Below are 144,179 nucleotides of genomic sequence, written 5' to 3' on the forward strand. Positions count from 1 at the left end.
CTGGTATAGAGCAGAACAAGTCATAGCTGTCCAAACCTTTTCTACTCATCATTAATGACAGTGGTAAGATGGTAAGATAGTGAATTTTATATAACCACTTTAAGGAAAGACAGGTTTATAATGACAATACTCTTGACTTCCTCTCACCTTTCCCTCTGGCCTCCAGGAGCTAGTTAAAACAAACCTAAGATAACATTAGGTGACTTCCCACAAGAGTAATGTCAAAGCTTTGACAGAGTATTGCTGAATCTTAGGGAAGATCCACAGAAGGTTGGAGTTGGTGGGTGAATTGAAAGTAGTTTCACACTTAGAACTTCTTTATAAACACTTCTTCTCCTTCTCCTTCTTTTTTGTTAAAGATTTTATTCATGAGAGACACAGAGAGAGAGAGGCAGAAACATAGGCAGAGGGAGAGGCAGGATCCATGCAGGGAGCCCGATGTGGGACTCTGGGACTGGATCCTGGGACCACGCCCTGAGCCGAAGGCAGATGCTCAACTGCTGAGCCACCCAGGCGTCCCTATAAACCTTCCTTATAGTCTAAATGCAATGTGCTCTTGTGCTCTTTGAGAAGTAGGAAATACTTGCTTACATCAACAGTAACAAAAAAAATTTCAGTATTGTGAAGAACGCGATCACATTTAAGGAAAATTTTTATAAAGGGTGTTAAACATGCTGACCTTTACAAAAATATGCTCAAAAAAATATATGTGAAAGCTGTGGATGGACTAAAAAGGTACATTTAAAGAAATGATGTGGTCATAATAAAAAAAGAACACTTTTATACATAGGATTTTATTTTGCACTGCGGTAACAATTTCATTATAGACCAAGGGGGAGAGAGAGAAAAAAAAAGGATAAAACCATCACACTGAGTAAATTACTAAAGCTTTTCTACTTTTGACAGGATTTTCCATCTGGTAGATTTATTGTCATATCCCCTTCGAAACAGACAAGATGCTTACCATATTTTAAAGATTATAGGTTGCCACTGAAAGAAAAATTTTACACAGTCACTGTACATCAAGGTTGAAAAACTGTCCTGCATGAAAAATATACTTAGAAATCATGTGAATAAAAGCAAAAGAAAACATTATTGTGTTTAAGGAAAGATTAAAGTCCTCATAATGTGCCATCTAAATGTGGACATTCATTCTTCTTGGAGTCGCTTAGGTGTAGGGAGTTCTTGCTTCTGCCCATTTCACTCATTATACTGTGTTTCTACCCAACAGTATTCATTAAGGCAAACAAATCCTTTTCTGAGGAGGTCTTAAAGAAACTGTGGACATATAGCAAACTTTTGGCATTAAAACAGGTTAACACATACATAGCCTTTAGTAATGTACATTAAGCATATTTTCTTGGACTAGTGACAAGAAAAGATGAACATGCTTGTTAACAATGTCAAAAAGTTTAAAATTCAGTGTCCAAGCAATTCCTAACAATGCTTCTGTAGCTTTAAGCTCTAAACAGTATAGAATTTATGCAAATGCATTAAAGAATTCAAGCTTGGCAAATTACACCCAAGCAGGTTAAACTGTATATACAGAAAGTAAATGATAAATACAGAATTAAAAGAGTCCTTCTGGTTTTCCTTATAGCCTTGAAAATTGACAAACTTTTTGAGGACAGTTCTAGAATATTAAACATTAGGTCCACAGGTGTCGGGAAACCTAACCACACAAACTGATTTAAAATACTCAAGATGACTTTGTAGTGTTTAATACAGTTCAGTTCGTAGGTAAGGGCACAAGACAACATTTAACAAAAATAATCACATCAATTGACCTAGAAATCAAATGCAAATAGATATGAATACAATCTCCAAAATCTGTCTTTTTTAAGTGAACATTAACCATTTATTCAAAGTTATACAAGAATTTCGAAGGATTAGAGTCTCCTGTGACATAAAGCCATTTCAAATAGTTTCATGTCTCAGCTGAGCAGGAGAGAGTGAAAGAGGAAGTGAGGAGCCACATTAGGGCAGCGAGACGGTAAAAACGGACTCAACAGCAGCCTCCCCCGGCCTGCTGTCCTCCCTGATTGCCCGCGTGCGTGGCATTAGTAGCAGCGTGCTGAGGGCCAATTTTAATGCCGTTTGCCTGAAAGGAGGAAGGGGAAAGGAATAAAAAAAAAATGTTAAAGGGACCCAACCAGTGCGGTTTAACTAAATTTAAAGAATTCCACTGAATTCTTAATGATACAATTTTACCGAACAACTTAGGAAAAACATACATGAAACAAGATGTATACAACAATTAAAGCAGTGTCTCTTAGGGGACTGCTCCTTCCTTTTTAAAAAATAATCCCGTGGAAATATTTCTGAAAATAATTCTTTATCACACCAGGTACTTAGGAGGCAATGAGACCCAGGCAATGCTGCTTTCCAGGGCATTCTCACTATGGAGAAATTGTTTAGAACAATTACTGCAAGTAATCTTTAAAAGATAAAAACATGCACAGCCCGGTCCTGCTCTAATACAACGTAAAATCTTTTCTCTAGACAGCATTTCTGTTCCATGTTGAATCAGCTGTACAGGCTAAAGGCATATGAGTGTTCTGTGTCATCAATAATTTCTATGATCCCCAAAGACATGGCAGCTTGCCAAGAACCCACACACAGAGTAGTTCTTTCATTCATCAAACTCACACTTCTGTCTTAACCCTCACTCCCTCAAGTGGATTTTACCTAAAAATACAACACTTTGAGAAAAGTAATACAGTAGCTTCAGAAATTAAGCTCTTAAGGAAACTTTACGTCACAGTAAATCTCAGATTTATAGTGCTTGGCAGTTGTTCTGCAACAGTAGTAGCCTTGGGGTTTCTGGCACTAGCTCAGTATTGACAGCAGCTGATGTGGTTTCTTTTCGCTCTTTTGACTCCTCTTTAATAAAAAGCATGCCCTATGGCTCATTGGTTTTGCCCCCTCTGGGCTGGTAGCAACTTCTTGAGGAATCAAGGAGTCAGACCTGGCATCGGGCCAAATAAATCGCACGGCCTGTTGGCTCCTGACAGCACATTACAATCAAAGCTGCACCCAGCCCAGTAAAGCAGTCAGCTACTATATGAAACCAGACAGAAACGATGAACGTGCCCTTTTAAACAGAGGCCCAATTACTGTTCAATTTATATGGCATTAGTCTCTGAAGGGCGTTGTCTTTAACTCAAAATCTACCGCCATAAGCCTAGAGGATAGGATTTAGAAAATATATTACTCTAAATGAAAGAGAAATGAGAATATCAAGTACTTTTTGGAAACCTTAGGCAAACGGTTGTCTTAGCAGAGAATATCGAGGGAGATATAGAAGAGCCTCGTTTATGGATAGGCCGAGAGGTACATGTGCAATAAAGTATTCCTAACAACACTTTCCTAATTGCAACTGTGGGAGGAATAGGGGTTTTTCCCTCAGAAGCACAAAGTCTTAATATGGAATGGCAAAAAAATTTATGTAAAAGTAAATAATATACCATACATCCACATAAACATTCTGAAATAAGTAAGTGCACAGCAGGGATTTAGGTCAGAAATAATAACCTTTGGTAAACACTCTGAATTACATGCTTCAAAGCTGTTTTATCCTAATCATATTCATCAAATAATTTTACAAAAAAGACAGAAACAAAAACAATGCCAATTGCTAATTATATATATTAGTCTCCTGAAAACATGCTATACTGAGAGTAATTTCCAAATTGGGTATTTTCTCTCTTTCATACTAGACAACAGAGAGAGCATCTTGCATCAGTAACATCGTTCGTGCATTTACACACTAGAAAATTATTCCCCAAAGCAGATGACACCATATGGACATGTGGCTGAAAGTGGATTTTCTTCTCTCTTTGGAGGGTTTATTTTTTTTCTTTTTGCATTGCTTGCAATAAATGGTCACTTATTTTCACAAAGTGCTGCTCTACTAGAACATAAACATTTATCTATTATAGAACACATAACAAATTTTCAGTTACAGGATTATCAATTAATCATATATTAACTGGCCTCATAGACTCATTTTAAGAATTAAAAAAATGTAAAATCATGAATCCATGTAGTAATTAAAATTCAACTCTAAATTAATATTAGCCAACATTTGCTTATCTATGTATCTATCTATATATATATACCTCATTATTAATGTCAAAGACTCCTTCTTGGATTTTCTCATAAATTTCTTTTGCTGTATTAATAAATGCCTGAAATATAAAGTAGAGAAATTGATTAGAATTATTTAAAACTGTAACAGTAAAAGAACATTATATAAAAACTGTAGAATATCATAAGGTTCCGTATAAGAACTCAACAAATATAATACAGAATATTAATTAATAAGGACAAAACTGTACGATCACTTCAATAGAGGCAGAAGCAGCATTTAACAAAATCCAACAACCTTATGATAAAAACACCCCACAAAATAGGACTAGAAGGGGACTTCCTCAACAGCATTTATGAAAAACTCACAGCTAACATCATATCAAGTGGTGAAGACTGAAAGCTTTCCTAAAGATCAAGAACAAGGCAAGGACGTATACAAATGTTCATTATTAGCATCAATAGCCAAAAAGTGGAAACAACACAAATGTTTATCTACTGATGAATGAAAACCAAAATGTGGTTTAACTTTATAATGCAATGTTAGTCATAAAAAAATGAAGTATTAATTCATATTAAAATGTGGATGAACCTTGAAAATATTATGCTAAGTCAAAGAAGCTAGATGTAAAAGACCACACATAGTATGATTCTATTTATTGAAATATCCTGAAGGGGTCAATTCATAGAGAGAAAAAGTAGATTATTTGTTGCCAAGAGTTAGGGAATGAAGAGTGACGACTAATGTTATGGGGTTTCTTTTGGGGTGATAAAAATGTTCTGGAATCAGGTAGTGGTGATAATTGCATAATGCTGTGAATACACTAAAACCCACCAAACAGTACTCTCTAAAGCGTAAATTTTATGGTATGTGAACCATATCCCAGAAGAAAAATTCATCACTGGAGGGGGTGGGGGGAGAGGGAAGGGGGCAGGGATACCATAATGTGAGAACAGCACACATGAGAAAAAGACGTCAGGTCAATAAACTTCTGTGTTGAAACTAGCTTACTTTTAGAGGCTACTGTTCCACACAGGATCCTTTTTGCCAGGACAATGTATTACTTAATACACAGTTTAAGGGGGAAAGACTCAAAGGATGCTTATGATAAAGAAATAAAAAGCAGCCAAACTTCTTGCCATGTTGAATAAAGGCTTATCCTTTTTCCATATAGCATACTACTAGATTGGCAAAACAAAACAAAACAAAATCAGTATTAAAACCTAACCAGGGATCCCCGGGTGGCGCAGCGGTTTAGCGCCTGCCTTTGGCCCAGGGCGCGATCCTGGAGACCTGGGATCGAATCCCATGTCGGGCTCCCGGTGCATGGAGCCTGCTTCTCCCTCTCCCTATGTCTCTGCCTCTCTCTCTGTGACTATCATAAATAAATTAAAAAAAAAAAAAAAAAAAAACCTAACCAAATTAAGCCTCTAAATATCAAATGAATCCACAAGCATTCTCTACCTATGTAAAATATAAGCTATTAGGGGGTGCCTGGCCTAGTCAGTATAGCATGTGACTCTTGATCTTGGGTTCGTGAGTTCTAGCCCCATGATGAGGGTAGAGATTACCAAAAACACAAATAAATAAGAATAAATATTAAGATGTTTTATACAAATATTGCCAATGTTATAGAAGGTGTTTATAAACTCATGTTCTGATGATCCCATCTGAGAGATCACAGGTAATAGCATTAATATTACAAATCAGGTCCTCTTCAGTGAGCACTGAAAATTCACAAAATAAGGCTATTCTCCACTAGCACTGATAGTTTTAATTCCAAATTTAAAAAGTAAACAGGTTCATGGAGAGGAACCAATCATACCTTGCGTCTTTTCCACACTGGAAACATTTGACTGCTGAACTTGCCACCAGAGCTTTTGTTTCCTAATTAACAGGACTGATATGTTTCCACCTTTAAGGGCCTTACAGCTCCCCAGAGTAATCAATCTACTGCAGCTCAATTACTGCACCAGGAACACACCGGTCAGCGAAGGAGACGCGCGACTGCGGCAGGAGCGCAGAGATATGAATATGCATAAACTCTAAGTGGCTGATCGAATCATCAGAGAGGGTCATGAGAATTTGCAGCAAAATAATGAGAAGAATTAATCACTGCAGATTCACAAGACACTTAGGAGGTGAGTGCGCTTTTCGTGTGCGCGGGAGTTACAGTGAAGGAGAAATTGGCTTCCAGCCAGCTCTGAATTGATTCACGTTCCTCAAAATTGAAGTTATTACCCTTATAAATAAGGAAAAACTTAACTTTATTTCCAATAACATGTCAATTACAGTGATGGCCTTAGAAACTAGGCTAACTAAATATTGAAGTCAACAGATTCATAAATTCACAGGGCTTGAAATCCTTAAAGGGGCACCTGCATGTGTACATCTCCCTAGAACATCAGACGGAACTACAAGATCCCATAAATGAGTTATAACTTCATATATACAAGCACTTGTGCTATAAAAGCCATTAAATGTGCTGATTTATGTAAACAGACTTTTTTGTTAATCTGTTGATGCATCATTTTAAAAAGTGGCTCAAGAAAGCTATGCTGGGGGGCACCTGGGTAGCTTAGTGGCTGAGCATCTGCCTTTGGCTCAGGTTGTGATCTTGGGGCCCTATGATCAAGTCCAGCAGCACTGGGCTCTCGGCAGGGAGCCTGCTTCTCCTTCAGCCTGTGTCTCTGCCTCTCTGTTTCTCACGAATAAATAAAATCTTAAAAAGAAAAAAAAAAAAGAAAGCTATGCTGCATGAAATTTTTTAAGTCACTACTAATTTTATGACTTGATAGTACTTAATACTTTATTAAGCGCCTTTAAGAACAGTTGTACCCAATGGACTTAAGATGTATAAGATGTATTTTGTGTCTGAAAAAACATGTAATTAATTCCATTACAACTGAAGTACATAAAATGATTTTCTTTTTTTTTTTTTGATAAAATGATTTTCTTTCATAATTCTTATTATCTCCATGAAATAGTCTTTGGACAATGCTATATTTACTTGCCATCCAACTGACGATTCTATGTTGAAAACACTGAAATAAAAATATCTTCCATTCTCTGGGCATATTATAAAGAGAGTATTATATAAGTGGGTTATTTTATGTATCTGATAGCAAAATTAATTATATTTAATATTATCAAATAACTAACGATCAATTTTAATGACTCCTCAGTTTAAAACCCAATGTGACAAATGCAGACATTAGTTCACATGTTTTAAAAGCCCATGGCTATCAACTGAAACTATTGAATTCCCAAAAATAATGAACATTAACCAAATACTGTTAAGGCTTATTAGAGATAAAATGAAACTTCTAAGATAAGAACCTTGGGTGTTACAGACAAGATCTTTTCCCTAAAGCTGCAAGCATTTCAAGAACTTGGAAAGACTAGGGATATCTCACAATAACTGGCTAGAATCTTAATTGCTCATTTCACTCTAGTCACTAAAATCCTCAAAAATGTTTTTAATGTAGAGACCTAACAATGTGAAATACCTCTAGAACACAGACAACAATGAAGAAATGAGCAACAATTTAGCTAGATACAAGGCCTTTACATTAAAGCTATCACGTTTTCATAGGACAGCTTGAAATTCCTTCCAATTCTATTTTTTTAAAAGATTTTATTTATTTATTCATAGAGACACACACAGAGAGAGAGAGAGAGAGGCAGAGACACAGGCAGAGGGAGAAGCAGGCTCCATGCAGGGAGCCCGATGTGGGACTTGATCCCGGGTCTCCAGGATCACACCCCGGACTGCAAGCAGCGCTAAACCACTGCGCCACCAGGGCTGCCCTCCTTCCAATTCTAAACATAATTTTAACTAGTTTCATTTTTTACATTTCCCAGGCTACAGAAACAAATTCTGAGAAGGGGGCAGGAGAAAGTAAAGGGGAGGAGCGCTTGGGTGGCTCAGCCAGTTAAGCGTCTGCCTTTGGCTCAGGTCATGATCTCAGAGTCCTGGGATTAAGCCAGGTATCAGGCTCCCTGCCCAGCAGGGAGTCTCCTCCTCCCTTTCCCTATTCCTTTCCCTCTGCCCTCCAATCCCCATGCTCTCCTTCTCTAATAAAATAAATAAAATTTTAAGAAAAGAGGGACGCCTGGGTGGCTAACTGGTTGAGCATCTGCCTTCGGCTCAGGACACGATCCCGGGGTCCTGGGATCAAGTTCCACGTTGGGCTTCCTTTGAGGAGCCTACTTCTCCCTCTGTCTATGTCTCTGCCTCTCTCTGTGTCTCTCATGAATAAGTAAAAATCTTAAAAAAAAAAAAAAAAAAAAAAAAAGGAAAGGAAAGAAAAAGGGGGCACATGTGAGGGCAAATCTGTTTTGAGTGGTAGGTGGGGATGAGCATGTGTAGTGTTAGGGCAGTGGCAATGGGGGAGCCTGCATATGGTGGCAGCTGTGCGGATAGCCAACTCGGGGGCATCTCACAGCTCCTGACGTGGAGTACAAGCACTAGTGACAATGGTCCGTATCATTCAGGAGAGAGGCTGTAACCTGGGAAATTAATCTATCTAGAATACTTATTTCTTTATTATCAGAAAAATGAAGCAAGTTGATGGCACACCTACAGGAAATTGTTAGCATTCGTGCAATACTGTCAAAGCATGACAACCTAAAGATTATTGTTTGTGACATATAAGTTAAAGCTATAAGCAAATACATTATATACTTCTGTATTCTACAAATACAGTCAAATCTGAACATTAATAAATAGGTTATAGAATAGGAAAAAACATTTGCCGGAAAACCAGTATCAAAAGATTTCATTATTAGTACTGTGAAACTTACAACATCTAGGCAGATCCACAATTATGAAGTATAAACAGATTCCCATGTAGCCAACTTAATTTGGTGAGCTGCTTACTTTCCCATGCAGGAATCCACTCCAGTCTCAGAGGCTGGACTTCCTGACTCCCTCTTCATTTTACCATTAGCTCTCCCCCTTTGCCCTCCTTTGATTAATTGCCATGATCGGTTCTTTACCTTCATTAGCCATTAGCCTTCCACCTCAGACACTAATCTTTTAGCCCTTGGCAGTAGTTATCTGAATGGTCCTAATACCTGAATTTAAGTCAGTCTTCAACAACTTCCCTAGCAAAAATGAAAATAAATATAACCGGCCAAGAACTATATACTCATTACACACAAGCTGATGCATAACCTGTCATTTGTCATTCACCCAAGGGCACCTCTTAAATTGTTACCTTAGACTCAGCATTCCCCTAGGTTCTATGGAAGACACAGGGAAGAGGCAGATATAGTTCTTACTGCTGCTGAACTAAAACAACTTGGTGGGAGAATCTAAGCACAGGACTTAAATCTCTGTTGAAGATGCAGGAAAAAGAAACTTTCTGCACTGGCAGAGGGAGACTGCATGCAGGGCAGGACTGAAGCAGGTCTGGATGGAGGCCAAGGACAATGTGCTAAGAGGGGCCTGCCTTTGCAGCCCATGAGGGAGAAGAGAGGCAAGGGGAAACACAGAACAATGTTTCTCTTTCTTTTTTTAAAAAAAGATTTTATTTATTTGATGGAGAGAAAGAGAGAGAGGGAGAAGCAGGCTCTATGCTTAGCAGGGAGCCCTGATGTGAGACTCTATCCCAGGACCCTGGGATCATGACCTGGGCCAAAGGCAGATGCTTAACTGACTGAGCCACCCAGGCGCCCTCAGAACAGTGTTTCATTTTTATTATAGTTTATCAGTTTTTAAAACAAAATACTGAAAATGGTCTACAACAGAGTAAAGATTTAAATTATTTCTTTATGTCACATGCTGCCACCTGGTGGCAAGAGAAAAAGTGTAACATCTAATAGGTAAGAATTCAAAATACATCCAAGTACCTTAGTTTCATCTAAACATCCTGAACAGAGGGGCACCTGGCTGGCTCAGTTGGTGGAGCAGGTGACTTCTGCTCAGAGGGATGGGAGTTCAAGCATCATGTTGGGTGTAGAGATTGCATAAAAATAAATCTTAAAATAAATAAACATCTTGAACAGAGAGTTGCTACACAGTAAAGTACCCTGATTTCACAATCAGTGACTCTTTAGTTTTGCTCTTAGAACTAAGAAACATGAGGTAACTTAAATGCTGTTTAACTGTCTTCTAATTTCCTAGTCAACGCTATGAACATCACATGTGTCCAGATGACAAAGCTATTAATAACCAGTATTTACTAAGTACTCACTAATGGGCCAGTCTATATGCTTAGTTAATTTGCAGAGGTATTCATTATTTCTGAAAGAAATTCAAAATATGTATAATAAGGAAATTAATTTTTTCATTTGCTTCCAAGAAAATCTGTGGGATGAAGTTATGCCTGTAAGATTAGCAGAATGGCCAAGGGTAGAGTTCTAGAAACAGACTGTCTAGGTTCAAACTAGTTCCACCTCTTAGTAGATGTGGTGCTTTGGACTCCTACTTAATCTCTCTGTAGCACAAGGATAACAATGGTGCCTACTTCACAAAATCGTTAGTAGGATGAATGTGGAGCACTGAGAGCAGTGCTTGGCAAGTAGTAAGCGCTCACACTTGTTAGCCTTCCTTATCACGAATGTGGAAGTGCAATGACGTGTGGGGAACAGAAGAGGGTACACATGTGAAATGCGAATGTGCCCTGGAACACTGCAGACAGAGTAAAGGAGAAAAATGGTGATCAACACTGACTGGTAAGTGAATTAAAATATCTTGATTAAGTAAAAACTAACCATTAAGAAAAGTAAATTAACAACATAAAGCATGTTACAGTAAGCCCTGAAGAATAAAATACATTGAGATAGGCTTAATATGATGCAAAGAAAGAAAAGTCTTGTGAAAAGAACATCAGACTAGAATTCAAGATTAGGCCGTTTAAACACAAACTCCTTCAAATTCTATGGCTTTAAAATGTTCTTCGCCTATTTGGTTTAGTTTCAGTAAGAGAATTCCTACATATATCATTCAATACAATGGCTTTCAAATTGTATTTCACAGACAAATTGTCAGGACCACCTCTTGGGATGTGGTAGGTAACAGGAAGAGCCCAGTGAAAGGAGAAATGAATCTCTTCTTTCCCCCTCATTTTCCATGGCATCCCATTCTACTTTTCTTTCTTTTAGTTTCCTGTGTTTCGTTAGAAGAACGAGAGCCGCTGCTAAATCTACTCATTTTATAGACTGGGCTGAACTGCAAAAGGAGAAATGATTTGTCCAAGACCACGCAAACTGCAGCAGAAGCAATGAGCAGGATTAACGTTCTGCCTGCCACATTTATCTTTCCTTTATCAGGATCACTTACTTCTAACACAACTCACAGGAATTTTATTTATTTTATGATGAATTTTATAAGGAGGCAAGGTTGGCAACAGGGAGACCTATAGAGAGGCTAACACAATAATCCAGGTAAGAAATGAAGACCTGAGAAATTAACAGTGGCAACAAGAATGGAAAACAAAGATCAAATTTAATATCTACTTTGGAAAAATTAAAAGGACGTGGTAAATAATAGGGAAAGAATGGTAAGGTGTTTAAGGGTGACTCCATTTTGGCTGAAGTGATTGATATGGAAAGGTATACTGTGAATTGATATAAATAAAAAAGGGGGGCACCTGGGTGGCTCAGTCAGTTAAGCACCCAATTCTTTGATTTCGGCTCAGGTCATGATCTCAGGGTTGAGATCAAGCCCGAGTCAGGCTCTGCACTCAGTGGAGAGTCTGCCTCCCTCTCTAAAATGAATAAACTTAAAAAAAAAAAAAACACAGGAAAAATCAAGTTTCAAAGAGAGAATAAAGACTATTTTAAACACATGAATTCTAATGTTTATGTCAAATACAACTGGAAAAGCCTTGGTAGTTGATCTAGATAACTGTGTGCCTCTATACGAGTATGAACTATAGAGTAAGTATGTTATGTGCACATATCAGCATGACTTTCTCCGGTAACGTTTAGCTACTTTGGTTCAGTAGAGAAAGTGGATGTAACCTTCAAAGTTAGTTAGACTTGGATGACCCAAGTTCCATTGGGTGATGGCCAAATAAAGGGTGGAAAAATTGATCCTAGTCAGCAAAATCTTCCAATTAGAGAAAGGGAGTAATAAGTATTTATTAAACACTCCTTCAAGGATGCTGGAAACCTGATTAAGGTCAGGTCAAATTTCCAATGAAAAAGTTGGTGGTATCCTTAACACTGAGAACAAGGTTAAGCAGACAAGAAAGTCTTCAGTTTGCATCACATTCCAGCTCTACAGGAATACCTGTTCCACCACACAGAATATAGCCCAACGCAAGTTAAGATGTCCTCTCAACACAAATTAAATCTGGAGGTTTTCAAGTACTGGGACAGGACACAAACATTAGCAAGGGGCCGTGAAATTGGTCTTCTTAGTTACACAAGTCACATGTTAAGACATAGACATCCACCTATCCTGTCAGGTTAGATGGCTTGGCAAGCTATTGCAATCTGTCTTAGGGCTAGTTGACTGTTTTCAGCTATTATATTCAGTATATCTTTTAGTACTTTAGCAGCTAAACCAGGAATTATCAGCCTTGATTTTTCAATAAAGATGTTTAAATATTTTGTTTATTTAAGTCATCTCTATACCCCAACATGGGGCTTGAACACAAGACTCCAAGATGAAGTCACATGCTCTTCCAATTGAGCTAGCCAGGTGCCCCTAAAGATTTTAAATAATCTCTATACCCATTGTGGGGCTAAAATTTAAAACCCAGAGATCAAGAGTAGTGTGTTCCACTGACTAAGCCAGCCAGGCACCCCAAAAGTTTAAGAGTTTTTAAAAAAATTCATTAAAGACACACATAGAAGGGGCAGGGACAGGCAGAGGGAGAAGCAGGCTCCCGTGGGAAACCTGATGCAGGACCGGACCCCAGGACCCCGGGATCACTACCTGAGCCGAAGGCAGATGCTCAACCTCTGAGCCACCCAGGTACCCAGTTTAAGATTTTAAAAAAGAAAAAAGAAAAAAAAAAGATTTTAAAAAAGATATTTAAATTACTAAGACTTTTGCCTCAAAAAATATTTTTTTTAAAAAAGATTTTATTTATTCATGAGACACAGAGAGAGAGAGAGACACACACACAGGCAGAGGGAGAAGCAGGCTCCATGCAGGGAGCCCGACGTGGGACTCGATCCTGGGTCTCTAGGATCGTGCCCTGGGCTGAAGGCAGCACTAAACTGCTGAGCCACCCGGGCTGCCCACCTCAACATTTTTTGATGTTTATGTATTTTTCTGGTTTTCCATAAATTTTTAAGTAAAATTTATGAACACAGGGAAAAATAACCTGTCAAATGGCTGAGAGAGTGAGAATATTTGATAAAGAGACAACTGTTAAGCAAATGGCAAGTTTAACCACAATTCACAGCACAATCATCTTTAGTTCCTAGAGGGAATATAATACTATCAGTTTTGATAATGTACAGCTCTGAGAAAATTGAATTTTATTTTATAGAAAAAAATACAGAGAAAAGACAGGGAAGGATATAAATAATTTATATAGTTATTATATATATAACTACATACACACACAGTTACATGTATAATTATAATACAATCATGTATCACTTCTGTGGCATTTTGAAATCTTCATAAAGTTAGCATGAAGCTTTTGGGAAGGGGTCTTTTTCCTAGCCTGCTGCAATCTTTGTGACATTCATTCCTGAGTCTAAAAAAAATCTTTTCAAACTACTAAGACACTAGGTCGCTACTGAAGGAAACTCCTGATCAAAGGAAGAGCCAATCTGTTCTTTTGGGTTTTCAAAAAACTCACGGGTTTTAGAACGCTTAGGGCAAAGACGGTTTAAGACAGAATTTCACCTACATTTAACAAGTGGGACCAAAGCATAATTTGATTAAAGACTGAGGAAAAAAGTACAAGATTGAAGTAATTAAATAAATATGTAACCATCCAAATATTTTGTTATTTACTATGCAGGGGAGAAACTGTGCTAGGTGCTGGGGATGCAGAGATGAAAAGATAGTCTGTGTTTTCAAGGAATGCTGCCCTTATGTTGAACCAACATGAAAAACAAGAGTGCATGTCATGCATAAGAGTGCTAAGATAAATTTCCTGCTCAGGAAGATACAGGAATGAACACAGAGAAGAGAGCATATAACTTCTATGTGTGCATGTGATGCGTGGTGGGTGGTAGATGGGGCACAGAGGGTGTGTTGTGTGTCACGGCATTCCAAGAGGAGGTATGAGACTTCGTTATATCCTTGAAGGATCAGGTAGGAAGAAAGGGCATCTCAAGAGGAGAGAACACTTTCTGTGGAAGCCAGTTTAAACAGTACTACCCAGATGATGAGCTTTTAGTTTAAAATAGAGAGCACATTGTATGGAGTTGGCTAATAAGGGAACTTGTCTTCCAAGCTGATGAGTTTGATTCTGAAGCTGTGGGGAACCCACTACACAGGGTTTTAATAAAATTGGGGAGTGACATTCAATTTTCATTTTTTAAAAAAGATTATTTATTTATTTATTTACTTACTTATTTATGATAGACATAGAGAGAAGGAGAGAGGCAGAGACATAGGAGGAGGGAGAAGCAGGCTCCATGTCGGGAGCCCGACATGGGACTTGATCCCGGGACTCCAGGATCGCGCCCTGGGCCAAAGGCAGGCGCTAAACCGCTGAACCACCCAGGGATCCTCTCAATTTTCATTTTTAAGAAGATCTCAGAGGCAGCAACACAGAGGATACAAAAATAAAGGCAGAGAATCCAATAGCAATGACAAAAGAGAACAACTTGGGGAGGTATTTAGCAGGTAAAAATAATAAGACACAAGTGAGAGCAATATGTATTTACTGAATGTGAAGGGTAGGGAAAAAGAATCACTCTAGGACATAGGCCACTGAAGAGTCAAATATCCCTATGGCCTGTTAAGGTAAGAACAGAAAAGCATTTATTAGCATAGCAATTAGGAGGTCCAGGGTAACCTTGGCCATGGTAGAGGAAGTCAACCTGTAAACTGAGGTGTGGAAAAAAAAGAGAGGAAATGGAGATGGATCTTACTAGAAGATAGAAGAGAACAAATTCAGAACTGGGAATGACAGATTTTTGTTTTTAAAATGGTTGAAACTGGACAGCCCGGTGGCCCAGCAGTTTGTCGCCGCCTTCAGACCGGGGTATGATCCTGGAGACCCGGGATCGAGTCCCACGTTGGGCTCCCTGCATGGAGCCTGCTTCTCCCTCTGCCTGTATCTCTGCCTCTCTCTTTCTCTCTGTCTGTCATGAATAAATAAAATCTTAAAAAAAAAAAAGGTTGAAACTCGATTATGTAATTATATGCTGAGAGCTAAGAATCACTAGAGGAGAGGATGAGATCGTTTGAAGGATTGTTTCTGAGCAACAGAAAAAGACAGCAGTCTCCCAGGTTGTTCTGTTAGGTAACAGAGCTGAAGGAACTTCACAGTCTCTATACTCCTCAGAGCCTGCCCAGGAGCAGCAGCATCAACAACACTAGGCAGTTAGTTCCAAAGGCAGGTTTTCAGGCACACTGTGGACCTACAGAATCAGAATCTGCATTTTAACAGGATTCCTAGGTGATCTGAGTGCACATTAATGTTTGAGAAGCACAGTTCTAAAAAAAAAGAAAAAAACAAAAAACTTTTTTTTTTTAAAGTAAGCTCTACATCCAACGCGCGGCTTGAACTCATGACCCTAAGATCAAGAGTCATATTCTCCACTGAATCATCCAGCCAGGTTCCTCTGGAAAAAAATGTTTCTACAAGATATTGTGAGCTGGGGCACCTGGATGGCTCAGTGGTTGAGTGTCTGCTTTTGGCTCAGGTCGTGATCCTGGGGCCCTGGCATCAAGTCCCACATTGGCGTCCCCACAGGAAGCCTGCTTCTCCCTCTGCCTGTGTCTCTGCCTCTCTCTGTATCCTTCATGAATAAAATCTTAAACAAACAAACAAAAACCAACCAAGATATTCTGAGCTAAGGAAAAAGCAGTCTCCACACCCTCAACTGCAACCTATATGTTACCATGAAGAGAATAAGCAAAATAAAAAAGACCTTAATCTTTCAGATACCACATTTTCCCTACCCCAATTCCATTTTTGGGGAGAATGATTAAATCATACTGGGGCACCTCGGGGTTAAAAGGCCCAAGTTTCTTAAAAGGGGGTTCTCAGGGACACCTGAGTGGCTGAGCAAGATCATGGTCTGGGGATTGAGTCCCATATCGGGCTCCCTGCGAGGAGCCTGCTTCTCCCTCTGCCTATGTCTCTGCCTCTCTGTCTCTCAAGAATATATAAATAAAATCTTTTTTTTTTTAAAGGGAGGGGTTCTCAGAAACTAATAACTATTGTGAATTCTGGTTATCTACAAGGGGGATACATGCAGATCCTCCTAAACATGTTTGACCATGGAATCCTATGCAGAGGTGATCATTTTAATTAATGCTCCTCAAAAGACAGAATAATCTTCAATACTGCTATTCTCTACTGTGTGGCACAGCAGAAAGGGGATAACATATGAGAAAGAACTTTGACGCCATACAAATATACAGCAGCATTATTTCAGGTACTTGGCATGTTTTAATTGCTTGCAAATTCTTATGAAATACATTTTCTATTTATGAGACTCTCTTCTAAATGCTGACATCACATGTGTGCAATCAACATCACTGGATTCCAGTGACAGAAGGAGGTTCTTGTAATCTTCATTATCAACTGCTCAGTTTGTCAGAGGCCAGATTTTCCTGGGACACTGCAGAGTAGGACACTAAACAAATCTGTGGTTCTAGAATGAACTGCCAGAGGGCAGCAGCTGGAGAGGTGTTTCTGTGAGGAACCAGCACAGTTACCAGGTACACATGATATCTTGGTGTCCTCAGTGACCTTCAGGTCACTTGTTGAAAACAGAAGTTAAAACTAATATTCAAAAATATTTACTGCTGGTCACATAGCTGATTCTTATTTTCCTATCAGTAAAATCTTTAGTAAAATGGAAGTCAAAGTATTTTTTTCTTTTTTGTCAGTCAGAGGTATAAAAGCCTAAATCTCATTTTCCTAAAATGTAATGACACTATAAATGCTCTGCATACTCAGCAGAAATATTACTTGAATAAATGATAGGCAACTAAATGGGTTTTCCCCTCTATATGCTATGCACTCAAATAGATGGGTATAGCATCCAAATATCATGTTTAAGAGATCACTACTAGAAACTGTAAATGTAAAGAATTAAGTTCTGGTCTCCTATTACTGTGGGAATACCATACAGACAAAACTATTTCAGTTGAAATTGTCTATTTGATTTCATTGACATTTAAGGAGATGAATTATGGGGTGTATTTCTACTATCACATTTACGGGTGTATTTCCTCAGTGAATAACAAAAAGGATAAATGATAATAGCACGTTTAGAGCCATCCCAAGTTGTATAAAAGTGATTAAAATCCATTTCATAGGAAGGATGAAGTCCTTTATTATAACTTGTAACTCAGAAATTATAACTTGCAGTTTGGAAACCGACATACTTAAATGTAATATTATGGTAGTTTGCTAATACAGAAATGTTTTACATGGAGAAAGCTTTCTATGTTTGTGTGTAAATAACAAATGTTTATATGTGTGTGGTATTAATGTTATATATGATTTTATAAATAGATCTTGTCTGAGGAATTCTCATCTTTGTGGAGTAATATCCAGTTGAGGCAGACTAACATAATTTTATCTTTATGCTCTCTAGAAAATAATTTGAAATTTTTTTTTGGGGTGGGGGAGGGAGGGGAAGGGCAGAAGGAGAGGGAGAGAAAGAATCCCAAGCAGGCTCCATGCTCAGTATGGAGCCCGATGTGGGACTCAATCTCATGACCCTGAGATCATGACTGGAGTCAAAATCAAGAGTCAGATGCTTAACTGAGCCACCCAGGTGCCCCCCAAAAATAATATTTGAAAGTATAGTCTTGGTTTTGTTTTAAATTTAAGATCCCAGCTGAAGATCAGTAGAATAAATTCAGGTAAGAGCAAAATAGAGGGTACAGGAGAGGCTAGAGTTAAGGAAAATACAAAGTTCAAGATACTGTAAGTAGAGCAGTGCTGAATGATGGTGACATGGAAGGAGGTCATTAGGGTTTAGGGATGGATGAACTTGGATCTAGGTGTCAAAATCACCAGGAAGATGTTGAAAACAGCTGAGGATACTCACTGAAGAATTCACAGCTTAGAAAGAGCCCATCAAACAAGTAGAAGTGGTTTCATTTCCTAATAGCAGTTTCCAGTCTTCCCCCTCTCCCCTAGATTGTCATTGAAATAAAGCACTTTCTAAAGAAGATTTTATTTATTTTAGAGTGAGTGAGTGAGAGAATCTCAGGTAGATTCCTCACTGCATTTGGAGACTGACAGAGGGGGTAGGCCTCAATCTCATGACCCTGAGATCATGACCTGAGCTGAAATCACGAGTCAGATGCCCCTGAAATAAAGCATTTTTAAGATCATCATACACATCGCACCTATTTCTAAATGAAGAGAGAGGAGGCATGTACTATGTGGAGTTGCTGGTGCTTCACTTCACTGATTTTAATTGTATCCTGTTACTCTGGCTCGGTGTTTTTCAATCTCAATACTACTGATATTTGCATCAGATAATTTTTTGTTGTGGGAAGCTATTCTGTGCACTTTTCTCTAAAACCAGTTTGGCTGTTCTTCCCCTCAAAAGATCTTTCATGGATGAAATCATTAAGCCGAGTAGTAAATCAACAGATCCACAGATAAATAGTAAACTTACTTCCAGCAACAGCTCAATAATGCTGGAAAAATGCTGTCATCTTATGCTGCAAATTAACCAATCTGTTCCAGGGAAGTTCAAAAGTTAAAAATTTCATGGTCTCTATTTGCATTATAGTAACTAGAACTTGATTAAAATATAAAAACAGATTACAGCATACTAGCAAAAGCCAATAGGTCTAGTAATAAACATTAAGGAAGCATCACTCTATCAGGTTTAACCTTAATGAATAATCATGTAGTTTTAAATTTCTAAAAAGAACCTTTATTTTTTTTAAAGGTCCTTCCTTTTTATTTTTTTTAAAGATCTTATTTATTCATAGAGATACACACACACACAGAGAAAGAGAGGCAGAGACACAGGCAGAAGGAGAAGCAGGCTCCCTGCATGGAGCCTGACGTGGGACTTGATCCCGGGGCCTCCAGGATCACACCCCAAGCTGCAGGCAGCGCTAAACCGCTGTGCCACTGGGGCTGCCCCCAAAGAGAACCTTTAGTCAAATAGTCCATGATCAAGACAGTGGTATTGTATAAATCATTTTTTAAAAAAGATTTTATTTGTTTATCCATGAGAGACACAGAGAAAGAAAGGCAGAGACATAGGCAGAGGGAGAAGCAGGCTCCCTTTAGGGAGCCCGATGTGGGATCCCCACGTCCTAGGACCCTGGGATCACGACCTGAGCCAAAGGTAGATGCTCAACCACTGAGCCACTCAAGCATCCCCATTCTATCTTTTAACATACTGTAGTGTCCCTTTATCTGTGGTTTGGTTTTCCATGGTTTCTGTTACCCTCAGTCAACCATGTTCCAGAAACAGATGATCCTCCTTTTGATGTATAGTCAGGTCAATAGCAGCCTAACGCTATGTCACGATGCCTAAGTCATGCACCTCACTTCACCTCATAACACAGGAGTTACATCATCTCACATCATCACAAGGGTGAGTACAGGACGATGTTTTGAGAGAGACCACATTCACATAACTTTCTGTATGTTATACTGTTATAATTGTTCTATTTTATTAAGTTATTGTTATTAGTCTCTTACTGCACCTAATTTATAAATCAACGTTCACTGGTATGTATATATATAAAAAAAAGTGTTATATAGGGTTTAGTGCTACTTTGCAGTTTGAGGCATCCACAATTAAGAAGGGGAGACACTACTGTAATTCTCTATTTTATATATATAAGAAAAAGGCTTTTAAGAGAGTTGTCTTTTAATGCAGGGGCTCTCCAACTTCCTCTCTATACACTATAGTCTAAGACTGGCTAGGAATTGAGTACTTCTCAATAGATTATACAAAAAGGGTTTAGCGGGAATGCTTGGGGGCTCAGTCCATTGGGCATCTGACTCTTGATTTCAGCTCAGGTGGTGAGCTCAGGGTTGTGCTCTATGTTAAGTCTGCTTGACATTCCCTCTCCCTCTCCTGTTCCTCCGGCTTGAGGATGTGAGGGCACAGACTCTCAAATTTTAAAAAAAGGTGTGTATGTGGGGAGGGGGGGCGGGGGGAGAGGATAACGACCTTCTGTGAGCTGCCCAAACGTCAACAACCATTCTCACTGGGTGAGTAGGATATGTCATTAGGATAGCTGTCTTACTCTTAAGCCTGACATGATCCACTCTCCCAGAAATGGGTCCTCTAAGGTTAAGCAGTAAGCCGAAATAAATTCTGTCTGAGCTCAGAGTCTGAGATGCTACCCATTGTGCTAACCTGCCTCTCCCATGGGGGATGGCATGACAAGACATAGTACTTAGAACGTATCTCCCTGAAATTAATTCCTATGTGCTCCAATGCCAAGTCTAAGCCACTGAGAACCTATAAAACTAGCATATTTACCTCTTATTCTTCTTTGGATTTAATTCTAGCAGGCTAATTCTTGCTTATTTCCTGGAGATCATAGATTCCAATTTTATGAGCTGTATACTTTCCCACTGAGGTACTGGCTCTCCTACCCAGCACTGGGCACTGGTGCTGAGTGCTCATTACAAGGCAGATGCCTAAAATGCTGAGCTCTCCTCCTTTCCTCTTCTCAACGCAGAAACAACCCGTTAGTCATTTCTGACCTCAAAGAAACTAAGTACTTATTTTCCAACATTAATTGCTGAATGAAATAAAAAAGGGGATGCTACTCATACTTGATATCACATATAATTAAGGAATTACTAAGTTTATTATGTATAATAATGGTATCATGGCTGCATGTTTTTAAATTATTGCCACTGACATATTTATAGGTAAAATATTTCTGGAATTTACTTAAAAAACAGAGGACATAATAAAAAGAGATCATCAAAATGTCAAAATGGTGATAACTTCTGAAGCCAGATGACGGATATATGGGTTTACCTTTTTTAAGCGGTGACAACTGTTTAAACTGATTTAAATAGTTGCACCATCAATTTTATTGTGAGCTGACCAAAATAGCTTTAATACAGATAATGTAGAAAAATAAACTAATGGATAAACATATACAGTCATAAAAATGCTCTTTGCTTAATGATGTACTTAATTGGGTCTTAAAGTCTGACACGCACAAAGGTCATAAATGAACTCAGTTGTTTAAAAAAAAATAGTTTATATGGAAGTGCAAAAAAATCTAATGTTTAGCTCAATTTTAGAATTCTCCCCTTAGTTACTCTGCTACATGTAAAACTCATCCTTACCTAACCAGATCTTTCTTATTCTATATAGCTCGGCTGTCTCTTTTATGATTAACAGTGCAATTTCGAAGGAGAGGAAGAAGCAGACTCCGTGCTCAAGAGGGAGCCCGACACAGAGCTCAATCCCAGGACCCCGGGATTATGACCTGAGCCAAAGGCAGATGTTTCACTGACTGGGGCACCCAGGCGCCTCTAAGTTTGTCATTTCAAGAAAGTGATATAAATGGAACCATACAGTATGCAACCTTTTGGGATGGACTTTATTCACTAAGCTTAGTTTTCTGGAGACTCATCTAGGTTGTTGCATGTATCAATAGTTCATCCCTTTTTATGCTGAATAGCATTTTCATGGTGCGGAGGTACTATATTACTTTGTGTAACTATTCATCTGTTGAAGGACATCTAGGTTGTTAACCAGTGTTTGGCTATATTGCGAATAAAGATGCTATGAACATCTGTGTATTGGTTTCTGGGTAAACAGAAATCTTCGTTTCTCTGGGATAAATGCTCAGGGGAACAACTGCTAGGTAGTGTGGTAACTGAATGTCTAGTTTCTTTTTAAAATTTTACTTACTTATTTATTTCATAAACTCTAGCCTCAATGTGGGGCTCCAACTCACAACCCTGAGAACAGGAGGTTGCATGCTCTGCCGACTGAGCCGGCCAGGCGTCCCTAAAAGATAAATAGCTGAATGTTTTACATTTAACTCCATGATCTGTTTTGAGTTAATTTGTGTATAAGGTATAAGACTCAGGTTCATTTTTTTTTTTTTTAAGATTTTATTTATTTATTGAAAAAGAGAGAGAGAGAGAGAGAGAATGAACTAGCACAAGCAGGGGGAGTTGCAGCAGGAAAGGGACAGGCAGGCTCCCCACTAAGCAGGGAGTGTGATATGGAGCTTGATCCCAGGACTCTGGGATCCTGACCCAAGCTGAAGGCAGATGCTTAACTGGCTGAGCTAGTTAAGCAGGCACCCTGACTCAGGTTCCTTTATTTTGTCCATGAAAGTCCAATTGCTAGAGTACCATGTATTGAAATGGCTATCTTTTTCTAGAAGTTGCTTTTGTACTTTTGTTAAATCATTTGGGCATATCTGCGTGGGTCTATTTATGGATTCTCTGTTCTGTCCCACTGCTGTTATGTATCCATTTCTTTTTTTTTTTTTTTTTAATTTTTATTTATTTATGATAGTCACAGAGAGAGAGAGAGAGAGAGAGGCAGAGACACAGGCAGAGGGAGAAGCAGGCTCCATGCACCGGGAGCCCGATGTGGGACTCGATCCCGGATCCCCAGTATCGCGCCCTGGGCCAAAGGCAGGCGCCAAACCGCTGCACCACCCAGGGATCCCTATGTATCCATTTCTTTACCAATATCACACAGTCTATATTAAAGCTTGAAATCAAAGAGTGATTCACCTAATTTATTCTTTTTCAAAATTGTTTTAGCTATTTCGAGTCCTTTGCCCCCTTGTATTTCCTAATATTGTCAAATATCTACAAAAAAATCTTACTGGAACTTTGATAGGAATTGAGTTAAACCTCTATCAATCTGTGAAGTGACATCTCTATTAGGTTGAGTACTCCAAACAATGAACATAGTATATCTCTTCATTTATTCAGATCTTTGTAAACTTTTGTCAGCATTCTTCAGTTTTCAGCATATATGTCCTATCCTGTACATGTTATTTTTAGATTTATACCTAGGTATTTCATTGTCTTTTTGTGTGATATAGATGGTATTGTATTTTAAATTTTGGTGTACATTGCTATATACAGAAATATAATAGTTTTTTAAAAAGTAAATTCTGTGACCAACATGGGGCTCAAACTCATGACCCTGAGATTAGGAGTCACATGCTCTACTGACTGAGCCAGCCAGGAGTGACATAAATACAATAGATTTTTATGTATTTGTCTTGTATCCTGTAATTTTGTTGAACTCACTTATTAACTAGTTTGTGTGTAAATCCCTTGGGATTTCTTACAGAGATAATCATGTCAGCCACAAATAAAAAGCTTATTTTTTCCTTTCTGAATTGTCTGCCTATATTTGCCTTTCTTGCTTTACTGCACTAATTAGAACTTCCACCAGTATCTTAAATAATGGTGAGAGCAGACATCCTTGCCTTATTCCCAGATCCAAGGGCTAAAGCATTTAACCTTTTGTCGTAAGCATAATGTTAGCTGTGGGTTTTTAACAAGCTGAGAAAGTAGTCATCCCCCTTTTAAAAAAAAAAAAAAAAACCAAAAAAAAAAAAAACATGTATGGGTGTTGAATTATGTCAAATGCTTTCTCTGCACTGCTATATTGTAGTTTTATTTCTTCACCTAATTAAAATGGTAGATTATATTGACTGGCTTTCAAATATTAAACCAGCCTTGCATCCCTGGAATAAATTCCATTTGGCCATGATATAATAATGTACTTCATGTAGGTACATGTGTAGGATTTCATATACTGTTGAAATTCTATTTGCTAATATGTCATTGAGAAATTCTGCCTATATATTAAGAGGCATCAGTCTGTACTCTTCTTTTTTGGTACTTTCTTTGGTTTTGGTGATCAGTGTTACCTTCATAAAATAAATAGGGAAATGTTTCATTTCTTCTTCTTCTTTTTTTTTTAGATTTTATTTATTTATTCATGAGAGACACACACAGAGAGAGAGAGGCACAGACACAGGTAGAGGGAGAAGCAGGCTCCTGGGACTCGATCCCAGGTTTCCAGGATCATACCCTGGGCTGAAGGCAGTGCTAAACCATTGAGCTACCTGGGCTGCCCTGTGTCTATTCTTTCTTTAAATGTTTGGTAGAAAAAAAAGAAATGAATAAATCAATGTATGTTTGGTAGAATTCTCTGGTGAAACCACCTGAACAGAACGAATCCCTTTTAGGAAATTTCAAAATTATGAATTGAATTTCCTTAATAACTATACAGACTATTCAAAGTAATCTATCTCACACAAGGTGAGTTGTAGTAGTTTATGTTGTATTTTTTTTATCCATTTTATGTAATTTATTATATTTATGTATTGTTCCTTTGAGGTCTACAGATCTGTAGTTTTATGTTCTCTTTTGTTCCTGATATTTGTAACCTCTGAATTTTCTATTTGCTTCTTTGTCAATCATTTTTTTTTTTTTAAACTTATTTGAGGGGGGTGCGGCAGAGACACAGGCAGAAGGAGAAGCAGGCTCCATGCAGGAAGCCCAATGTGAGACTCGATCCCGGGTCTCCAGGATTATACTCCGGGCTGTAGGCAGCATTAAACCGCTGTGCCACCAGGGTTGACCACTTCTTTGTCAATCTTGATAGAGGTCTGTCAGTTTTATTGACCTTGAAAAAACAGTTTTTCATTTTTCTCAAATGTCATTTTCCTGTTTTCAATTTCACTGATTTCTGCTCTTACCTTTATTATTTCCTTTCTTCTACTTGCTTTTGGTTCCTGAGGTAGGAGCTAAGATTCTTGACTTGAGACTTTTCTTCTAATGTATGCATTTAATGCTATACATTTCCCTCTCTGTACTGCGTTACCTCTTACCTACAAATTCAGGGAAGTTATAGTTTCATTTTCATTCAGTTCAATGTATTTTTAAGTTCCTTTTAAGATGTCCCCTTGAAACATTATTTAAAAGTGTGTTGTTTTAGGTTCCAAGTCTCTGGAGATTTTTCTTCCCCTGTTATCGCTTACTGAAAACCAGAACTAACAGAACTGAAAAGAGACAAATCCATAATCATAATTGAAGACTATTACTGATTTCTAGTTTAATTCCATTGTCTAGTTTATTTCCAGTTTTCTGTTGGTTTTTGCTTCATGTATCTTGCAGCTCTATTGCTTGATATATACACATTTAGGATTGCTAGGTCTTCCTGGCAAACTTTTTTTTATTACTATACAATGTCCCACTCTGTCTCTGGCAATTTTCTTTGCTCTTAATTTTACTTTATTTGATATAAATAGAGCCACTCTTGCTTTCTTCTGATTGTTTGCATGATATATCCTTTCTATCATCCAGTTCACTATTTTCCTTTGTCCCTTTCATTCTGCTGTTAATAACCCTATCCACTGAGCCTTTTTTATGTTAATTATTAAATTTTTTCAGTTCTAAAATTTCTATCTTGTTCTTTTTACTTATATTTCTTCTGTTGAGACTATTCTTCACTTGTTTCAAGCATGCTAATTGTTTTTGAGGCATTTTTATGATGGTTGCCTAAATAATCTAATAATCTTTGTTAGTTCTAACATCTCTGTCATCCTGCTCTAAGTATCTTTTTCTTTTTCTTTTCTTTCTTTCTTTTTTTTTTTTTGCATTCGGTTTGAGATCTTCCTGGTTCAGGGTATGAAGAATGATTTTCTAGTGAAATCTGGAAATTTTGAGTACTGTTTTATGAGATTCTGGATCTTATTTAAACCTCTACTTTTGCTGGCTTCCTCTGGTATCAATACCACAGGAAAACAATGAATGTGGGAAAACTTGTTAAAGCAAAATGACGGTAGAAGTAGCACCATAATTTTTTCTGCTAGAATGGTTATTTTCTAAAAACTTTCTGTCTTGCTAGGCTTTCTTGGTCCTTTGGCTAGAAAGTAGGCTTTATTCCCCCCTGCACCCGCTGGCCTTTCTGGATTGCCAGTTTTGCTAGAACCCAATCTGAGGAAAACCAAAGGAAATCACTGCTATGTCATTTTCCTCAGATCCCAAGGTCTCTTAAGCTGGTTGGCCTTCTTTTCCCTACCTTTCAGCCCTCTTTTGTTTTACACATAGTATTCAGAGTTTAACTGTACTTGGTAGGTGGAAGAGGTGAAAGGAAGTCTACGACATTTTTCTAGATATTGATGCCCTTTGGTTATTGCTTTCATGTTCAATCAGTTCCTAAGTCATGCAGAGATTCAGATTTGACTTTGCCCTTTGTGGATCAGCGAATGGTCCCTCTGCCTTCTCAAAATACTTGATCATGAAATATTTTTAGCTTGTAGATAAAATCTTATGGATGATTGTTATATAATGCCTGTCTATGAATCTTTTAAGAATGGAATTTAAAAAGATTATTTCTTAATATCCTTGGTTTCTAGAAGCAAATTAATTTACACAATTAAGTAAAGTTCTCTCATGAATATAGGAAATTCCTGCCCAGATCAAATTTAAACAATTTATTTTTATTATTAACACAGATTTTCTGTAATAAGTGCTGCTAATAGAACAATAGAAGTGTTCAGCAAATGACAATAGTAATTTGCTGCTTACAAATAAATACCTACTGTTTCATTATTTAAGAATAAGGAAAATGAACACAAATGAATCAGAAAGAGAACTAAAGGGGCGCCTGGGTGGCTCAGTCAGCTAAGCATCTGCTTTCAGCTCAGGTCATGATCCTGGGGTCCCGTGTCAAGCTCCCTTCTTAGCAGAGAGTCTGCTTGTCTTCCTCTCCCTCTGCTCCCCACCACCTCATGTGTGTGCACTCTCATGCATATAAATAAGTAAATCTTAAAACAAACAACCCTCCTCCCCCACCCCAGAACTAGAAATCTAGGATTACTTTCCAGTATTTGATTCCTTGTGATCTGACTTCATAGTATGTTTTTTTTTTCCTGGTAAATTTTATTTTATTTTTTTATGTAGTCTCTATACCCAACACGGGGCTCGAACCAATAACCCAGAGATTAAGAGTTGTAGGCTCTTCTGACTAAGCCAGCCAGGCACCCCATAGTATGGGTTTTTTAATTAAAATGTACACAGTTTTGGCTTTAGGGTTTTCAAAATCAGTGAGAAAATCAATAATCAGTAAGGATATGTCTGAGATCATGAAATCTTCACAACACATTGGCTCTTATAGTTTCCAAATACAACACCTCTAATAAAGGAATGCCTCCTGAAAGAGCTTTATCTGTCTATTTTAGGTTGAACAAAGAGGCAGAACAAATTTCTCTCTGGGTTCACTGTGCAAAGTGCAGTATTACTCTTGTATGTTGTAATTACTGGCAACGAGAAGTAAAAAGCATTAATTGGTGGCTTTAGGAAACACATTAAGGGCAGTCACAGAACACCTCATCAAGTATAGGTAAGTATAATATCTTACCTAAGAAAGAATTTTCCAGTGAAAATATTAATGTTGCTGAATTACTGTAGTCAATTTCTGGCTTCAAAAGTTAATTAAAAGAGCTCCAAGTACATTCTTAATAATATTTACTCACTGTTTACTATGTCAAAGTCATAGTGTTACCTGCTGCCTAGCATCTTATCCTTGGCTATCCTTAGAAAAATGACGTTTTTAAATCATTTATTTTCTAGAATAACTTTTTGTAGCTGCTGCTAAGATTCTCACCCAGAAGGTGGGAACTACAGCATTACCGTAGGCAAACTACTTATTTTCTTAGCCTCCTTCCTGCCTTTTATAAAATAGAGTATAGCAATACTTTTAAAGAGAATTAATCATCTAACTCATCTATGTATAGTACATAAATACCATACCCAAATACAGAAAGCATAAGAAGAACATGATGTGTTCAGAAAACTTGTAGCAGTTCAGGCTGAGCAATGGAAATAATTGAGTTATTTTAAATTTTATTAAAGACGGTAGAACTCCCATGCTTTGTGTAATGATACACAGAAAGAATACCTTCCCTATTTAAGTAAAAGTAGATACAAATAGCTATAAATGTTTTGTATCTTGATACATTTCCAAATTTCATTAGTGTTCATTTTTTCTCTCTTAGGATAAATATATACAAAGATGTGTTAAAGCATTTGGCTTCAAGAAAGAGAAGGCTCAGAATACAATTTAAGACTCTGATTTAAGATGAATGTTATAAGGCAAGGTATTTCAAACAGAAGAAATTTTCCTACTCTATGATAATCAAAGACTAAAGAGCTTATGGAAGATAAACCAGTTAATGAATATTAAAGTATATAATACATTTCAATTAAGTAAAAAGATGATGAACATTTAAAAGGGCCTCTTATTTACCTCTTCTACATTGGAAGCAGTCTTAGCAGAAGTTTCCATGAAGATAAGTCCATGTTCTCGTGCAAAAGCTTCACCTTCTTCTTTTTTTACTTCTCTTCTAGATTCTAAATCACTAAATATGGGAAATAAAAGGCCATATTATTAACCAACACAGTATAAATACAGGCATCTGTGCAGAGTGTACAGAAAGATTCAAAGTTGTGCTATTTTTTCAATTAATTTTTAACACATAACAATCAACTGCATTATTCTGGGTATTATGAAGATCAAATGGTTAGTGCACAGTGCTTTGTTTCAAAGAACAAACAATCCAACAGGAGAAGACTCTGAGTTAAGAGTCCTAGAACACTAGAAGAGAAACCAAAATGGAACATTTACCCCACACCCTGCTTTTGAGGATAACTGGGTTCCAAAGAAGGGAATTGTTTAACTCAAAATAATAATTCAAGAGAGTAGAGCTACACTAGTCTAATCTTTCAGACTGAGTTTCTATGAATATGATTAAAAAATAAATCACATAATTTTCAGAAGCTCTAGGAAACTGCTTAACAAAATCCAACAAACTAAAGAAACATTAATTAGATTATTAATCTCACCTGGTTTGATTCCTAGTAAAACAGTGAATAGAGGGAGAAAAACAAGTCTTTTTTATTTTATTTTATTATTTTTGAAAAACAAGTCTAAGTTAGAAGGTTTGGGAGGGAAGCACGGTATTCATTTTTATTGTACAGGAACTGTATTAGTAAGGTGGAGAGAAAGTATTAGTCTCTTTCAAGTGTGTTTTATTGTAAAAATTTTAATACCTTATTATGATTTTATTACTATAAAATATTTTAAGCACACAGAATAGGAGAATGGAGAATAGAATACCCATGTACTTCCACCTACCCCTGACATTATTTTGACACATTTATATCAGACTTTTTCACTGAGAAATAAAATCAAGTTATAGGTGATTCACCTCCTGTGTACCCATCTATTCCTAATCTCATTCTTTCCTCTTTCACCTCAAAGGTAACTTCTCTGTATTTGGTGTTTTCACTCTCATGCATGTTTTTTATATGTAAATTCATGTTTTTAGCCATACAGTAGTTTTTGCATATTAAAAAAAATTCAGATGTAGTTATTCTGCAACTTAATTTTGGCCAACATATTTTTTGGATGTACCAACCTAATATATAGATATCAAGTTTTTAAACATTTTATTGCTATATTACATAGTCTACTGAATGAATGCAACACTACTTTCAACTTTCCATTTCACAAAGTTGTAACTTTTCGTTATTATAAACAATGTTACAATAAAAATTTATATGGCTTTTGGTGTACATGTGCCAAAAATTTTCCAAGGCAGTATTTTTCCAACTGTGCCTTGACTCAGTGAAAGAAAGGAATAGAATAGAAAATATCAGAGTGTATCACTTACTGTTTCATAGACTTTGTTTTTTTAGGTAGGTATACATATGTGTACTAGGACATGATATAAAAACGTATTTATTTTAAGTCAAATCAGAAAGCTCAAAAGCCATTGCACCTGAATATATACTTAGTACAAAGGTGCTTTCCAAAACAGCTGTATAATTTATACTCCTAGCACCAATGTTTGAAAGTTCCCATCACATCACATCCTCACCAACATGTGATAAGATCACACTTGTTAATATATGCCACTCTGATGAATGTGAATGGTATTGTACATTTATGTTAATTTTCCTTTAGCTTAATATTAGTTTCATAAATGCCTATTATCATCATTATTACATTAGAAATATAGAAAAAAAATCCAAGAAAAGGAAGTCATTCCTTCATTCAACAAATATTTACTGAATGCCTTTCATTAGCCAGGAATTTTAGTAAGCACTTGGGATATATTAATGAACAAGTCAGACAAAAAAAGTGTACATTCCCATAGAGGACAGACAATAATAATGAGTAAAGAATATAGTATATTAGAAAGTGGTAAATGTGGAAAAGCAGAGTAAGCAGAATCAAGATTGCCAGGGAGAGGAGGAAGGTTACTCTATTAAGTCATCCTAAATTTGACTAACTTGTAATTTCTTCTTGGTCCTGTTTTTCTACCCAAAGTCACCTTTCTCAGATATATGCACAACCCATGCTATATCTGCAACTCTGTGTCTGAATTTTCTTCACTTAATATTAGAATCTGTATCATTACATCCTTTCCACAAATACAACTTTCAGTGACTAATAATATCCCATCACAATTCACTTAACTAGTTCCTTGGATGATGAGTAACAGAATAAATCTAATACTGTGTGAAGTGTTTTATATGGATTATCTCACTGAATGCACTTGACTTGAGGAAATGGAGGAACAAAGAGGGTAAGTAAGGAAAACAACCAAGGTCACAGTCAGGAACACCTGATGGAGTTGGGATCACCACCCCAGATCACTGTGCTATTATATAGGGATGGCTTTTTCTTTTTTAGATTTTATTTATTTATTCATGAGAGATACAGAGAGAGGCAGAGGCACAGGCAGAGGGAGAAGCAGGCTCCATGCAGGGAGTCCAACGTGGGACTTGATCCCGGGTCTCCAGGATCACACCCCGGGCCGAAGGCAGCGCTAAACTGCTGAGCCACCCAGGCTGACGAGGATGCCTTTTTCTGATAATAACTGAAGATGTTTTTGTCAAATATGGAAAAATGCAAAGAAAAACTACCCATAATTTCACTTTCCACAGGTTATTAATGTCTTGAATACAACTCTATGTTACTCCTTTATTATTGTCTATTTCTTCTTACTGGAAGATGCTCATACCCACTTCTGTATTTTGCCTTTTCTTCACTCAACTGTATATTGTGGACCATTTTCCCATTTTGCAGTCTTTTACAATATTATTTTTATTGAGTGTACAGTAAAGAATGGTGGTACTTTATGCAAAATCTACATCACATGAATTAGGGATAAAACCAAAGATGTTATCCACCTAATTTAAAGTCTCATCTACCTAATATCACTGTTTCAGCTTTACAAATTCAGCAGGAATTAGATACCATTAAAGCTGGCTGACCAGATAAGCTGTCAATTATGTTTACAAAGTTGTAACTTAGCTCATTATCAGTAACTGCTGTTTATGAAATTGAAACTTCTGAGTGATTTTGTAACTTTCACAGGTGTTATGCTTTAAAAATAATTTATAACATATCATCCAAGCATTTAGTGGTACAAGTGCTCAAAAAACACTCCTAAAAATCTGAAACCTAGTTTGATATAAAATATTACAAACGTGGGGTGCCTGGGTGGCTTAGTGATTGAGCTTCTTGCCTTCAGCTCAGGGTGTGATCCTGGAGTCCTGGGATCCAGTCCCACACTGGGCTCTCTCTGCAAGGAGCCTGCTTTTCCTTCTGCCTATGTCTCTGCCCCTCTGTGTCTCTCATGAGTAAATAAATAAAATCTTAAAAAATAAAAATAAAAAAAAATTAGAAACAGAACCACAAGGACGTTTAATGCTGTTTAAAGGCCCATGCTATGAAATATCAGTGGTAAAATGAGAATAAAAAAGGCAAATTAAGTTTACATATATTACTATATTTTTTTAAGATTTTATTAATTCATTTATGAGAGACACACACACACAGAGGGGGGCAGAGAGGCAGAGACACAGGCAGAGGGAGAAGCAGGCTCCATGCAGGGAGCCCGATGCGGGACTTGATCCTGAGACTCCAGAAATCATGCCCCAGGCCAAACGCAGGCGCTAAACCAGTGAGCCACCCAGGGATCTCCCAAGTTTACATATATTGGAGCATAGGCAGGGATAACATATCTAACGATAATCTGAGGGCCTCCTGTCTGCCAAGCCCTTTCCTACATCTGGGGAGAGGCCACTTGTAAAACAGACAAAAATCCCAACTTTCCTGACCTTGTGGAGCTTACATTCTAGTAGAAATAAAAAATGGGGAGAAAACACTAGCAATATTGATGTGGTTACATGCTCCTGGAATTCAGCCCCCTTATCTGACAGTCTTTCTTAAGGGAAAATCAGCTTTTAATTACTCAAATTCTTCAAGAAAACACCTTTACCCTTAAGTATCCCTTATCCCATTTTAAGCATATGCCACATCTTATTTAAACAGTGTCTTATTTGGGGATAAAATTACTGTTTTCTACTAGCACTATCTCTGATTATATTTGCATTTGCAAATGTTATTTTAGGAAAGAGGGTTAAAGATATGTACCTTTGAGGGATTGTTAAAAAAAAAGGGGAGGTGGGCAGCCCGGGTGGCTCAGCGGTTTCATGCCTGCCTTCAGCCCAGGGTGTGATCCTGGAGTCCCGGGATCGAGTCCCGTGTTAGGCTCCCTGCATGGAGACTGCTTCTTCCTCTGCCTGTGTCTCTGCCTCTCTTTCTCTCTGTGTGTGTGTCTTATGAATAAATAAATAAAATCTTAAAAAAAAAAAAAAAAGGGAAATGGCATTTAGGAATGCATGACTTTTCTTGTTATATACCCTTCTTTATTTTGCTTGTTTCCTCAGTTTTCCAGGCATAAAAATCATATTGTTGTCTTTGACTTTTAACTCTATTAATCCTCTTTAAATTGTTTTCATTACTTAATTATCCTTCTTTCCTAAACCATTCTCTTAATTCACACCCTCTTTTTGTTTAGGGTTTGTATTATAATCCTTGACTATTAAGAATTTTTCATCTTTGTAGAGTCTGCTTCCTATTTCTTGTATAACCAATTTAAAATGCCATAGTAAGAAAAATTTGTGTCATCTGTCACTCTGACTAGGTCAGTGCCCTTCTCAAATCCCTTCACTGGCTCCCTACTGCTTAATGCATCTAATTCAAAAATTGCCTATTCCCTGTTTCCATGTCTACCCCAATTCACCTCATCTAATAATAATCACCTCATTTATCTCTGTTCATCCCGATTCACTCTTTGCACGTCATACATTCTTTGTTCCCTTCTCCTAGTTTCTTCCTTAAAATGTCTTTCCATTGCTACTATGCTCTTAATTATAAGCGCCACCCATCTATAATCATTAGAAACACCTCTTGTATATAGTGTGCTTTTCCTTTTCACATTTAGACTATAAGCTCCTCATGGGCAGGAACAAAATTTAAGCCACCAGTAAGTTGCCACCCACCACGTTTGAGACACAAGGAAAACATTAGTAAGATTAAAAGTATGAAATTCTCTTTATTCTCCAATAGTCTCCTCTTATTTTTTCACACATCACCACTGAATGGTAGTATGAATACTTCTGTATCACAGAGACTAAAGTTTCCCTACAATAGCTTTAATCTTAAAAGCCTTGAGATAATTTAAATGAGGAAAGAGTAACAATGAAAGGTCTTAAGCAAAGGCCAAGATGACAGATATCTCTAGTTACAAGGAAGTAATCAATAATTGGCCTTTTATAATCGAAATATTACAAGTAAATATTTTCTCTTAACAGCAAACTTTGATTTCTATTAAAATAACTCTTTCTAGGGCAGCCCTGGTGGTGCAGCAGTTTAGCACCACATGCAGCCCGGGGTGTGATCCTGGAGACTGGGGATCCAGTCCCATTCAGGCTCCCTGCATGGGGCCTGCTTCTCCCTCTGTGTCTCTGCCTCTCTCTCTCTCTCTCTCTCTCTGTGTGTGTGTCTCTATGAATGAATAAATAAAATCTTAAAAAAAAATAACTCTAAAATTAAATCTATACAGTATGCTACTTGCTATCTTACTATTTTTACAGCTTTACTACAACATAATTAATCTAAAATAAACCACACATTTAATATAAAATGATGAGTTTGACATGTTTACTAGTGAAGCCATTCACCTCCTATAGATTTCCTCACACTCCACTGTAATCCATCCTTTCCTCCCACTTTACTGCTAGGCAACTAATGATCCGCTTTCTAAATTTTCCAGGATTTTATATAAATGGGATCACATGGTGTATCTTCATTTTTGTCTAGGTCTTTTCACTCAGCATAATTGTTTTGAGATTTATCCATTCTGATGCATAGCATCAATAGCTCATTCTTCTTTACTGAGTGGAATATATTCCACTGTATGACTATATCACAATTTACGCATTCACTTACTATTTGAAATGTGGGTTGTTCCCACTTTTGGGTTATTACAAATAGAGCTGCTAGAATATTTGTGTGTAATTCTTTGTGTGGCCCTATGAAAACATGCTTATGTTGGATAAATACCCAGGAATGGAATGCCTACGTAGTACGGCAGATGTATATTTATTTTCTAAAGAAACCACCAAATTGTTTTCAAATGTGATTGTATCATTTTACATGCCCCAAAGCCATACAAAGGTTTCAGTTCTTCTATATCCTTGCCAATACTTAGTATGTTAATCTTTTTAATGTTAGCCATTTTAATGAGTGTGTAATGGTATATCATTGAGGTTTTAATCTGCATTTCCCTCATGACTAGTGGTGTTAAAATATTTTTTATGTGCTTACTTGCCAACTATATATATCTTCTTTAGTAAAGTGCGATTCAGACCTTTTGCTCATTTAAAAACACTGGGCTGTCTTTTTATTAATGAATTGTAACATTCTTCATTATTCTAGATATAAACATTTTGTTGGATATAGGTTTCATGTGTTATAATATTTTCTCCTAGTCTTTTGTTGTTGTTTCTAAGATTTTATTTATTTATTCATGAGAGACACACACACACAGAGAGAGAGAGGCAGAGACATAGGCAAAGGGAGAAGCAGGTTCCTCCTTGATGGAGTCCTACATCGGGCTTGAGTGGAATCCAGGACTCCAAGATCACGCCCTAAGCCTAAGGCATACACTTAACTGCTGAGCCACCCAGACTTCTCTGAAACTGTCTTTTGAAGAGCAAAACTTTTCAATTCTGTTGACCTTGAACAACATGGGTTTGAACTGTGAAGGTCCATTTACATGTGAATTTTTTTCAATAAATACAGAACAGTACTGGGGTGTGCCTGAGTGGCTCAGTCAGTTAAGTGTCTGACCCTTGATTTCAGCTCAGGTCATGATCTCAGGGTTGTGAAACGGAGCCTGCTTGGATTGAACATGAAGCCTGCCTAAGATTCTCTCCCTTCCTCTCCCTCTACCCTAATCCCCTCAAATTATAGTACAATACAGCAGATGTATTTTTTTCTTCCTTACCATTTTCTTAATAAGATTTTCTTTTCTCTATTGTAAGAATACAGTATTATAAGACATACAACATACAAAATACATGTTAACTATTTGCTATCAGTCAACAGTAAGCTATTAGCAGTTAAGGCTTTGGGGAATCAAAGTAACATGAGCTTTGACTGTGTGTTGTTTAAAAGTCAAGTATATAGTTATTTTTTCCCCCTTTATGCCTTTTCTCTGTCCCATGTAAAAAAAAGTTTGACAAATCAACAAACCTAAAGGGAACCAATGGAATGGGAAAAGATACTTGCAAAAATGACCTATCAGATAAAGGGCTAGTATTCAAAATCTATAAAGAACTTACCAAACTCCACACCGCAAAAATAAAAAATCCAATTGTAATATGGGCAGAAGACATGAACAGGCATTTCTCAAAAGAAGACATACAAATAAAAAAAAATAAATAAATAAAAAAAAAAAAAAGAAGACATACAAATGACTAACAGATAATATGAAAAATGCTCAATATCACTATCATCAGGGAAATATAAATCAAAATCACAAGGAGATACCACCATACACACTGGTCAAAATGCCTAAAATTAATTACTCAGGAAAAAACAGATGTTGGCGAGGATGTGGTGCATCCTCTCTGCAAACTGGTGCAACCACTCTGGACAACAGTATGGGGTTTCCTCAAAAAGTTAAAAATAGAACTACTCTATGACCCAGCAATTGTGCTACTCGGTATTTATCCAAAGGATAAAAATATAGTGATCCAAAGGGACATATGCACTCCAGTATTTATAGCAACAATGTCCACAATAGGTGAAATATGGAAAGAGCCCATATGTCCATTGACAGATAAATGGATAAAGAAGATATGATATACACACACACTAAAATATTACTCAGCCATCAAAAAGGATGAATCTTGTCATTTGCAATGATGAGGATGGAACTCGAGGTTATTACGCTAAGTGAAATAACTTAGTCAAAGACAAATGCCCTATGATTTCTCTCATGTGGAATTTAAGAAACAAAACAGATGAACACAGGGGAAGGGAAGGAAAAATAAGATAAAAAGAGAGGGAGACAAACCATAAGAGACTCTTAACTACAGGGAACAAACTGAGGGTTGTCGGAAGGGAAGGTGGGTGGGGGGATGAGGTAAATGGATGATAGGCTTAAGGATGTAATGAGCACTATATTCAAGTGATGACTTATCAAATTCTACCCCTGACACTAATACTACACTACATGTTAACTAACTTGAATTTAAATAAAATCTTGAAAGAAAAAAAAAAAAAGATAAACAGTGTCTGACAAAACCAAAGTCACTAAAAGTTTGTTTTCTTCTAGAATTTTAAAATTTTAAAATATTTTTTTCTCTTACACTTAGGTCTATGATTCACTTCTAGTTAACTTTGTATATGGTGTGAGGTAAGGGTCAAGGTTCATTTTTTTGATACATGGCTATTCAATTGTTCTAGCATCATTTGATGAAAGGATTATCCTTTCCCCTAGTTAACTGTCCTGGAACCTTTGTCAAAAAATTGACTATATATATATATATATATATATATGGTCTATTTCTGGACTTCTTACTCTGTTCCCTATCTATGTCTACCTATGCCAATACCAGACTGGACTTATTATAATACCTTTACAATAAACTTTGAAATCAGTAGAGCAGAGCCAGTAAATCCCCCAACTTTGGCTATTCTATGACCTTTCCATTAAAAAAAATTTTTATTTATTTTAAAGAGAGAGAGAGAGAGAGAGAGAACGCATGCCCATGAGTGGGTGGATCAGAGGGAGAAGGAGAAACTTAGGCAGACTCCATACTAAGTGCAGATCTCACAACCCTGAGATCATGACCTGAATCGAAACCAAGAGTTGGATACTCAACTGACTAAGCATCCCAGGTGCCCTGATCTTTGCATTTTCATACAAATTATGAAAACAGCTTATTAATTTCTACCTCCTTAAAAAAAACCTAAAGAATTCTGATTGGGATTAAAATGAATCTTGAGGTCAATTTGGGAAGACCCACCACCTAAAAAATATTTAGTTTTCAATCAATGAATTCAGTATATCTCTCCATTTACTTAGGGTTTTTTTTTGGTGTTTGTTTGTTTTGACTGAAGACTCTACATTTAAGAAAGGAGTCATTTCACAAAGGAAATTCAGGACAGCCATGTTAACTAGAGCTTAGAGTTGGGGATCAAATAGCTATGAAGAAAATACTTTCTTAAAAATTGTTTAGGGATTATTTATTTTTTATTGAGATATAACTGACATATAACATTGTGTAAGTTTAAGGTGTACAATGTGTTGATACATTTATATAACACAATATGATTACCACCATTGGTCTTAGCTAACACCTCCATCATATCATGTAATTATCATTTCATTTTGTAGTGAGAAATACCTTTGTACATATGCTTTTCTTTTTCATATTGGGACTATAAGGTCCTCAAGTGCAACAACCAGTTTTAAGCCACAGTAAGATGCCACCCACCATGTTTCAGTCACAAGGAAAACACTGGTAAAAGTATGAACATTTGAAAGTGCTAATTTTAGTTGTTTCTACTGTAATTTTCTTTCTTATTTTTTTATTTAAAGATTTTATGTAGGACACCTGGTGGCTTAGCGGTTGAGCAGCTGCCTTTGGCTCAGGAGTGATCCTGGAGTTCAGGATTGGGTCTCACATCGGGATTTTATTTATTTATTCATGAGACACACAGAAAGAGAGAGGCAGAGACATAGACATTGGGAGAAGCAGGCTCCATGCAGGGAGCCCGGTGAGACTCGATCCTGGGACTGTGGGATCATGCCCTGAGCCAAAGGCAGGTGCGCTCAATCGCTGGGCCACCCAGGCATCCCTCTACTGTAATTTTCGACTAAAATTAGTGAAAACTTTCCTACATTCTAAATTTAATGTTCAGAGAAGCTATGTCCAAGAAACTGTTTTCCCATGTTCTATTATTTTAAATGTAAAGCACAAGGGACAGTCACTGCAAATAACGGTCCCTAGAGAGATAAAAAAAAAAAAATCAACATTAGGATGACACTAATATAAAGCCTTAGAAATAAGCTGAGGAACACCTGGGTGGCTCATTGATTGAGCATGTGCCTTTGGCTTAGGTTGTGATCCCAGAGTCCTGGGATCAAGTCTCACATCAGGCTCCCCAGAGGGAGCCTGCTTTTCCCTCTGCCTATGTGTCTGCCTCTCTCATGAATAAATAAATAAAATCTTTAAAAAAAAGAAAGCTTAAAAGTATTAATGTGATATCTAGTAAACAATACTAAAAATGTTTCAGGACTTTAAGTGGAAATACACTTGATTAATAGATGTATTGCATGAACTTGTAATGAACATTTAGTCATGAAAAAGAAAAAATATTTTTCTGAGTTCTGTACACATATTTATTTCTACTGTAAAGTATTTAAAATAATTTGGATTAAAAAAATTAATTTGGATAATATTTGACAGTGATTCACCCTCCAAATAAATCAGATTACTGATTAGTCAATAATTAGTAATAAATAATTATTAAACGATTTCTCATGATAATAGTAATGATGATTATAACAATTTCCAACAAAGCTTAATATCTGTATTTTAAAAACCAAAAGAAACAGTCTTAGGATTTTCAAAATTTTGTAATTTAAGAAACCAATAACTTACATTTAGACAAACATGTAAGATGAGCACTGTAACAATTATCACATAAACAGCTATCCACAGCCTCCTTCATCATTAATGCAAAAAAGCTTTAAATTAGTCTTTTTACCTTTTATTTCCAATAAGCATAATGACCATGTTGGAATTGGAATGCTGGCGGGCATCTTCTAACCAGGTTGTCAAGTGGTTGAATGTATCTCTCCTAAATAGAAAAGAAAATTTGATCACTATTTCTAGTGTGTTCCTCTAGCAGTGTACAACGAACAGTATACATTCCATTAAAGGTAACTATTTTCAGCCATATCCACTTATGTAATGAGAAACAGCTCTCAAGTACAGTATCTGGAAATAAAGTGTAACCTCACTTTGGAAAATTCCAGTGTATAAATAATATTACCAAATTGATTAACCTGGAGGTGCTTATTTATAGAAGAAAATAATTTAGTTGCAGATTTCTGCAGTAAATTTAAATTTAATTAAAGACACACAAGTTTTAAAGTCAAACAGCCAGGGCATAAAGGCAAAACCATACTTTTATAACTGGCAATCAATGTTTATTTAGAGAAAGTCTCTGCATTGAAAAACGAACGGATACATTTCCAAGTTCTCACCTTGTAATATCATACACTAGTAAAGCCCCTGCTGCACCTCTGTAATATGACCTTGTGATGGAACGAAAGGACTCTTGCCCTGCCTGTGAGGAAAGAAAAGGTTGAGAATTTTCTTTAATAAACTGTTCTCTACACATTTTCTTTTTATTCATATAGAATGTGGGGAGGTAGGGAGTGAGCATGTGAAGGAAAAGAAAACTTCACCAGTCTTAGGAAAAAGTCACAAAATACCACTATTGCTCAAGTCAACCAGACACACATGTACCCCCCCCCCCACACACACACACCCCAGACCTCTAAACCTTTTTTGGCAATCCCTGACAACCCAATTTACTGAATGGCTTCACAATACATGAATCATTATTAGAACACAGAATGGACTCCTAGCAACTAAGCTCTGAAGACAAATTTGAAAGGAAGCAAATAACCCAGAGCCTCACATTTGAATTCAATAACCCACTCCCTGGGGCAGCTGTTGACACTAGAATAAATAAAGTCCATTGTAAATAAATGATGAATGACATCTTTACGCCCACCATCTGCTGGTGTAAAGGTTGTTGGAAGGCCAAGGATGCAGATTTTATCAGTTATATCATAAACTGCAGTGAGCTTTCAACAGTCATCAGATGGAATTCTTTGAGCAATCATTTTATTATGAAAAACAGAAAATGGTTCTGAATTTAATTTATATAATTTTTTTCTCCACACTCAATCAATTTCCTCTGTATGTGATATATAATGCTTGTCAAACAGCAACAGGATGTAGAAGTCATCTTTATATCCACTTGTGAAAACAGACTTCAGAGATTATGCAAAATTAGTTCATTTTTCTCTCTTACTGGTGCACTAATATTCTGGTTTTTAAGAAGGCTGGTGAGGGATATACATACGGCCTCTGAGTTTTAAAAATGAGACGGTTCTTATCAGAAATACTTGTGCATTTTTGATCACTTCTATAACTTTTGAGAAAAAAAAAACTAAATTAAATAAACACCAAGCCAGTTTTCACAATTTCTGTATTCAAAATCTACTAACTTGAACAATATTCTTGTTTGTATGCTGAGTTTTGATCTTTCAGTGTAACTATACTAAACCTCAGAATTCACACAGACAGCTTAAGTTTTGCCTTGTTCTAACACTCCACACTACAATTCCTTGTACTTCTTGGCCCTCGCAATATACTCCCTCCCTCCCATGCTCTCCACTCTGAGTGCCTAGCACTGGGTCTGGCACACAGCAAACATGCAGAGAAAGCCTTTAGAATGAAAGAATGAATCCTAATGTCTTAATCGAGTGTACAAAACAGTCATTACTCCATCCCACTGAAATAAGTAGACATCAGTAAATCCTAACATGCTAAAAGATTCAGTAAAAATAACTTCTATGTGGAAACTAAAGATTAGGCCTTCTCTCGGTAACTTGCAAACAATTCTAGCACTTTGAATGTCTTTGGCCAAACTGAATCCTGAGAAAGCCATCACACAAAAGAACTGTACAAATAGCTGACTCATTTCATATAGTTCGAGGTTAAAACATTAGATAATACTAGTTGGAAACATGAAATTCATTAAAATTACTTTTATATAATTTATTGAGATGTATCTTTCCAAAAAAGTTCTTTTAATAAACCAAAATATAAGCATAATGGGAATTTTTAAAACTGCTTAGCACAGGAAAACTAAGGACTATATATATTTAAAGATTTTATTTATTTATTCATGAGAGACACAGAGAAAGGCAGAGACATAGGCAGAGGGAGGAGAAGCAGGTCTCCATACAGGAGCCTGAAGTGGGATTCAATCCAGCAACTCCGGAGGCAAAGGCAGATGCTCAGCCACTAGGCTACCCAGGCGTCCCCAGGACTATATTTTTGAGAGATTTCTTTCACTTTCACTGTGAATTATATATATCAAGGAAGGAGTCTTGGTAATAATATAAAAAGATATATATATATATATATATATATATATATAAGTTAAAAATCAGGTTTAGAGCTCTAAATATTGAGAAAAGGCAAAAGTTCTTTAAAACAATCTTGCAGGGACATTCTGTGGTAGGAGTTAAAATGAATATACCATTAAGAGGAACACCACTATATGATTTAAAACTTCGGGGTTAATAGCTCAGATAAACAGTAAAAGGGAAAACAAATTTTTACAAAGAAAAAAAAAAAACACATGCCTGTACACCATTCTTACTCCCTTTGTACTGTTTTACCAAGAACAACATGTTACAATATGGAAATACTGTTTTTAATGCATCGCTTTATACTGAATCCATTCAATCGAGTTTTGCCTGCCATTACAAATTAAAGACTCAAGCAAATAAAAACCCAAACATTCCAAGTGAGGTCTATGAACATAACCATGCATCTTAAAACCTATGATTACTTTAAAGATCAGTATTCAGTATTCAGAATAGTTTCCAAATTCTTTAGATGTCACTGGTAAAGACATCTCACTCACTGGCCTAGTCTCTGTTAATGGGATTCATAGCCTTAAAATAAATCTTGCCCAATTAAGTATTTTACTATGACTTCTTTATACACAAACTGTCCAACAACTGCATAAAGCTAGTCCAATGCTAATTATCTTGATCACATTAAAGCAATCTACTTTTTAAAAAAACACATTAATATAAACATGGCCAAATGATGGTTAACCTGTAATGTTTTACATGAAAAAGAATGTCAACTTAGGAAGTACAGATGTTATTTTTGATCATCTTCAATACAAAATGTTGACTTAAGGAGTTTTAGAAGCTTGAAACTGAACAGTATAGAGAATTACCTGCGGTAAGAGATTTCTAATAGTGGCTGAGGGTATTAAAGCAAAACACATTTAATGAAAGGAAAATGACTAGCTAAGTGAACAGCACCAGAGAAACCTGGTTAGGAGTGACCAGAGTGGACCATAAGCTTATCAGTTCATAATATAACTGTTTGAGTTCTGCAAAAAATCAGCAAGATACCCAGAGTGCAAAATGTAAAAGACAGCAAGTCAGCCTTGCCAGATAATGGAACATGTTTGTTCTCAGTGATGCTTTGTACTTGAACAATCAGTCATAAAACCTCTGTGAGAAAATAAGCTTTGTAGACCTCTGTTTTCCATGTGGGGACTGCTAAATCAAATAAATTTGGTTCTTTAGCCCATCATTTGCTTATTTGTTTATTTTAAAATTAAGTACAATATACCCCTAACATGGGAATCGAACTCATGACCCCAAGATCAAGAGCTGCATGCTCTACTGACTGAGGCAATCAGTCACCCCTAGCCCATACCTTTAAAAGTGACTTCCAATCGCCAGATGAGGATACCCTGACTTGACTTCCCTACATGCCTAAGTCTTTCTGTTCCCAATAATTTTTGTGGTAACCACGCTGGGAATTTAATTCCTCCTTCTCTCCTGTTACCTCCATAACATACAACTTTACACACAGTAAGCTACTGCTCAAACATTTCTAAATACCCTGGTTTTTAAGTCTTAAAGCTTTTTTGAGAATCTGATCTCTATTTGTTTCTCTAGAATTTTATCTTCTTATTCAATAAAAGTCTTGTTCTTATAGTCAGTTTTTTTTTCCTGCTGATATCCTGACCATATTCAGAATATTCTTGCTTTTGTGCCTACGTAACTTTGCCTGAAGAACTATTTTCCTCCAGCTACCCAATTTCCCTTCCCTTTAAGGACCTGTCCAAACCTCCGGATTCTCTCACAAAGCTAGGAAGCTTGTCTACCATAGCCCATAGTTATCCATTTCTCTTCACACACCCAAGAGCACTTCCATGTGATCATATGGTTCTAGTATTATTGATTATATAAAAGGTACATACTCTGCTCAAATGCTGATCTTGTTTCCACCTTAGTTCTCTTTGAGGGATAGCCTAACTCGGAATACTGAAGTATATACAAGTATGCGCTCACATTATGTTATCTTGACTAATCTCAAAAGACCAATAAAGTTAGAAAATTCAGATCTGTGAGAATCAATATTACAGTAATACCTCTACTTTCATTGTTAGTCATTTATCTAACAATTCCCACTATATAAAACTCAGTAAAGAACCAAAAAGTAGAAAAGGATTACTAAGTAGCCAAAAAAGTTGTCCAGTGTCCAAAAATGAAATCTCAGGTACTTACTAAAGATTCAACTTAAAAATCTCGACCTGTGATAAGGAACAACCATCAAGAAAAAAAAAGATTCTGAAATCTACATGCATGAACAAGACTTCTGTTTTGGATGACAGTAACATCAATAAAAATCAGAGTGATTTTTAAGGCTGTCTCAGTGTCCACAGCAAGGACACTGAAAAAGTCAATCTGGACTATTTAAGTCTAGGCTTTTTAAGGGAGTCTCCTAGAGAAATGAAAGTAGATCATCTTGAGAAGAGATACAGGGTTGTAAATACCTAGAAAGAAGAGTGATGTTAAATTTCTTAAGAAATTAAGACTATTTACTTTGAAAAAGAGAGGATTTCAGATTCTTTTAATGCTGCCATATAAGAGAAACTGGAGACCACAGGTGGGAGGTAAATATTAGAGTAGAATGAAATGTCTAACATAGCTTCTTGGCCTTGTAAGTTATTCAAGAGAAGGTTAATGAACAGCTGCCATAGAAGGCAAAAGCCTCTCTACTCCTGGGGTTGTGGGGATGGGAGCAGAGAGGAGTGGAGGCAGAACCAAGGTGCTTGGTTTCAGCCCCTTTCTTTGCTCCCACTGAACTGGAGGGTCATCCATCATTATACCACCCCACTGATAAATAAAAACACTCGTTTGGGTAAGAAGTTGGTTATAAGAATGGACACATTTTACAAAGAACCAAAAAAATGCCTGTGATTTGCTGAAAAGGTACTTTCAGCATGTAGGCTGCATGTGAGTGTTTTTTACGTAGTTCCAATATCTTCCTTGGGGGAAAAATATTTGTGAATTTAAAATATCTCGAGGGAAGTTGAGCAGAAACATGGACTTAAAACATCCATACTATAAATTTGTGAGGAAGAGAATAAAATTTATTTGGATCAATTGGGAAGGCAAAAAGCAAAAAGAGGAGTAGGAATAAAAAAAGGAAGGTAAAGGCTGGATGAGGGTCTAAGACTGAGAATGGACTTCTTCTTACACTTCCCTTTCCATCAGTCAAGGAATAAGAAGTGGCAGCAAACTGTTTTCTTGACTCATCCTGACAGAGACTAAACATACCACATTATTTGACTTCTGACAAAAGAAAAAAAGTTACACAGGGCCAAAGGAAAGTGCTTTCAGGGAGGTTGTGACACACTGTCATCACTGCTTGCAGCAAGGCCTCTAGGGAGTATCTGTTGGCAACTATACTTACTATTTTCAAAACAAGCAAAGATGCTGGATGGTGGATATGGAAATTTTGAAAGGAAATTTCCTTATTTTTATTTTTTGTGAATGGAAATGGATATACAATGAATGACAAACATCCTAAGACACTGGGTCTTGGGGGAAAAAATAATTTCCTTAAGGCTGATGAAACAAATAATAATAATATTTGGCAAATTTTTTCCTGAAGGACTCTAGGATGGTTTTGTAAATGGCCTGGGCCAGGAGAGACATGATCCTTGCTACTAAAAATGTAGTTTCCTAACTAAATGTATCAATATGTTGAAAAACATTAATGAGGGTAGCCCGGGTGGCTCAGAGGATTAGTGCCGCCTTCAGCCCAGGGCATGATCCTGGAGACCCAGGATCAAGTCCCATGCCAGGCTCCCTGCATGGAGCCCGCTTCTCCCTCTGCCTGTGTCTCTCTATATCTCTTCATGAATGAATAAATAAAATCTTAAAACAAACAAACAGACAAAAAAAAAAAAAAAACATTAATGATATGGGAAACCAAGTGTGGAACCAAACTGTATGTGTGTCAGATAATGTCTATTAAAGAGTTTTGGAAGTTAGGTGAAATAAGAAAACCTATGACAATTAGAGGAGAACCTCTAAGGCAGAAACTCAAAAAGCAGATTTCAAAAGTAATAAATTAACAGAGTTTTTTGAACATTCTTTACAATCTGAAATGGGCTATTTATTGGTCCTAGCACCCTCCATGTGGAAGCCCTGGAATTCTTGGGAGTCATGATGTCTTTGAAGATACCAGTCTCTCACTTTTAGAGACAGAAGAAAGAAGACTCCTCCTCTGCCTTACTAGAGGAAGGATGAACAAGGTTTTGTGGTTTTTTTCCTATTTCCCTTTCATACTGGTCCAAAATAAGTAATTACTACAGATTTCTTCTGAAACATCACTGCAGTGTAAAATAATCAACTCATAAGAAAAAAAAAAAAAAAAGGCAGGACTAATTAACCAAAAAAGAAACAATTGGGGAATTAATGACTTGTTCAAGTTTCAAAAACTGGAGGGGATTAAGAGAACACCTTAAGGATAGAAGAACAAGTGATAAACTATAACAGACTACAATGAAGTGGTTTGTGCCTCTGATGTCACAATATTTTCAGTACAATATCAGTCTTCCCTTTGGAACTACGTACTTTAGTTAATGGGGTCTCTTGGACATATCCAATGATCCTACAAGCTGCTTAGAATGAGATGCTTTACTTATTCGTTCAATGAAATTTACCAAACACTTAACCAGTCAGCATCTATAAATATAAGACACAATGTTAAGCACAATACAATGGTCGTTTCCCTCATGATTTTCTGAGGAAGGTAAACAAACAAGTAAAGTAACAGGATCAGAACTATAACAGAAATATGCATAAAATACTATGGGGAGAATGAGCTATCCCATGGGTATCAGAAAGGTTCCACAACAGCTGACATCTGGGCTGGTCTTAAATGGGAAAAGGGGGTAAAGTATTTTAAGCAAAGCAAGTATTCATGCAGTACAAGGTATGAAAAATGTGTTTATCAGAGAATAGCAAGTAGTCTCGTTCACACTACACTGTGCTGCATGAGTTTATTAGCTAAGTTATTAGCAGAATTTATGCAAAACAGTTCTGAAAAAGGAGATTCTTCAAATATAGAAGTAAAAAATACTTCATTTTGGCTGGAGAGCATTAATTTTAAATCTCTAGAAAGGGACTTTGCATATTTCGTTTTTCTCTTTTCCATGCAGTTTTGAAATCATGTTGCCTGGGAGAATATAAATCAAAAAAGTTATGAGACACTACAGGCTCAGGGTGGGGGAACCCTAAGAAACAGTAAAAGCATAAATCTTCCCTTAAAAAGAAGAGGTAAGATACCACGAGAACCTAGAGTCCAATGTGTAACTCTGGGACAGAGCAAGATAGAGATTTAGGGTTTTCCATTTCAGGGACAATTATGTGATAACATAGGAGCAGTCAGGATTGTAGTGCTCATGACAGCCTGCAGCCACTTGCTTGGTCTTGGGAATCCAGTCTGTGAGACTGAATATTCTCCAAGGTTCCTTCCTTCAGTAACTATTATAGGTGACAAGTAAGAAATCAAGACTGAGCGACAAGAGAAAAAAGAAAAAAACAGGGGTATATAATGATAAAATTCCCCATATTTTATATTTCATTTACTAGTTTAGAAAATATGCTTTTTGTCATAACAGCTGACCTTTTGATCTTTCTCAATTGGGATTCTGTGAAGAATTAAGTCCTAATTGACCTACGGCAGTAGTTCTCAAAATGTGATCTCCGACTCTTCCAGGGTCCATGAAGTCCTCCATTTCCCAACTACCTATTTCTGTGAGGTTGTATTTTCTTCATACACTCCAACTAAATAACACACATAAGACTCAGTGAAGAAGCAGATATGGGAATCCAAGCTGTTTTCTATTAAGCAGATAGTGAAGAGACTTTTCAAAATGTAACAAATCGACACTCTTCTCACTAGAAAAATAAAGTTTTGTTTTGGGAAAACATAGTCAATTTCCATAAAAACTGCTTTGTTTAGCCTAACATATAATGAATTTATTATATTTTTAAAAAGATTTTATGAATTTGAAAGAGAACATGTGCATGAGTAGGGGAGAGGGGCAGAAAGAGAAGGGGGGAAACAAACACCCCACTGTGCAGGGAGCCCCATGAAGGACTCGATCCCAGGATCCTGGCCGTAGGCAGACACTTAACTGACTGAGCCACCCAGATGCCCTTATTATGCTTATTTTAAAATGAATTAGTAACTGGATATTTAATAAGTTTCTCAGTCTGGAGGCACCTGGATGGTTCAATTGGTTAAGTATCCCACTCTTGGATTAGGTTCAGGTCATGATCTCAGGATCATGAGATGGAGCCCCATGGTGGACTCTGCAGTGGACAGGGAGCCTGCTTTAGATTCTTTCTCCCTCTTCCTCTGCTCCTCCTCCTGCCTCTCTTTCTCATCTCTTTAAAAAAAAAAAAGTTTCTCAGTTTTGATTTCTAATATGGTATATATTGATAGCTGTAAGCCACATAAACAAAAGCTCTTTGGGGTCCTCACTAATTTTTAAAAGTATAAAGAAAGGGATTCTGAGACCAAAAAATTTGAGAACCACTACTTCAAAGCATCTACCATATGTAATAAAGTAACTCCTCTTTCATGTATTTAAGTTGGGAGAACAGAGAAAACAGTCACTCAAATCCGGTGCGGTGGTTAAAATGACAAATTGTTATTTAACGCTATATAGCATGGCATGGAATAGGTATTCAATGAATCTAAGTGAGAAGGAAAGTGGCTTTAAGCGGTTGGGACTACATCAAACTTTAAAAAAATTTTTTTTAAAGACTTATTTATTTATTTGGCAGAGAAAGATATATAGAACACAAGTAGGGAGAGCAGCAGGTGAAGGGAGAGGTAGAAGCAGGCTTCCCATGGAGCAGAGAGCCCTATGTGGGGCTTGATCCTAGGATCCTGTGATCATAGGCCAAAGGCAGACACTTAACCAAATGAGCAACCCAGGGGCTCCTCAAGCTTTTATTTTTAAATCGAACTTTTAAAATTAATAAACTTTCAGATCAAGTGACTCAATGGCGTTTACTTTCATATTTTATCTTGTATGTGTACTTTAGATTTGCTATTTTATTTTCTTAAAAACACAGTTTAGCACATTTCCATTTAGATAAATAGCCTGAGCATTTGTTCAGATATGTTTCACTAACAACCAACACCTGCGGTCTACCTGGTGAAAACACTGCGAAAGAAAACCTAATCTTTTCTGGCACCACATTTCATCTCATGGCTGTAGGGGTATTTGTATCCAACAAACCGTAATAGGCATAAAATGACATTAAAACAAAATAAAACATATACTGTACTTTCATACAACAACTTTATTGAGGGCATACAGTGTATTCATTATACTCACCGTATCCCATATCTGAAGTTTTATCTGTTTCCCATCAATAGTTATCATTCGAGCACCAAACTCTACACCTAAACAGACAAAAAAAATGATTTGTTACACAAACAAGAGGAACTGTATTTCACATTTAAGGATGTATTTCCAGGACATACTACGCCAGATGCTACACAGATGAACTTTAACAAATATAGCTCTTACCACTAGACAACATATATATAATCTAAGGCAGAGGTACTAAAAGGCATAAGCTGAAGACACAAAATATTAAGATATTCAAGTCTAGTACAGTTAAAAAACAAACTGTGGTCTTCCTGTTTCACAGGCTTAATAATATAAAAACAACTAGAAATGAGATAATAAAATTTCTTAAAAACTATTAATATGATATTAAAAAAATCACTGAAAGGGGCAAATGTACTTTGAAATCATAGTTTTGGTTCCCAGTGTGGATTACCAATTAGAAAAGAAATCTCCAAATCTACCCACTAGAGATAACCATTGTTCAAACATACTTCCAGACATTACTCCATAGGTAGCATATTCTGTGTAGAAACACAGAAGTACACAATTTACATAAATGGGAGCATATAAATGTTGTTCTGCAATTTGCTTTTCAGTCAGTAACATAAACATTATTCTACATCACATATCTCATTACAAACCAATAAATATATAAAACTATGCCATTATTTTTGATGGCTGCATAATTAGCCAACTTTACTTAGTTGGTACTCTGTTTCTACAAATTCAGGTCATTCCCAAATTTTCACTGTTAGTTAAAACTGAAATGAACTTTCTGCATACATTTTCAGCTAACGATTATGATTTTAGGCAAATTACAGGAAAAAGAATTGCAGGTCAAAGAGAGTACACTTTACACTTATAAGTTAACTACTTGGGCTTTTTCCCTTCATTTATCATCTTTTTTTGAAAGCACTCAGGAAATCATCAAAACAGGAGGAGAAAAAAGGGGATAATTTCAGAACAGCACACAGCTGTGAAGGAGACTCTGAAAGAAGTCTATCACTTATATTACACCAAGTCATTACTGCTTGGAGTGTGCTCTATCAGTATTTAGATCAGAGTCAGGGTGAAGGGAAGACACACATGGTCCTCAGAAACCAGATGTCACCCTGGCAGCAAAACAGCTTCTAGTTGCCCAGGGAAGGGCATACTGCCCAGTGTCAGAATTCCATTTCAGCATCTCCTATAATTCCCCAACCAGGATCTGTAGGATCAGAAACACAGGTAATTTGTCCTTTCATGATATGTAACCTCAGGGTTTTACTCTACATTTTAAATACTGATTCCATCCTAGGGACATAGTCAATACAAAAAACTAATGGTATGTTTCTCAGATTCAGAAATAAAGAAAAGCTGGAGACCCAGCAGTCATGATGTACTAGAATGAAAAATGCAAAATTATGCCATATAAAACCATTTTCACATCTACTTATGTATTCATTACAAATACATATAAATATATACATACATATATATTCACATGTATTCTGTGCCACCAGGTGGGAAAAACACAAAACCACCCACCAGCTTACCATTAATGACATGGAACCAGTAATTAAATATTATACAAATGTTCTTTGAAGTGTCAGTATTTAAAAGGGATGTACTAATGTACAAAATTCTAGATAGCTAAATATTTCACTAAGTGGGAGCCTTTCATGACTCTATTGCTTCTAGCCACAAATCAGAGACAGAAATCCTGTTTTTTCTTTCATTGTCATGGGTGGGCTTTTAACCACAATCCAAAAATGCTGCACTGTTCACTGGGATTAAAGATTTCTTCAACTGGATGCATAATGTCAAATTTGACAAAAAGCAACTAAAAACTAGAAAAAGACCCTTGGACTGACACCAAGGCTGGACAGGCAAGGCAAGCAAGGGCAAGCAGATGCCCCTTCTAAGGAACTGTCATCTTGTGCAGAGAGGGACACAGATACGAAGAGGGACCTGCATGCATTCTATTCTGTCCCAGCAGATGAAAGGCTCAGAACAGCTCTGCTGTTTCAGGACAGCTCCTGTTTCCTGGAGCCTCAGAATGCTTCATTCCTGCCTACTCCCAAGTCCAAGTCTTCCCTCTTCTGCAGGTTCTAAATTTTTTTTTTTTAATTTTTATTTATTTATGATAGTCACAGAGAGAGAGAGAGAGAGAGAGAAGCAGAGACATAGGCAGAGGGAGAAGCAGGCTCCATGCACCGGGAGCCCGATGTGGGATTCGATCCCGGGTCTCCAGGATCGCGCCCTGGGCCAAAGGCAAGCGCCAAACCACTGCGCCACCCAGGGATCCCCCTTCTGCAGGTTCTATATAAAACTCCAAGTATAGATCTTCCCTTTGGTTAGCCTAGCCACATTTGCATTTGGTACATTTATCTCTTTATTCAAAGTAATAAAGGTTGTTTGAAATGAAACAAAAACAGAATCTAATTTCAGCTCTAGAACCATAACTCTTTCTAATCTAGTTACTTGTAACTGGGCTCAATGCAGGTTTTACCTTTGTAGACTATGTGGCAAAAGAAAACACTGAAACCTAAATGTCCTGTAAGACTGGGTAACACACAAAAACCTGAAAACCTTTTTCTCCTGCATTATTAAAAATTTTTAATCTTTTGCAACTTAAGTATGTATGTATGCTTGAGAATCCCATTTAGAACGACTTCCCTATCTTTTTTTCAAGGGATAAACCATCATCTCCTATGCCCTTGAGGCTCTCTTCCCAGATACATTTTCAATTAACAGCCAATTTGGCTGCCAGAGAAATTGTCTGTGGAGCCAAATATAAGAAGGCCTCATTTACCTGACATTGTTAGGGAGCAAAGCTGATTTTTTCAGATATGTTATTCACTTGCAACCTTCCAGAACAAAATACTCTGAATGCAAATACATACACTTTTTAACTCTCTCTAGATCATTATCATCCTTATACAGTAAGAACCTGAAACCTTGCAGAGCAACCATTTGTTGAGCATTTAATGATCAATACCTACTAACTGTGGGGCCATGGGCAAATTGTTAAATCTCTTCTGTGTCATAGTTTTCTTATCTGTAAAATGGTATCAATGACATCCATTCTCTTAAGACTTTTTTTCAAGATTAAAAGGGTTATTACATACAAAATACAAGAGTGCTTGGCGTACAGGAAGTACTCAGTATGTGTGAACTGTCTTATCATTCCATACTGTACACCAAAATTTCTAAACCACCACTCACATAACTAAAGATGACAGCCTATTTGAGAAAGGGCCACTTATCAGAGCCAGGTGACTGTGGGGTTGCCAAAGCAGAGAGCAGAGATAGACCAGAGAACATTTGGACTTGTTTGGGCACCTAGATGTCATGGAGGCTCACAACAGAGACTTGAGGGAAGAAGGCTTTATTCCCCTAATTCTAGAAATAAGGGGGAAAACTAGATATTAAAGAGTAATTTCCCCAATTTTCTATGAAAAATGAGTAGTACATGCCATACTTAAAAATACTAAAAGAGGGATCCCTGGGTGGCGCAGCGGTTTGGCGCCTGCCTTTGGCCCGGGGCGCGATCCTGGAGACCCGGGATCGAATCCCGCATCGGGCTCCCGGTGCATGGAGCCTGCTTCTCCCTCTGCCTGTGTCTCTGCCTCTCTCTCTCTCTCTGTGTGACTATCATAAATAAATAAAAAATTTAAAAAAAAATACTAAAAGAATTCAAATTATAGAGAAAATGATTATAATGCCCTTGACTTGTAAACTACTCTAGAAATTTTGATCATAAATTACAAAAACAAAACTAAAAGGTACAAATATCAGCTAAGGAAAAAATTATGACTTACAGATAAGATCAGTCAACTCACAGCATGCAAAATAATTAAAAATAATGGTGGAAAAAAACTCCTATCCATAATAGTAACAAAATCTATTAAATATCAAAATAAACTTTAAAAAAGAAGACCTGTATGAAGAAAATTGTAAAACTTTACCAAAAAGCATTTAAAAAGTTGTAAAGAAAGAAAATACGTATGTATATAAATAGATGACCTTAATATACTAAAAATATAAATTGTCTTCGAATTAGCCCATAAATTTCATAAAGTTCTCAAACTTTAAAAGCCTTACTAAAAATTTTGTGATTTGGCAAACTGAGATTAAATGTCATTTGGAAGAAAAAATTCACGATACTGATCAAGAAAACCTAGAAAAGGAAAAAATGTCAATCACATATTAAGTATACTACACAGTTACTAAAAATAGCAGTGTGATTAAAAAAAAATAGCATGTGATATTTTCTCATGAAATAGAGGAATAAAAACCCCAAAACATAAATGGAATAGATTGAGAGTACCCAGACTTGCTTACATATGCAGATGTAGCATATGCAAAGGTAATAGTTCAAACAAGAAAGAAAGATGGCTTATTTAATTAATGAATGGCATGGGGCCACACATTATACACAAAGAAAATTATATACATGGCCATATACCAGATAGGGTACAAATTTATAGTATTCGAAGAATATTTTAAAGAACATTATATAATTTTTGTTTTGGGGAGCCTTCCTTAGTAAGGTCTGAAAGCCATGAAGAAAAACATCAATGTATCTGACCAAAAGAACAAAAAACAAACTGGTATTAGAAGAGGCAAAAAGATAAAAACACGTAATCCAAAGAGAAAAGACACACAGTAGTTCTTAAACATGTTAAAAATGCTCAGTCTCACTACAAATTCAGAAATTGCAAAGTAAGATAACCACTTTTCTCTCTCCATTTCACAAAGAGTAAAATCCTAGAATCAGCAATGAAGGGCAAGGATGAGCAGAAACGGGTACTTGGTTTAGTACGCAGGTGGAGGGAGTGCAGATCAGAACAGCTTTGTATGTTTATGAATACATTTTAAAGTTCTAGAAGGCGACAAACACACCTGTGGATGCAGGAGGGCCAAAGGCAAGTCATACAGAGAATATAACTTTCTCTGGATTTTTAACAATGTTTTCAAAATAACCACACCCCATCATTTACATTTTATTATTCAGGTAATACTGACTTTGTGAGATCTAAATCAGATGTTCACAGGTCTTTTAAGCTAACTTCCTAGTTCTTGGCCATATTATTCTAACTAACTCGAGTTATCTCAGAAAACTGAATCCCAAATAAATGAGGTGTGTTTTTAACTTATTTGTGGGAATGCAGATACAAGAAATGATGCTTCAATTATACCACCTTTTCCCTCCAATGACTCTTCACAGTCATTTCTTACAGGATGACTAGTGTAAGGACATGGGGGAAATAGGTAGGAAGGTGGTATCAACATATAAATGGTGTTTGTTGAATTGTCCATTAGTAGGTAGTCAAATAAATGTAGTGGGAATTAGTGGGCTGTAACTAGAATTATCTCTACACAGTGTAATTAAACAGCATTAAACAAATGTGTGCATCAAGCACTGTAATGTTTAATGTTACTTTATGAAGCTTTCTCCCCACATGGATAGTAATATTAATTTAGAAAACATTTATAGAGTCTTTATATGGCTAGGCACTGGAGATACAGCACTGAACAAAACACTTTACCTTCATACTGGTGGGAGACAATATTCACTTATAATCACCTGAATAAAAAATTAAGAAAAAAAAAATCCAAGCAAGGGGATGGGTATGAAGGTGTGCACGTGCATACAGGTACACTTGTGAAGATCTAGGAAGAAAAAAAAAATCAGGAGATATTTGGATCAAGTTAAGTTTGAGATGCCTAACAGGCATCTAAGAGAAAGGAGATATTGCAGAAGCAGGTGGATATGTACACATGGGGAGGAGAGAGCCTAACTGGAGTAAATTCAAAAAAGAATGAGGGGAGGGGAAAAACCAGAGATAGAAAATATGAACAATTCTTTCTGAAGACGTCTGCTTAAAGGAAATAAAAAGATTGAAAGCTGGAACAGATAAATCGTGAAAAATGACAACCCCAGGAAAAATGAGTAATGTGTGGGAGAAAAAAAGAAGTGCTGAAGCAGTGTTCTTGAGTAGGCCATGGCAAGCAACTCTCAGTTCATCTACGGTAGCAGGGAGAAGGCAGAGTTTATGGGTGCAATGCAAGTAGGTGGGCCTGTGTGCTGATGGAAACCTGTGAAAATGCTCTTCTGCTTGCCTCTATTTTGAAATACACATCGAGATTATCACAGAGTGAAGACAGGAGAGGTGGTGCATGCTTAAAGTGCAAGAAGGCGTAAGTAACAGTTGGGCAGGAAAGTGGAGAATGAATGAACTGGAAATAAAGTGCAATTGTCAAGCAGTTAGAATTCAGTATCTAAGAAATTTTTTTTTAAGACTTTATTTATTTATTCATGAGTGACCCAGAGAGAGAGGCAGAGACATAGGCAGAGGGAGAAGCAGGCTCCCCATGGGGAGCCTGATGTAGGACTCAATCCCAGGATCCCGGGATCACAACCTGAGCCAAAGGCAAACACTCAACCACTGAGCCACCCAGGTGCCCTGTGTCTAAGAAATTATGAGATTAGTTAGCACGGTTTTGTGGGGTTTTTTTCCAAGCAGGACAGAGTAGGTAGTTGGATTTAACCTGTGGGTTAGCCGTGAGACCGTGATGAAGCAAAGGAGGGGAGGAGGAATGAGGGTGCATGCAAGGGTGATTATAATGACATAATTACAGTGGTTAGAGTTAAAACTGGGTAAGGAGGGATATTTCCACCACCTGAGAGGTGAGAGCAGGACAGCAGGATCAGTGGATTATAGGACTGATGGAGCAGATAAATCATTGTTAGCAACTCGAGGGTGTGAGCTAGAAGGATGACAGAACAGTCAAATGGCTAGATGTATGAAAGTAAGACGCTGGAGAACCTCCAGACACTGGTAATGACCAGGTTTGACTATGGGAGTGAGGAGCTGAGTTGAGGGGAAGCAAGATCACAGGAGGAGAGGAAGTAAAGCAATGGAAAGGCTAGGGTGTGTGTGGGAGGTGTGCTCACATGCACGCATAAATCAACAATACAAAACATATTCCTAGGTGGGTAATCAATATTTACAAGCCATTGCTCTAATGCAAAATCTGACTCAGTAGACTCTTTAACAAGGTCCCACAGAATACTGATGCTGCTGGTCAGTGGGACCGTGTTTGAACACACCCTCTGAGTAGCAAGGTTCTAGTCTAGACCTTCAGTGTAACTGGACCCAGAAGCCATTTGTAAACTGCTTCTTTGATTCCTATTGTTAACAATTCTCACTGAGATAGCAGTCAAAGGGTAGGGAGTATTTCATAGGCTCATCCTCATCTTTGACTTCCTCTGTTCCACCGTTTAATACTTCCTAATCATGGCCCTACCTCAGCCTTTTCACCTTGCTCTATTCATCAGGCAAAGAAAGTATGCAGCAGAATCAAGGTACTGTCTTACACCTATTTCACCAAACATTCCAATGTTCCTTTAAAACAAATATGTGCTAATAACCTGAAAAATAAATAGTTGTGATGGGTATCGTAAAGTACAGAAGTCAGGGTCCAACCAGAAAAACCAGAAACTATATTTAAATATTTAAAACAGAGAGAATTTAATGTAGGGAGTTAGCTACAGGAAAGAGTGAGCCAAGAAGTTCAAAGATGGGATGGATGGTAATGAAGCTGAGATATTAGCAGCAGGCAAGTGCTACCATCCCGAAGCTGGGGCGACAAAGAGAGAAACTGGAGTTAGGAGAGCTTAGGAGTCAGACCATTGGTTGGCCTGTCACCACCAGAGTTGGGGCTAGAGTCTTGGAAGATGTACAGTTAATCCAGGCAGACAGAGAAAAGAGAACACTCGGCATTCTTTTGCTTTAAGCCTCCTACCTCCCAGAGCCACCCACCAGCAAACCCAGGGGGAAGGCAGCTGGTACAGCTGAGTTACAGTTTCAAACAACTTCCTTTGGTCCATCTCCTTCCCTCTCTCTACAAGGATAAGCCTTGCCAATTTCTGACAGCACGCTTAAGCCCATCTATCACCTGTGCCATAACACCTTAGAAATGTATACGAAGCTTCATGAAAAGGGAGACACTTTTGTTTAGTTCCCTATCCTAAAACCAACCATGTGGCTAGTTGTTTCAGGACTGAGGCAGGCCAAAGAGACAGCCCCAAGGTTTAGACCATCTGGGCAAAGAGCAGATCCTACACAAAACTGAACTCACCAAAGTTAAACTATGAATGAGGACCAGCATGAAACAGTAGTACCTGTTTTATCCTTCATTACTGTATCACTTAAAACTATAAAAATTAGGGATCCCTGGGTGGCGCAGCGGTTTGGCGCCTGCCTTTGGCCCAGGGCGCGATCCTGGAGACCCGGGATCGAATCCCACATCAGGCTCCCGGCGCATGGAGCCTGCTTCTCCCTCCGCCTGTGTCTCTGCCTCTCTCTCTCTCTCTGTGACTATCATAAATAAATAAAAAATTAAAAAAAAAAAAACTATAAAAATTAGAATCTGGATATTCTCAATGACAATAGCCACTTGGGAAAAGATTTCAATATATCCACAAAGTATATGTTGCTTGGCCAAAAACTATTAATTCATTTAATCATTTAATTAACAAACTCTCTGATTTGGTATTTTAAAAATACACAGGACATGAGAATCAACTTGCTATTAATGATGATTGAAAGGTATCTATAGTGGGCTAACTGAATTTAAACTTAAAAGAAAAAATAAAGATATCTGTAGAAAATAAGCAGTCACTGGTTGAGACCTGATACACCAAGCTATCAGTGGTGAAATCCAAGTAGATTTCAGTCTAACAGTGACTAGTAACCGTCTCGTTTATTCTCTGCAACACAGGACACTAAAAATGGCTGCTGGCAGTTTTTCCTCAATTGGTAATTATACATAAACCTAAAGCATCTACCATGTGGCCAGGCACTGTTCCAATGTTTCACAGTTATTAACTCATTTATTGCTCACAATAACTTTGTGAGATTGGTACCACTATTATTTTCATTTTACAGATAAACTGAGGCATGGAGTGGTAAAGCGGCTTACCCAGCTAGTTAGTGGCACAGCCTTGATTTGAACTCTGGCAAGGTGGTCCCAAGTCTCTGCTCTTGTCCCTATGCTATATTGTTTGGCAATCATTTATTTAATAATTAAGTACAATCAAAATCCTAAATATTTATGACTTCTTTCCCATTTTCTGACCACTTTTACAAAGTTGGATAATATTTTTACCATACTCATATATTTTTATTTTTAAAAAGTGGTGACACTAAACTCAGTAACAAATTTAGTTTCACTGATTCTTTCCGGCCCATTTGGAACAGAATGGACCCCCGTTAGCACATTCCATTTCTACTACACAAAACTTCTGAAGGTTTCTCATCTCTTGTATAAAACTTACCGATAGTCAGGTCATGCACTGGCTGAAACCTCTTGTCTGTAAACTGTAGCAATAAGCATGATTTACCAACACCTGAAAGTTAGAAAAAAAAATCATGAGACATAACTCACAATAATTAAGAAACACTTTACAAAGTACCTAGGAAAGAGGCAGCTAGCGTTTCTGGTGCTCTGTGAACAGTCTACCAGAATTTCTCGGTGCTCGAATTTCTTGAGAAATCACAAGATTGATGATTTAGGTGGAAGGTGTTTGACAATCTAAAACACCTTTTCATCCTTTGTTATTCATTTGACATTTTAATCTGAAAGGTAAAACTGGCAGGAACTCCTGCGAGACAACCGAACAGGTCCTCCCAGCAGCAGCCCCTACCACAGTACTCCAGCAGTTAAGAGCTCAAGCGCTTTGTTTTTTGTGTAGTAGTGAGAATACTTAAAAACAAAGTAATCTCTTTTTGTAATTTACCTTACTTTCCTACAAACAAACAAACAAACTGGCAGTGGGATCTACTTTGCTCTATCTTCTGGCTAATTCATTTCAGGATCAACTCTACTCCTTTTTTTTTTTTTTTTTTAAAGATTTTATTTATTGAGGGGGTGGGGAGAGAAATGTATTTATTTATTTGTGCTTGAGCAGGAGGAGGGGCAAAGTGAGGGGCAGAGGGAGAAGCAGACTTCCTGCTGAGCAGGGAGCCAGGTGTGGGGCTCCATGCGAGGAGCCTTAACTGACTGAGCCACCTAGGCTCCCCAGGATCAACCCTGATCTGAACTGCATCCCTTCCCTCTGCCACCTAATTTCACTTCATTAATATCATGAATAACTTCCACAGTCCTAAATTAAGGACAAATTTTCTGTATTTATCTTACTCATCCTCTGAGAACTGGTTACTGAACACCACAGCATCTTCCTACTCATTTTCAGGCCCTCATCTTCACATTAGACCAAGTCGGCTTCCTTGTCAGCATCCTGCATTTCATTCATTCTTTCACTCAAAAGGCTTTACTGCATGCTAACTGTGCTCTGCACTTAGGACTTGAAGATACAATCACGTGGAACGCTTCCTTCCTTATAATAGAGTACAGGCAGAGAAATTAAACAGAATGAATGCCAAATAATCTATATGAACTGCAACTTGAAATAATTATAGTAACTGCCAGTTGAAAGAAGAGAGTACTATGAGGAAGAGTAACAAGATTGATTTAGACTGAAGGGCTGGAGAAGGTTTTCCTGAAGAAGTGAAACTTAAACTAAGCTGTTCAAGGTCTTCCAGATTATAAACTCAATGAGAGAAGTATGATGAATATCTTCCTGTCTTAAGGCAGAGGTAAGGCAGTTAAGGATTTTGCTGAATGATGGGCCCTAGTGCCAAATGTTACAAAGACTATCAAAATGCCCATTACACAATTCGAAGAAATGTGTGTGCATGTGGTTATGTTTTGGAAAATACTTTATTTGTTCAAAGTTTTCTGAATGTTTTCACTAAAAAACTGGAATTTCAAAACATTTGACCTTAGTTTTCTTTTTTCTTTTATCCATGATTTCTTTTTTACATTACAAAATGTGTAAAGCCAAACTCATTTTATCATATTTCTAGCTCCTCTGAATAGACTCTCAGATCTAGGATAGAATGGAAAATTATTTTTTAAGTGTAAGAGTACAAAATAAGTGAACATTTGAGTATGAATTTTCAGGGTTCTTTTTTAAGCTTTAAAAAAAATTTTAAGCACAATCAACCCCTCAATGTGCGGCTCAAACTCATGACCCCAAGATCAAGAGCCACAGGCTCTACCAATAGTCAGCCAGGTGCCCCAAGGGTTTTGTGTTTTTTTACCCCCTAGAGAGGGAAAGGGCAGAAGACGTGGGAGAGAGAATCTTAAACAGGCTCCAAAATCCTGAGATCAGGACCTGAGCCCAAATCAAGAAATGTACACTTAACTGACCAAGCCACCCAGGTACCCCTCTTCCACCCCCCAGATTTTTATTTTTTTAAAATATTTTATTTATTTATTCATGAGAGACCGAGACCCAGAGAGGCAGAGACACAGGCAGAGGGAGAAGCAGGCTCCATGCAGGGAGCCCGATGTGGGACTTGATCCCGGGTCTCCAGGATCACACTGCAGGCCAAAGGTGGTGCTAAAATGTTGAGCTGCAACCCCCCCCCACCCCCCGCCCCCAGCTTTTTAAAACAGACTTTAAGAGCAGTTTTAGGTTCACAGCAAAACTGAGCAGAAAGTACAGCAAGTTCCCATACACTCCCTGCCCCACAGGAGCACAGTCTCTTCCATCATCACTATTTTCACCAGAGCCACAATACTTGCTATAATCCACGAACCTACACTGACTCATAATTATCAAAGTCCATAGTTTACATTCGGGTTCATGCTTGATATTTATTCTATGGGTTTTGACAAATGTATAATGTATTTACCACGATGGTATCATATAGAATAGTTTCACTGACCTAAAATCCCCTATGCTCTTCTTACTAGTCCCTCTCTTGCCCCCAATCCCTGGCAAACTACTAGTCTTTTTACTGTCTCCATAGTTTTGCCTTTTCCAGAACATCAAATATTTGAAATTAACAGTATGTAGCCTTTTCAGATTGGCTTCTTCACTTAGTAACATGCACTTAAGACTCCTGTGTCTTTTATTTGTCTTTTTTTCTAAAGATTTTTATTTGAGAGAATGAACAAACAAGAGAGAGAGGGAGAGCACGAGTGGGGAGAGGAGTGGAGGGAGAGGGAGAAACAGACTTCCCACTGAGCAGGGAGCCAGTTGCAGGGCCTGATCATGATCATGATTGCAATCATGATCATGACTGAAGCCCAAGGCAGATGCTTAACCGACTGAGCCATCTAGGCACCTCTCTTCATTTCTATTTGTAACATCCAAAATTTTCCCATATGGTATAGAAAAAAAAAATCATAATTAATTAGAAATCAGGTATTTATTACTGAGAGACCTCAAGAATCATCTAACAGACTGGTAAATCATTTAAGTGATACGAGAGCCTAAAAATCTTTCTTATCTCACAAAACAATGTATTGCTTTAGTGATACTAATAACACTTATTCTGAGCAAGTGCTAGTTAAATATAGAAAGGCTAGCTGTTTGGTTCTTCACTTAAAGATTCCATTTCTTTCTAAAGGTAAACAAAATATCTTTCAAGTTAGAGGGTTTTGGTAATTTGCACACTTTGTAGGACATCCTTTATTTAATATTTGTCCTTTCTATAATATAAAACTGGCAAAAATTTCCAAGGTTTCTTTCACCAATTTTCCTGAGTCTCTCTTAATCCTTTGTATCAGATAAGTTCTTTAAAAGCATCTTCCATATCTTTCCTCTTCTTCAGCTGTTTATTAGCCTAAATATCAGATCCCCACTCGTCAATGGCACTATATGGAATTCAAGCAGTGCTCCAGTATTTATATATACTCGATGAAATCCTATATATTTTGCAGGACTTGTAACTGATTCATCCTTCATTTTCATAGAGAATGATAGTCAAATATGTTGATTTTCCTGAGGGGAGACACTTAGAAAAAAATAATTGAATGAGGAATAGTTTAAGTGGCCAATGAGTATTTTCATGTTATTAAATGATCAAAAACTCTGAAATCTTTAAAATTTATGATTCCCAACGACAGATAAACTTACATAAAGGTACTCTTGTGCCAGGTATTGTTCTAAGCAATTTACACATGTCAGCTCATTTAACGCTTAAGAATGGCATTAGCATAGTGGTTATGATTTCTGACTCCAAAGACATACCACACTCCTTGGGTTCCAACCCCAGCCTTGTCAATCACCATCAACAGAACCTCAACTTAGTTATCTTCTCAGTGCCTCACTTTCCTAATCTATAAAAAATAGGATAATAATACCTATTTCAGATGTTTATTGGGATTATTAAATGACTTAATACATTAAGTGCTTACAGCAATATCTGGTACATAGTAAAATTCAATAAAGAATTAAAGAAATGTTTGTTATTACAATTAAAATTACACTTTCACTTATTACCATGTCTATGTATGCTTCAAACTCCCTAAAAGAAGTATATTTTATTCATTTTCAGTTTAACCACATGCACTTTCATTACATACCAAAATTCAAACTTTCTAGAAATATTTGAATATGTATCATGTTTTTTCTAAGGCTAAGAAACTGGGATATCAGTAAACAATAAGATAAAGGCCCTTGCCCTTCTGGAGTGAGAAAGGACTATGAAAAAGCTTTTAAATATATATATATATATATATATATATATATATATATATATATATATATGTGCATGTTTGTATATATGTGTATATACTGGGGGAGGTGGAGGGTGCAGATGGATGGACAGATAGATGAAGAGGACATAGTAGTGTAGAGTGTAATGTGTTAAGGTACAGAGAAAAAGCTGAGCAAATATATGGGACCTGGAATGTTGGGAGGAGGGGAAGGAAAAAGAGTGTGGTGTTTAAATGAGGTGGTCTCTCACTGGGAAGGGGAGATTTAAGTAAAGACTTGAAGAGGTGAGGAAAGAGGCAAGTGGATTACTGAGAGAAGAGCACTTTAGGCTAAGGAAACAGCTAGAGGAAAAGCTGTGAGGGGATGTTTGGAGAAACTGTCATGAGGCCAAATCCAGCCATAGCTCAGAAGGCAGGGGAGAGCCCTTGCCCCTAAAGAGGTAAGGTTGCAGACATCACAGGGCCTTATCACATAGACCCCACAGGGATTTTAAATTTTACTTGTGATAAAGTAGGCGATTCATTGGAGGTTTTGAGCAAAAAAGTAATATAATTTGACCTAAGTTCTAAAATAATCATTCTGGCTGCTACAATGAGAGTATAAGCAGATGAGAGAAGCAGAGATTGGTTAAGAAGGCTTTCTCAATGAGGCAAGAAATGGCTCTTGGACCAGAGCGGTAGCAATGGAGGGGTTTGCAATGATTGAATTCTATATGCAATCTGAAGCAGAGCCAAGAGAATTTGTTGATAGTGTGGATGTGGGTTTTGAAAGAAAGAGAATTGCATTAAGAATGGCTCCAATATTTTTGCCTGATCAAACGGATCAATCAATGAGGATGGGGAAAATTTTAAGTGGATCAGGAAAGACTATCAATTTCACTTTAGTTATTTTGATTTTAGATATTTATTAGACATCCCAGGGGTAAGGCTGGGTAGGCAACAAAATATATGAGTTTAGACTTCAGGAAAGATGTTGAGGCTGGAGATATAAATTAGAACTGTCATCATAAGATGCTATTTAAAGCCACAGAAAGAGAGGGAAAAAAAACATGTTTGTTTTATATAATAGCAGAATTAAGCAGAAACACAGCAAACATAAAAGTGACCTCTCTCAATTCTTCTACCACTGGTTTTCATTTTATACCTGGAATCTCCAAGGCCTTCAAACATCCTCTTCTATCTCTCCATGCAGACAGACTCCTATGGCTTGTTTCTCATCATCACAGATGCCTTCCTTCCCTGACCATTCTATGTGAAGTAGCTCCCAATCACTTTCTACCCATGAGAAGTTTTTGATCTTTACCAAAAAATCCCCAAATCCCTATTAGGTCTCAACCCCAGAGGTTCTGACTGAATTGTCAGCATTATGCAGTGCTTAAAAGCACTATCTGGGTAGCACTGACCTCTGTGGGCTTTTTGCTATGTAGAAGCTTTTTGGTTTGACATAGTCCCACTTGTTTCTTTCTTTCACTGCTTTGCTTTTGTTGTCGGATCCAAAACTCATCACCAAGACCAATGCCCAGGAGCTTATTGCCTATGTTTTTTTTCTGTAAGTTTTATGGTTTCAGGTCTTACATTCAGGTCTTTAATCCACTTTGAGTGAATTTTTGTGTATGATGTAAGATAGTAGTCCACTTTCATGCTTTTTTGTATGTGGCTGTACAGTTTTCTTAACACCATTTATTAAAGACACTGCCCCTTCCCCCATTGCCGTAAGTGGCTCCTCTGTCATAAGTGAGTTTGCCATATGTGTGGTTTATCTGGGCTCTCTATTCTGTTCTACTGATCTTTGTGTCTGTTTTTATGCCAATACTATACCGTTTTGATTACTTTGTAGTAACACAGTTTGAAACCAGAAGGTATAGGGAAGCATCCAGCTCTGTTCTTTCTCAAGATTGCTTTGGCTATTCACTCTTGATTAATACAAACTAGTATACTCAACGCTACTGTTAGAGTTCCTACCATGAAGTCACCTCAGCTTTTTCTATTTTTTTTTAATTGTTTTTTTTTTTTAGCTTTTTCTTTTACTTTGGATCCATATCACCATCTGCTCAGACAATACTGTGGTGAGACCTGAGTAACTAAATACCACATGAATGCCGAACAATTACAAGTAATACTCATTAAACTGCATTCCTAAAGCCTCACCCCAAAGATTCTGATTCAGGAACATTTTGCTTGGACCCAAAAATCGAATTAATAAGCCCCCCAGTGATTTTTTTTTTTTTTAGGCAATGTGTCCTTCACAAGTAACAATGGCTTAAGTGCCAGGTATTCTACTTAAGGTTTATTTTCTTAGTCCCAAATTGACTTCTACCATCACAAGGTAATTTTCAAGATCATAAAACACACAGATTTAATTTAAAATAAAAAAAGCAAAGGTATGAAAAGTACCAGAGCCAATTCTTAACCACCAAAGAAAAGTTTTGTCCAACTATCATGAAATTGTGGCTGCAGATCTTCATCTACCACACTTGACTCTCAAACACAAAATACAACAAAAGTTGTATGAGTGACCTATCTCATGACTAAAAGTAACCCATTGAGGAACCTAGATTTTATCTTTCTCATTTTGTTTGTTTGAGCGATCTCTTTTGAGGAATCTGGCTAAAGGTTTATCAATTTTGCTGATCTTTTCAAAGAACTGGCTTGGTTCACCAAACTGTCCTACTGCTTTTTTCATAAGAACTGTATGCTTTAAAGTCACACCAAAAAATTGAAAGACCTCCAACACAGATCACTGAGATGTGGTGAGCTGGCTAAAATATTAGCTTATTTTGCAAATATAGAAAATTTTATTCTTCTTTGCACGAATATTCCAAATTGAGAAACGTAATGAAAAAACAAAGTCTGCTCTTTTTAAACAGAAAATTAATAAAATCAGCATAGTATATTAGAAAGAACACAAGGTGTGTTCTACAGTTGAAACACCGGTGTTCAATTCCATCTCTATCATTTCATGACCTGTGAACGTGGACAAACTAGATACAGAAACTGCTCCATTTCCACATTTCTAAATTGGGAAAAAGAAAATAAAATACAGTGTTCCTACTTCAAAGGAATATCATAAAGCTCAAATGCAAAAATTTCAAATTTTACAAATTCAAAAGTTTTAATAAAAATGTTGAGGATTCTTCAAGATGAATACAGCTAAGGTGCAAATCTCCAACCAAACCCATCTGATCTTGAGTTCAAAATTTTAAACACATCTTTTCTAAAATTAACTGAAGAAAATATTTACAAACCTAAAATTTTCTTATAAATAAAATGACTCAGAGTTGTTTTTACACTACTAGTTCTCCATACATTGTCCTTCCTTACATCTAAGACAACAATCCTTTCAAATATTTCAATTAGATACTGATCTGGTTCCTTACTATAGAAGGTTAAAGAATGGCCCCCAAGGAGATATGTCCAAGGACTAACCCCTAAGAACCTGTGAACGTGACCTTATGGAGAAAAAGGATCTTTGCAGATATAACTAAGGATTCTGAGATAATTTCAGTCTGGATTTTGGCTGGGGCCTAAATCCAATGACAAATGTAGTCATAAGAGAAAGGCAGGGGGAGACAAAGACAGATAACACAGGTGACAAGAGTACATGAAGACAGAGGCAGAGACCGGAGTTATGCTGTCATGAGCCAAGGAACACCCAGAGCCACCAGAAGCTACCAGAGGCAAGGAAGGATTCTCCTTGGAGCCTTCAGAGGGACAGCCGCCCTGCAGATACCTGGATTCTGGACTTCTGGCCCCCAGAACTATATATAAGAGAAGTTTTTGTTGTCTTAAGCCCTAAAACAAGTTTGTGATCATTTGTTACAGCAGCCCTAGGAAACCAATACACTAATGAAGAGTCATCTTTCATTCCTCCTCCTCCTGGGACTAGTATGTTGTTAGTCTTCCAAGCTTGTTGACTTCACCTGTAATAATTCCTACTGTAATTAATAAAGTGCCTCAAATGCCAGAAATATTAAGAGCAGTGAGGGAAGTGGAAGCAGGGAATATAGAGCATTTATCTGAGAAATGTCAGTGAAGGCTAGGAGGAAAGGTTAGAGATAGTTACTCAAAAAGTACTTATGAAGTACTTAACTATATTCCAAGCACTAGTAAAAATAAATTAGTAATAAAAGTAGGGAAAATAAAGTTTCCAAGAGCATGTAGCTTTCAAAACAAAAGACATCTTTTCCCTGAAAATGGAAGTATGGAAACAAGTATGCTGACAAGGCTGAAGGAGTTGCTTTAAAGAATCAATAAAGTAAGGTGTACGTGGGTAGGGTCGGCCAGTTGAATGTCAGACTCTTGATTTGGGCTCAGGTCATGATCTCAGGGTCGTGGGATAAAGCCCAGCATAAAGATCCACATGCAGTGGGGAATCTGCTTCTCTCCCTCTGCCTCTGCCCCTCCTCCTATGTGCCCCCTCCCCCTGTGTGCATAGGAGCACGAGCAAGGGCAATCTCTCAAACAAATAAATCTTTAAAAAAGGAAAAGAATCAATAAAGTGAAAAGGAAATAGGAAGTTGTGGGAATACAGCCCTCCTTCCCTTGAAGCAAATCATCTACTTATCACTTCTGTATCTTTAGTTTACAATATTAAAGTACACCAAGTAATTTAAACACTTCTGGGATGAGACCAAAACCATGAAAATGACTGAAGCAGATAATGCAAGTATTTATTACACATCTGGCTGTTTGCACATATTCATTTAGCATACTTTAAGTGTTCTTTCCACAATACTCAGTGACTTTTTTTTCCACTTAGCTATTAGCTACTTATCTTTACAACTTAACTCAAGTGTCATAACCCCTAGGAAGCTTCTGTGATACATACTTATCTTCACAAAGTGAGCTAGGTAGTCTTCTGATTTTAAAATATAGACTTTCCAGCTGTGTGTATAAAATAATATAACTGTCTGATTTCAGGGGAAAAAACAGTATCTTCTGCTGTAAATACTAGATGCCGAGAAGCACTAATGGCCTTCTTTGATGATCTCACTTGCCCTGGGTATGGCACAGACACTAGGAAACCAAATCTAGACCTGAGCTCAAGACCAACAGATGAAGTCAGGCCTCAATGAGAAGCAAACTTCACTTTTAAAGACAGGTTTAGGAACAGCTCCAACCCTATTATTTGTTCAGCCACTATATGCTGAGGACCTATGATGGACATATCATAGTGAATGAAGAAGCCTTAACTTCATAGCTTATTCCTTACCCTGCATTTTTTATGAAACCTCTTTGCTTTTACCTCTCCTAAAGATTTTTTTCCCCTTGTTTTTCACCTAATGTCCGTTTTCTGTCCCAGGATCCCATAGAGGACACCATACTACATTTGGTGATGATGTCTCCTTATGCTCCTCTTGGCTATGACAGTTTCTCAGACTTTCCTTGTTCTGATGACCATGACAGTTTTGAGGAGTACTGGTCAAGGCATCCTAGAATGTCCCTCAAATGGAGTCTGTCGGACTCCCCACCTCCCCTCCATGACTGACTGAAGTTACTGATGTTTGGGAGGAAGACCACAGAGATGAGTAGATTTTTTCGCCTGTACAAAGGTACCTACTATCATAACAAGGGTACATAATACCATGGATATGGCTGACTACTGTTGATCTTAACCTTGATCACTTGCCTGAGGTAGTTTGACAGGTTTCTCCATTATATAGTAACCATGTTTCCTTCTCTTTCCATACTACATTCTTCAGAAAGAGGTCACTACCCATAGCCCACTCCTTTGGGGACTGGACCTTACCAAAATTTTAATCACTGACCTGTTTCTCTTTGTTTGTCATCTTTCACCGCCATGTCCCACTGCCCCTAGCCAATCTTCTGCCTTTACACAGTGCTTTAACATTATCATGTATATTTATTACTTTTATACTTAAAAACAAATGAAAAATTGCCTGTATTTGAAGTACTCTTCTGAAATGGGAAAGTGCCTGAAAATTACCTTCATCTTTAATTTTTTCACTCTCTACAACATCCTTCCCTAAGCCTTGTTAATTCCAACTCTCACCAGTAACCACCTCTTCATTTTCACTATCACCACCTTAGATAAGGCCTTTATTACTCCTACGTGGACCACTAGAATAACCATCTAACTATACTCCACCTTCCTAATCTGTCCTACATATGACTGCACCAGGGATAGATGAGAAAAGAAGGCAGAAGGAAAGGACTGCATTTAACATCCAGAATGTCTCTGCCACTGTATTATAATATGAATATATACACAAGTGTGTGTATTTAGCTTCTAATGTAATCATAACTCTGGTCTTGTACTCTTTTCTCTTAAAAACTTCTACCTTTTCTACTGCCTACAGAATAAATTTCAAATTCAACCAGCCTCTATCACAGCATAGGTCCAATACATTTAATGAACTTATCTTCCCAGTCTTATTTTTAGTAACTGTCTGCTATGAGACTATACTACAGTTAAACTTTTTTTTTTAATAAATTAATTTTTATTGGTGTTCAATTTACCAACATACAGAATAACACCCAGTGCTCATCCCGTCAAGTGTCCCCCTCAGTGCCCGTCACCCATTCACCACCACCCCCCACCCTCCTCCCCTTCCACCACCCCTAGTTCGTTTCCCAGAGTTAGGAGTCTTTATGTTCTGTCTCCCTTCCTGATATTTCCCACACATTTCTTAAACTTGATGATTTACACTGAGGAAGGTACAAGGTGTGTGGCACTTAACAGATGTACGATAAATGACAACTCATTTTTCCCATTTTTACATTTTGTTTATGATTTCTACCCATTTCTTCTAAACTCTACCCATTTTTCAAGGACCAGCTCAAATGCCATCTTTTTTTAAATTTCTTTTCTTTCAATGCTCAAATTTTTTTCTTTCAAATGTCATCTTACCCTAAAGTTTCCAAGAAGGAGGACAGGTATTCTGGATTCTGGAATTTTTTATGGAATTCCAGGCTTTCTCTAGTACCTCCATCAGTCCTGATCACATCCTATCAGCACTGCTAGACTATACACCCATTAAAGGCAGGGGCATACCTAATTCACTTTTTAAATCCTTCACAATAGTACCTAGGCCTGTGCTTTATGCTTGGAAACTTTTTTTTTTTAGTGCTTGAAAACTTTTATGGTAAAGCCTTCTGCATTTCAAAGTATGCCACTAATATAGGAGATAACAAATCCACTGGACGAGATTTGGATCCTATGTGTGATACTTGAAGGAAAAGCTACTTCAGGTCTCCAAGACTGTGTCTGCTTCTTTGTATAATGGTAATCATACGACCTACCTTATTCATAAGGCTATTTTCAGGAATACAAGAGATAGCACGTAGACCACATATCTGTGCTTCTTTTTTCTTCCCCAGGGCCTGAAGGCAGTCTGATACTTTATCCCATGCTAAGGCCATAGTACTCTATACATACTTTATTAAGCACTTATCACATTATTCTTTTATTATCAGTTTACTGTTTATTATCTACTCTCCTCCCTCAGGAACAGTAACATTCACCTTTTTGTATTTTGAAAACCACCCTGCACTGTGGCCCAGGTTAGAAGGCAGATGCTCGGTCAATAGTGGATTAATGTTCCACACGCACTGAAAAAGGTCATAAAGTGAGACGAGCCTTTTCTACGTAATGATGAACTCCAGTCTACATTTAAAAAAAAAAATCAATTTCTCAAAAAAATAACTTACTAATGATAAATTTTTTTATTCAACAGTGAATTTTTCATAGATGAAAATGATGCTAGAGGATGAAAACCTTACTGTGCTGAGTTAGAATTCTATCTCTGCTTATCATTCACCCCTGATTATCATTCACCCCTAACTTAAGTTTAATTTTCCCTTGAAAAATTTGGCTTTTTAGTGTGTACATGAGTTATCAATCAAGTGCCTCCTCTCTCCAAACCTTCAATGCCCTGCTGGAGAGACTAGAACATTTCTCCCTTGCCAGCTGGCATGACGGTAAGTGTCAGCAGCAGAAGGCAGCACTCCGCACCTCTCCACAGCCAACTTCCCTCAGCACTCCTTCAGGCTGCTTCCCATGAAGGTCCCAACACAGATCCTCCTCATGGAAGGCTTCCCACAGCACACAGACGGCAGCTTTCCAATCCATCACAGCCCCTCAGTGAAATCTCTGCCACTCAGCAAGCCTCAGCCATGCTCCTCCAAAGAGGTCTGGATGCCAGATTGGCTCCTTCCTTCCATGCTCTGCCTGGGTCTTGGGGTAGTAGCCATGCTCTCTATGTGCTGTTACTGTACTCTTTAGAGTTCTCTTTATCTCTGAGCCAATTCTCTGTTACCCTAAATCCATGGGATAGTTAATGATTCTTTATATTAGACTTTCCTTGTTCAAATTTCTGTGTGGTTTCAGTCTCCTTGCTGGACTCTGACTGATCCAATCAGTAAGGTTAATAGGTCCTTCATTAAGAGAAGCCATATTTAATTTGGTGAAGTGGAGGGTTTTTGAATACAAGCCAAGTTTAGATTTTCTTAGGGAAGGCCTACTTTTTCTTTAGTGCAATATTTTAAAAAAATGCAAAGCCAGATATAACCTAAATTTTTAAAAACTATAAAGTACAATGGAGCATTTGCTAATTTCCATAGAGAATAAATGATAAAATGTTAACTCTAATAGCAAGTAAGATAGCACAATGTGGTAAAAATAACATACCTTTCTTTTCTTCCTCCAAAATGCTGGGACTTTCCCTCACTTGTTTTAATGGTGGAAAACGGCTGGAGTATTTGAGAAGAATCAGAATGAAGAAAACTGATGTATAACTACCTCTCAGAATCTTAAGAGTCACAATTTGCTGGAAACAGAGTTTTTTAAACAGTAGACTGTAATCATCTAGGTCATGAAATCAATTTAGTAGATCATAACCAGTATAAAAAAAGACCTAGAGAATAGCAAATATTAGATTGCAGGTACTATACAAGGGTAGGTACTGTTTGGAAACTTGTATTTTAAAGAGATATATGGACATAAACATCTGAATGCTGGGCTGTAATCAAATATGTCCTTATTACTGTGACTTGCAAAAACAAACTTGGAAATTACTCTCTAGTGTCTAATCCAACCACCTCCAATGAAAGAATTCATCTGTGACACTTTTGCTAGCATGCACGGAAAAATAAATCAACTGAAGAATCCAGTATACTTATATTCTCTTTTAACTAACGTTTAAAAAGGACAGCCCGGGTGGCTCAGTGGTTTAGCGCCTCCTTGGGCCCGGGGCCTGATCCTGGAGACGCAGGATCGATCCTGCGATCCTGCGTCGGGCTCCCTGCATGGAGCCTGCTTCTCCCTCTGCCTGTGTCTCTGCCTCTCTCTCTCTCATGAATAAATAAAATCTAAAAAAATAAAAAAACAAAACAAAAAAAAAACCGCAACTAACGTTTAAAAGGATAGAGATCAAGGGAAAAATCTGATTGAATTGTCTGCTGGCAATTTAATGTACCTACCTATTCAAATAAATACAACAAATAAATACAATGCGTCACCCACGAGGTGATCATTCTATTACAGAAACCTCTTTGTAAAAAAGATTTTTCCATTAGGTGAAATTAGGATGACCCTAGATACACTAGTTTGCCAGGGAAGGCTCAGTAACTCCTGTTTTCCCGATAAATTATGGATCAACTTGGATAATAAATTATACAATTTCCCTAAAGCACTGATTGTCAAAATATGGTCCTCATACAGAAGCTTCATCATTATCTGTAAACTTGTAATGCAAATGATCAGTCCCATCAGCGACTTAATGCATCAGAAACTTTGGGCTGGAGCCTTGCAATCTGGGTTTTGCCAAGCTGTCCAGGTGATGCTATTGTGCACTGACGTTTGAGAACTCTTGGCTTAGATATAACCAACAAAAATGCTGGTGTCAGTGTCCAATCTTCTTCATTCCTCAGTTTAGTTTTTCAGCTATAACTAATGTAAGCCCCTACATGGTTGGTATAACACAAATAACTGAAAATACTGGAGATATGTTTCCCCACAGTATAGGTTAAGTTATCCTGGTTTCCACTTAGTATCTTTTGACAATTATCTGGCTTAGAACAGCTGGGCTACATGCCACCTGCCAAATACCCAAGGATCCACTTTGATACAGATATTCTTTTTTATTGCATCTAAGGAGTCCTGTAATCAAGTTATGCTAATGTACTTTTATCTTATTTAAAATATCTGCATGGCTTTTGATAGTTAGAAGGTGAAAATAGGCTCCTTCCGTGCACACAATATTATTTGATCATAAAAGTAAGCCTATGAGGTCAGTAAATAGGAATGATAACCTAATTTTAAAGATAAAGAAACTAAGGTTTAAGTGATATGCCTCAAGTAAGAGGCAGAATTGAAACTCCAAATCAGGTTTTATTATTACTATTATTTATTTTGGAGAGAGTGAGAGAAAAGGAGTGGGGAGAGGGGCAGAGGGATAGAAAAACTAATAAGCAGACACTGCCCTGAGCATGGAGCCCAGTGCAGGGCTCAATCTCCTGCCCCTGAGATCACAACCTGAGCTGAAATCAAGGGTCTGGTGCCCAACTGACTGATGCACCCAGGCACCCCTTAAATCATTTTTCCACTATACCATCCAACCTCAATTTGTTCTCAGATACACTGCAACCAACACCTTTCCTAACTAAAAATAATGTTATCTACTTTCCAGGTATTATCAGTAGCAGTGCCAAGAGAAAGGAGGGAATACTTTGTAACTAAATGACTCTGATAGGGCAGAATGTAATAAAGGAAGAAGGTTAAAAAAATAAATAAATATGATTTCCTTGACGCTGACTTTACTCCAACTTTTCAGTTAATATATCAGATATATTATAGTTTAATCTGACCATTTTCCTAATCTTTTCAAAAGCAAGGATTCCAAATAAGAATTGCAGCCATCTCAAAATCACAGTTCAATGAAGCAGCTTGCAGAGGATACTTTTCCATGATGTTATGGAAGGAAGAAGGTGTTTGGGGATGTAAATGTACACTATAATTATTATACAATAAATCTGTGGTACATGATCTCTAAGTAATAAGCTATGATATAAATGATATCAAAGTTAAAGGCTGCAAGCAAAAGAACTATTTCATGCAGTTGCTAGATGAAACTGGCAAGAGCCCAAGGAAGCTCATGATAATAGTAACTAAACCAAACTGCTAAATTCCTAAACATAGACTAGGCATCAGTCAACACAATGTTGAGATTAGCCTGTTGAATGAAGTACACAAAATATATACCATACTCAAAATTAGATATTCTTTCTAAGTCCATACTTTTAATGAAAGGTGCTTTGCAGTATCTATCAAAATACAAATATAAATCCTAGTTGGCCAGAGATTTTCCTTCTTACACAAAACCACAAGAATCATGTTATACTGTGTAACAATATTCATCAAGGAGTCATAGGTGAACATTTGTTATTCCTGGCAACCTAGCATCAAAGCATCTTTCTTTGAATTCCCCAGCAGCTAGGGTATAAACATGTGACCTAGACTCAACCTATCAGATGCTCTTGTCCAGAATCTGGAATCTTGAGGGACTGCTCCATTATCAGGGACCATAAGGAGAGAATCCACGGTGTCTACAGTGATGATGAGACCAGTTACATGTCTCCAGCATCTTCTTAAGCAGGCTGTACTGACGGCAGGAATCTGGCTGTGCCTTGCCTTCCTTGGTTTTGCCATTTTCAAGTTGGATTATATTGCTTTTCTATCAATATATGAATATTCAATCTTCGTAATAAAATCTTCTGCTTAAATTAACCACATAGTAGGTTTCTGCTGTTTGCTACCACAGACTAAGAATAACAGAATCAGTAACTGAATAAATTATGGGTCATCTACACAGGTGTTTAGAAAGAATGAGACAGATTTATATATATGTTAATACTAAGAAAAAAAAATGTACTAAGTGCATAATCCTATTGGTAAAATTGGGAAACACACATACATGCAAGCTTACAGACAGAAAATTTCTGGAAGGATATACAAAACCATTGTTTACTTACATACGGTGGTATTTTCATTTTTTATCACGAGTATTTATCACTTACACTATTAAAAATATGTATGTGTGTATATATATAAAATTTTCAAAGGATCTATTTTAATATTATTTGGGGGGTAGGGGGGAAGCACGAGCCAGGGGAGGGGCAGAGGGAGAAGCAGGCTCCCCAATTAGCGGGGAGCCCAAAGCAGGGCTCAATCCCAAGACTCCAGGATTATGACCTGAGCTGATCGCAGACACTTAACCAACTGGGCCACCAGGTGCTCCTCAAAGGATCTATTTTAGCATCAAACACCATATAAGCAATACTTTCATGGGCCTCATCTAACAACGTCCATATTGATGTGGCTTTTAAATAACTAGTAAAACCTTGTGTGGCCAAAAATAGTTACATTAAATGTTGGTCTGTGAAGAAAATTATGACAGTCTGTGGGTAAAATAATGTGCTATGAAAAAGATTTTGATCTCTTTTTTAACTCCTAAAAGCCAGTAAAGAATACTAGTAAGTCGTACTTTAACAAGATTTACTCATTCAGTTAAGGCTGAAAATTCACATATTCATGCTCAAATCCAACATGGTTTTTCCATTTCTCAGGTAAATTCTCCAAGAAAGGATACTAGAAGCCAGAAAGAATGAGGGAGAAAAGGTCCCAAAAGAAAGAAAAGATTTAAAGGTATAAAGGGGATCACTAGCTCCTGCCAGAAATCTGAGTTAAGGGTAGAAATTTATACCATTCAGAGATGGGGAATAAGGTTTTTCTGAGCTATCCAGAGGATAAACAAATCAACTCTTTATGCCACACAATGCTCTTCACAGTATAGTCCCCAGAGTTCCTTTAGTCTTAAGCCCCCACAAAATCCTGACAAGAACCCTATCATCCTGCCACACTCTGTATAATCTATGGGGAGCTCAGCTCAATTCTCTGTTCTCCACATGATATAAAAGTAGGAACAAAAGCACAAAACTGATTCTACAGGATTGTTACATGGGGAAATTATTCAAACAAATGAGATCACGTCTGATACTATCATACCTGATATATAATTTGTAAAATGGAGTAAAGAGGTACCTAGGATTACTATGAGAACATGTATGAAAGCCAAAGCACAACCCTCAATAATGTTTGCTGGAAATCTGAGTACGTTATGAGCCATTCATTGCAGTTAGAATGCATCCTCTTGATGCTCCTTCAGTACTTTGTACCTGTTGCTATTCTATTATCTTTTAATCCCTGTGGCAAATTGGTCTTCCCAATAGGACAGGATAGTCTTGTTCATTTTTCTAACTCCAGGACTGCCCACATAGTATCTTAAATTTATTTAAAAACAAAAACGAGGAGGGTACCTGGGTGGCACAACCGGTTAGGCATATGACTCTTGGATTTCAGCTCAAGTCATGATCTCAGGGTCATGGGATCCAGCCCTGCATGGGGCTCTGTACTCAACATGGAGTTTGCCTGGGTTTCTCTCTCCCTCATATAAATAAATAGATCTCTTAAAAAATAAAAAAATAAAAATAAAAACAAAATGAGGGGTGCCCAGGCAGCTCAGTTGGCTGAACGCCTGACTCTTGATTTCAGCTTATCATGATCTTAGGGTTGTGGGATATAACCCAGCATCATGCTCTATGCTGGGTACAGGGCCCCGCTTGGGATACTCTCTCTGTGCTCCTCTCCCATCCCCTACCACTCCTGCACGCACCCACACTCTCTTCTCTCTTTAAAAAAAAAAAATCAAAATCAAAACCAAATCCAATCCTCTAATCTTTGTATAAATTCCATCCTCCAAAAAAAAAAAAAAAAAATTCCATCCTCCAAACCCTATTATATGTCAATCAAACCTGTCTGAACAGCTCCAGTAACAAACCCAACTCACAATTTAACAAGCTCTTTCTTTTTTTCAAAAAGTTTTTGTTTTTAAGTAATCTCTACACCCAATGTGGGGCTTGAACTCATGACTCCGAAATCAAGAACTGCATGCTCTTCCAGCTGAGCCAGCCAGGTGTACCCTCCTTCCATTTCATACGAAGTTCAAATCTTTTACTCATGGTTTTGGTTCTGCCTATGAAAAGCCAAAAAGGGTAGTTTTTTTGTTTCTAAGATTTTATTTATTCATGAGAGACACACACACACAGAGAGAGAGAGAGAGAGAGAGAGAGAGAGAGAGGCAGAGACATAGGCAGAGGGAGAAGCAGGCTCCACACAGGGAGCCCCCATGTGCGACTCGATCCCGGGCTTCCAGGACCATGCCCTGGACTGAAGGCCACCCAGGGATCCCCTCAAAAAGGGTAGATTTAAGTCTCTTGTATTTGACAGTCACCTAACTATTTAAAAGTCATTATTACATGCTCCTTTAAATCTTCTTTTTTTTTAGGTTAAAATGTTTCCATTATATCAGGGTAGGGGGAGGGAAAATTTTAAAAAAAGTTTGAGTTGTTCCTACAGTGTCATGGTTGATATAGCCCTCATACTATTGGTCTCTTGAGCATTGACTCCAATGTGTAGATATCCCTCTGAAACAAGTTTCCATAATTGAATTGTAGAGTAGAATTATTACCTGCCTCATCTGTACACTATACCTTTACTAACCATCATCACATTTATTCCTTTGATTTTAATTTTTTTTTAAAGATTTTATTTATTCATTCATGAGAGAGACAGAGAGAGAGAGAGAAGCAGAGACACAGGCAGAGGGAGAAGCAGGCTCCATGCAGGGAGCCCGACGCAGGACTCAATCCTGGGTCCCCAGGATCACACCCTGGGCCAAAGGCAGTGCCAAACCACTGAGCCACCCGGACTGCCCACATTTATTCCTTTGTTGGCTTTTTTACTTATCTGACTCATACTGAACCAAGTCATGTAAAACTTTAAGAGCTGGATATATATTACTTACCAGTTGACCTCCATCTTGTATTTGTATGGTTGTTTTACTTTTTAGAAAGGATTTTATTTATTTCAGAGAGAAAGAGAGAGAGCACACATGTGCATGGGCAGGGGGAGCAGCAGAGGGAGACGGAGAAAGAGCATCCCAAGAGGACTCCACACTGAGGGTGGAGCCCAGTGCAGGACTCCATCCCATGACCAAGAAATCAACATGACCTGAGCCAAAATCAAGAGTCGGATGCTCAACTGGCTGAGCCACAGGTGTCCCTGTAATGGTGGTTTTTAAAGTAAATATAAGGCTTCAATTTCATTAATTTACATTTTGCTAAAATTAGCCAATTGTTCTGCCTGTCAAGGTCATTTTGGATTCTATCTGGTATAATCCACAAATTAGCTCTCTCAATCAAATTGGATTTTATCCAAGTTGTTACTAACGTGAAATGTAAAAAAACAGGACTAAGCAGCAGCTTGCTCCCTCCAGCTTGCCTACAAGGGCAGCCCTTTATGGATACAGTTATTCAACCACTTAAAAATCAGTCTAGCTGGTAAACCAGGAGAATTTCTTCATCTTATACCAAAGGTTATACTGAAAAAATATAACAAGTACTTATACAACCTTTACTTAAAAGGCAGGTGAATCAATTCATCAAGTATTATATTATAAATCACAATTATTGCTTTAATTTATAATTAATTCATTTCTCTATTTATTAATTTTTATGCCAAGTGAAGTAAAACCTTGACCATCAATGATTTTTGGAAATGTGTACTTTTACTTTGACCTTTGAAACAGTAAGACTAAACTGAACTAACAATACTTTCTCCAAAGAGATAAAAAGATAACCTTTCATCAACAGATTCCTTTATACTGAAGACTTCTGTAGACCTAAAAAAGCCTGCCTCTTTCCAAGGGGGTTCAAAATCAAGAGAGGTATCTCAAGGTACCAAAAGTGGGTACAGAAGAAATCGAGGAAACAATTATTGATCTTAATACATCCTTCCGAAGACTAGTGAAAAAGGGCACCTCCTACTTGATATTATTCTCAATCTCAAGTGGCCTGTGAGGATTATCCGAGATAGGAAATAACTTTCCTTTATGGAATCCAAAGAAAATTTCAGGATCAAAGAATCGCCATTTTGCTGATTAACATGTGATCTTATTTCCTTCAACCCAAGTGATTACAGTTCGCAGTCAGCAAAATGAATAGCTTTTTCTATCAACAAGACCTCCCTCACTAACTTAAAGATGCTCAACAAATCAGAAAAATTATCTCTAAGATATTACTATTAATAAAGCACTTTGCAGCTTACAATAAGGCACCTGCACACATTTTTTTACTTCAAATACAAAATTCCTGTGAGATAGAGATAAGCCAGGCATTCCTGCTGTCTTTTCCAGATGAGAAAATAGAAGTTGAAGAGGTCTGAACTTCACCAAGGGAACAAGCAAGCAGAGGAGTCCTTGCACTAATCAAGATATTGTAATTACAAATACTAGGCTCTTGGAAAATTTTCAAGAGTGTTGTCTAAGCTAAAATAACCAGAGAGGAATTAGATTAACATATTACAGTCGACCTTTGAACAACATGGGTTTGAACTGTGCAAGTGCACTTATACATGGATTTTTTTTTCAATAAATACAGTAGAGTACTATCATTGTATTTTCTCTTTCTTATGGTTTTCTTAACATTTTTATCTTTAGCTTACTTTCTTTGTCAGAATACGGTAAATAATACATGTAACATAGAAAATACTTGTTAATCGGCTGTTTATGTTATTGGCAAAGTTTCCAGTCAACAGTACACTATTAGTAGTTAACTTTTTGAGGAGTCAAGGTTATAAGTGGATTTGACTTTGTGGGGGTTGGTGCCTCTAATCTCCATGTCATTCAGGATCAAGTGTATTTGCCTCCTAGATGCATTGGAATTATTACTAAAGTTGGACAAGTGCTAAAGGAGGAGTCATTCATCGATATTAACAACACCAGGGGAAGCAGAACAAGCATGAATACACCACTTACGCTGACATATCAACTGTAAATAAATGGAGGGAAACAAATTACTGACACTTTGAATTTCAAAGACAGCTATAAAGTTTGAAAAGAACAAAAACCAAAAACGTATAGCATTGGTGAACAAGCCTATAGGGTGCACTTGGCAGGTAATATATTAATTTTACAAATAGGAAACTCAGGAATTTTAGTTAATTGTTCATGTGCACAATAAGAATTAGTAATAAGTATCTTCTTTCCATTAGACTCTTTCCACACTGTCCTACAAGGAATAGGTCACATTACACATGCTTGGGAAATCTGACTACCATATTGCTTCCATATTACTATTGCCCCTATGTGGGGCATAGTAAGCCAAAACAGGACATAGTGCTTGCCTTCTCCAAAAGCCCACGGCAAATGGGCATGCTTGCGACCTATGCCTTGATCCCTGCCCACGTGACTGAGCAAGGGTGGGGACCTGACAGTATAAATTAATTCAATTTGGTCAATGACTGGGGCACCTGGGTGGCTCAAGAGGTTAAGCGTCTGACTCTTGACCTTAGCTCAGGTATTGATCTCAGGGTCCTGAGTTCAAGCCCTGCAGTGGGCTCCACTTAAAAATTAATTAAATTAATTAATCCATCAATGATTAAATTCTCCTAATAAAAGCATCTCAGACCAAATCTTTTAATAAAATAGCAATGGGCTTTATAAAAAACATAGGCCTTAAAAAAAAAAAAAACAGTGAAAAAACAAGAATGAGAGTTAATTGATAACTACTCCGAAGAATGACTACTCTGAAGAACGATCTAAATTCACAGCTAAAGCAGATGTGCATACCTCGTACCCACAATTCCACTCAAAGGTATATCTCCAGAACTTTAGCAAACATGTTCAAGGAGGCAGGCACAAAAATAATCCACGTAGTATACTGTCTTTTAAAACACCACAGACAATCCAGCCTAAAATTTCTTTTTTTTCCCCTTAAGATTTTATTTATTTATTTAACAGAGAGAGCACAAGCTGGAGGAGCAGCAGGCAGAGGGAGAGGGAGAAGCAGAGTTCTCGGAGCCAAAGGCAGATGCTTAACTGACTGAGCTACTCAGGCAACTTGGCCTAAAATTTCCTTAGGCGAAAAGAATGGGAAAATTGTGGTATAGTCAAACAACAGGATATAAGTAAAATTAAAACCAACAGAATTTAATTAAAATTAAACCAATCTAACAATTAATATCAATAAGACAGAACAAAATGTATGAATACCGATAAATCTCCCAAAATAATGCTGAACTAAAAAGTCTGAGTAAAATTCCAATATAAAGTTGAAAAAATATATAAAGAATTGTGCACTGTTTACGAATACACACATACATATGTAGTAATCATCTAAAACCTTTCATACAAATAATAAACACCAAATTTAGGAGAGTGGTGAAGGGTATAACAAAGTGCTTCAACTGTATCTGTAATATTTGTTTCCTAAATAAAGCACAAAAATAAACCCTTGGGTCCAAAGAAAAAAAGGAGAAATGATGAAAAAGTACACACACTAAGCAAATATGAACCAAAATAAAAAAAAAGATTAAAACACTTGAGAACCCCAAACTACACTACCAAATAAACAATACATAAGAAACAAAACAAGACAAAACCTCACAGTATGTAAAAGTAGAGGATAACTTAATGACAAAGAATAACTCTTAAAAAAAAAAAAAAAAAAAAGAATAACTCTTCAGTGAGATGCAAAGACCTGAGCCCAGGGGGCACCTAGGTGTGGCTCAGTGGTAGAGTGGCTGCCTTCAGCTCAATTCGTGACCCCTAGGTCCTAGGATCAAGTCCCGCATCAGGCTCCCTGTGGAGAGTCTGCTTCTCCCACTGCCTTGTCTCTGCCTCTCTCTCTGGGTCTCTCATGAATAAATACAATCTTAAAAAAAAAAAAAAAAAAAAAGACCTGAGCCCATACACACTTTACCAATTATCCCTAGAATTTTCTGGGGGTATAATCACTCTGACAAAACTAAAAACAAAACAAAAATAAAAGCATTGTCATAATAGATGTTAATATTTTACCCTAAAAGTCAAGACACTATTAAGAATATACAGATATCAAGTCTGATCTGGTGAACACGTATGGAACCCTGAACCAACCGCATACACAATACACTTTTCAAGCACACACAGAATATGTATGTACACATACTGACCAAGTAGCTGGCTACAAAATTAGCTTCAAAAACTAAAGAAATCAATACACACAGTCTACATACTCTTACCTATGCAAAAAAAAGTCAGAAATAGATAATAAAAACACTGTTAAAAAGAAAAAAAAACCCATGTTTAAAACAAAACACACATGAGTGCCTGGCAGGCTCAATCAGTAGAGCATGTGACTTTTTTTTTTTTTTTTAAGATTTTATTTATTTTTTCATGAGAGATACAGAGAGAGAGGCAGAGACACAGGCAGAGGGAGATGCAGGCTCCATGCAGGGAGCCCGACATGGGACTCAATCCCCGGTCTCCAGGATCACGCCCTGGGCTGAAGTCGGTGCTAAACCGCTGAGCCACCCCAGGCTGCCCTAGTAACCATATCTTATTCAAGTCCCTATGACATATATTATCTCATGTATTCATTCCATTTTATAGATGAGGGCACCAAGGCAGATTAAAGATGTTGCCCAAGTTCATATAGCTGATAAGGGGCAGAGAAAAGACTTTATTCTTGTTTTATACAGGACTTTACTGTTTTCTTATCCTTTATACCCATTTTGCATGAGTGGACGTGATGTCTGTTTTAGTAAAGGGGACTGAGGGACTATGTACTTCCATTGCAACTCAACAAAACAAGCGGTTGTTGGTAAGCCAACAAAAGACGTCTATACAGGGTGCCTGGGCAGCTCAGTTGGTTAAGTGTCCGACTCTTGATTTTGGCTCAGGTCATGATCTCAGGGTTGTGAGATTGAGCCCCATGTCTCCACTTGTCACTCAGCAGGAGTCTACTTGAGATTCTCTCTCCCTCTGCCCCTCCCACTCATTCTGTCTCTGGAATAAAAAAATAAATCTTAAAAAAAGAAAAAAATCTGATGTGGAATTTGTAGGAATCAAGAACTACATATGATATGGGAGAGCATGGACTTTGCAGTCAGAAAGACTTGGGATTAAATTCCAAATGTTAGTCAGTTACTAGCTCTGTGATGTGACAGTCTTCCTTTCCTCACCTGTAAAATCAAGCCTTCATCGTGAATTATTACTGCTCAGATTCAATGAGCCACACCATTAGAAAAAGCCCTTTATGTATAAATATCCTGGTTGTATATTTACATTCTTCACTACACTACACTGTAGTCTTTTAAAGAGGAATCAGAGGAAAAATGCTTTTCAAGACCATCAGGAATGATTAAGTATATGCGTACATGCTCTAAAAAAAAATAATGCGTACTATAATTAAGGTAAACAAGCAGGGTTCTCTCTTTGTATAGCTTAATACAGTGCCTACTTCATAAAGGTGTACATAGAGTCAAGAATTAATGTTGCTTCAAACCTTCAATTTACTGTTTCTCCTTAGCCCCCTGTGGTAGGCAGAATAATGCTACTCCCCCCATACAAAGAACTGTACACTCTCATCCCCAGAACCTATACATGGCAAAAGGCTCTTTGCAGATGTGATTAAAATGAGACTTTGAGATGGGATTATCTTGGATTATCCAGATAAATCCAATCTAATCAAACAAGTCTACACCCAGAGAACCTTTCCCAGCTTTGGTCAGAGAGCTGAGATGACCCAAGAAGAGTCAGAAAGATGCGACACTGGAAACACCTGGCCTGCTGTTGCTGGGCCTGAAGACAGAGGATGGAGGATGGGGGCCAGGGACCAAGGAAGGTGGGTGCGGTGGGCTCTGGAAGCTGAGAGCGTCACCCAGATGACAGCCAGCCAGCAAGAAAAGGGAGATCTTAGCCCCATGGTGGCAAGAAAGTATATTCCACCAATAACCTGAAAGAGCAATTCGAATCCCTCTAGAAGGGAACCCAGCCCTGCTGAAACCTTGATGTTGGCCTGCTGAGAAACACATCAGACTTCTGACACATGCTGACATGTACATGAACTTACATAGAACTCCAGAACTGTAAGATAATAAATCTGTGTTCTCTGAGCTGCTCTAGCGCATGGTGGTTTATTATGGTAGCAACACAAAACAAATGTACCTTCTTTCTCCCATTTGAAGGAATAAAACTATCACAAATTTTTATATAAATGTCATTAAATCTTTCTTGAAACAAAAAGAAATCAATTAGCCAATGCATGTAGCCTACCCAGCAGAGGCTACCTAGCACAAAACTCATGATTTTCTGAAGCACCATCTCTGTGCCAGGCACTGTCTTGCTCCAAGAGCTTCACTGCAGTATGCATCTATCGACATTCATTTTCTTCCCTTCTCTCTCAGATATGACCAGAAACACACTGTCAGCCACACCTGAAAACAGGAACATTTTGAAGAGCAAACTGAGAGAAAACCTAAAGAGCTACATCATAGCTGTGAAGAGTAAAAACTTGAAAGGGAAGAAAACATAAATAATTGCCCCAAACGACACTGCTCAGTTTCTTCATCTATAAAACGGTAACCTGAAATATCTTTTGAAGCAATAAAAAACAAAGTTTTGATACCATGTACAAACTATAAGAAGTCTGAAAAATGGCTCATGAAAACCTACTGCACAGACAGTACCCAAAACTAATGTGATGAAGAATTCCATATAAGTTCAGCCTGGCTATAACTTACAGATTAACTTAAAAATCCAGAAAGCAGAAAATCTGACAATAGGAATAAAAAATACATTCTAGAAAAATATACACAAAGGCCCATGACGGACCTGGAGATGAATGTCATCATACTACCACTAAAAAACAGTGCTTTTAAAAAATATAGATGTCCAGGACCCACTGCAGGTCTTCTAAAACAGCATCTCAAAAAGGATAAGACTCAAGTTGTTTGCATTGAAATATACTGTACGAATTAAAAGGGGGGTGACTACAGGTGAATGACAACAGAGGGAATCTAGCATCTTTTAGCCAGATGTCTTTTCAAGTAAAGAACAGCATATGTTCTAAAACTTACAAATAAACAAGGCTGATGAACCAGATGGGAAAGTTTCATGGAAAAAGTAAAGTTAGAAAGGAGGACAGGGGAGGTCAGTACGTGACTGCATCTTTTGTTGCAAAGGACACAGCCTCACAGATCAGGATGAGGAAAGAATAACAAAATGGAGCAAGCACAGCTGGGCCAGAGTGAGGGGGGAAAACAGCTGAGCTGGCAAAATTTGGATCCCTCAAAAACCCAGCAAAATTACTGGCTACTGCAAGAAATGGAGAGCTGGCGAGATAAAATGGGGGAAGAGGGATCAGAGGGGCAGAGAGAGGAGAAAACTCATTTTGTGTTGGAGCAGGAGCGGTCAAAGAGAACAAAAGGGAAGAGCACTGAGAAAGAAGAGAGGGGGGCATTATTTGAGATGAGGAGGATGCAGGCTTATCAGGAGAGATGAAGGGAAAAAGGATGAGACCACCACGACCATGCCTCTATGATTCAATAAAAAGTCTTAGTAGCAAGAATTATAATGTTAGGGGAAGCAAGCAGCAAACAAACTAGTGAGGAGAGAAAGAGAAAAGGAAAAGGGCTAGTCACAAATCCTAAAATCAACTGCAAATAACATGCATAAAGCAACAACTTAGACCAGAATATATTTCTAGGGGCACCTGCACCTGTATGGTGCAGTCAGTTTAAACACCTGACTCTTGATTTCAGCTCAGGTCATGATCTCAGGGTCCTGGGATCAAGCCCAGCAACCAGCTCCACACTCAGTGTGGAGTCTGCTTGAGATTCTCTTTCTGCTCCTCCTGCTCATGCTGTCTCTTTCTGTCTCTCAAATAAATATATAAAATCATTTAAAAAGACTATACTGTCTAAATTCTAGATGATGTTAAAAGGTATGTTTCAGACATATTTTAGCTCTCTCACTAAACAGAACTAATACACCTAAAAACAGACAAAATGAAACAACATAGAGACGCAAAAGTTCCGGAACTATGAAGAAAAGCAAGAGAAGAATAGAGAATTCAAGCTGGTGGAAGCCTGGGAAAGGAAGTAAGTGATGAGGATCTGTGTTTCTTTAGCATGGATGTGTTGTAATTCATTACTGTTCCTTAAAACTATTCAAGTATACATAGTATGTACATACATATGCAGGCTACATTTCATCATAAAATAAGTGGAATTTTTCTACCTTCGAATTTCTCTGTTTTTCCAGTTTGTTTTCTGAAGATAATCTAACAAACTTGCTCATATGATTAAATAAAATGGTTGATGTTTCTGGCTTCAGGTTTTGCAACAAGGAGCTCCATCTCAGACCTAGTAAGAAATCTCTGGGGGTTGGGCCAACTGATCTTTTAAAAAAAAAAAAAGAAAGAAAGAAAGAAAAAGAAGAAGAAACCACCATAAGTGAGTCTCTCAAGAACCTAAAGAAACTCAAGTTTGAGTCTCCCACAAGACAAGCGTTCTTCTATCACAGCTCTAAAGCTCTGGAGAATCTAATGCCACCCTTCCCCAAGTGCTCTGGGATTCTGCCCCTATGTTGTAGGTTTTTGATCTTTCAACTTCTCCCCTATCATCGCCCACATACACACACACTCAACACCCCTTCACATTCCTGCAAACCTGATCTTGGTGTTAACTCTACACGTCTCCCTCCTTCCCTCTCTTTCACCGTCTTTGGTAAAATGGCTCCCACTAAGGCTCTGTAGTTAACTTAAAAAAAAAAAAAAAAAAAAAAAACACCAAGAAGTAGTATATGTGAGATTGTCTGATCGAACGGCAAACATGTACTTCCAACTACCTGCCAGACATTTCCCACATGCCCACCTGGCAAATCCCTACACATCATTCCAATTTCAGCTCAAGTATCATCTTTCAGGTAAAGCTTGCAGCACCTCCTCCAAGGGCCCCATTACTTAACTACTAAAAATTTATTTTCGTATATAGCTCTTATCCTCAAAAGATTTTTTTTTCTTTTTAGATCTATCTATCTATTTATTTATTTATTTATTCATGAGACACATGGAGAGAGGCCGAGACATAGGCTGAGGGCAAAGCAGGCTCCTTGCTGGGAGCCTGATGTGCGACTGGATCCTGGGACTGGGATCATGCCCTGAGCCGAAGGCAGACGCTCAACCGCTGAGCCACCCAGGCGTCCCATATCCCCAAAAGATTTTAAGAAAAAGAAGAAAAAAACTGTGTGGGAGTGGGGAGAAAAGGGACCAATGAAGGAAGGAAGAGTGGAGGGGATGAGTATGATGCAGCAGGGAGTAATGCGGTTTGTTAACAATCTTAAAAGAACAGGACTTGGTCAAGTGGAAAAGTTTTGACCTAATCTTTTATCGTTTTTGGGTGGTGGGCAAGGCAAGAGGGTCATTTCAGATAGAACACAACTGGTTTTGAGCTTTTGTGTGCCTAGCTGAGTGGCAGAGAAGGGGAAGGAGGGCTAGTGATCAAGTTAGAATGGGAAGCAGTTGCCAAAATTTCAGGAGCAACAATAACAGGTTTATTACAATTTTTCTCTTTCTGTATTTGGTAACTGTCTGGTTATGCTATTAGGCCATGCTTGTTAAAAACCAATTTCCACTTTATATCTAGATTTAAATGACACATCACCTAAATAGTTTCTCAGGAACATGACAGCAGTACCAATGAAAAATTTTAAAACTGCATTTTAACTGCATTTGGCCCTAGAGTTAAGAAAACAAAGATTTCAACAGTATCACCATGATGGCGTAAAAAGTCTTTAAAAGTCTCTTCTAGGGCAGCCCCGGGTGGCCCAGTGGTTTAGCACCACCTTTGGCCCAGGGTGTGATCCTGGAGACCCGGGATCGAGCCCCACGTTAGGCTCCCTGCATGGAGCCTGCTTTTCCCTCTGCCTGTGTCTCTGCCTCTCACTCTCTCTGTGCCTATCATGAATAAATAAATAAAATCTTAAAAAAAAAAAGTCTCTATGAAGCAGGAAGTCTGAAAGACAAAGTGTGCATGGTACTTTCATATTGTCCTCATTTTATCTCATTACTGAGAGAAAAAGGAAAGGTTAAAAATGATTGTTTATTATAAACTAGTGAAAGTGAAAAAAAGGAAAAGTAGCAATTTCCTTCACCCTAAGACACATATTTTTCATACTATGACTTTTGAAGAAATCAGGATGGATATCACACTCCTATTTAATACCATCTTTTGGTGGGGAGACCACATTAGGTGTACCTTATAACTATGCATATATTTTGAATTAAGGAAACACGGTAAAGGATTTTGGCCAAAGTCAGCGGCAGAATTGTATATTTAAGTTTTTAATGTATATAAACATGAACATAGTGGACTGTTTGGCTATGCTTTCATTAATTTAATTAAATGTACATGGCCTTCTACTAGGCACTTCTTGAAATGCAAAGCTGTACTAAACATCTTTCCTGCCCTCCAGAGGTATATAATCGAATACAGACGTCTACACAAGAATCTATAAAGCAGTCTGGCATTAATATAAGAACAATACAAAGTATGATACATCCAGATAAAGGAGTAGTACTCACTGCCAGCCAGGATACCAGAAAAAGCCTGACACATCAAAAGAGCTTAATATACGTTGACTTTGAAAGCATTATGGAAGACCTGGATTAAACTTTGAAGGACTGATAGAATTTCCACCGAGAAGACACTCTAAGCAGAGGGAGCAGAAGGAACCATGAAAAAGCACAGAAATCAGCCACTGAGCCTCACTGGCAGAAGGTAGGGAATAGTGGGAAAGAAGGCCAGCAAAGAAAACAGAGGCTAAAATAATGGAGTTCCTGGAAGGTCAAACTAAAGAACGTCAGCAGACGACCAGTGTCCTAACAGCCAGGTATCACCAAGATTAATCTGACAGGAAACTACCTGGGCTGGAGTGGAGAGAAAGTACTGCTGTATACAGTCTGCTATCAAGTGCCTGAACCTAGGTGATAACAATAGCAATGGCAAGAAAGAAGTGTCTTCCTTTTAAACTGCCTGGGGGTTGTTTTCCAATGAGGGCAAATTCCAGGAGCACAGAGCACCAGTTTGCGTGATTTGTAGCTCCAGTACTCCCAGCACAATACCCTACCCACAGTAGATGCTCAGTAAGTAAGTGGAAAAGCTGCATCTTCACCACTGCTAAGTCTATTCCCACCCTTCTTTGTACTTCTCAAACATATTCATATCATAGGTAACATAAATTCCCTCTCCAACTTGGGTTTACTGCCTAAATAAAAATTTTCCAGGGGGCTTTAGACCCAATTCCTTCTCCTTTAAAACATGCCACAGCTTTTTTTTTTTTTTTTTAAAGTACATAAGCTGGCCACTAAACATCTGCAAAACACTGCTCTACCCAAGACTTTACATAGAAAACCATCCAGGCTCTGTACAGGCACGCCTGGGGGAGGAAAAAAAACAAAACAAAAAAAAACCCTGCTAAAAAGCTGTATTTACAGCAGCAAGTTTTTCTAGGAGCCGGCAATGAACAACCAACGTGGTTCTTGTGTCACTTACTGAATTCGCTACATCACTAGTGCAACCACAAGCGGCTGCTTACATTTCCAAAGTTGTGCAAATGGTCCAAAGTTGTGCAAGAGTCCTCACTGAAACCAGACTCTGGTATATAAATAGTTACAACCCTTGAACAAGCTTTAGTTTTTATTATTAGATTCAAAGGAATGCCAAAATCACAGGTACTAAAAAATGTATCACGAGTGTGTTTACTTATCTGCGAAATACACTCTGATGTTATCTCAAGTGAGAACCGCTGAGTTCCTTTCTGCTTCAGATTGTCTATGGTGTCACCTGAAAACTGGCAGTTGCCAGCCGGAATCTGATACATCCAAGAAATCACAGTGCCCCCAACACACACACACACACACACACACACACACACACACGGGCACACGCAGAGCACGGGCCGGCCTTGCATCACTCCCGAATATCCCCAGTTTACACGTGGCAAACTCGACACAACTTTCACGCTTTCATGACCTCGAAAGGAATTCCCCAGCCGCCAAGCGATGGAACAGGACTAACTCTGACTTGGGATTTGAGGGTGTTAAAACAAACAAACAAACACACAATTTCCCCCCCTGTCAGGCCCCCTTCTCTGAAGCCTTCTCGGCCGCCTGTCCCACACGAGGAGCCACTCTGCCCAGCCCCTGACAGATGCGTGTAGGCCGGGAAAGGTGGGGCCGACCGGGGAGCCCAGAGCCTCCTCCCATCACCTTCTGCTCTCATCTGCCTCCCACCTTCCTGCTCGAGGGCGGCGAGGAGGCCCAAGGTGAGGGGCCCCGGCGGGGGCGTGCAGTCCTCCAAGTCGGGCCCCGGGGACCCCCGGCCGGGCCGCCCCTCCCGTCACACAGTTCCTAGGTCCCAAGTCGCCAGCGGCCGCCGCGGCCCCCAGCTGCAGGGCTGCCCGGGGCGGGGGCGGCGGACAGGGCCCGGCCAGGCCGCGGCCGCTCGGCTCGCAGTGCCCACGTCACCAGCTCCAGCACTGCGGAAATGGAGCGGCGCGGCCGGCACGGAGGGAGGGAGGGACGGACGGACGGAGGGAGGGAGGGAGGCGCCGTTGGCGCCCGCGCCGCTGCAGACGCCGTTTGCCCCTCGGCCCCGGCCGGGAGACCGCCGACGTTTGCCTGGCCGCACCCCGGGCCCTCACCTGTGTCGCCGATGATGATGTACTTGAAGAGATAGGCGTACGCCATGGCCGCGGCCGCTCGGTGCCAGGGCACACGGCTCCTCCTCCTGCTACTGCTCCTCCTCCTCCTCCTCCTCCTCCGCGCCCCTCACCCCGGCGCCACTCGGCCTCGAAACGCCAGGCCCCGCCCGCCGCAGCCGTCGCCGTCAGCCGCCGACACCTAAGGGCCGAGACCAAGCAGGACAAACCGACACCCGCACAGCCGGCGGAGACAGCTCCCGACCGAGCTCAGTCGAACAATAACAGCCGCCGCGGCGCCTCCGCCCCGCCTCCGCGTCGACCCGGAAGTGCTGCGGCCGCCGGCGCCGCCGGAGGAAAGGGGAGGAGCCCCGCACGCCGGCCGCGCCCCGCACGCCGGAGCCCCGCCCCGCCCCCTGAAGCCCCGCCCCGCCCCCCGGAGCCCCGCCCCCGGGCCCCGCCCAGCGCAGAGCCGGCCGCGCCCCGGCCGCGCCCCGGCCGCCGAGAGCCTCCAGTCCCGGCGCTCCTGAGGGGGCGACCCCGGCGGCCGGGAGACGCCGGGGGAGGGGACGGCACCGGAGGGCCGGTCCCCGCGCCGCCACGCGCATGGGCGCCGCGTCCTTCCGCCCTGCCGTGGGCGCGCGGGCACGTGCGGGGAGACGGAGGCCGCGTTCGGCCGCGTTCGGCCGCGTTCGGCGCGGGCCTGGCCTTGGGCTCCTGGAAGGTGCTTGGAGAGGCGGGAGCGCCGCGGGGCGGGCCGGAGGGCGGTGGTGTTCCCGTGTTCGGAGCCCCGGGCTTGACAGGGCTGATCGCTAGCCGTGCATCAGGGGGCGAGAAGCAGATTATGCTGTGCCCTGTGGTCGAATATTACGAGGCTCCTACCAAGAAGCCTCGCGTGCAAAAACGAGGCACAGAAATCGGTGTAGACGTGTATATATATATATATATTTTTTTTTTTTTTTTAAGATTTTATTTATTTATTCATAGAGGCAGAGACACAGGCAGAGGGAGATGCAGGCTCCATGCAGGGAGCCCGACGTGGGACGCGATCCCGGGTCTCCAGGATCCCGCCCTGGGCCGAAGGCAGATGCTTAACCTCTGAGCCACCCGGGCGTCCCTAGACGTATATATTTATGTTATCTGCATTACTTACGTATATGAGATATACAACAATTATATGCTAAATAAGCTCATATGCTTACGAATTACATGTTATTGTCGTATGCATTATATATATGTATCTTTACCATTTTGCAAAAAAGAAAAACATGTCAAGGGTGAACTGAAATAGCCGTTTGTGTGTAGCCATCCTGAAAGGAAACAGCTGGCATCAAGGGGAGGGCGGGTGGGAACGGAGGACACATCTACGTTTCCCTGAATCTTTTATGTGCGGTTTGAACTTTTTTGCACTGTTCCTGAATTATCTATTGGGGAAAAAAAAAATAGGTTGCAAGGAAAAAACAAAGTATCTTTTTTGTTCCATTCAACCAACATTTATTAAGTACGTACTAATGTTTCTGCATTTGCGCAGCGTTGCCACGGAGGGCGGACGCTGTTGTAAAGGAACACAGTTTGGGAAGAGGAGGCGGTAGAGTTCGTGTTAAGTGTGAGGATGAAGATGATGTTTGCATCAAGAATATGTATGATGGGGAAGAGTTTAGTGGAAAGGACAGAAGTTGGAGAATGGGAAATGAAGTTTAGGCGGGAGAAGCAGAGTCTGCAAAGTTCGTGGCTCCAATGAAGGAATTTAGAGTTGCAAGAGGAAGCTCATTTACTGAACCATGTCATCAAATGTTGGCAATGGAAGGACCATCTTTGGGGGGGTTGGGGGGGGTCACTGGGATTTAGTGACCCTGGTTCCTCTTGCCTAACCTTCTCTCCCCTTTGGGATCTCTCACTATATAATTCTACTGACACCTCCATGCTGAGCTGGCTAACGTGGGTTAGTTAGTACATGCTCTGAGTGGCCTTGCCAAGTATGAACTCATTGGTGGTTTCTGGAGTTATTTGGAGGGGATTTTACTAAGGTTTCAGGGATAGCACGCAAGAATTTGACACAGAAAGTTACCTGGAATTGCATAAACTGGTTCACTCATCTTTACTCTGGGGGAGGGGAGGTCCCTGCCCAAGACCTCCTAGTGGCCATTTTGTCCTTCCTGAGTGCTTTCCCTCAGGTCTTTCATGAGTGATTGATAGATATCTAGAATGTTCCCTCAGTTGTTTTCTACTCTCAGAGACACGGCCTTTACTCAGAGCCTCAGCAGGACAGCTCTATCAAGATGACACACAAAAGCTGAGCATCCTTATGAGTCAGGAGCGTTCCCATACTGTTAGAGGAGGTGAGTCGCTGGAAAAGTCACTAGTGCCAGGTTATGCAAGGTCTTGTAGCCATGTCATATGCATATAGTACTTTACCAGGTGGACCCAGGGGAAACAAGAGAAGATCAGCCTTGGGCATGTAAAAAAAAAATCATAGAAATGAATGTAAAGCTATAGAGTAAAACAAAACCCAAAAACTTAGGAGGCCTGGCTTCTGGGTGTGGCCCTACCATTAACTGGATGATTGTGACAGATCATGTGGCCTCTCAGAGTTTCAGTGTACTCATCTGTAAAGCGAAGGAGTTAAATGTTGTTACCTTAAAGGACTAGTCTTAAGCTAATTTTAGCTAAGTCTGAAGTCTAATTTTATGTCTCTCCAACCTCCAGATCTGAAGCTACCTGTAAAGTATCAGTAATCCTCTCCTGACAAGGGCAGGGCCCCATGAGTCAAATGTATACTATTCTTGCACAGAACTGAGTGGCATCACTCCATTCCTGAGATGCACAGGAGCTGTAATGATCGCTTGCTGCCTGGCAGTGTAATCTAATGAAATGAGCAAAGACTCGATTTTCAAGTCCTTTGAGCCTCATTTGCCTTATTTGGAAAATGTAGATAATAACTGCCTCACAGTCAATTTAGGATCAAATAAGATACTGTGTGTGAAGATACTTTATAAATTATGAAAAACATATACTTAATACATAACTCTTAGTACTGAATAATTATTTAAAATTACCTTGAAGGAGAAAAGGTGTAGTTACCATATGAGTCATATTTTTTTTAAGATTTTGTTTACTTAATTGATATATCTATATATAGAGAGAGAGCACATGAGTGAGCACAGTGCGGGATGGGCAGAGGGAGAAGCAGATTCCCTGCTGAGCAGGGAGCCAGACATGGGGCTCAATCCCAGAACCCCAGGATCATGACCTGAGCCAAAGACAGATGCTTAACTGGCTGAGCTACTCAGGCACCCCATGAGTTCATGTCTTAAAATCAGCTCCGTTCCTGGCTTTATTTTATGTCACTACCTTTATTTTCTTTCTACATTTAATTCATAATATTTTGTTCTATTTTCTCTATGCCTATATGCTGTCTTAAATCCTCTTTGAAACAATACAGGACATAAATAAAAGCCATACAAACCTCTTTTGAAACATTTGACTTAGCCCCCAAAATCCAAAAATATTTTTCAAGAGAAATTCCTCAGGCAAAATGACAGAAATATACCTCTTTTCCCCTAAGTGGTAGTACACTTCCTGGGATTTTCCATTCAGTTTGATTTTCAGTTATTTCTCTCTCTTGGGGATGAATTCTGATAACCTCATCTCTCAGTCTTACATCATACATGATCTGAAGGTCAAAACTGAAGTTTAAAGATTGTTAGACTACATTCTCTAAGATCCCCTCACTGAAGTGCTCCATGACATTTTAAAATACAGTATTATATTGAAATTTTGCGTTTACTTTTCCCAATCAAACTTTTCATGTGTTTAGATTTTCTCTGGTTTCTGGTTGCTCTCAGACTGTGGAAAGAAGGAACAGTGGGGTGGATAGGATGGGAGAGGAGTGGTGTGAAATACTATAATCCACAGTCTTTTTTTTTTTTTTTTGAGATTTTATTTATTCATGAGAGACACAGAAAAGCAGAGACATAGGCAGAGGGAGAAGCAGGCTCCATGCAGGGAGCCTGATGCAAGACTCGATCCCAGAACTCCTAGATCACACCCTGGGCCGCCGAAGGCAGGTGCTCAACTGCTGAGCCACCCAGGCTGCCTCCACAGGTTCTTTAGTTTCCATGGTTCCTTGGCCAGTCCTTGAGTGCACTCTGGGGGCTCTGTGATCCTCCAGAACTAGTATGCAAAATGTTCTATGTGTTTGCATTCATGTAATTTTATGGGAGAGATTCTTCCATAGGCCCATGACCCAGAAATCATTAAGAACCACTGTGAGGGGCACCTGGGTGGCTCAGTGGTTGAGTGTCTGCTTTTGGCTCAGGTCATGATCCTGGGGTCCTGGGATCCAGTCCTGCATCCTGCTTCTCCCTGTCTATGTCTCTGCCTGTCTCTCTGTGTCTCTCATGGATAAATAAATAAAATCTTTAAAAAAAAAAAAGGCTGTGAAAGGTTTTCTTTCAGCCATTTGTAAATGCCATGATGGAACTACTTTTCCAGCAAATACTTAATCAGCTCAGTACCAGTGTTGAAGAAAGAAAGAACTAGGTTCAATTCTTGACTTTACCGCTTATCAGTTGATAAACTGATGGGTTAATTACTAAACACTCTAAGCCTTAGCTGTCTCATGAGATGACATAGAGTATCTAGCACAATCTCAAGCTCATAGTAGACATTAAATAAATATTAAAATTATTTCTCCCTTCCTTTCATCCTTTCATTGTTCTCCACATCCAACCTGTCACTAAGAATAGTTAGGAGTTTAATGAGCCCAAGAAAGACCCTGACTTAAAGTAGATAAGAGTTTCCTTGTGCTAAGTCATGGGTAGCTTTGGCCTGATGAGGTCTACAGGGAGACAATGTGTCTTTCAGAGGACAGAATTTTGTTCTGGGAAGTGGGAGTCGATTTTTTACAGAGGGAGAGCCATTTAAGTTGGGCCTTAAAGGGCATCATCTTTTATAGTTACTGCTTTAATTGATTCTTTTCAGACACTCCAACAGCCCCTCCCCCCCTCCCTTTTGTACTCTGGTCACCTTACCCACCTCATCTGCCATTTATATTATAGTTGGGTAACACACTTAACATTCCCTGTTTTATTTGCTATTTGTGGCCTATTTCTGACCACTTGTCCAAGCCAGAAATGGCTGTTGTCTCTCTTCTACTTCATTCTGCTTATCCTTCAAAAGCTGACTTGGATAGTATAAATTTAATGATCACAAATTCATACCTTAGTCAATGTTTGAATGTAAGTGTTTGAAGAAACCTTCTTTTATATGTAGGCTATTCATTTTACCAATGCTGATTATTTGTAATAGAAGAGACCTACAGAAGTGCACAGATGTAAGAAACAGTTAATATTAGAATAATAAGCTCATGTTATAAAACAGTAAAAAGTATAACTACATAAAATATTTTGAATTAATTTTAAAGAACTTTGAAGTGAGTTAAAACCCAGGGTAGTGTTCTTAATTAATTATTTTTCTAAGTCCTTTACATTTGTCTAGTGCTTTCAGCAGAGAAAGTGGTCTAGAGAAAGGCCCAGTGTTGAATTCCTGGAGGCCTGAATTATATTCTTCTCTGCTACTAACTAGCTGATTTCAAGAAAATCCTCTTCAAACCTTTTGTCACCTGTTCAATAGAGATAATTCAAGCTGGTTACATAATAAAACTGCTGAGAAGTAGATATGAGAACACTCTGAAAAGCATGTCAATACCAGGAGCAAGCATATATACCAAATTGCAGGTGAATGATTTTTTGCAAATGTATGTAATAAAAGACCAACTCCTACAGAACAGTAAAACATCAGCAGTATTTTATTATCTGCAACGTTAGTCTTTTTGTCAGCAGAAACTAGAGTATGCAATTGCTTCAGACCCTACTACTCTCCACTTGTCTCTAATGTGTTATAGGTCTTGAGTTAGCTGGTAGGTGTTCTTTGTTTTGTAAAAGTTGGGGTTGGAATGAGAATGGGGATGCATGAGGCGTGTATCTCACTTTGGCTGAAGACAGAACCACTTCCTGTCCCATGAGTGCTTCAGTTTCTTTTAATCTTTATTACTGAAGGTCTTCAAATTTTGATAAAGAGAAATCAGTTTTCTCTCCGTTTTTGAGGAAATGATAAACTGGCTGTGTCCCAGGGGGCGATGTAAACATAGAAAACCTTCTGTCACTGATTTCCTTTGAGTGAGAAGGGATCTTAGAAAATAACTGGTACAGGGAATTGTGAGATCACATTTCAACCCTCTGCTATCCCTTCCCTCCTATGTACTCTGCTTCTAATGATCTCACTATCAGAATTTTTAATATATGGAGTGAAAGAGAGGAAAATGGCCACCACAGAATCATATTTGACTTGTAATCTGGAGAAAACAGAAGTATATTTTCCCAAATTTTCTGATTTTTGACAATGAAAATTATTAAAAGAATAAATATGTTTTTCAAAAGTGAGATTATATGTAAAGGCTCTCACATTTAAAAATCTGCAAAGCTAATTTAGGCTTGTGCCAAGAATCACTGCTGCACTTAGGCTCATTTAAATTCTCAATTTGAGGCACATCTGGGTGGCTTAGTGGGTTAAGCGTCTGCCTTCTGCTTGGGTATGATCCCAGAACTCTGGGATCAAGCCCCACATCAGCTTCCCTGCTTAGCAGGGAGTCTGCTTCTCCCTCTACCCCTGCTTGTGTTTTCTGTCTCTCTCTGTCAAATAAATAAAAGAAGTCTTAAAAAAACATAGAATAAAAATTTTTAAAAAATTCTCAGTGTGAGGAATGTAGCAATCAATCCTCAAGAGCCTCTGCAGGTGGGACACCTGGGTGGCTCAGGTGGTTAAGTGTCTGACTCTTGATTTCAGCTCAGGTCACCATCTCAGGGTTAAGGGATCAAGTCCTGCAACAGGCTTCATGCTCAGCGTGGAGCCTGCTTGAGATTCTATCTCTCCCTCTGCCTTTGCCCTTCCCCCTGTTGGTGTGTTTGTGCTCACACACACACTCTCTCTGTCAAAATAAATAAATAAAATCTTTTAAAAAAAAGAACCTCTTCAAGTAAACATTATGAAAAAGTACAATACAACCTTAAAATTGCAATAAACATTAATTCTCATACTGTTTTTGTGCATTAGAAGTCTAGGAGCAGCTTAGCTGGGTGGTTCTGGCTTGGGCTCTCTCATGGGGTTGCAGTTAATCCTTCAGCCAGGTCTGTAGTCCCATGAATGATTGACCAGGGCTTGAGGATCTACTTCCAACTGGCTCCCTCCCTTTTGGCTGTAGAGGCCTTATTTCTTTATGACATGGACCTCTCCATAGGACTGCTTGAGTATCCTCATGACAGGCATCTGATCACAAAGCCAGAACCTCAATCTCTTTTATCATTTAGCTTCAGAAATCACAACACCATCACTTCTGTATTCTTTTGGTCCCGTGGACACACTATGATAAAAATGTAGGAAGAGACTACACAGGACATTAACTCCAGAGGCCAGGATCACTTATAGTTACCTTAGAAGTCACCCTAGAAGCAGCATAACCTGAAGAGATCAAGGAGTGAAAACAAGGATCTAATAAATATCTCACCATCTGAAATCAGATACATTTGGGGTCAAATCAGGTCCATTAACCTGTCTACTGAAAGCTTGCTATGAATGGATGCATCAATAAAGTTTATTGTGGTTTTGACACTTCTAAAAATAATTTAGATAAAAAGTCTGATAAATAATTTTACAGTCAGAAAAGGTGAAGAAAACATTTTTTCAGGTTTTTTAAAGATTTATTTGAGAGAGAGAGAGCACCAACAGGGGGAAGAGCAGAGGGACAAGCAGACTCCCCACTGAGCAGGGAGCCTGATGCAGCTCCTGAGATCATGACCTGAACTGAAGTCAGATCCTTGACTCACTGAGCCACCTACATGCCCCAAAAAGTTGTATTTCGAGGCAATCATTTTGAGGACAAAACATAATGATAAAGTAGCTCCCAAATAGGATTTTTTTTTAAGTTGCTGTTTGCTTCCTTTCCAAGTCCTTAAGAATTCATGTGTTTCAACAGAATAAACAAGATATTTCCAACTTCTCATTGGCTTCTTTGAATAATTTTATGGGAACTCAATATTTTTCTACCTATGAAAATTCTCGTATCCAAATATTACAGTGGTTGATTATTCATTTTAAATTTCAAGTTAAAAAAAATATAGATTAAGCAGAGGTAGGGGAAGCCTTTAGTTAAGCAGGTTTAAAATACAAACATGTAGGGATGCCTGAGTGGCCCAGTGGTTGAGAGTCTGCCTCTGGTTCAGGTCATGATCCCAGGGTCCTGGGATCGAGTCCTGCATCAGGTCTCTGCCTCTCTCTCTCTCCGTGTGTCTCGTGAATAAGTAAATAAAATACAAACATGTAGAAGTTCGACTCATCATCTTATTCCCTATGAGTAGTCTTTTCTGGTATGTTAGGTTAGTAATCTTCATTAGAAGAACTTCAGGCTCGGTCTCAGCCTGGCCGCTGCCGCCCAGAGCCTGCTGAGCCCCGGTCGGTCCGCTGGCACCCACTCGGGACACAGGACATCCAGTCATGGATAAAAATGAGCTGGTGCAGAAGGCCAAACTGGCCGAGCAGGCTGAGCGATATGATGACTTGGCAGCCTGCACGAAGTCCTTAACTGAGCAAGGAGCTGAATTATCCAACGAGGAGAGGAATCTTCTCTCAGTTGCTTATAAAAATGTTGTAGGATCCCGTAGGTCATCTTGGAGGGTCGTCTCCAGTATTGAGCAAAAGACGGACGGTGCTGAGAATAAACAGCAGATGGCTCGAGAATACAGAGAGAAAATTGAGACCGAGCTAAGAGATATCTGCAATGATGTACTGTCTCTTCTGGCAAAGTGTTTGATCCCCAGTGCTCCACAAGCAGAGAGCAGAGTCGTCTATTTGAAAATGAAAGGAGGCTACTACCCTTACTTGGCCGAAGTTGCTGCTGGTGATGACAAGAAAGGGACTGGGGACTGTGGATCAGTCACAACAAGCATACCAAGAACTTTTGAAATCAGCGAAAAGGAAATGCAACCAACACATCCTATCAGATTGGGTCTGGCCCTTAACTTCTCTGTGTTCTATTAAGAAATTCTGAATTCACCGGAGAACGCCTGCTCTCTTGCAAAGACAGCTTTTGATGAAGCCATTGCTGAACTTGATACATTAAGTGAAGAGTCACACAGAGACAGCGCGCTAATAATGCAATTACTGAGAGACAACTTGACATCGTGGACATCGGACACCCTAGGAGACGAAGCTGAAGCAGGAGAAGGGGGAGGAAAATTAACCGGCCTTCCTACTTTTGTCTGCCTCATTCTAAAATTTACACAGTAGACCATTTGTCATTCATGCTGTCCCACAAATAGTTTTTCGTTTACGATTTATGACAGGTTTATGTTACTTCTGTTTTAATTTTTATATTTCCCATGTGGTTTTTATGTTAAATATTAGGGGAGTAGAGCCAGTTAATATTTAGGGAGTTATCTGTTTTCATCTTGAGGTGGCCAATATGGGGATGTGGAGTTTTTATACTAGTTATAAGTGTTTGGCATAGTACTTTTGGTACATTGTGGCTTCACAAGGGCCAGTGTTAAAACTGCTTCCACGTCTAAGCAAAGAAAACGGCCCACATCTTGGTTTGTCCTGGTGGGGAATAAAAGGGATAATTGGTTCCAGATACAGGTGTAGTTATTGTGGGTACTTTAAGGTTTGGAGCACTTACAAGGCTGTAGTAGAAAGGGTATCCTGTAGATATTACATCTGTGGAATACTCATTCTCGATGTGCACACCTTTGACTACAGTTGCAGAAGTGTTCCTTTACTTGTGACCCAATTTACTCTGGTTTAGGGCAGAAATGGTTCACATTCCATTATTTGGAAAGTTACCTGCTGTTTGCTTTCATTATTTTTGCTACACTCCTTTTATTTGTATTTAAATGTTTCAGGCAACCTAAGAACAAATGTACAAGTAAAGATGCAGTAAAAATGAATTGCTTGATATCCATTACTTTATGTATATCAAGTATAGTAGCAAAACAAAAATCCCATGTATTTAACCTTTTTTTAGGGTTTTTTTTTTCTGTTTTGTTTTGTTTTGATTCTTTGCTCTTGTGATTTTTTTTTTTTTTTTTGATACTTGCCTAACATGCATGTTCTGTAAAAATAGTTAACAGGGAAATAACTTGAGATGATGGCTAGCTTTGTTTAATGTCTTATGAAATTTTCATGAACAATCTAAGCATAATTGTTAAGAACACATGTATTGAGTAGTTGTAAGTGGAATAAAAGTTTTATGAATGGACTTTTCAACTACTTTCTCTACAGGTTTTCATGTAAATTAGATTCTTGGTTCTGAAACCTCTCTAAAGGAAATTGTACATTTTTGGAAATTTATTCCTTATTCCCTCTTGGCAGCTAATGGGCTTTTACCAAGTTTAAATACAAAGTTTATCATAACAAAATACTACTAATATAACTACTACTGTTCCCAACCATGTCCCATATTCATTCCTCCCCTACCCTGAAAAAAAAAAAAAAAAAAGCTTTTTTTCAGAGACAGGGGATTGATTGGAAAAAAGTAATGGGTTCCATTTAAAATTTTGGTATATGGTATTTTCTAACTTAGGAAGACACAATGTTCTTGGCCCAGCATGACATTGGGTAGCATTAACTAAGCTTTGTGCTTCCAAATCACTTTTGTTTTTAAGAATTTCTTGATATTGTTATAGCCTGCCTTCAATTTTGATCTTTTATTCTTTCTATTTGTCAGGTGCACAAGATTACCTTTATAGCCTTCTGTCTTGTCACCAACCATTCCTACTTGGTGGCCATGTACTTGGAAAAAAGGCCACATGATCTTTCTGGCTCCACTCAATGTCTAAGGATACCTTTGCTTGCATCCCACAAACTATTTCCCTCATCCTATTTACTGAAGCAAATCTCTCCTTAGTTGATGAGATTGTGTTTATCTCCTTGTAAACCCTACCCATCCTGAATGGTCTGTCATTGTCTGCCTTTAAAATCCTTCCTCTTTCTCTCTTTAAATAATGATGGGACTAAGTTATACCCAAAGCTCACCCTACAGACTATTTCCTCAGTACCTTGCAGAAAACACCAAACAAAAATACCATTTTAAAAGAGGTGTATTTTTTTTTCTTTTAGAATGTAAGCTCCTCAAGAGCAGGGGCAATGTTTTCTGTATGTTCTATTGTGCCTAGTACACTGTAAATGCTCCATAAATATTGATGATGGTTAAAAAAAAGAAGAACTGCAGACTCATATTAATTTTGGAATGGTGTTTGAAGTTTCCATTACTAGACTTAATCGAGAACATTTTTTACTCTTAATAAATAGGTATTTACATTTTCTTGAAACCACATTTGATATAGATTACACAAAACTGTTAGCAAAAACAGATTATTTGGCATTGATATATTTTTTGTTAAGTTTTCCTTTTGAAAAATTGATTATAGGCAGAACCCTCTTTGGGAATAGAGGGTTCCTCTCTTTGAATCAACTGAATGCATTTCTGGAAAATTATCCTTCCACATCACTCCAAAAGACATTAAATCCAAAGACGAAATATGATATTGTCTCATCTGAACCCAGAGATAAGCCATTTTGCTTATTTATAGGACAGACTGATTACTAACTACTAATTAAAATTCCCAAAATGAATTACTTACCTTTTCTTTCTTGAAAACAAGCAGAGATGAGGAAGTAATAGATATGTTTTATTATGAGTGACCCAGGATACAGGAAATAGAAAGTACACTCAGTAGACAGGCATTCCTCAATTAACATTTATTCACTTAAAATTTTGAAGCCACTGAAGTAAACAACTATTTAATGATTAATATAGCTGCATAAAATACAAAAAAAAAAAAAAAAGAATTCATTGAGACTTGCATTTGTATACCAGGTACTAAGGATACAGAAAGAGAGATTTACCATGAAGCTAATAAAGCTTAAGTTCAGTGTCCTTCACTTGTGTGAAACCCTTCCAAGGCGAATATGTTCACATGGATAAGTTTCTTTTGGGAGGGGGTTAAAATTAGCAAAAGTAAGGTATTTAAACAATCAGTAAATTTGGTTATCACTCTTCACTCAGACTTTCTATTTGTCACATTTGCCTTTGTGTTGGGAGGTACTAGATTATCTACAATTATTATTATTATTATTATTATTATTATTATTATTATTTTGATACTGATTAAGGGAAAGTTGAATTGGGACACATTTGGCCTCAGAGGACACACTTAAATAATCACATGTGTGTATAGTCGAATTATTGCAGGTTGTCCATTGTAGAAATGGCTTCCAGAAATACTGCAGTCCCTATTGTGCTGATTCACATCACATTATATAGTGTAGAGGTTGTAGCTCAATATAAACTATAGATCATTTTTATATTACTGAGTAGTAAGAAAACAAATAAATCTTAGTGGCAAAAATTAATACGGATTAACTATGTTACAATTCCACAGGGCAGGGATCTGGCCATGGTGCAGAGGCATTCTCCAGCTCAAGGTCTCATGAGGCTAAAACCAAGATGTTAGCTTAGTTGCATTCTCCTTTGGGGTTCTTTTCCAAGCTTACGTATTATGGCAGAATTAAGTTTTTGCTGTTGTAGGACTGACATCCCTATTTCCTTGCTGGCTCTTATCTAGGCACTGCTCTTAACAGCTAGCGCTGCCTGCATCCCTTGCCACAGGGCTGACTCCATCTTCAAAGCCACCAATAGAGAATATGCTTTTCATTTTTTTTCTTTTTAAAGATTATTTATTTATTAAAGAGAGAGAGAGCTGGAGCAGAGAGGAGGAGCAGAGGGAGAGGGAGAAGCAGACTCCCTGCTGAGCAGTGGGGCTCCCTGCTCCTGGGATCATGACCTGAGCTGAAGGCAGATACTTAACCAACTGAACCACCCTGGCGTCCATGCCTTTCATTTTTAATCCCTCATGTTTTGCATCTATTTTTGTCAGGAAGAGCCTGTTCCTTTAAAATACTCAACTGATTAGGTCTGGCCCACCAGCATAATTGTACTACCTTGAAGTCAACTGACTTGGCACATTAGTTACATCTGCAAAATCCCTTCACTGTAGCACTTAAGTTAGTATTTGATTGAACAACTGGAAGAATGTTTGTGTATAGGAGTGAGGCTTGAGGGCCATCTTCAATTTCTGCTTATCATACTTACTATGCCCAGCACTGGACATACGAGGGTTGGTAGAAGATGTACCTCTTATAAAGCTGTTTTAAAAGTTAATTAATTTATTATTTAACGTTGGCTCCACACCCAGCACGGAGCCAAATGCAGGGCTTGAATTCACACCCCGAAGATCAAGACCTGAGCCGAGATTAAGAGGCCAGGTGCGGGCAGCCCTGGTGGCTCAGCGGTTTAGTGCCGCCTTCAGCCTAGGGTGTGATCCTGGAGACCCGGGATCGAGTCCCACATCAGGCTCCCTGCATGGAACCTGCTTCTCCCTCTGCCTGGTCTCTGCCTCTGTGTGTGTGTGTGTGTCTCATGAATAAATAAATAAAATCTTTTAAAAAAAAAAAGAGAATGTTCTGGCTTATAAAAAAAAAAAAAAGAGTCCAGGTGCCCTAAAGGTTTTCAACTCAGAATATATATCTTCAAAGACTTGGAAGAAAAATAAAGTGAAAACTTATGCCAAAAATTGACATAACTCTAATATACCATTTTAACTGCGATGTTTTGATTAAAACTAATATAAAATTACAGACTCCTAATTTATTTATTAGAAACCTAGAGGTTTTTACTTATTAAAAAAACAAAGCATTCATAAAAAATTAACAGACTGCAATAAAAGTAATAAAGATGAGTGATAAAATTAATAAAAGGTATCCTGTCATGGAGAATTGAATCGTAACAAAGGGTTATACAGAATGCACAAGTTGTTCATTACAAGGAAGAAGTAAATTTTGAAAAGAGGTAATAAGTAGGCTCAGTGCCTGTCTTGGACTCAGAGGAAAGAGACCCTGCCCTGATCCCTCTGCTTGAGAGTACCTTGCACATTACAAACACTGAAGCACAGGGGCGTCTGAGTGGCTCAGTCTGTTCCACGTTTGCCTTGGGCCCAGGTCATGATCCCAGGGTCCTGGGATTGAGCCCAGGACCTGGCTCCCTGCTCAGCTGGGAGTCTGCTCCTCCCTCTCCCACTGCCCCTCCTCTGCTCATGCAAGGGGATGTGCACACTCTCTGTCTCATAAATAAATAAATAATTATTTTTAAAAAACAAACAAAAACAAAAAAGCAAATACTGAAGCACAGAGATTGTGAAGGTTTTTTTTTTCACCCCATAGGAAAGTTTGGTAACTGGCAGAGAAACAGATACTATGAGGAGAGGATGTGTAAGGAGGTGGTTCCCGAAGCTAAGGAGAGTGACAAAGAGCAGAAGAGAGTGTTTGGGTTAGGAGGAAAGCTGCAATCTGGCCCATGGAAGCCAGGGAATGGGGAGCTGCTTCCAGTTGGTCACCCCAAGTCACCCAGGTGGGTGTCTAGGCAGATCAGTGTCCCTAACCATTTGCTCTTTTCCCCCTATCTTCTCAGTTGGGGTAGCTTTGAGAGGTGAACTTCCAGAAGGGGATGGGTCTTTGTGAGGAAATAGAGAAGGCAGGTGCCCATCCTGGCCCCTTGAGGAACTTAACCAGGTCACTCCTGTCTGGCTTCCAGGTAGGTCCAGGCACCACCCAAGAGTTCAAGTCTAGCCAGCCCCTGCTCACGGACACAGTATATATGGAAGTGTATGGGAAGGAGAAAAATTAAGCCCAGTTTCTAGGTAGCTTGCCTGATGAACAAGGTAATGCAATTAATTGAGGTAGAAGGCCAGGCATGTGGGCAAGAAGGGAGAGTCAGACTTCTGTTTTGGGCATGTAGAATTGAAATGCCAATAGATATCCAAGTGGAGATGTCCAATGAGCAACTGGACATTTGAGTCTGGAGCTTCTGGGGAGTGGCCTGAGCCAGAGACAGAAATACCAAATAGCTGGTACTATTGTCAGGGGCAAATGTTTTTGTCAAGTACTTGATAGACATTTAGAGGTCTTCTTCTTCTTCTTTTTTTTTATTTATGATAGTCACACAGAGAGAGAGAGAGAGAGAGAGGCAGAGACATAGGCAGACGGAGAAGCAGGCTCCATGCACCGGGAGCCCGACGTCGGATTTGATCCCGGTTCTCCAGGATCGCGCCCTGGGCCAAAGGCAGGCGCCAAACCGCTGCGCCACCCAGGGATCCCGGTCTTCCATTGCAGATTATATATTTATATCATCTACTACTTATTTTTTAAAAAGATTTTATTTATTTATTCATGAGAGACACAGGGAGAGAGAGAAGCAGAGACACAGGCAGAGGGAGAAGCAGGCTCCATGCAGGGAGCCCGACATGGGACTCCATCCTGGGGCCTCCAGTATCAAACCCCGGGCCGGAGGTGGCCCTAAATCACTGAGCTACCCGGGCTGCCCATATACTACTTATTTATCTATTAATTCTCTGACAATTATTGTTAAAAATTCCTATCAGCTTAATACCATTGAAAATATGACAAGTCAAACCAAATCACCTCATCTGCACAACAAATTTGATACAGTTTTTTAGATCTTTATTTCATAGAGAAAGAGATGGAGGCTTAAAGAGATTAAATAATTTCTCATGTCATGACAGCTAGTAAGTGGCAGTGCGAGAAGCTGGATATATGGGTCTAATGAGAGTTCTGACCTCCACACACAAATTTAGAAGTCATCAGCACGTAACACCTAAGAAAAACGTATTTGTCCTCCACAAGAAGGTGATGGACGCTTTCTGCTCATGAAAAAGGGATATATTGGGTCTCCCCAGAGAACTCACAGGATGGTATATATAGTAAATCAGGATTAGAAGCCTGATTTCTCTGCACGTCAAGAGTGAATCCATCTTTCAGGAATGGACTCCCATTAACCTAGTTTATGCGTCTGGTTTTTAAATGCAGAAAGTCAAATTGCGATAAGAAATCACTGTTCCAGAAACAGGAATATATGAAATCCACGCAACTAGTTTTTTCTTATCCTGGACAACAAATAAAGTGTATGGAAATATTTAATGACTTTAAGCTAAGCGGTCATGAGACATCCGTCTCACTTTTGGGATAATCTTTTCAGGGAAAAACATCTGGCTTATGAGTTCATCCACTCTCTCACTTCATAATCTGATGGTCTCTCTCTGACCTGCATGACGTATCTGTTTGGCCTCTGATGGCATTTATAACCCTGGCCCAACGGTCTTAACCAAGTGCCAAACACTTTGATGAATGAAAAACTCCCCCAAGTAGTATTTCAATAGAGAATGCCAGTTTTTACATCTAAGGATCTTCCTTTTTCAAGCCTTGAAGGCTGACCAACGTCCTTCTGGTATATAGTCATTTCAGACACTTCAACAAATTCAATCAAATTACCTTCAAGCTATGGCCCTGGGACCAATATGGATCTTTAGGGCACTCCCATAATTTTATTTTGCAGTATATTAAGCCCTCAGCCTCATTAATTACTGACCATGTGACATAGCCAAGTATTTGATTCCATCTACATTTCAGTTTCTTAATCTGCAAAGTGGGGAAGTCAGAGGGTCACTGTGCAGTGCCCAGGATGTGGGAAGCTTTCAGTATAACTTCCGATATTATCATCATTATATGCTGAATTTCTACAGTAACTCTCAAGATGCAAATGCATTTCCAGGTTCTTAGGTGAACCTCTGCTGTAAAATCCAGTGACTATGATGGCAGTCATAGATGGTTTTGAGGCTAAAAAAATGGGACAGTGGCTTTGTAATATGAGCCACAAAATTGAATAGAGAAGCAATTAGAGAAATTTTTAAAAATTAGGCAGGAAATGTTATGTGATTTTTTTCTCTTTTATTCTTCTCATCTCCCTTTCTTTCTTTCCTTCTTTCTTTTCTTTTCTTTCTTTCTTTCTTTCTTTCTTTCTTTCTTTCTTTCCCTTTCTTTCTTTTCTTTTTTTTTTTTTTGTAATTGCAGGATTTTAGCAGTTTAGTATAGTTCATGGATGCCTTCTCAAAATAATGATTTTAAATGTACAAAATAGGAGTGCCTGGGTGGCTCAGTAGGTTGAGCATCCAACTCTTGATTTCAGCTCAGGTCATGATCTCAGGGTTGTGAGATTGAGCTCTGTGTTGGGTTCTGCATTCAGTGGGGAGTCTGCTTTTCTCTTTATCTCCCCCTCTCTGCCCTTCCTTGTGGTCACGCTCTCTCTCTTTCTCCCTCCCCTCAAAAATAAGTAAATCTTTAGAAAAAATAAAGGTACAAAATACAATACAGGGATCACAAAAAATTAAATTATATTGGAGTTATTACCCAAATATTCCCCAAATTTGTGTTAGAGTAATATATGAGCTTCTTTATTAATATATTAATTAAAAAATCTAACCAGAGGTCTAACAATGACCATAATTTAGCAGTTGGGATGAATGTAAATAATATGACAAGATAGTTGTACCAATTATATTGTATAATGAAAATATCTCTGTTTCTATTGGTGAAAAAGCTGTAAGTGCTACTAATACCACTATGGTTTTTTGATCACAATCATAATTGAAGAAGGTTAAATTTCAGCTAGAATTAATAAAAATAAAGATGCAATTTCTCCATTTCCATGTGGTTCACAGACCCCATGTTAGGAAATGATGTATCAAAAGGGTGGAAATACAGACACTAAAAGAAGAAAGAATGTTTTAAGGAGAACCTGATTAATGCACTTAGTGGGAAGAGTAGAAATTATAAAGATGAAAATGCTTATTGGGTTTATCATGTAGTCAGGATCATCAGCCAACAAACAGTGTAGCTTCATTAGAGCAGCCTGGGGCATAAACCAGGTAACAGTAGTTTAAGGATGAGTCAGGGAGGGAAGTGCAAATATGAGGCAGGGGAGAGATAAATGTAGATATCCCTTTTAAGGCACTTGGCTGTGAAGGACTTAAGAGGAAGTGCCATAGATAAAAAGTGCATTAGTCTCAGGGAGGGCTAGGTTACTAGGAAAGAGGTCTGGACATATAGTGTGTGCCTGGCACAAAGAGCTGGAGAAAGGGAGAAGTTGGAAAGTCAGACAGTCAAGAGAAAGGGGAAAATACATGAGAGAGAGACGTCTGAGGAGGCAGGAGGCATGAGGACAAGAGGGCAAGCAAAGGAACCCACCCTGGATGGAAACTGGCACACTGCTTCCCCTGAGGGTGGATGCCAATGCATCTTCTCTGCTTTTGGTAGAGACAGTAAGACCTAAAAGCCTAAAATTTATATATCAGGTGGGATATTGTTGACCTCTGGAAACAACAGAAAGCCCAGCATTTGGGATTTATTATTTAGTTTCATCAGCTTAAGGAATAAAGGTGATTTCTTGGCTCACTCAATTGAGAAAGTCAGTTTTAGCATAGCTGCCTCTCTAAGAGCTTTGCAGCTCTGCTTGCCTGCAGGATTCGGCTTCATCTTCAGACTGGCAGCCCCATGGCCGAAGAGTTGCAGGGTGCACCACCATACAGGAAAGGTTCCGGGGCAAGCAAGCTGTTTCCTCCAGGTGGGCTCTTTTCTGAGAACTCGCTAGCAAAGCTCTCCCTACATCCCACTGGCCTAAAATGCATTACTGTTTTTGGACCATGGCCTGTGGCAGAGAAATTCCGTTCTGGGCTTGGCTTACCCACCACTGGGTAAGTTCCTGAATCATCACCAGCAGAAGGCACTGTATTCCCTGTGACACAGCCATTGTCAAGCAGAGCGCTGACACGCAGGTGTGTGTTGGATACTTGCAGTTGTTAGAAGGATTCCCAGTGGAAGCCAAGATGTAAAACATGCTAAGATGTGTGGCACAGTCCTGCAGAGTAAAGAACTGGCTGGCTTAAATGCCAGTTGTGGCTAGGGCTGTAGACAAAGGAGCCCACCCTTGAATTTCACTAGCTTCATAAGGAAGTGCAGTGAGATAAAACATATATTTGATCTTTGTCCCTTCATTCTGGCATAGAGCTCCTAAAGCCCTTGGAATTTCCTGAGCAATAGGAGCATCTTGTTTTTCGTTTTGTTTGTTTGTTTTTTAATAAGGAGCACCTTATATCACACTTGATAATGCTAATTGATGCAAAATGTTGGGATCCAAGAGCTAATGACAAAGAAAGAGTTCTTGAGATGTCTTTGGTGTGAAAAAGATGGTTTTATTAAAGCATGGGGCATGTGGGCAGAAAGAGCTCCACTGGGGTTGTGAAGAGCGACTGATTATATACTTTCAAGTTGAGAGAGGGTTAGGATAGTGTAAGTCTCTGAGGAATTTGGAAGCAAGGTTTCTAGGGGTCATTTACTACTGTCTAGTAAAACCTTAGACAGGTGACTTTTCAGATGTATATCAGTGGGCTGTAAGTTTGGAGGAAGATTGCTAACATATATCTTGGGGGTGAGTGGGGGTAGGGTAGAGGTAAAGGAAGTCTCCAAAGGGATTTTTATATGTTAAGGAAGACTTACGGGATCCTGAAGTTCAGGCTAATATCAAGCTAAGGCTGCCTTTTGCCTCCAGCAAAGTATTAAAACAAGGAGGCAGTTGAGTTCCTGGAGGAAGGTCACCCTGCCTGTCCCAAGGACTTGTCACTGGGCTGTAAGCTGTAAGCTGTAATTTAATTTTTTCTCTATTTCTTTTGCCTTTGTTCTCCACATCACTAATGAGGTCACTTAAGGTGGGTTCCCTACGGCCTCAGGATGGGGCTGGTCACCAGAAAAACCAAGTGATTGGGGGCTGGGGATATCAAGGTCCACCTACCAACCTCCAGGAAGGGAGGAGGTGCTGCAGAGTAAGCCCTATGAAAATCTTGAACAAGGAGAAATCTGATGGGCTGCTGGGTTAGTGAACATGTGGAGGTGCTGGGAGCCTGGTGCGTCCTGAGAGTGAATCTCTCTCACCTGGGTCTTTCTCAGTAAAGAAGTAAATGCAAGTGAATGTTTCCCCTAGCTTTGTGAGACATTCTAGCAAATTGTCAGCAATTCAGGTGGCCCCTGGGTCTTGCAATTGGTGTCTAAAGTGGGGCGGTCTGGTGGGTCTGAGCCCTCAAACTGTGAGATCTGATGGTATCTCCAACTAGATAGTGTCAGAATTGAGTTAGATTTGTAGGACACCCTGTTGGTATCTGCTGAGAACTGCAGAACTGCTTGGTGGTGTTGAAAACACCGAAGGAGGATATGGGTATCTGAACAAGAATCTGGAAAGGGGCTAAGCAGGTGCAAGGGAGGCAACCAACAACAGCTACTGTAAGTACCACAGATCTCAGAAGCAGGGGGCCTAGTGTTCAAATCCTGACTACCTCTTTGCAGCTGTGTGATCTTGGGCAAATTAATCAATCTTTAAAAGCCTTATGTCTTTAATAAGAAAAACTAGAATAACAGCTACCTCATAGATTACTGAGTGGGTTAATGAGAGAATGGGTGCAAAGAGTCTTAAATATCCTGGGCCACAGAAGGGACTCAGTGCATGTTTCCTTTCTTCCTGTGCTTTCATGCATTAGTTTACAATATAGCCACTTGATAGTATCTGAAAAGATCAGCACTTTGCTGGTTCCAACAAATGTTTTTTGAGGCGCTAATATCTGCTAATGAGAGCACGAGCCATCGTTGAAACCATTAGATCAGGAACATTACAGATGGTCCCTGCACAATGTGTTCATGCCCCAGATGGTTCGCAGTAGCAAATCTGTATTAATAAGCAGGAATAGACATATCAGTTTTAGCTTTGGGCTTTTATTTCTTCTTAAATATACTATTGCCATATAAAATAAATAAAATATGTATGTACACATATGTTTGCCTTTCTATATGTTTCACAATTAGGTAAAGATACATAATGCCCTTCATTCTAGTGTATCTTCTTGCCTTTCAAACACAGGCCTTTGTGCATTCTGTTCTCTCTGTCTGGAAGATAACACTTCCCTTTCAGAGTCCATGTAAATCATTGAATTTTCTGGAAGCCTTCCCAATTTTGCAGACTAGATAGGACCTTTTGTTTTTGTTTTCCTAGCCTTGTATTTTTATTATTGATTGCTGGGTTACTAACCACCCCGAAATTCAATGGTTTCAACATTAATGGCATTATTTCCCATGATTCTTTGGATCAAGTAGTTCTTCTGCTTCACATGGTCTTGACTGAGATGCTGAGATAGCTGAACAAGGCTGGCATATCATGCTGGCCACCAACTGGGAGTTCAGGGCCTTTGGGTATCCCCCATGTGGACCATGCAGCTCAGCTAGTGAGCTTCTTCACAAAATGGCAACTGAATGGCAACTGGCTTCTAAGAAAGTGCATTCCAAGAGGTCTAGTCCCATTGTGCATGTGTACATCAAACCTCTGCACCATGTTTGTAATATCACATTAGTCAAAGTTAGTCACATGGTCAAACAAATGTCAAAATTGAAGGGAATGTTCCACACAGGAAAAATACCAGGAGGCATGATTCCTTGGGGGCCACCCAAGTCAATCCCATCCAGTGAACCTTTCCGTCATAGGACTCAATATTGTTTATAATCAGATATTTATACATGTTATTCTTTTCTTTCTCACCAAACTCTAAGACCCAGGAAAACAGTGATCTTTTTGTTTTTTGCTAACTGTTGTGAAGCAGACCCTTAAATAAACTTTAAGTATCACAAATCTCTTTTAATTTAATTTTTTACACTTGAAAAGTTTTTTTATAAAATCTTTTTTTAAAAAGATTTTATTTATTTTTGAGAGAGAGAGAGAGAGAGAATGAGGCAGACACACAGGCAGAGGGAGAAGCAGGCTCCATGCAGGGAGCCTGACATGGGACTCGATCCTGGGTCTCCAGGATCACTCCCTAGGCTGAAAGTGGCACTAAACAGCTGAGCCACAAGGGCTGTCCCACTTGAAAGGTTTTGACAAAGCTCAAGTGACTGGGAATTTAACCATAGGTGTCACCATGCAGGACTTACAAATGAGATTGGTCCAAAGATGACCTGACCATTGCTAGCTGATTATACACCACTTCCACACTATTCAGGAGAGAGTTGCGGGTCTTCTTGTGCTCCTGTCATGGCTGAGGGGATGGAGGGGTACTTCTCTCTCACCTCAAGTCTAGTTACAGGGATTTAAAAAACTATTTGGAGAACATAACATGCGATCCTTGGATTCGGATGCACCATCCATGCTAACATCTCATTGTTTGTGGGCACCAGCCTTGTTCCTAGACATCAGATCCTGCCAGGCTTTCCCTATGAATGGAGGGATGGCTTCCAGAGAAATGTCTATATGTCTTGGACAGATACCCAGTGACGTCTTCTGCTAAGCAACATGAGTTCCCTTTACTGAGTTCTTTCCATGTACCACGGATGTCACGTATATTATTTCTAATTTTATGACAATCCTGCAAAATGGGTAGGTTTCATTCACATTTTCCAGATAAGCGCACTGAGGTTGAATTACTTTTCCAAGATCACAAGCTAATAAGTAGAAGAGCTGTACTTTGAATCAGGTGGATCAGTCATCAAAATTCACGTCCTTTCACTAGTGTCCCACTGTCACAGGTCAGGCAGACATGGAGAAGATATGTCTTCAGGGGAAGACACAGAGACCCAGTACTCCAATATCTTTGGGGTATAAGATATTTACTAGGGTTCAACACTCATGAAAGGAAAGGGAGAAGCAGTGTTAGGCAGATGGAGAGGCTGTGCTGGAATGTAGGCCTCAGGGATCCCACAGGAGCCCTAGAACAAATGTCCATGAAGGGTCCCCTTCAGGCAGAGAGTTGGGCCTTACTCCTCTTTGTCACTCAGGCACAGGAAGCAGGCAGCCCTGGTATGATGGATTATTCGTGTCAACTTGACTGGGACATGGGGTGCCCAGGTATTTGGCTAAACAGTATTTCTGGATGTATCTGTGGGAACATTTCTGCCTGAGATTAGTATTTGAATTGGTAGAGTGAGTGAAGCGGACTGTTCTGCTCAGTGTGAGTAGGCATCATCCCATCAGAATAAAAAAAGAGGGAGATATATATATATATATATATATATATACATATATATATATATATATCTTGTGCTTCTCTGGAGAAGGATATACGCAGGGAGTGCCTATCCTTGGGCAGGTGGCTCTCTGTAGCTGAGACCAGCCCCAAAGTGGCTGACAGAGGCCATCTGATGACTGTACAACCCACAGCTGGGCAGCACATCCTTCCATGAAGGGCTCTTGGCCATATACCTCCCCATGTCTACCACATACCTCTGAGCTATTGATTTTAATTTTCCTTCAGTATTTTCATTTAAAAATTACACTATATTCTTATTTGTTTTAATAATATTATTATTGTGAGATCCATTTAATAGCTTACCAGATTGGAGTATGTGACTCCTATGTTTAAAATCTGGCACCGATTCAAATAGGAAACCTGATGTGTACATTTTATCACAATAAAGAAAGTCTATGCCTGCTACATATTACCTATGTGAGAATCTACAGGATCTACGGAACCTATCAGAATTAGGTTTTAAACTGAATTTACAAGCTTCTACTATTGATCACTGTCCTCCCCCACTCTTAGTCTCCCATCTCAGACTCCCTTGCTTCTGGACAATGCTTCAGCAATACTGAACTTTTCACTGATTCTAGGATATCCCATCTTCTGTAACTACTCAGTAGTTTTGCAATTCCCAGATTATCTGCATCATGCTTCCTTGACTTCTCTATCTGATGAAATCCTACTGATCCTTCAAGATAAAATATTAAATATATTTTTACTCTCCTAACAACTTTTTGTTGTATCCCTGTGTTTTCCCATTATGCAGCTTCTAAAGTATTCTTGATTTACATGTACATGCATGTGTATGATTTGGTTATACATACAGTTTTTTCATCATTGCATTGTGTTAGGATGATTTTGCCTGCAGGTAACAAAAAGATAGGTCTTGCCTCTCTTTTGGCTCCATCCCTTTAGCCTATAATTCTATTTAATATAGGTAGACATTGCAAAATCCAGTGGATATGTTTCGGTTCTTAATTTACTTGACTTCAACTCTAGTGATGCATGGCTGTGTGTAGTGTAATAACAAATGTGGGTTTTGTCTCAGCTTCCAGGCATAGGGCTTCACAAATCCTTGGAATTTCCCATGTGATAAGAGTGTCTTTGTTCTGCTAATGAAATGAGGTAGGATGGGTGCCCTAGAGAGCTTCTGGATGGGGGCTTGCCACCAGAAAGAGCAACCACAGGACTGGAGATGTAGGACATTCAGCCTGCCCCTAGGGAGGGTGACTGGAGATTGAGTTCAGGCATGTGGCCAATGATTTAATCAATTGTGCCTATGTAATGAAACCCCAATAAAATCTCTGGACACAGAGGTTTGGATGAGTTTATTGGTTGGTGGACATATTGATGTGCCAGGAGAGCGATTGCCCTCATCCAATGGGCCCAGGGCATAGAAGCTGCGCATCTGGGACCCTCTCAGACCTTGTCCTACATGTATCCATTATAATAAAACTGTAAGTGTTAAGTAAAGCACTTTCCTGAGTGCTATGAGTCATTCTAGTGAATTATTGAACCTGAGGGGGTCGTGAGAACCTCTGGATTTGTATTCAGTTAGTCAGAAGTGAGCGTGGCCTGGGGACTTCTTGAGACCTGCAGCTAGCATCTGAAGTGAGGGCCAATTTGTGGAGAGCTTTGCCCTCAACCTGTGGGATCTGTGTCTCCTCTGGATGGATCATGTTGGAACTGAATTGCAGTATACCCAGATGGAGTTGAAATGAAATACCACATAATTAACCACCCAAATACCTTGTTATTGAAAATAATTTAAAAATCACAATCTTTCACAGTTCTGCAGGTTGACTGAGCTCAACTGATCAGTCTTCACCCGAGGTCTCCCACACAGGTGCAGGGAGAAGGCAGCTGTGGCCTGGGCACATGTCCCTGGGCTGGGCTGGCTGGGCATTTCTCTCTTTGGCTGACTTGGTCTTTCTCACAGTGTGGTGATCTCGGGAAAGTCAGACTTCTGTATGCTGGTTATATTGCAGGATTTCTTTTCCTTCCATGTCCACTGGTCTTGGTCCGCTGCTTTGAAGAATGAAGAGATAGACCAGAAGAAGGGTGGTGAGCAGTAAAGCAAAGTTTACTGAGCAATAGTACAAAGCTCCCAAAGAGGGAGGGGACCCAAGAGGGTAGCCACTGGAGTTTCTAAGTCTAGGAGTTTTTATGGGTTTGTTGGTGGGCTGTTTTATTCTGTTAACCCTCCATGCACCTGTCACCCAATCAGGTTTTTGTCATCTACCTATCATATGGGAAAGAGTGGAGAGCTCCTTCCAGGGTAGTGTAAAATCCTTTTAAGTGGGTTTCCTCTAAGGGTGGGTCCTCTTTTTATCTGTCCGCCTTTCTTCCAACTATTCTTCATTATCTGGCTTCCCCCTGATGGAGCACCGTAAGAGACAGGAATTGGAAACTGTTGGTCTCTTAAAATCAAGGGCAGAAAATGGGCACAGCACCACCAACACTGTATTCTGTTGGGAAAACAGTCACAAAACCCACCCAGACTGGAGTAGAGGGGACATAGAACATCATTCCTTGGTAGAAGGAGCATCATAAATAATTTTTTAAAAGGTTTTATTGATTTATTTATGAAAGACACACAGAGAGGGAGGCAGAAACATAAACAGAGGGAGAAGCAGACTCCCTAAGGGGAGCTGATGAAAGACTCGATCCTAGGACCTCGGGATCATGACCTGAGCCAAAGGCAGATGCTCAACCACTGAGCCACCCAGGTGCTCCCAGCATCATAAATACCTTTGTGGCCATCTTCAATCTGCCTCATCTTCTTTTCTACATTTGGGACAGTTCACTACAAATGATATGGCACGTCCCCTGGGTTTTCTTTGATCTTTGACTAGTTTTCTCTAGCCTCCTCCAGTGCTATCTTCTTTCCCCTACTCTCACTTGAACATCCTTTTTCGTTTTTTTCACTTGAACATCCTGTTGCCCTTTCTCTCTCTCTCCTCATTTACCTTGACAATAATAGCCACTCATATGATCATCACCACCTTCAGGCTGATGATGCCCCAAATCTCTGAAGAAGGCTACTCAAATGTTCTGACTCATATAGCTAAGAAACTGTTATAATACCCTGGTCTGAACAGGCTTTGTGCCCTTAGTAGGGCTCCTACCCACTCACAGGCAGAGCCACAAGTTTTATCATAAAGCTGGCTGGGTCTTCCTTGTTTTGTTTTCCTGAGAGTCTCCTGCTTCTAGCCAACAGTAACACATTCATGGCAACCTCTACATTTCCAGGATGACCCAGGTGGTAGACTCCCCAAATGTCCAAAAGATACGGGAAAGCTAACTAGCTGTTTAAACAAGAATGATTTACAAGAACCTTTAAAATATTTCACTGATGAATATGCACTCAGTAACGTCCAGGTCACTCAGTCATAAGAAGTATAGATATGGTTTGCATGTTTCTATTAACTGCATTTTTTCAAAATTACACTTTCATAGTTAAGAAATGAACAACCCGACTCATCAATTCATGATCCACAGCACGCATTCCTACAAAAACAATTCCAGTTGGACCCTTTCTCACAGACCATGTGGACATGGCATTCAATCATTAAAAAAAAAGCTGGTAGTTGTCCCTGAAAACATACTTAAAAACAGATAAAGATCTAAAAGATCTGTTCACTTAAAAAGAGAAAAAGAAATGGACTACATACATTGTTTCAAGAAATCCTAATTTTGTTTTATTTATATAACAATTTTTGTTAACTTTGCTGTATTCATACTTGAGTTTTGTGTTAGAAGACCATTTCTGTGATGTATCACTTATGAGATCCAAGGTGTAAGGACTTATGTATGGATATGGGTCATCGATGTGGTTTCTTCCCTATAACTGGTCCGAATCTGGGACTGATCTTAGTAATCAGCCCACTATGCAAGTATTCCAATTTGTGGATATAGCAACATTTGGCACCCTCAATCTGATGTCATCTTCAACACTTAGCAAACATCTGTAAGGCACCGTGTTCTGTGCTGTGGAGGATATAAAGCCTAAAGAGTTAAGATCAATGAAGGAGAGAGGAATTCCAGACAACTGACAAGACAGTGTATCTAGGTGAGAGTGTCAATGAGGAACGGGCTTGTTGTAGCATGCAGGGAATCAACTATCGCTTTCCACTGGAGGGAATAAAGGGATAAGCATTCCAGACAGAAGGAACACAGCAGAGGCACGGATCAGGAAAGTTCAGGCTGTGGTTGGGAATGGTGAATAAGCCCTTTGCTAGGGCACAGAGTATGTGCAGATGGGTACTGTGGAAAAAGGTTGAATGAAAAATTAGGGTGGCTTCACTCAGAGAGAGATGAGTCATGGGAGCTTTTGAGCATAATTGGGACTTGCTCCCAACATGTTTCTATTATTGTGTCTCTCAGGGAGTGTCAAGTCCGTGTTTGATTGCACAGGTGCCTTGTTCTCACTCTTCCCTGATAGGAGACGACTCATCCTAAAAGAAAAAAGGAAAACCAAACAAAAAATCCTGTCCTCGAACTGAGTTCCTTTCTGATAACTTCCCCCCTAAATAGCAAAGCCTGTCAAAATAGGCTAGAACCTGTGTCTCGATGCCCCCTCCTGATATGTTTTTAAAAAACCTTTGACCCATCACCAGCAGCAAAAATCCACTTTTAAAGAAATTACATGAGACACGTCCTTACTGAAGAAAATTTAGAAAATACATATGTCCAAAAATATAAAATTAAAATTCACCCATTAATCAACGCCTCAAAAACAACTGTGGTTGAAATGTTGGTTTCATATGTTCTTCTGCTCAATGTATTATGTATTATCTCTCTATGCATAAACCGCTTGACTTAAAAAAAATTATATGGCTTATTTTATAATCTGCTTTCTTTGCTAATTAACACTACATGACTAGTAATCCATATCATTAAATATTTTTCTACAACTTCGATTTTTTAGGTCAGATTTATTGAAGTATAATTTATATGCAGTAGACTTTACCCTTTTTTAAGTGCTTAGTTTGATCAGTTTGAAAACAACGTACACTCATTTAAGTCCCACAAAACCAAGATATAGAACATTTCTGTAATCCTCAGGTTTCTTTTCCAACATTTCAACTATAGTTGTGATAACCCTTTGTAATTTTCTTTTGTGATATTCCCAGGTAAAATAAATTTTTCCCAGTTTTACTTTGATCATAGCACTTGAAATATTGGATTTATTTACATAAACAGCATGTAAATAAATGGCAAGTAATTTCCTACTAGATTGGGAGGGAATTAATTTTTCACTTTTATATTCTGGGTACTCAGCCTAGAACCCAGAATATAGTATGGATGTATGTTTGTGCCTGTTGAATAAATAAATGCATTAATTATGGTAGAAAAAACATTGCTCTAAATAGAGTTTGAGGATCTATTGTACAACGTGGTGGCTACAGTTGATAGCACTGAATTGTACAATTGAAATTTGCTAAGAAAGAACTTAAATGTTCTCACACAAATATATAGTATACGTATTCATATATATGATGATGAATGTCTTAATTTACTAGATGGCCAGAATCTGTTCACAGTGGATACTACGTCAAATCATCACGATGTACACTTTAAATATCTTACAGTTTTATTTGTCAATTATGCCTCAATAAAGCTGGAGGGACAAAAAGAACACTGTTCTTGGAGTTCAGTTACATGAGTCTACTGGCTCAAACACTTGGACAAGTTAACTTGCCTTGGACAAGTCCCTAACCATGTCGCAGTACAGGCAGCTTTGGGATTTGCTGGAAAAGAAATGGTAAAAACAGTAAATGATGACAGAGTGGCATGCAGATCATACTGTGAATGTCATAAGCTCCCCTAAGAATTATTTGCTACCTGGGCAGCCCCGGTGGCACAGCGGTTTAGCGCCGCCTGCAGCCTTGGCTGTGATCCTGGAGGCCTGGGATCAAGTCCCACGTCAGGCTCCCTGCATGGAGCCTGCTTCTTCCTCTGCCTGTGTCTCTGCCTCTCTCTCTCTCTCTCTCTGAATAAACAAATAAATAAATAATATTAAAAAAAGAATTATATGCTACCAATACTCATTCCAGTACTAATACTCATTATTAGTACCAATAATCTATACTGTGCTGATGTCAAAAGGTTTGAAGGCCTAAAAAAATTGAAGCGAAGAGTATCTCATGCTGCAAAAGTAACACAGATCTACTTCCTCCTGGGTCTGGACAGAGTGAAAGGAGAAACCCTGGGGAAACCGGAGTCAGGGAGTGATGTCCAGCTAGTGGGGAAACTGCCATGCACCTCCATACCACACAATTTGGCAACTGGTATAGGACTGAGAAGGGAAACCCCTTGCCTCCCACACATGCTACACGATAACCAGGCTGCCCCATTACTGATGTTTAATCAGAAACTCTGGGTGGCAGTTGTATTTTCTGAATCTATCTGGGACTTTCAGGAAGAATCCTGTGCTCAAGCTGGCTTTCACTCAACCACTGTTTAAAAGCCAATGAAAGAAAAAGTAGGATTCTATTTTTTTTTTTTTAGAGATGTATTTATTTGAGAAAGAGAGAGACCAAATGCAAGCACAAGCAATAAGAGCAGAGGGAGACAGAGAGACAATCTCAAGCAGACCGCATGCTGAGCGTGGAGCCCCACGCAGGGCTGGTCCTCAAGATTCTGAGATCAAGACCTGAGCTGAAACCGAGAGCTGGACACTTAACCAACTGCACCACCCAGGCACCTCAGAAAAAGTAGGATTCCTAACTAATCTCATTTTAAGTCCTTTTTCTTGATGGCACAATTTCTCCGAAAGGTTAAAAAACATATTCTTCTTGAAGCATGGGTCAGAATGTTCCCTTTCTTCCAGCAGTCCCCCATGTTAAGCTGACATGTTTCCAGGACAACACCAACATAACAACAACCATAACGGCAGAATGGCAGCAGCAGCTACTGTTTGGTGGGCAGATACTGTTTTCCGCCAGGCTCTGTGCTAGCCCTTTGGCCCATGTTGCCTCATTTAATATCCGTGATAACCCTGTGTGATAGGTACTCTCATTATGCCCACTTTACAGATGACTAAGTAAACTCAGATAGATTAAGGAACTTGCCTAAAGCCACACAGCTCATAAGTGGCAGAGCCTAGAAATGAATCCAGGTCTGTCTGACTCCAAATTCCTCTGAACTACAGTCTTCTCTACTTTTCCTAAACTACTTTGATTCTATAGCAAATACTCAAAAATTGATATTAATGATTTCCTATTCTTTGAATTGAAATCTTTGAATTGATGGAGTAGAATTAAATGCATAGTCAAGTACAATTACAAGAGAACTTATGGGGCACCTGGTTGAGTGCCTGCCTTTGGCTCAGGGCGGGATCCCCCGGTCCTGGGATGGAGGCCTGCATAGGGCTCCCCACAGAGAACCTGCTTCTCCCTCTGCCTGTGTCTCTGCCTCTCTCTCTCTCTGTATGAATAAAAAAAAAAATCAGAATAGAACTTATGACACCTTGAAAATATATTGATTCTAGGATTTTTCTGATAAGAGAAAGAAAAGCCAGACTAGCCAATCAACCAAAAAACCTCTTATGTGAAAAACTTCATCCTAAACAAAATGCATTCTGAATATTGGTAAAGCCACGGGGTTACAGATTTTTAAGTCAGCAGTGAATAATTTTTCTACTCTAATGTGTAATCAATGCATCCCCAAATACCTCATCAGTTAAAGATTAATGCACAAACTCCAAAAACCTTAATAGTTATTCACTGTGGGTCTTTACCTGCTCATCAGCCGAATATTTTCCCCATCTACAGTTCCGACCATTCACCACTTCAAGTATGTTATATTTCCAGTGATAATGTTGTTCATTCCCTACTCATATGAGTTCACTGCTTCTGAGTCCTGTCTCCTACCAGATGCTTCTATTAAAATTTTTTCTTGTGATTAATAATCCTTCACTGCTAACTGTTGTGATTCATAGGCAATGACACGTCTAGAAGGTGAAGGAAAGACATTCTTCTTTTTACCTTGGTGTGGTTGTTCCAACATTGAGTTATGGTATCATCCCTCCCACCTTCATCCCCATACTGTGAGGACATCTGATTGTTTTCTGTTGGACTCATAAGATCTGTGGGTTACAGAAAAAAGATTAAGCTCATTCCCTGTCTAAACACTGCATCGGTTGAAGTAGAGACCATTCAGCTAAGAGGACCTGACTGGACACATAAACCGTAAGGGCCAGCTATCACTCCTCAGTGTGGGGAATCATAGCTAAATACCTCTAGGTTGCAGACACTCTTGACTCACCTTGAAGTTGGTAGCCACGTTCCAGACTCCTGCCATCCATGACTGACTCAGAATTCCCACAGGACACAACCTCAAAAATTGCCCCCAAGCAGAGCCATAGCTAGCAATTTTGACACTCAGAGCCAAGAGGATAGAACTTTCTTCAGGTCGACCCTGCAGTTTTAACTACTCATTCTTGCTGATTAGGTGCTAACATTTATAAAGTCATTATTAAATTTGTGGGCCCTGGGACAAAGCTTTGTCACCCCCTACTGCTTGTGTGTCCCTGTGCTGGGCCACCCCAGTCTCCTTTCAGGAAGAGGGGGTTTGTGTCCTGGCTGCTGGGTGGGCTGTCTGCAGCCAGCCCTCTGCTGTCAGCCCCTTTGGGGAGCCCCTCAGCTGAGGAGAGTTGCCTTGCCCAGGATCTTGCTCCATCCTAGTGTGGTATGTACCTAGTGACTGATGGGTGGCAGGGTGTGAAGGCAGGCTCTCTCACCCCTCTCTGAGACTGCTCTGCAGGGCCACTTTGTTTCCAGAGCTCCCCTGTGGTTGGGAGGTCAGCTGAGGCTGTTCTCTGCCACTGGAATGGACAGACAGCTCCCAGACAGCTCCAGGTGAGAGGGCTCCTGCTAGTTTTCTGGAGAAGGGCTTTGACGAGCACAGCGCCGGGGATGGTGGATGCACCTGCTTGGCGAAGGGCTCTGGGTGGGGTGCCAATGCCCTCTCCAAGAGCAAACAACAGCCCACTGGTATCCCTGATAAACACATAGGGAGAATCTGAATAACTGGTTCTTAAAGGGTCTCTTGAGGCAAGGTAGGAACATAGGACAAGTGGAATTCAGTAAATGCAATTCTATTGATGCCAAGGTGGCGTGACAAAGTATAAATCTCAGTGGAAGCCGAATCTTGCTCAGAGACATAATTTAGACTAAGAAATGGATGGACTGCTTCCTCTTTAGACAAGCTTCCTTGGACACGAAATCTTACACCTATACATTAATATGGAGGGAGCTGCTCAGAGTCTGTCCAGAACTTCAATTAAACATATTTAACAATGCAGACTACAGTAAATCCACAGGCTTTGAAAATAAAGCCCAATTACCTATTTATTCATGACTTCTGTGTCATCTCCTTTGTGCCAGGCACGAGTCTAAGTGTTGTACAAATATTAATTCATTCAATTATCTTAACAACTCTGTGGTGGGTTTTACTGCTATTCCTATTTTATAAATGAGGAAATTGAGGCACAGAGTTTAATCGCTCAAAGCACATAGTTAATAGTTTAGGCCATTCACTAAGTAAGGTAAAATCTAATTATGACTCTTACGATGCTTAATTAGGAGTAAAGCCAATTAAACTTTGCATTTCCAGCTCCATTTCAAACTGATCCATCAAGACTATGCAGAGGCATTCAGAGACTTCAAGGAATACTGAAGCCATTGTCTGCAACCAATGGAACTGTGTCAGATGGTTAACACAGTTTGTTCATCTTTGTGATTTATCAAATGTTTTGCCTTTAATGTTACAGCCAACTCTCAATTAAGTGAGTAACAGGAGGTCATAGATACACTGAAATTATAATTAGAACAAACTTAGAGGAAATTTTAAGTCCCAGAACCATATGACAGTCTGATGAAAGTTCTAGATTTCTTTCCCCCCAAAATGTACATAAAGATATAAAAAATTTTTTCCATACAGTTTCAGGAACTTACTGATTCTTTGCAACATCTGGGATTTTTGAAAGAATCTTTAGAAATTGATCTTTTAGCTTTTTTGGTGACACCAAGTCCTGAGAGAAGCCAGGACAGTGATATTCCCCTTTATAGTGGCCCCAGGACACTTGCATGTGTGCAAGGTGAACCTGAGATTTATTGAACTGATGGGGCTCTCTGGGATCATATGTGGTAATTGGTCCTCTGAGTTCATTCTTGGGGAGAATAGTTAATTATGTATCTGCCTATACATCCTTACTCAAGCCTCTTGGTGGCAGAGACTAAGCTTGCTTATCTTTTTAGAATCCATAAGAGTTTATCAGCACCTCACCGAGTAGGTGAGCAGAATGACAATATGACATTTTAATGCAGAAGTTTTGAGATGGGGGGAACATTTGCATGCATCAAAATGTGAATATGACTTTTTTTTTTTTTTAACAAGCAAAATATCACTGACTTTCACACTCTCATTCCACTCCTGAGCCTTGCAGCATCCTCCAGGGAGAAGATATCTGCTACGCACAATTCTTGGCAAATAAATAGACTCTAAAAGTTAAATGCTTGATATTTACCAAACAACCCCCTCAAAATTAACAGAAAACTATGTATTCTTCTTTATACATTGAATTGACTCATTGGCTTTAGGCACAATATGGATTCTATTTATTCACATATTCTAGTTTCCATCACCATCCACCTCAAATTAATACCTGAATTAATACCTTAAATTTCCCACTCGGTGGGTATAACTTATCTCCAGGGGTCAAGAAGTAGTTAAATGGCAACGCTGTAGGCAGTCAGTTAAGTTTCTGTTGTAATTGGAGGAGATTACAGGTGCAAGATAGTATGACTATCACTGTAAATGTTTATTGAAAATGTCTTGTGAGGGCAGCCCCAGAGGCTCAGCGGTTTGGCGCCGCCTTCAGCCCAGGGCCTGATCCTGGAGACCCCGGATCGAGTCCCACGTCGGGCTCCCTGCATGGAGCCTGCTTCTCCCTCTGCTTGTGTCTCTGCCTCTCTCTCTTTCTCTCTCTGTGTCTTCCATGAATAAATAAATAAAATCTTAAAAAAAAAAAAAGAAAAGAAAATGTCCTGTGAACCAAATGTTCATATCATCACTTAATTTAGCTTTGCCTCTGAGATAGGATATATGCTTTTTACATTTATTAGAAACTTTCAATTTTCTGAAGTGGTCACATTATTTTACACTCCCATCAACAATGTGTGAGAGTTTCCGTTCCTCCCCATCTTAGCTGACAGCTTGGCATTATCAGTCTTTTTAATTTTAGCCGTTCTGGTAAGTGTATAACAGTATCTCACGGAGCTTTTTTTTTTTTTTTTTTTTTTAAGATTTAATTTATTTATTCATGAGAGACACACAGAGAGAGGCAGAGACACAGGCAGAAGGAGCAGCAGGCTCCATGCAGGGATCCCGATATGGGACTCGATCCCAGGACCCTGGGATCACCCCTGAGCCGAAGGCAGATGTTCAACCACTGAGTCACCCAGGGGTCCCTCTCATGGAGCTTTCATTTGCATTTCCATATTGATTAATGTTGAGCACCGTTCTCCATGTCCATTGGTCACTTACGTCTCTTCTTTTGATGTCTAGAGTAGACTTTTGTACATGATCTTATTGGCTGTTTGATTTCTTTTTATGAATTTGTGGGAGTTTTTTATATATCATATCTTGTGGATATGGGCCCATATATATGTGTATATACAAAATACTTTTTCCCAATGTGGCTTATGACTTCATTTTCTTTTTCTTTTAAGATTTTATTTACTTATTCATGAAAGACACAGAGAGAGGCAGAGATGTAGGCAGAGAGAGAAGCAGGCTCCTGACAGGGAGCCGGGTGTGGGACTCGATCCCCGAACTCCGGGATCATGCCCTGAGCCAAAGGCAGACGCTTAACCACTGAGCCACCCAGGCATCGCATGACTTTATTTTCTTTCTTTTTTTTTTAAAGATTTATTTATTTATTTATTTATTTATTTATTTATTTATTTATTTATGAGAGAGAGAGAGAGGCAGAGACACAGGCAGAGGGAGAAGCAGTCTCCATGCCAAGAGCCGGACTCCATCCCAGGACTCCAGGAATGCACCCTGGGCCAAAGGCAGGTGCTAAACTGCTGAGCCACCCAGGGATCCCCGTGACTTTATTTTCTTAATGGTGCATTTTGATAAGATGTTTTAAACTTTGGTATTGCAAAGTTTGGTATTGTTTGGTATTGTATGGATATACCACATTTTGTTCATTGATTCATCAGTTGATGGAGATTTGGATTGCTTCTGCTTTTGGGCTGCAATAAATAATACTGCTATGAACAGTCATGTGTTATTTTTTTTTAATTTTTTTTTTATTATTTATTTATGAGAGTCATACAGAGAGAGAGAGAGAGAGGCAGAGACATAGGCAGAGGGAGAAGCAGGCTCCATGCACCGGGAGCCCGACGTGGGATTCGATCCCGGGTCTCCAGGATCGCGCCCTGGGCCAAAGGCAGGCGCCAAACCGCTGCGCCACCCAGGGATCCCCATGTGTTATTTTTTGTGTGAACATACATTTTCAGTCCTCGTGGGTATATATCTATGACTGGAAATGCTGGGTCATGTGTTAATTTTATGTTTAACTTTTTGAGGAACTGCCAACTAGCTACACCATTTTAAATTCTCACCAGGAATTTCTCCACATGCTTTGCAACACTTGTAATTACCTAATTATCTGTCATTTTGATTAATAGACATCCTAATGGGAGTTAAGTAGTATCTCATTGTGGTTTTGATTTACATTTCCCTAATAACTGATGATGTTGAACATCTTTTAGTTATGTTTATTAGGCTTTATATATCTTCTCTGGAGAAATGTCTGTTCAGATCATGTGCCCAAATTTTAGCCAGATTATTTGTCCTTTATTATTGAGATGTAAGTGTTCTTTATACAAACCTGGTACAGTCTCTGATGAGATATATAATTTGCAAATATTTTCTCCCATGCTGGGGGCTGTCGTTTCACATTGATGAAAAGTAAAGAAGACTGAGCTGGCAGTTCTTTCAGATTCTAATCACAGCATCGCTTGTGATCATCTAATCACAGCATCGCTTGTGATCATCAAAGTTTAGCTAGGGTCTCCCCATCCCAGCAGCACTCCTCCACTGCCCCTCCCAGTTTCATCAGACAAACACACTCAAGGATAAAAGCAGCCCCATGTCTGCTCACCTAGAAATGGTCCCCCTGCCCTAGAAAGGAGTTACTTTATACTTTGTTGCATGCCCAGCTCTACAGTAGTTTTGGTGGAAAAAAAAAAAAAACACATCAGGTTTTGCTTTTAAAACAATACCTCTACCTTATTTTAGTGGGAGTAGTGGCCTTTCCCCACTTTTTTCTAGTCCTAACTGGTGGAAAATGCAAGCTGAAGATAAACACTTTATTATTATTTCACTTAAAAAAAAACTAACAACATCTCCAAAGTCATTCTTATTTTAGTGGCAGGTTTAAGACTTGCACCACATCTCAGGATATCTGCTTGGCTCAGTGGTTGAGCGTGTGTCTTTGACTCAGGGAGTGATCCCCGGGTCATGGGATTGAGTCCCACATTGGGCTTCCTGCATAGAGCCTCCTTCTCCCTCTGCCTACATCTCTGCCTCTCGTTCTCTATATCTCTCATGAATAAATAAAATCTTTTCTTTCTTTCTTTCTTTCTTTCTTTCTTTCTTTCTTTCTTTCTTTTTCTTTCTTTCTTTCTTTCTTTCTTCTTTCTTTTTCTTCTTCTGTATGAACCCACTGGTTTTATTTTTTTTTTAATTTTTTTATTTAATTATTTTTTATTGGAATTCAATTTGCCAACATATAGCATATCACCCCATGCTCATCCCGTCAAGTGCCCCCCTCAGTGCCCGTCACCCAGTCACCCCATCCATACCCCAACCTCCCCTTCCACTACCCCTTGTTTATTTCCCAGAGTTAGGAGTCTCTCATGTTCTGTCTCCCTTTCTGATATTTCCCACTCATTTTCTCTCCTTTTCCCTTTATTCCCTTTCACTATTTTTTATATTCCCCAAATGAATGAGACCATATGTTTGTCCTTCTCCAATGGACATACTTCACTCAGCATAATACCCTCCAGGTCCATCCATGTTGAAGCAAATGGTGGGTATTTGTCGTTTCTAATGGCTGAGGAATATTCCATTGTATACATAGACCACATCTTCTTTATCCATTCATCTTTCGATGGACACCGAGGCTCCCTCCACAGTTTGGCTGTTGTGGACATTGCTGCTAGAAACATCGGGGTGCAGGTGTCCCGGCGTTTCACTGCATCTGTATCTTTGGGGTAAATCCCCAGCAGTGCAATTGCTGGGTCGTAGGGCAGGTCTATTTTTAACTCTTTGAGGAACCTCCACACAGTTTTCCAGAGTGGCTGCACCAGTTCACATTCCCACCAACAGTGCAAGAGGGTTCCCCTTTCTCCACATCCTCTCCAACATTTGTGGTTTCCTGCCTTGTTCATTTCCCCCATTCTCACTGGTGTGAGGTGGGATCTCATTGTGGTTTTGATTTGTATTTCCCTGATGGCCAGTGATGCGGAGCATTTTATCATGTGCTTGTTGGCCATGTCCATGTCTTCCTCTGTGAGATTTCTGTTCATGTCTTTTGCCCATTTCATGATTGGATTCTTTGTATCTTTGCTGTTGAGTTTAATAAGTTCTTTATAGATCTTGGATACTAGCCCTTTATCTGATATGTCATTTGCAAATATCTTCTCCCATTCTGTAGGTTGTCTTTTACTTTTGTTGACTGTTTCTTTTGCTGTTCAGAAGGTTTTTTTCTTGATGAAGTCCCAATAATTCATTTTTGCTTTTGTTTCTCTTGCCTTCATGGATGTATCTTGCAAGAAGTTGCTGTGGCCAAGTTCAAAAAGGGTGTTGCCTGTGTCCATTTTGAGTTTATCTTTGTGTATGGTGCAAGAGAGTGGTCTAGTTTCATTCTTCTGCATGTGGATGTCCAATTTTCCCAGCACCATTTATTTAAGAGACTGTCCTTTTTCTAGTGGATAGTCTTTCCTCCTTTGTCAAATATTAGTTGATCATAGAGTTGAGGGCCCATTTCTGGATTCTCTATTCTGTTCCATTGATCTCTGTGTCTGTTTTTGTGCCAGTACCACACTGTCTTGATGAACATAGCTTTGTAGTACAACCTGAAATCTGGCATTGTGATGCCCCTGGCTCTTGTTTTCTTTTTTAATATTCCCCTGGCTATTCGGGGTCTTTTCTGATTCCACACAAATCTTAAGAAGATTTGTTCCAACTTTCTGAAGAAGTTGGACTTTTCTGAAGAAAGTCCCTGGTATTTTGATAGGAATTGCATTAAATGTGTAAATTGCCCTGGGTAACATTGACATTTTCACAATATTAATTCTGCCAATCCATGAGCATGGAATATTTTCCCATCTCTTTGTGTCTTCCTCAATTTCTTTCAGAGGTGTCCTGTAGTTTTTAGGGTATAGATCCTTTACCTCTTTGGTTAGGTTTATTCCTAGGTATCTTATGCTTTTGGGTGCAATTGTAAATGGGATTGACTCCTTAATTTCTCTTTTCAGTCTCATTGTTAGTGTGTAGAAATTCCACTGATTTCTGGGCATTGATTTTGTATCCTGCCACACTGCCAAATTGCTGTATGAGTTCTAGCAATCTTGGGGTGGAGTCTTTTGGGTTTTCTTTTTCTTTTTTTTTTTTTTTGTACTTTTGGGTTTTCTATGTACAGTATCATGTCATCTGAAAAGAGGGAGAGTTTGACTATTTCTTTGTCAATTTGAATGCCTTTTATTTCTTTTTGTTGCCTGCTTGCTCAGGCTAGGACTTCTAGTACTATGTTGAATAGCAGTGGTGAGAGTGGACATCCCTGTCTTATTCTTGATCTTAGGGGAAAGGTTCCCAGTGCTTCCCCATTGAGAATGGTCTTTGCTGTGGGATTTTTGTATATGGCTTTTAAGATGCTGAGGAATGTTCCCTGTATCCCTACACTCTGAAGAGTTTTGATTAGGAAAGGATGCTGTATTTTGTCAAATGGTTTCTCTGTATCTATTGAGAGGGTCATATGGTTCTTGTTTTTTCTCTTGTTGATATGATCTATCACATTGATTGCTTTAAGAGTGTTGAACCAGCCTTGCATCCAGGGATAAATCCCACTTGGTCATGGTGAATAATCTTCTTAATGTATTGTTGGATCCTATTGGCTAGTATCTTGTTGAGAATTTTTTATCTGTGTCCATCAGGGATATTGGTTTATAATTTTCCTTTTTGGTGGGGTCTTTGTCTGGTTTTGGAATTAAGGTAATGCTGGCCTCATAGAATGAGTTTGGAAGTACTCCATCTCTTTCTATCTTTTGGAACAGCTTTAGTAGAATAGGTATTGTTTCTTCTTTAAACGTTTGTTAGAATTCTCTTGGGAAGCCAACTGACCCTGGACTTTGTGTCTTGGGAGGTTTTTGATGACTGCTTCAATTTCTTCCCTGGTTATTGGCCTGTTCAGGTTTTCTATTTCTTCCTATTCCAGTTTTGGTAGTTTGTAGTTTTCCAGAAATGTGTCCATTTCTTCTAGATTGCCTAATTTATTGGTGTATAGCTGCTCATAATATGTTTTTAAAATCATTTGTATTTCCTTGGTATTGGTGATCTCTCCTTTTTCATTCATAGTTTTATTAATTTGAATCTTTTCTCTTTTGTTTTTAATAAGGCTGGCTAATGGTTTATTAATTCTTTCAAAGAACCAACTCCTGGTTTTGTTGATCTGTTCCACAGTTCTTCTGGTCTCTATTTCATTGAGTTATGCTCAAATCTTTATTAACTCTCTTCTTCTGGGTGTAGGTTTTATTTGCTGTTCTTTATCCAGTTCCTTTAGATGCGAGGTTAGCTTTTGTATTTGAGTTCTTTCCAGTTTTTTGAGGGATGCTTATATTGCAATGTATTTTCCTCTCAGGACTGCTTTTGCTGTATCCCAAAGATTTTGAATGGTTTTATCTTCATTCTCATTAGTTTCTGTGAATCTTTTTAATTCTTCTCTAATTTTCTGGTTGACCCTTTCATCTTTTAGCAGGATGGTCTTTAACCTCCATGTGTTTGAATTTCTTCCAAATTTCTTCTGTGATTTAGTTCTAGTTTCAAAGCATATGGTCTGAAAATATGCAGGGGACAATCCCAATCTTTTGGTATCAGTTAAGACCTGATGAACATAGCTTTTTGTGACCCAGTATGTGGTCTATTCTGGAGAACGTTCCATGTGCACTTGAGAAGAATGTGTATTCAGTTGCATTTGGATGTAAAGTTCTGTAAATATCTGTGAAGTCTGTCTGGTCCAGAGTATCATTTAAAGCTCTCATTTCTTTGGAGATGTTGTGCTTAGAAGATCTGTCATTTACAGAAAGCGCTATGTTGAAGTCTCCCAGTATAACTGTATTATTATCTAAGTATGTCTTTACTTTGATTATTAATTGATTGATATACTTGGCAGCTCCCACATTAGGGGCATAAATAGTCATGATTGTTAGGTCCTCTTGTTGGATAGATCCTTTAAGTATGATGTAGTGTCCCTCTTCATCTCTTACTACAGTCTTTGGGATAAACTTTAATTTATCTGATATAAGGATGACTACCCCTGCTTTCTTTTGAGGATCAATTTGAATGGTAAATGGTTCTCCAACCTTTTATTTTCAGGCTGTAGGTGTCCTTAGGTCTAAAATGAGCCTCTTGTAGACAGTAAATAGATGGGTCTTGCTTTTTTATCCAGTCGGAAACCCTGTGTCTTTTGATGGGATCATTAAGCCCATTGATGTTCAGAGTTACTATTGAGAGATATTAATTTAGTGTCCTCATAATACCTATTCAGTCCATTTTTGTGAACTATTCCTTTGGGCATCCTCTTCTTTTTTTTTAAAATTTTTATTTATGTATGATAGTCACACAAAGAGAGAGAGAGGCAGAGACACAGGCAGAGGGAGAAGCAGGCTCCATGCACCGGAAGCCCGACGTGGGATTCCATCCTGGATCCCCAGGATCGCGCCCTGGGCCAAAGGCAGGCGCTAAACCACTGCGCCACCCTGAGATCCCTGGGCATTCCCTTTCTTTTACAGAGTCCCCCTTAATATTTCTTGCAGAGCTGGTTTGGTGGTCACATATTCTTTCAGTTTCTGCCTATCTTGGAAGCTCTTTATCTCTCCTTCTATTCTGAATGAGAGTCTTGCTGGATAGAGTATTCTTGGCTGCATGTTATTCTCATTTAGGACCTTGAATTTATTCTGCCAGCCCTTTCTGGCCTGCCAGGTCTCTGTGGAGAGCTCTGCTTTTAATCTAATACTTCTACCCATATAAGTTAGGGATCTCTTGTCTCTTGCTGCTTTAAGGATTTTCTCTTTATCTTTGGATTTTGCAAGTTTCACTATTAAATGTCAAGGTGTTGAATGGTTGATTTTTTTGCGGGGGGGTTGTCTCTCTATCTCCTGTGTCTGAATGCCTATTTTCCTCCCCAAGTTAGGGAAGTTCTCAGCTATGATTTGTTCAAATACACTTTCTGGTCCTCTGTCCCTTTCGGGACCCTCTGGATCCCCAATTCAATGTAGATTTTTCCTTCTGAGGCTGTCATGTATTTCCCTTAACCTTTCCTCATGGTCTTTTAATTGTTTTTCTTCTTTTTCCTCAGCTTCCTTCCTTGCTATCAACTTGTCTTCTATGTCACTCACTCTTTCTTCTACCTCATTAACCCTCATCGTCAGGACCAGTTTGGATTGCATCTCACTTAATTGATTTTTAATTTTGGCTTGATTAGATCTAAATTCTGCAATCATGAAGTCCCTTGAATCCTTTATGCTTTTTTCCAGAGTCACCAGTAGCTTTATAATTGTGCTTCTGAATTGGCTTTCTGACATTGAATTGTAATCCAAATTCTGTAACTCTGTGGGAGAAAGTACTGTTTCTGATTCTTTCTTTTGTGGTGAGTTCTTCCTTCTAGTCATTTTGCTCAGTGCAGAGTGGCCAAAAACAAGTTGTACTGGAAAAAGGAAGAAAAAAAAAGAAAGAAAGAAAAAAGAGGAAAAAACAAAGAAACAAACAAAAAAACAAAGAACAAAAAACAAAAACAAGGAGGGGTATCCTCTGGTTCTATATACTGTAAATCCCTCGACTTCCCCTGGAGCTTTCCAGTGCTGCTTGGTCCAGAACTTGCTTTTCCCTGTCCTTCCAGCTGGTCTTCTGGGGGAGAGGCCTGCTGTGCTGATTCCTAGGTGTGAGCACTTGGGGGGGGGGGCTGCTCAGCCCCCTGCCTGGTGCACCGCTCAGTGGGAGCTGTTTACCCCATGAGGCCTGTGCTCCCTGGTGGCCCTGCTCCGTCCCAGGCACAGGGTGACACCGGGAGGAACAACAGTGGTGGCGGCCAGCTCTCCAGCCCTGGAGTCAGCTCCCGCAGTAACCACCACAGCTCCCAGTCCGCAGGGGCCTGGATGCTCCGGGGCCGGGGGGCGCCGATCTGCACAGCTTGGGGGTACCCAGCGGCAGGAGCGTCCTTGCTGTCCTGTGCCCTCCCCGCCTCAGCCTGTCGCAGGATCCTGGGCTGTGTTCCCCGGTGCCCTGGGCTCCAGGGCATGCGCCGCTGGAATCCTGCTCCTGGGCAGTGCCGCCCCCTCTGCGCGAAGCCACCGCCAGAGCTGCTACCAGGGTGCGCTGGGTGCGCTCTAGCCCTTTAGGGAATTCCGCTGTGGGGTGTGGGCGCTCTCCCCGGGGCATCCCTCCTCTGTTAGTACCCCGGGGACCTGAGGGCTCCACTGCCCCTCCTGGGGTCCTGCCGGAGCTCCCCGCGAGCACCTCTCCCTCGGGGAAGATCGGTTAAGTTCCTGCTTTTCCGGGGCTGGGCTTTCCTGTCCTGGGGGCTCTGGCCCCCCATTAGCCTGGCTCCTCAGGGGGCCCCTCCCTCACTGGATTCTTTTTTTTTTCCCCCATCTTTCTACCTTGTTAGAAGCACAAATTCTTCTCTCTGTAGCGTTCCAGCTGTTCTCTCTTTAAATCTCAGGCCAAATTTGTAGGTTTTCAGGATGATTTGAAAGTTATCTAGGTAAGTTGGTGGGGACAGGTGACTTGGGGACCCTACTCTTCCACCATCTTGCCCCGCCCCCAAAATCTTAAAAAAAAAAATACTTGCTCCAAATCTGATTGCAAATCCTCTGTACCTCAATGTGAAAATATGCTGTACCCATAGAAGAAAGGATTTCTGCATGTTCAGAACAGGCTTTGGGCTATACAATCCGAAAAAATCCTTTACTTCGTTTCCTTGAAAAGTAGGATATCTTATAGAATCTCTCATATCAGCTACATAAAATGTTTGCAAACGAGATTTTTAGATAGAGGGGCTTTATTCAGGAAGCTCTTATTCAAGTGAAGTCGTGTTCAGCATCTGTTGCCTGGTACAAACTTGTGCAATGATAACAGAGCAGAAATAGACTTGTGTGGAATGAGTTATAAATTAAAGGTGAAAAATCAGGCTGGGAAGAAGGAAGATCTAGCCCCAAATCAGAACAGACTCTTGGGTAACTCATCCTGGTTAAGAGATTAGACCTCTTTGTCACTTGTATTTTCGATAGGCGTATATATTTAAGTTAATTGTTTAATAAGATTTCACTTGTTCATTTAGTCACTTGACAAATGGTGTATTTCACGCCTGGTATGTGCCAGTTATTGCTAAGAACTGGGTATATGGTAGTGAATAAAATAGTGTTGGGAATGTCTTCCTGACTTAGCATGTACATGCCTCGTTTACAGTGAGTTTTTCCTCTTTTTGTAGTTAGACCTGGTCTTTCTTTATAAACCCCAACTTGATTATGTGCCATCTTTCTAACCAGACTGTGAACTATTTGAGGGTAGGTATCCTATAATTTTCATCGTTGTAAGCAGAGTCTAGCCCATGTGCTACTCCTGGTAGGGTCTCAAGACACGTTTGTTAATGTGACTCGTTCTCTGTTAGTACAATTTAGAGGAGTCACCTAAATTGGCTACACCCAACGTTTATAGTAGGCAAACTGTAAATCATGTTTCTTATGAAATAGGTGCACTTGTGGAACAGGTGGTTTCCTGTTATATGAGCCACCTAGGGGCAATAGCACTGCTCTGTATCCACGGAATGTCATTTATGTCATAGTTCATGGAAATTCAATACACAACTTGTTGGCTGTATTTTTTTTAAAGATTATTTATTTATTCATTTGATAGAGAGAGTACAAGCAGGGGAGAGAGTGCAAGCAGAGGGGAGAGGGAGAAGCAGCCTCCCTGCTCAGCAGGGAGGGGACTGATTCCATAACTCTGGGGATCATGACCGGTGCCACAGGCAGACACTTAACCAATTGAGCCACCCGGGCGCCCCCTATTGGCTGTGTTCTGAGAAATACCTCGTCTGAACACCATCCCCCCAGTACTCCTTCCTGCCGGAGCCAAATAATTTCTGCTGGCCACTGTTCTATTATTACATGGTGATCTTTGCCTTTGACTCTGTTTTTATTGAATAGCACCAACTATTCAAAACTTTACTCTTTTTAAGTTATTGCCATTTTTATTCCACACTTTATCAGTATATTATCTTGTGAACTGTGAAGAATTAACTTTACCCAAAGAGAGCTTTGCCCTTTACCCTCAGCTACTGGAAGATGATCTGTAGGCCCTAAGAATGTCATACTCAATAGGAGTGTCTTTGTTTTCCTGGGCCTTAAGCCGCCATAGAGTCTAACAATAGGATTTCTGTTGGGGTGTTGCGCCGTGGCATATCAGTTTTGTCTCTGGAGGAGACCGGATGCAATGGTAATAGCTTGACCTCTAAGAGGTACTGGACCAAAGGTCAACCACACGGGCAGTATGTGATGGAGCCCCAATAAAACTGAACTGCAATGGCTTAAGTGAGCTTCCCTGGTTGGCAGCACGCTGGGCATACTGTCACACGTGTACGTTGGCAGGGTATCTTGTCCATGCCTTAATGGGAAGAGGACAGCTCAAGTTCCCTGTTGGATATGCATGTTAAGTGTTCCATTATGGGAAGTACAGGGAACTATAGCAACTTCCTGGGCCTCTCTCTCTGTAGCATTTGATACCATTGACTAGGCTCTGGTTCTTTTATTCTCCTGGATCTTCTCCTATTTTCTATTTCTTTTCTTTTTTTTTTTAATTTTTATTTATTTATGATAGTCACACAGAGAGAGAGAGAGGCAGAGACACAGGCAGAGGGAGAAGCAGGCTCCGTGCACCGGGAGCCCGATGTGGGATTCGATCCCGGGTCTCCAGGATCGTGCTCTGGGCCAAAGGCAGGCGCCAAACCGCTGCGCCACCCAGGGATCCCTATTTTCTATTTCTTTTCATTGCTTCTGCCTGCTCCTTTCTCTTTGCCCACACCTTAAGCCTTGGAGTTTTCTTGCATCTGAGTTCCTAGTTCTTCTCTCCTTCTCTACCCTTTTGGAATAGGTCTCCTTCACTGTTACAGCTGTAATAACCACCTGTGTACCAGTGATTCCACATCCGCATCTCTCAAGTAGGCCATACTCCTGAGCTCTAGGTAGAGATCATCTACTCCCTTCTGGACATACTTCGCATGACTGAAATAGAACTTCAGACCTTTCTCCTCAAAACTCTTCTCCCTTCTGTGCTTCTTACATTGATGAATAAATAATGCTACCATCTACCTAGTAGTCAATGTCAGAGCCCTGGCTGTCCCCCCTACTCTTCCTTACTTCTACCCCATCTCCTCCCCAAGTCCTTTGAGTCTACTGTGTTGTGGACACTTGTCATTCCAGCATCTGACCCCCAATCTCATTTGTGGGGGAATCTGCATCATCCTGTGAGACTTGGTAGAGTCAAGACTGTGCCCGCCACTTTGGAGGCCAGGTTCTAGCTCTCTCCCTCCCTGGAAGCTGTGGTGCAGGCACATGATGTGAACTGGATGCTCTTTGGCATTACAAATTTGGTTTCTCATTCCACTCTTGCACCTCAGTTTCTTTTCCATGAACTAATCATTTAAAAATATATGTCAGGTCATGTCATTCTTAGCTCAAAGTCTTCTAATGACTTTCAATCATATTTAATATAAAATTCAAGGTCTTTATTGTGACCTACAAGGTCTGACATCATCAACTACTGGCTAACATTCTGTGTTCACTGACTATCCCTCTTCTCCTTGCACATCCTGTTCAAGATGCACATACCTTCTCCTTGTTCCCACAAGTTGCCAAGCCCAATCTGGACTCAGAGACTTTGCACCTTCTATTCCTTTTTCCTGAAATGGTCCTTGCATGGAGTTGTATGTAGTTCACTCTCTTACTTAATACAAATCCTTATTCAAATGTTTGCGAGAGGCTTCCTCTGACTATCCCATCTAAAATAGTCTCCCGTTCCTTTTGTTATTTTTCTTATGGCACTTCCCACCATCTGATGTTATATTGTTTACTTATTTGTTTACTGGTCTGTTTTCTACATCCTCCACCAGAGCGTAATGCTACAGGGCTCCCCAGGCCCTTTCATCATTTGGGGATGCAGGAGAAGTCTGCAACCAGGAGAGGTCCTGACCATGCTGGTACCCTGATCCTGGACTTCCCATTTCTAGAACTGTGAGAGAAGAATTTCCATTGTTACCATTTTCTATTACCCAGTCTGTGGTGTTCTGTTATAGCAGCCCTAACAGGCTAAGGCATCTGACAACCAAAATTATGCAACACATTTCTAAATGTCTGCTTAGAGGGAAGGTGCAGCATGGCCCCTAGCTGAAAACCAGCATTAGAGGAAGTGAGGAGGAAATATAGAAAGAGTTAGATGCTCATATTTCCATTATGGGCTGTAAGATGCTGTGTTTCAGCTAGTCATTCCACCCTTGGTCTCCCTCTGCTAGTCTGTGAGCTCTCTAAAGGTAGGAAGTATGATTCGTCTGAATGTATGTGCCCATTTGAATACATGAATATGTATGCACATATATATGTGTGTGCTTTATATTTATATCTTCTCCCTACTGGACTGCCCAGTCTCCACAGCCATGTTCTTTTCAGACCCACCGTTGGCCCACCTGGTGTCACTCAGGCAGGTGTAGTGAGACAAAGCTGGGACTTTTGACATCACACATTCTGACGCTTGTGTGTCTGCGTGGCCCCACCCTGAGCCAGAATCTGCTCCTGTTACTGCAGGTAGGATCATCTCCATTGTACAGATGAGGAAATTGAAGCCCATATTCTTCACCTGTAACTCATTGCAACCAATTAGTAACATCTCCAAAAGCCCTGTGTTCAGACTTAGGTCATGATTTTAAAGCAAAAGCTCCCCAGGTAGTAGGACAGTGTCATTGCTGCAGGTCAGGTGACCACGGGACCTGCACTGGCCCCTCCTTCCATGGTGAGGGAGAATGTCCCTTGAGTAGTACCAGCTTTCAGGCCTGGCAGTGCCTGTAGTCACTACCAATGACTCTGCTGGTTTACCTCACGAGACATTAAGTGACCTGCTTGGATCAACTGATTAGTGATCTAGCTGGGACTGGAACCAAATAGCCCCTTCTCTGTATCACTAGGGTTCCTCTACACTAGGTATCTTCTTGGCTTCGAATAGCCTTATTTGTAGGACATTGAATCATCATAACCTTCATTAGCCAAGCTCCCCAAAGGATACATGGAGCATAGAGGCCAATCCTAGCAAACCTTATCCCAGGGTGCTTGACTACTCCCTGGGACTCTAATCACCACACTCTTCTATCTTGGTGATGTGGGCTACAGCACATATAAACTCTTTCAGTTTAAGGTTTAGAGAAATTTGAGAGACTTTTGACCTATTTCTCTCAGCCTAGACCTACACCCTATTTTTTGTCCTCTGACTGAAGCATAAAAAAAGAGTTTTTGTCCCTTAGGCCTGGAGCAGGGCTGCCCTCTTTCCCCATTACAATGTTTTTCAAACTTTGGGTCGTGATCGGTTAGAAAGTTATAAGATCAATTTGTTGGAGTTGACCAATATATTAAAAAATGAATAGGATAGGATAGAAAAAATAGATGTAAATTATTGTTCTATGAAATCCTTTGTCAGTGATATGCTTGTGTATGAATACATGTGTGTGAGTGCGTGTGTATGTGTGCATGTAAGTGTATACTGGATCACAGTTTCAAATGTATTTCCTCATGAAAACACTAATTCGAAGGGGCACAGGCACCCCTGTTTTTTTATTGTCTATTATCTACAGTAGCCAAACTAAGGAAGCAGCCCAAGTGTCCATTAATAGATGGATGGATAAGGAAGATGTGGTATATATACATATACACAAAGGAATCTTACTCAGCCATAGAAAAGAACAAAATCTTGCCATTTGCAACAACATGGATGGATCCAGAGACTACAATGCTAAGCAAAATAAGTTAGAGAAAGAAAAATATCATATAATTTCATGTGAAATTAAATTTGTGAAATTTAAGAACCAAGATGAATAAAGAAAAAAAGAAGGAGACAGATCAAAAGACAGACTCTTAACTATAGAGAACAAACTGGTGGTTACCAAAGGGGAGGTGGGGGGGTATGGGTGCCATAGGTGAAGGGGATTAAGAGTACACTTCTCATGATGAGCACTGAGATATGTATAGAATTGTTGAATCAGTATATTGTACATCTGAAACTAATATAACACTGTATGATGACTCTATTGGATTTAAAATTCAAAAAAATTTTAAATAAAAATAAAATGTATTTCTTGTTCCGTTTTGAGGCAAACAAATAGGGGTTGTTAACTTGCAGGTGATGGTCATGATTTGGCGGACTATGGCAGGATGATTTGCCACCGAAGACATATCAGAGTCTCTGGAGGGAGGGGCTAGGTGTATGTGTGTTTTAAGTTCCTCAACTGATTATGACACCCCACCCTTGCTACTTCCCCAACACACCCATACACTCTGTCGCACGCACAAAAGCAGGCTCCACTGTCACTGAGCACAACCCTATTGTACTCATCTGGCTATTCCCTGATGCCTGAGACAGTGCCTGGCACTCAGATGGTAATAAATATTTGAGCTTGTCAAATGGCAAATAAAGGTTTGAAGGGGACAAAGTGGAACCATGTAGTTTTTTCCATCATGCCTGGCAAGCACTTGGTACTTGATGAGTGTCACTTGGTGCATCATAATGACTTAGGGAAAACGTCAATACAGCCACGGGAAGCTATATGAATAGAGCGCACAGGTGTGAGGAAGAGCCATTGAACAGGGCTGGCCGTCACCACCATAGCAGAAAGCTCTCCTTCCCCCTCAGTGCACTTGAACAAACCCATCCAAACCAGGAAACCTCAGAAGAGGAGTGGCTGTCATCTCCCTAAGTAATAGAGCCTATCTCCTCTTAACCTCTGTGACCCTCAAAAACCAGTAAATTCCTTCTTTTATCTCTCCTAAATCCTTTATATTACCCTCTAAGCCAATTTTCTGTTGTACTGTATTCAGTGGGAATTGAAAACAGCTGGTCACCATCTGCTGTAGATTAATTCTTCATGTACTTGAAGCCTATAATTAGGTCATTCCTCAGCCTTCTCTTCTCCAGGCTAAATATCTTATTTCCTTTAGCCCTTCCCCAAAGGTTTTATTTTCCAATTATTTAATTGTCTTCCTAGTGTTACTTTCAACATCAGGCTCTCTGTTCTCCATATGCCTCAAGTTGAGGAGGTTGATCAGTGTGGAGGGTTGTGGGTGTGTAAGGTCACCCACCCCTGCCACTTTGGAGGAGTCTTTTTTTTTCTGTGAGTTGTTTATTTTCAGAGGGTCATTTGGAAATGAACAGCAGCCTGCAACTGAACAGGACACTGCCAGGCCGAAATTGGAAACAGAGGGATCAGAATGTTATCCTTTGCTTCAATCCTAACTCCAGATAAACTGGGCCATAGCCTTGACTCTTGAACCCCAAATCTTTGACATGGGCCGATGCAAAATCTCCAGGGAGTGTCATTCTTGATTAAGGAAGCATCATTACAATAGCAGTTTGAAAGTGTCTTGGAATCCTGGAATATCTGGGACAGCTTGGAAAAAGATTCTAACTTGCCTAAGCTTAGGAAACAAGAGTCTGGTAGAAAGAAGTGTTCTTCCTCTCAAGTCCAAGAAATACTCTGCTGGTGGTGACCCAGAGGGGAAGAAATTCTGTTTAAGCACCATTCTCTAAAGCAGAAGTTCTCTTTTTCCCTTCTGGAATTATGTAGGTGCAACACATCCTCTTGCACTCAGATTTTTATGAACTACAGGAAGACTTTGTGGGCCAATAGATTCTTGAAATAGTTGAAATTAAAGTTTCACTTCTGTGGCTCTCCGTGTTGTCTCTGCCTCTGGAACTGTGGTGGTGTTTTGCACTTTCGCATGACTTTTGGTTAGAAGAAGAAACCCCTGGTTGTCCCTTCATGAGGTAGATATATTTTTTTAATTTACATTTATTTTTTATTGGTGTTCAATTTGCCAACATATAGAATAACACCCAGTGCTCATCCAATCAAGTGCCCCCCTCAGTGCCCATCACCCAGTAACCCCCACCCCCCGCCCACCTCCCCTTCCACCCCCCCCTAGTTCATTTCCCAGAGTTTGAAGTCTCTCATGTTCTGTCTCCCTTTCTGATATTTCCCACTCATTTTTTCTCCTTTCCTCTTTATTCCCTTTCACTATTTTTTATATTCCCCAAATGAATGAGACCATATAATGTTTGTCCTTCTCCGATTGACTTACTTCACTCAGCATAATACCCTCCAGTTCCATCCATGTTGAAGCAAATGGCGGGTATTTGTCATTTCTAATGGTTGAGTAATATTCCATTGTATACATAGACCACATCTTCTTTATCCATTCATCTTTCGATGGACACCGAGGCTCCCTCCACAGTTTGGCTATTGTGGACATTGCTGCTAGAAACATCGGGGTGCAGGTGTCCCGGCGTTTCATTGCATCTGTGTCTTTGGGGTAAATCCCCAACAGTGCAATTGCTGGGTCGTAGGGCAGGTCTATTTTTAACTATTTGAGGAACCTCCACAGAGTTTTCCAGAGTGGCTGCAACAGTTCTCATTCCCGCCAACAGTGCAAGAGGGTTCCCCTTTCTCCACATCCTCTCCAACATGTGTTGTTTCCTGCCTTGTTAATTTTCCCCGTTCTCACTGGTGGGAGGTGGGATCTCATTGTGGTTTGGATTTGTATTTCCCTGATGGCAAGTGATGCGGAGCATTTTCCATGAGGTAGATATTATGACCCTCATTTTAATGGTTACTCAGGTGGTGGAGCTGGGATTTGGATCCAGGTCTGGCTGGCCTCTCTAGTGTCATTACAATCACCTTGGCATGCTTGGCATACAGATGTCTGGGTCCCATGTTCAGATTCTTTTTTGGGAGGGGGGCCCAGGAATCTGAATTTTCAAATATCCCAGCAATGCTGATGTAGGTGGCTCAAATCCTCTGTGTACAAAAACACTAACTTCAGATCCTGCGGTGCCCAAATGAGAAAACGTAGGTCATTGTTTCCCAAACTCTGTTGTACATCTACCCAGGAGCTTGTGGCAAAGAAGCCTAGATTCTACGCCATAGTTATTAAATGAGGATCAAGGAAGGGTGGAGTCCAGACCTGGTGCTGTTCACATTTAGCCTGGGGTATTCTGAGTCATGGTGAAATTTGAAAACCACCGACATGAGTCCTTCTGCCAGTGGTTTCCTACCCCCAGCAATTCTAGATGCTTTTGTGAGAGACTGAGCCAGCCGGGTGAAGGATGGAATAATACTGGCTTAGAGCTATGGGCTTCCCGACTGTGGAAGGAAGCTCCTGGCTAAGGAAACTGGGAAGATGACTTTTGGGGATGCCTGCTGTCCCGGCAGGCAGATATCTCCTAAAGAAGAAACCTTAACCTTAAGGACAAGAAGCCATGGTTTTGAAAGTCAAGTGTTGCATTTAACATCTGAAGTCTAGTGAAGGGATAACCATTTGTTATGATTGATGTCATAGCAGGTAGTGTTGCCTTGGCAACGTAGCAGGGGACTTACAGAGGAGCTAGACAGAAGAACAGATGGGCAGGGTGTCATTCCATTGAGAACTTAGGAGACATAAAAAGGTTTACTAAAATGAGCAATATAAAAAAATCCTTGGCACATGGCAAAATCCAGTCATAGAAGATGAAAACTCAGAAGACTCGGTTCCATGAATATATTTTAAATCTACAAAATATGTTTCAGCAGCAGGAGCAGAAGAAATTTTCATTCTACAGACCTCCTTTGCAAGCAGCTTTCTAGTAAATCATGCACTATACCATATGCTAGTAGTAGTATACCGGGTATGGAAAAAGGACTATAATGTTTGCACTTAAAAGCCGAAGCCACACAAGGATAATTAAACTGTCACTAGATGACCTAAAGATAATTGATTGAATTCAGCACAGCAATTTCTTGAGTCAGTACTTATCAAGGAAATAGATGGAAATAATTTTGAAGGTCTGTGCACATTTGTATTTAAATTTCCGCATTATAATATTTGTAGACAACGTTTAAAAATATCTCATTTTAATTCCCTAGATTAATTTTGACTCATATTTGTTTAATTCATTCCTACTTTGGACCAAAGGAAGGTCATTACTTCCCACGTCGACATCTATAGGCCATCAATTCCTCAAATTCATGATACTCAAATCAGAGTGATTGAAAAAAATCCTCTCCAGCAATTAAATTTCACTAATTCCTTAGATACACAATGACTAAATCGGGATGATTTTTAAAAGAAACAAATGGATTCCAGGCAAATGTTCATCCCATCACTGGAAGATAAAGCAGGTTTTCTGCTAGGCTGAGCAATAAACAGACGTCATGACAGGGCACGAAAATTCCGCACATTTTTTCTGGTTTGAATTGGTCTCTGAACATTAAGGATGGGTGTGTGTGTGGGGGAGAATCATACCTTACACTCGTGAATGTATTTCCTTCCAAATGAAGCTGTCTACTCTAGGGCACTCAAGTCCCACCCTCTCCTTTTTTTTTTTTTTTTAAGATTTTATTTATTTATCCATGAGAGACACACAGAGAGGCAGAGACACAGGCAGAGGGAGAAGCAGGCTCCCTGCAGAGAGCCTGATGCTGGTCTTGATCCCAGAACCCTGGGATCAGGACCTGAGCCGAAGGCAGATGCTCTACCACTGAGCCACCCAGGTGCCCCCTCACCCTCTCTTCTGTTAGTAGATGGTTTGGGGGCAAATAGAGACCTGCTTTTGCAGTGAACAACTATGTGAGGAAATTATAATTGCAGGATGGAAGTAGCCTGGGATAAAGATGGTTGGAATGGGATGATCTGATTAATGATGTATTCGATCTCTTCATGTAGTCTGTGTTTATGACCACTAGATCATTCCCGCACACAGAGAAGTCTCGAAACCAAGCTTTTCTATACAAAAAAAAAAAAAAAAAAAAAAAAAAAGGAATGTCTCAGATCCTAGGAGGAATCTCTTTATTACTCAGGACTCCAGTGGTTGTAAATTACAGAAACTGATTTGAGCTAGCTTCAGCCCAAAGGGGGGCTTTGTTTTGAAGGGAGGGGAATGTCTCCTGAAATCCAAGAACAGGGATGTAACCTGTGCCTCGAACTGGATCCAAGGCTTGGAAGTCCATCGCATGTCTCTCTGTGCTGGCCTCTGCTGGTCTTTCAGGCTTGAGCACCCGTCTCTCTGTAAATCAGTTTCCACGGTTTCTCATTCTTCACATTGGAAAGCATGGCCATAGTCAAATCCTGGGCTTTCCCCCTTCATTCAGGAGGGACCCACATCGAAGTGGGGATCTTTTGAGTGTATTTCCAATTTCCTTGGCTTAGTTGG

The 144,179-nt window shown here is 39.3% G+C and overlaps 1 protein-coding gene and 1 pseudogene across 3 annotated transcripts; one reads left to right on the top strand and one right to left on the bottom strand.

The window, feature by feature from the left end:
• Nucleotides 1-778: 778 nt before the first annotated feature.
• Nucleotides 779-90,710, bottom strand: RAB2A (RAB2A, member RAS oncogene family). Of its 3 annotated transcripts, none has more exons than XM_026011881.2 (8): nt 90,319-90,710; nt 58,482-58,553; nt 49,136-49,203; nt 39,855-39,937; nt 39,353-39,445; nt 28,457-28,568; nt 4,122-4,190; nt 779-2,101 (listed from the first exon to the last, which is right to left on the bottom strand). In XM_026011881.2, the coding sequence occupies exons 1-8, from the start codon at nt 90,362-90,364 to the stop codon at nt 2,006-2,008; spliced, it is 639 nt and encodes a 212-aa protein (XP_025867666.1). In that variant the 5' UTR covers nt 90,365-90,710; the 3' UTR covers nt 779-2,005. The 3 variants fall into 3 exon arrangements, with proteins under 3 accessions (XP_025867666.1, XP_025867672.1, XP_072590781.1); XM_026011887.2 differs by lacking the exon at nt 90,319-90,710 and adding an exon at nt 89,909-90,304; XM_072734680.1 differs by lacking the exon at nt 90,319-90,710 and adding an exon at nt 89,885-89,973.
• Nucleotides 90,711-98,777: 8,067 nt separating this feature from the next.
• Nucleotides 98,778-100,632, top strand: LOC112929689 (14-3-3 protein zeta/delta pseudogene; annotated as a pseudogene).
• Nucleotides 100,633-144,179: the final 43,547 nt, after the last annotated feature.

This window comes from Vulpes vulpes, chromosome 13 (genome assembly GCF_048418805.1).
Source record: "Vulpes vulpes isolate BD-2025 chromosome 13, VulVul3, whole genome shotgun sequence".
NCBI classification, from domain to species: domain Eukaryota; kingdom Metazoa; phylum Chordata; class Mammalia; order Carnivora; family Canidae; genus Vulpes; species Vulpes vulpes.

Bases quoted from the DNA above. Each gene is read 5' to 3' on its own strand.
- RAB2A (XM_026011881.2), bottom strand. From the start codon at position 90,364: ATGGCGTACGCCTATCTCTTCAAGTACATCATCATCGGCGACACAG. The intron at 58,554-90,318 runs GTGAGGGCCCGG...TCTAACTTTCAG, and splicing joins CATCATCATCGGCGACACAG to GTGTTGGTAAATCATGCTTA. The intron at 4,191-28,456 runs GTAAATAAGAGG...TTTATATTTCAG, and splicing joins CTGCTTCCAATGTAGAAGAG to GCATTTATTAATACAGCAAA.